The 115,003-nt window shown below is 40.5% G+C and overlaps 2 protein-coding genes and 1 non-coding gene across 4 annotated transcripts; 2 read left to right on the forward strand and 1 right to left on the reverse strand.

Annotated features, from left to right (window-relative positions):
• Positions 1 to 44,827: 44,827 nt before the first annotated feature.
• SUB1 (SUB1 regulator of transcription) lies at positions 44,828 to 57,489 on the reverse strand. Its single transcript, XM_059873349.1, has 5 exons — positions 57,378 to 57,489; positions 55,373 to 55,445; positions 53,841 to 53,960; positions 47,902 to 48,010; positions 44,828 to 45,158 (listed from the first exon to the last, which is right to left on the reverse strand). The coding sequence occupies exons 2-5, from the start codon at positions 55,442 to 55,444 to the stop codon at positions 45,079 to 45,081; spliced, it is 381 nt and encodes a 126-aa protein (XP_059729332.1). The 5' UTR covers position 55,445; positions 57,378 to 57,489; the 3' UTR covers positions 44,828 to 45,078.
• Positions 57,490 to 64,823: 7,334 nt separating this feature from the next.
• ZFR (zinc finger RNA binding protein) lies at positions 64,824 to 111,984 on the forward strand. Of its 2 annotated transcripts, XM_059873385.1 has the most exons (20): positions 64,824 to 64,930; positions 65,141 to 65,225; positions 83,337 to 83,619; positions 85,069 to 85,213; positions 86,036 to 86,254; positions 87,098 to 87,348; positions 88,782 to 88,973; positions 91,044 to 91,332; positions 92,274 to 92,467; positions 93,820 to 93,939; positions 94,455 to 94,600; positions 94,962 to 95,124; positions 96,687 to 96,892; positions 97,101 to 97,251; positions 98,613 to 98,754; positions 103,649 to 103,746; positions 104,566 to 104,661; positions 108,626 to 108,737; positions 108,832 to 108,929; positions 109,624 to 111,984. In XM_059873385.1, exons 1-20 carry the CDS (start codon positions 64,894 to 64,896, stop codon positions 109,801 to 109,803), a joined length of 3,207 nt encoding a protein of 1,068 aa, XP_059729368.1. In that variant the 5' UTR covers positions 64,824 to 64,893; the 3' UTR covers positions 109,804 to 111,984. The 2 variants fall into 2 exon arrangements, 1 of the variants encoding a protein (XP_059729368.1); XR_009490274.1 differs by lacking the exons at positions 103,649 to 103,746; positions 108,832 to 108,929; positions 109,624 to 111,984 and having other exon boundaries at positions 108,626 to 108,644.
• Positions 80,190 to 80,327, forward strand: LOC132322609 (small nucleolar RNA SNORA66). The gene has a single exon (XR_009485143.1). It is a non-coding gene; the product is annotated as a small nucleolar RNA SNORA66 (small nucleolar RNA).
• Positions 111,985 to 115,003: the final 3,019 nt, after the last annotated feature.

A 115,003-nucleotide genomic window follows, 5' to 3' on the forward strand; every position in this document is an offset into this window, starting at 1 on the left:
CTACTTAAAATGAAGAGGAAAGCTCCCTTTAGCCAAGACAAATCATTTCTCACAGTGCAAATCTGAGATCAATGAGACTGACTTGTTGGATTTATAAACTAGAACAATGGCATCAGACTGACATATTTCCACTTACTGAAAACAGGTGCTAAGTTACTTAACTGGAAATTGAATAAAGATTTAATGAACGATACAGCTTTTATCAGTGTATTTGTGAGGTGGGTACTAATGCAAATCAAAATTTTCTTTTAAAATATCCCTAACTCAAGAAGACATTAAAAAAACAGTCATTAACACAAGGAATTCTAAACAGATCAAACTAAATAATGTCTAAAATACTTTCTGGTCTTAGAAATTTGCAACAAATATGCAGCAGCAGAGAGGCTGTTCTTGGGTTTAAGTGGCCTAGTTAGTGCCTAATGCTTGAAGATTAAGTAGCATCTTTGAAGCTGTGGATTAGGTGTTAAGGAGTCATGTAGGTGGAAAGGGAGAGTTTATTCAAATTCCTTTCCTCTGTCACACCCTTGCCCAGGCTATTGGAGAGGTACAGCATTCCCTGTTCATGGTGGTGTCACCACTCAGCAAATACTTGCTGACCACAGCAGAGCCTTGGGTCAGATAGGGCTGAGCACAGGAGAGATCTGCATTCTTTCCTTTCTGAAAGGTGAGATGTGAGTCCTTTGAAGAGCTGTGTGTATCTCTTGGGACTTTAGCTGGTCTGAGTGACCTTGAGATACGTTAGAAAGTCTCTTTTCTCAGCTCGGTGGTCGAAGAAGGAGTCAGAACTCTCCAGTTCTCGGTCTCAAGGTTGTTTATTGTTTCTTATCTATAAAATTCTTTCTCCTGGCCTGCCGAGGTCTGCTCAGCAGGAGAGACAGAGGCATTCTGCCTGCCCCTGGGTGGTGTTATCTTTTTAGACTAAAAACTACATGTACAATATTTACAATTACTTTCTAATACCAATCACCTATGTTAGACAGTGAGCTTCTACTCTAAACCAATCTAAAAGTGCCAACATCACAGGAGAAGATGGAGGCCAAAAAGAAGAAGGAGAAAGACAGGACATGCCCAGATCCCTTCATCTTGCCCCCTGAATCTCCATTCTAAAAACCCAAAAAGTCTATTTTTACCCTGTGATAAATTCACTATCGTCCTACTTAAACTTTCATGGCTTGTAATTCTTCATATAAGGTTGCTAATTGTTTTTTTCCAAGGGCTAAATCAAAGGCACAGGGGTCTTGGGCAGGGCAGAGGCTTGAGAGTCCTCCAGAGCAGCCAGAGGGATTTCCTGGGTTCCAATACGTATCCTGCAGTCATCCCCTTAAAAGGCAAAGAACTGCCTCCTCCCAATGCAGTCCAGGCAGGGAAAAGGCAAAGCTTCAGCAAGAAAATGCCACTCAAAACACAGGTCTTTATAAAAAAGCATTTCCTAGTGTCTTCCTCTCCATCAGTCCCTGAAAAGGGCTTTCAGCAAAACACAAAGCCCATTTATGATCTGAGACTGCACAGGGCACCCCAGCAGTAAGTGGAGCTTAGAGGGCACAGGGGAACTATTGTAGGGCAGCTCATAAGGAGATTTCTCCTTAAGCAAACTACATTTCTCCTTATTCCTAACTGTAGTGGAATTTTTAAAAATAAAAAATTACCAGAAAAAAAAAAATCAGAAAAATACAGAGGGCAAGGGAACAGAAATTCTGGACCTGTGTCACCCTTGCTGACAGATGTCTGTCCTGGGTCCTCCTGTCCTGAACATAGCATGGTTAATGTTTCTGCTTCTCTTTGTCAGAAAACCTTGGCAACAAGCTCCTTGAACAGTTGAAGGATCCAGGTAAATTTTCAGGAAATGGCATCTTTTGTGTCCTTAGATAGTACACAAACCTCACGGCTCTTGTGGTAATGTTTAACTGGGACCTTTTCACTGTGACCTGATTATTAACACGGATTTCACACCCCTGAAAGAATGTTCGAAGCCTACAAAGAAAGACATTGTCTGCTTTGTTTAGCAAATGACACTATTTCCCTTCTGCCTAGCAACCTGGCCAGAGGATTTGTTACAGGGAGGAAGGAGGGTGAGCAGGACAGAGCAACTCAAACTAGCAAATAAATCCCATCCCTTCGTTGCACTTTAGGCAAGAACTTGTAATAAGATAAAAAAGCATGTCTCTCTTAATCCAATAACTGTAAAATAACTCCAGAAACTCAGATGCATACCAATCCATTAGAACTATAAGAAAATATGCTTCCAACACCATTTCAAAATACATTTTTTGAAAGACTGATTGCTTTGCATATATTTCCGTGCGGATAGTAAGATCACTATCATGCCCTTAAGGACATTATCATGGCCTTAATTTCCACAAGTGAGAACTGATAAAATAATGTCACAATGTCACTGTAAACATTAACAGATCCATAATTCTCTGGCATTTCTCACATGTCTTCAAACTCATCATTCTCTTATCTTCTCTGACATGCTGAAACTGAAAGTATATATGCCTTTTAAAACTTCCTCATTTTGTGCCTAGAAGTGATCAGGCTTGTTCACAGCCAAGTTGTATGAGTCAGGCTGTGCCATTCACACAGAGGGTGCAGTGGATGAACGACAGACTCTGGCCAAGGACTGAAACTGCCAGCTTAGCAGCTGCTGGTGTGCAGGTGTTGTAGCTGCAGTAGAGCTGGGGAGAAGGAGGGAAAATGCTGCAATATACCTAGATTTTTTTGTCAATCCAGAATGAGATGACAACTTGATAATGCACTGGGGAGACCACAAGTCATGTCAGGAAATGGCAGAAGCCAGATGCTCTGCAGGGGACAGCAAGCCAGAGCCAAGGGTGACAGCAAGGCCATGAGGGAGGTGACACCAAAAGTGCCATTGCTCGAGTCCATGGACACTCAGGGTGAGCCACAGCCCTTTTCACTAGGGCTAGTAGTGATAAGACAAGGGGGAATGGCTTTAAACTGAAATAGAGTAGGCTTAGATTAGAACTTTGGGAGAAGTTCTTTACTCTGGGGGTTCTGAGGCACTGGCAGATGTTGACCAGAGAAGCTGTGGATGCCCCATCCCTGGCAGTGTTCAAGGCCAGGCTGGATGGATCTCTGAGCAACCTGGTCTAGTGGAAGATGTCCCCACCCATGGCAGAGGGATTGGAACAAGGCCCCCCTCCAGCCCAAATCATTCTTTGACTTTATGATTGTCAGACAGGTCCACAGTGAAGAAGAAGAGCAGAGGCCAAGCTACGGAGGCAAGTCAGTGGTTTAGGGTGACAATGAGCAAGGTGCAAGGCTGGACAGTGCCTTTTCACAACACAGCTCAAAATGGCACCAGTGGCCTGTGCTTTACTGGAGCTGATGGGCAAAGCAGAGGAGACCTCAGCCAGGATTCCCACTGCTCTTTCACAATTACTGTTTTCTCTGTATCCTGGGAAAGTGCTCATTTGTATCAGGTGAGTGCTAGCCAAGGAGCCTGGGCAGCACAAACCCCTGAGTGTGCACCGGGCATGGGCAATATGAGTGACTAGAAACCTTTCCAGCTTCTTCTGGGATGGAAGGAACTGAGTGCTGTTGACTGTGTTCCCATACATCTCTTTGGGTCATTAAAGACCTCAGAAACTCTCCTGTCAGTGAGGTTTGAAACACCCACATGGAGGCGGCACTCAGTGTCCCCACCAGCACATGCTCTGACATATTTTCACAATTGTGAAATATAGCTCAGCTTAAGGGGAGGTTAGGCTAGTACTTAGAAGAGAAATCCATTGAGGGTTACTAAATGCACAGAAGACCCAAACAACTGAAGAAATTCCCAAGCTGAAAGCAGAGGTTTGGGAGGATGCTCCAGGGAAGCATCCCATTTGCTTTTCCTGGTTTTGCTTCTCACTGTTTATCATAGCCACTGCTGGAGACAGGATAGTGAGCTGGAGGAGACCTTGGTCTGACCCAGGACAGCTGCTTTGATGAACACACAAGTCACACTAAAGGATCAATTGCATCTCTTTTAGACTAGGAGTGATTCAGACTCCCTGCCTAGAAGATCCTCAGTGAAAGGCTCAGCCGAAACTCATCTTCCTTCATTCCCCACTCAAAGACCATTCCCTCAGAATCCTGTGGCTGTGTAGGATCGGTCTTGGTCCTAATGTTGTTTCCACTCCTACTGCAAAAAGAAGACAATAAAACATAATTTGCGAAGTCCCTTCCCCTTCAAGAATTACAGATAAAATTTTAAATATCTTGTTTTCTCAAATAATTGCAAAACTGGACAAGAAATTTGACTCCTGCTGTAAAAATCTCCTCAGAAGATTTATGTAGTGGTATTCTTCATAAAAACAATCCTTAGATATGTAAAAACTTATCCTTTGTACAGACAAATGTTCTGATTTGTTGCATAAGTCATTAGGTCAGATGAGAATTTTTTTGCAGATACATTTTTCTGAGCTGCTACATTATCTCCTGTATGTGACAGGTAAGTTCTAAATGGGCATGGATGGCCCTGTGAATGATCTCAGGGTCCTTTTTGCTGTGTTTTATTGCTCTGCCTGAAAAGGCAGGTATCTGTGCCCAAATAAACAAACTTCATTAGGGACAAGCTAAACAAAACCTGAAAAAATTCAAAATCTGTCGACAAGTGGCCCAGCACAGCATGCCCCTGCTGGAGCTGTCTGCACCCGGTTGGCCAGAAGACATCAGAAGGTATCTGCAAAACAGCTGGAAAAAGCAATAGCCCAAGCAGGATCTCATAGCCACACACAGGCAAGGGAAAAAAGTTAGGGGATATATAAATACTAAGTGAACATTCAAAGCTTGGCCCAACTTCCATTTAATTGTAAGTTAAAGTCCTTATTGCAGTACAGCAGAAGATGGCCTTGAATTTTTTTTTCCCCGAACCTAGGATGGCTCTGTGAGCTTTTGAGCACTACAATAAAACTTAAACCCAAAAATTTTCACTGTGTTTGGGTTCTCTTTCAAAAACCAGGATTTAGAACTTAGATTAAGGCCTAAGTAAGTAGTGTAACCCAGGTATTGGATAATTAAGCAATACATTTAGTTTTGTTTCTTTGATAATTCATCTATATACAGCAGTGCACACACATATGCAAAGTAGCAGTGAACTTCATTTTTGTCACCTACATCACATAGATTCTGTGATTATTTTAACAGCAGCATTTGTTTTTCCTTATTCCCATTGTTTAATTGGAACAAAAGCACCCTGCAGTCCCACTCGCAAACAGCATAAATCTCCCAGTTCAGTAATCTGTTCAGTCGAATTGTGTTCGAGCTCTGGGGCAGTATGAGAACTCAGGCAGGCCAGGAAGTGTTTGTAGAGATAAGGGATTTGCAGAGAGAGGAGGGGTGGGAGGTGAAGAGAGTGATTCCTGTGGGATTTCAGTTGCTCTGGGGCTCAGGGGCTGCGAAGAGGGCTCCGGACCGCGCAGCCTCGGTCCCCTCGCAGGAACTTTGGGTACCAGGGAGACGCACTGAGCACCAGGCTGGAAAGGTTTGGTCCTGTGTGCGTGCCCAAATTCAGGCCTGTGGGGCTCCTGGCAGAGTCCTTCACCCGCAGGACTGGAGCGACATCCCATTGGGAATGAGGAACAGGCACTTGTGGAGACGTGAGCACCTTCCACGTTGCCCGGAAAGCTTGTGATGGGAGAGTTAAAGAAACACAGAGCGCATTGCGTGGCTTACAAACAAAGGCCAAAGTAAACAAAAAGCAATAACTTATCCCTCAGAAGTCATCGATTTCCCCTATTCTCACACTAGAGTGCTGCAGAGTCAGGAATCTGTGTCCACAGCCAGCACCAGGAAATCCTGACTCCCGCGGTCCAAAGCTCAGCGGGATCATTAACTCCGGCAGATCAGCACACAGCTGGGAATGAGACATGCGGGAGCCTCATGTGGGCAGAAAAGAGCCCTAGAGAAATGGCAGAGATTGGAAAAGGGCCTCAGGCTGTGTCCTCTGCTGCTTCCACACCGGGAAAGTCAGCCACGGCTCCACAGGGCAATGGGCAGGGAGAAATGTGAAAGAACACGTCGAGGTGCTGAGAGTTTGAGTCCTGGGACATGGATTTTATGCAGTTATACACAGCAGGGAAAACAGGGCTCCTTCTAAATTGAAAAAATAATCAAGGAAAACCTAATATGAATTGCTTGTTAACTAATTAAAGATGTATACAACCAGTTTCCAAATGAATTTGCTCCGGAAAGCTTGGAAACTCCTGGAAGTTGTTGAATCCAATGTCAGAAGAGCACAGGAATACAGTGACAGGGTCTGCCTTCCTATTTGCACACGGTGAGCAAGTAATTTAATTTAATGCAAGTAATACAGGAAGTTTCCTGAGCCCAGCCGGAGGACACATTGTGATCCTGGAAAGGAAGGTGTTGAAGAAGCATGAAAATTGAATAAATTACTGATTTCACAGTCACTGTAAAAGTTGTTGAGAACTAGGTAAACAAAGTCATTTTCCCAGTAGCATTAATTTAGTGGGAAAAGAAAGGATTAATTCGATTTAACTTGTGACAGAACGCTTATAAAATGTGCTAAGGGCTTATGCCTTGCAGATGGGTATTTTTAAAACCATATCCCTTCTAGCTGTGTTGCCTTAGCTGTTCAAAGCTGAAGATTTCTAAGGACATTTCAGGGAATCTGGTTTAAATGCCTGCCTGGAGATGTGCAGCTGTCACGCAAGTCTGCCTGAAGCCTTTCAGGAGTGAAGGCAGAAGTCAGTGTTGCTTAAACTATGTAGATAACAGAGAAGATTTGGAGATGAAATGAGAACCAAAGGGCACTACAGAACCTCTAAGATGTCCTGGCTTCTTGATTTGTGTAACTAAACAGGACAAATGTAAAAGCAAGGTTTCCAGGTTTGCTCTTTGGACTTGGCAAATCTCTGCTCAGATACAAAAATATGCAAAAGCCTCTACAAGATTTTGGAACAAGCAGCTATCAACATAGTCCAGAAGAGATAACTGAGGGACAATAAGGCTGGAAGCAAAAATTCACAACAGGAAATACAAGTTTAAAATGCAGGTGCTGTATCTGATTGACCAGGGACATAAGACTGAGTTATTACAGATGAAGTCCTTAACTCAATGTACAGCTGCAGACAAGAGCTGCTTTTGAGGTGATAGCAAACACACTGCACTTTGAAATTTAAAGAGACAGGTTTTTAATTGATATATTTAAAGTTTACCTTTAGCAGTGAATTCCATCTTACTGCTTTTCCAGTGCTTTCTCACAATAGGTGGCTCTTTCATTTATACAGCCAAAATGGAATTGCTGGGCATCAAAGACACCCTCACAAGGTTCACTGCCATTATCTCCTGGCTCCTTTGGATACCCCTGTGGTTTTGGCATAACAGCTTACAGAGCCATCTAGATTGGGAGGGCACGATTTTACATCATGAGACAGAAAGGATGACAGGAAACTCTTACTTGGACAGTTTAAAGTTGACCCTCATCTCCTCTAAAGCAGCTGCCTGGACACAGGCAAATGCACAGGAGCTTTTAATCACACATCTATGTTCTGCACATGGCCCAGCAGCAAGGCAGAGTGCTGGTGGTTTTACTCTGCCCCCAGATTGTCCCAGGCTTTGTCTTGCTTTGTCAAGGAACCAGATGTACTGAGGACTAGCAGGCATGATGTCCCCTGCTGCTCCCCTCTGCTAGCTGTGTGCAACAGGGCACACAAACCCTGCCCTAATCTTTACCCATTTCTCCTATTCCGATTCCATTCAAGTTGGCATCTTATCTCTAGAGCCTTGCAGGTAAGTCCTGACAGAACCAGGAGTCAGCCTCTCAGCTGAATTGCAGAGACTTCTACTGTCCTGATCTCCTCAGGTCACTGTCTGGGAGGTTTCCACCTCAGCACAGGGAGAATTACAAGAAACACCTGCCTGAGGTTCCATAGCCTGTGGCACAGCTGCTGGCTTCCCACTGCTCGTCCTGGATGCTTTACCCTGTGTCCACCTTAGAGCTGTTGGGATTCTTTTGGGGAATTTTTGCTCTGTTCACAGAGCAGCCAGCCTAGCTGTGCTTCCTTGCCACACCTTCAGAACAGGAAATGGCCCAGTATCTCACAGAAGAAAGGGCAGAGGCCACTGTTTGTGAGAGGATGAGGAGGACCAAACCCACAGCTCTCCCTCGGTGCTCAGAGTAAAACCAGAGCCTGGTGGCTGGGCCCAGCAGAACAGCCCATGCCATTTTTATGTGAAAGAGCCTTCAGCCTGCCTATCCCCTCAGCAATGGCCTGCTCCTACCCCATCACCCAGCAAACTGCTGTGTTCCTTGGCATGCTCCCCTGTTTATTTAGGTGTGACAGGTTTCCGTTGTTATTTGGATCAAACCTGCCTCATTATGTTCATTCCAAGCACTGCTTGTGTGCTGTTTTGTTGACGTCTCCTAGGCATGCAGGGCACCAAGGAGATAATAACATTCATCCAAATGTTTTCATAGAGGTCGGTGAAAGAAAGAAATACTGGTTCTGACCTTTCAGACTTGAGATAGAGATAAGAGGAATTTGGAATGTGAAGAGACCTAAGTCTTACCACAGCAGAGGGAGAATATTACCATCCACAGGATTTCAAGCTGGTTTTTTTAGTTCTTTTATTTCCTGGAGGCTCAGTGCTACTCTCTCTAATGCAGGACCTCAGGCCAGAACTGCTCTGTGCACTTGGTGCCTACAAAGGAGGGTGGTTGAGCACTACAGAAAAAGCCTCATGCAATAAGCTTCTTCAGGATATCACCTCACCATCATCCTCATCACTCAGACTGTCCAGTTCTGTTCATCTTCAATCTATGCTTTTCACCTGCAATAACCTGGGGAGCGATGCTGGGACACTGACACACAGTAATACTTTGGGATCTCAGTGTTCAAAAGCTTGCAGGAGGTGTAGCAGGAGCAACCACAGCAGATTTTAACTCTCTGGAGCCAGAATGGACATCATTTATGTGCTCCCAAAGAAGAACCTGTGCTGGCACTCACACTAATGCAAGTTTAAAAAAAATAAAAGTAACCAAACTTAGGAGAATAGAACTGAAAAGGAGGAATTTGTACATGTAAGGCTTTGGGTGGGTTTCCAGTACCATCAGGACCTCCCAGGAGCTTCTGTATTTCAAGACTAAACTTTCTAATGTGCAGTTACATGTACTGATGATTGGGTTCCTGACACACAAGCACACAGTGGGGCCCCATCCTCAAATATCAGCCTTTCCATTGGCTCTACTCCCACGTGCCAAGGGGGGTCCAGCCTGCCTGACCCTGAGCATTCATAGCACAGTGCTCACAGAACTGAGAGGCCTCTGACTGACCCCATGAAGGCCACCTTGGGGAGCTCCTGAGGGCAAGGTCTGAGTTTTGCACAGCTGTGTACCTGGCTCAAGGAGTGACCTGCTGCTGGGGATGTAGGAAGACTTCATAGGCAGGCTTCCCTGCCTTCTGCAGGCACAGCAGACCTGTGGCATCACATCTGTCCACCTGATGGCAAAGCCACCACCCCTGTAGAGTCACTTGTAGCTTCAGAGCCATGGAATTGCCACAATGTGTGCCACCAAAGCCACAACAGACAAATTCGTTTTTCCTGACCTGCTTCCCGTTTTCCCACTTCCCTCAAAGCCAAATTTTCCTCCTGCATTAGAAGAACTGCAGAGAGTTTTTTTCCTGCTGCCAAAGTGGAATTCTTTGTCTTTCACCATGCCATTCTGGCCCTCAACACCTTCTTGTACATCCTATTTTCCCCCAGATACCTCCCTTTAAAACCAGGCTCAGCATTCAGTGAATGTCCAGGTAAGAAATACCCAACTTCCAACATGGTACCCTGTGGGACAGCACCTGGGGTCCCTGCATCTGAATGATCCTTGTCCCCTTGGCTCTTGAGGCCGTGCTGGTTTTGCCATCTGCACCTGGCTGCAGTTTCTCAGCACCTTCTGCCCAAGGTTCTTGTTCTTGGTTGCTTGGTTTGAGTATTTCATCTTCCAACTGAGGAGGCAGAGCCTTGTCCTTTCCACCCTCCAAGGCTCGACTACTCGTGTCCCTAACAACCTGATCTAATTAGGTTGGCTTAGAAAGGAGGTTGGATTAAGAGGCCTTTGAAGGTGCCTTTAAATTTAAATCCCTCCTGTGGTGCCTGCGCCAGGGACTCAAGAAGACTAGCAGTAAATCGAAGTGCATGATCAAGGATGAGGTTAAACATGCAGCAGAGGAGTGTGAGACAGCCCTGAGGATGTGAAAACAAGGCTGAGAGGGCTGGCAGCTGAGCAATGAAACCACCTGAGAAAGGCTCAGCAAGCCATTTAGTGCCAAGAGGGCTGAGGACTGTCTATGATGTGGAGCCCTACAGTACCAGGCAGGAAGGGGATAAAGCAGCCTGAGCATTTGAAGGAATCACCTGAGCAGAACTGCAGTATTTGGGAAAAGAAATATAAAACTTTATCTTTAGTAAGGGCACTTATCTTCAGGATGAGTTAAAAATTTAACACTGCACTTATAAAGATCAGGGACCCCTTCTCTGCTTTTCTTGGATGAAAACAAAAGGGCAGTTCCCTGAAGAAGAAGAGTTAAAATGTATTAAACAGAGCACAGCCTGTGCCTACACAGCACCCCATCAATACAGGAAAAAATTAGACAGGCATGGGTAAGGTTTCAAATGCAGTTGACTTAATTCTTTTATATTTTGACCAGCACAGATTAAAGGTATTTGTTTCCTTTCCTTACTAAGCACAATCCCAGATCTACAATTATCAAGTCTAGAAGAGAAGGAAATATTAAGGTAAGGTAAGGTTCATGCTGGTTTTGGATGAAGACAGGGTGCAAAACCCATGAGTGACTTCATTACAAAAATAAAGATTAACAAAAGAATTTACCAACACACAGACAACAAGTGGAAGAGTGCAGAGTTACACTTCCAGAGCCAGTTGGGCATGGGACATAGGGAGATTTTTTGTGAAGGCTTTTTTGTTTTCATTCTAACAAGATATGATTCTACAAGTAGAAATCATGTTTATGATCCTTTTCATAACCCTTTGAAACCACTTGTTAGTGTTGGACACTAAGTGGGATGTTGGCAAAGAAGTAACAAAGGAAGAAGCCTAAAAATCATTAAAACATGCCACAGGAACAGAATAAAACACATATACCTTGTGACAATTATAATCCAGAAAAATGTGATTTTGTCTTTGAGGGATATGAATGAGGCCCAGTGATCTGCCCTCTGGGTGAGGGTGGGGAATGGAGAGCCACCCAGCAGCAAAGACCTGAGGACTGTCAATGTATTGTAATCCACAGAAGAACCTAAGAATGGTCCCACAGAAATTAGAGCTTCTTCCCACTAAAAGGCTGTGGGATCAATATCCCAATTGAATGCATTTACACCAATGCACACAGCCTGTGCAAAAACCAGGGGGAGCTGGAAGGCCAGGACTGCTGGATACCTTGCAAGGAGGAAACCCTAAAGGTACAGAAAAGTCCCCATGTGCTGAAAGTTGAGCTAGCAGGGGAGAAGGCTGGCCTGGCTGAACAGGGAGCTTTGGCTGACAGTCAGGGGAGAAAGGGGAGTTCGTGTCCTGAAGAAGGGGCAGGTGACTCAGGAGGACTAAAAAGATATATTGTGAAATTATGCAGGGATAAAATCAGAAGGGCCAGAACCCAACTACAACTTAATCTGGCTACTGCTGTAAGAAGCAATAAAAAATGTTTCTATAAATACAACAGCAAAAAAAGAAGGGCTAAGGAGAATTTATATCCATTACTGGACATGGTGGAAACAGCCACAAAAGGTAAGAAAGGCTGAGGTGCTTTATGCCTTCTTTGCCTCAGTCTGTAAGAGTAACCCCAGTTGTTCTCGGGGTACACAGCCCTGCGAGCTGGAAGACAGGGATGGGGAGCAGAATGAAGCCCCCATGATCCAAAGGAAACGAATGGTCAGTGACCTGCTGCAGCACTTGGATACACACAGGTCTGTGGGCCAGCTGGGATCCACCCAAGGGCACTGAGGGAGCTGGTGGAAGTGCTCACCAGACCTCTTCCCTTCATTTACCTGCAGCCCTGGCTCACCAGGGAGGCTCCAGCTGAGTGGAGCTTGTCAAAAGCAATGCCCATCTACCAGCAGGGCCAAAAGAAAGATCCAGGGAACTACAGGCCTGGCAGCCTGACCTCAGTGCCGTGGAAGGCCATGGGGCAGATCCTCCTGAGTGCCATCATGGACACACAAGGAAACCAGGGCATCAGGCCCAGCCAGCGAGGGTTTGTGAAAGGCAGGTCCTGCTTGACCCACCTGACCACCTCCTGTGACAAGGTGACCCATGTGGTGGGTGAGGGAAAGGCTGGGAATGTGTCCACTTGGACTTCAGCAAATCCTTTGACACCATTTCCCACAGCATCTCCTGGAGAAACATGGTGTGGATGTGGGTACTCTTCACTGGGTAAAGAAGAGGGTGGTGGCCCAGAAAGTGGTGGTGGATGAAGTTAAATGCAGTTGGCAGCCAGTCATTGGTGGTGTTCCCAGTGATAAGCGTTAGGGTCAGTCCTTGTGTGATGTCTTAATCAATGATCTGGACAAGGGGAATCAAGAGCACCCTCAGCCAGTTTGCAGATGGCACCAAGCTGGGTGTGAGTGCTGACCTGCTGGAGGGCAGGGGGGCTCTGCAGAGGGATCTGCACAGGCTGGATCCATGGGCCAGGGCCAATTGTGTGAGGTGCAACCAGGCCAAGTGCTGGCTCCTGTCCCTGGGTCACAACAACCCCCTGCAGCTCCAGGCTGGGACAGCGTGGCTGGAAAGCTGCTGAGTGGGAAAGGGCCTGGGGGTGCTGGTCAGCAGTGGCTGGACATGAGCCAGGGTGTGCCCAGGGGGCCAAGAAGGCCAAGGACATCCTGAATGGATCAGCAATGGTGTGGCCAGCAGGAGCAGGGCAGTGACTGCCCCTCTGTGCTGGGCACTGGTGAGGCCACACCTCAAATCCTGGGTTCAGTTTTGGGCCACTTACTACAGGAAAGACTTGGAGGTGCTGGAGTGAGTCCAGAGAAGGGCAAGGATCTGGGGAAGGATCTGGAACACAAGTCCTGTGAGGAGCAGCTGAGGGAGCTGGGGGTGTTTAGCCTGGAGAAAAGGAGGCTCAGGGGGAACCATGTTACTTCCTACAAATGACCTAAAAGGAGGATGTAGACAGGTGGGGGTCAGTCTCTTCTCCCAGGTAAACAAGCAAAACAAAAGCAAATGGCCTCATTTTCTGTCAGGGGTTGTTTAGATCAGATATTAGGAAAAGGTTATTCTCTGATATGCTTGTCAAGCACCAGAACAGGCTGCCCAGGGTAGTGGTGGAGTCACTGTCTCTGGAGGAATTTAAAAGTTGTGTAGAAGTGACACTTAGGGACATACCTAAGGGGTGGAGTTGGCAGTGCTGGGCTAAGTGTTGTACTACATGATCTAGAGTTCTTTTCCAACCTAAATGATTCTGTGACTCTATGATTCTAAGCAACAATCCCAAGCAGCAACTGTCTGCACTGACAGCTATATTAATTCATCTGAACTTGGATGGAGAGAGGGACATCAGACCTTTAACTTCAATTCAAGTTACTTTCCAAAATCAACATTTGCCAAAGTCTTGTTGAAATGAGCAGGCACAGAGCCAGGATTGCACATTCATTTCACTATGTTTAGCTCCTATTGAAACTAAAGCAAGATCTGCCATTAGCTGGAGTTGGGGTTTTTTGCACACAGCTGATGTCTGGTGAGATTTGGGAGTGCTATTTGAAACCTGATGACTCTGAATCTGGTTGATTTATTATATCATTAACTTATGTTTTTCATGCTTTTGAGATCTAGTTGTGATAGCTGACAAATCTGTTTTGCTTCCCCATTCCACATCCAGCTTTTGGACACCTAATTTTACTCTAGTATAATCGCACTATTTATTAACCGAGACAGTCTCATGCTTGAAATTCATTCCGGACCTCAACCTTCCCAGAAAAGACATGTGATGGACTGGTTTCTTCAGCTATTTTCTTACATCAAACTGCATAAACTGGGCCTGGGGCTCCAAAATCAGGCACCTCTTCATTGCTGGGAATGTGACAGCAAGGCCAGTCTTGTGGACATCCAGCTGGCACGTGTTCCCACCGGTCTCTCCTATTCCAGCAGTCATCCAGACTGTGGGGTTCTGGGCTGTACCTTGGCAGTCTTTGTGCCTTGCCTCCTGACATCTCACCAGCCTTGCCAGAAGTTGTTTCAGGGAACATAAAGCAAGACTGCTTTGTCTGTCCACCCCCAAGGCCTGGCATGAAGCATCCCAGCCCTTCCAAAGCCTCGCGTGCAGCACACAGGGAACCACAATGCATGCTCCAGCACCTTGTGACCCACTGTACTTTCCACTGCTTTCACAGGATTATAAGGAACTGAAGCTTCATTAAAAGCTCATAATTGAGCTTCATATTTCTTTGCTGTTTTCCTCAAGGGCTCACACATTTTGGTCAGAGACTGTGAGGGACTGGGGTGAGAAAGAAGGCAGAGTGAGGTACTTTCCTCCTTTCCCAAAACTGCAGCCACATCAAAACATACCATATTTTTTATGGCAGAAATTGCATTTGTCACAACCCAGAAAAAATCCCTCTGCATGCTGCTGTTTCCCCTCATGGTAACATTGTTGAAAGCTTCTTCTTCACACTGTGGCTCTCTGTTTCACATTCCTCCTCTCTGAAGGACACCATGGGTCTATCCCAAATCACACCCCTTGGTCTTCACCCCAGGTCTGCGGATTGCTCCAGCAGGGCAGATGCACCGTGCAGGTCAGGATAACTTGGCTGACTGTCCTGCTCCAGACTGCAGTGTTCATTCACAGACCCAAACAATGGGGATGTCCCTGCACAGCCCTCATCTGCTGATTTGCTTTGCCTCAGTTATTTTCTCTTACTCCTGAGTAAACAACGCATCCTGCTTCAGTCACCTGTGGTCCCAGCTTTGCTTCTTTTATACCCTTGTTTTTCACTTTGTCTTTGGTTAGCAACTCCCCTCTGCACCATTCGAGTAATGACTCCTTTCACATCTTTTGTCTGTAAGTTTCACCCACTTTTTTAAACTAGTTTAAACCCAGGTTAGGTTGGTGTGTGCATTTCCTAATGCCCAGCAGTTTCTCTCACTGCTACTTTGTTTGTTGCCCTCCAGTGGATTCTCCATCCACAGAGATTCAGGCAGATGCATAGAATTAATATTCAGTGTTGGCAATAGCTCTGACCTCAGCAGGAGGCTGGACTGGATCTTTGGGTTACATAGGAGTTTCCACACCATTGTTTCTATGATTCCTGCATGGCACAGCACCTGCAAGGGTGCTTTCTGACACTCTGTGTTTGGGACCTCTGAACTGTTACATCGTACAGTCTTTGTATTACAACCTTGTGCAGAGTCTCTGCTTTATTAGGTCTACTTGTTCATGCTCAGAAAAAGACCTTCACAGGAACTAAAACAGTGTAGGATTTCAATGAAAAAGGATGTTCTACTAAAATTCAGTCACACTGACAACCTGTCTGCCAGGGAATAGATTTTACAACACTCCTCCATCACTTGATCAAAACTTCCAGCAGGCTGTGTCCTTTCCTGCCATCACATAGTTATTTTGTTGTTGGTTCCAGGCTGGAGAGCCAGTGGAATGCATTCTTGCAAAGCCTAATCTTAAAACCATTGAGATTTGTACAAAGTATTGGATTGGACTGCTCCATCCTAATTCCAGAAACGGGCAGATGGCAAAGAGCAGAGCATACTCTAAGAGAACATATTGGAATGTCATAAGAAGCAATAATGAGTAAAATTTGTTTTCATAGTGAAACATTTAATATGCATGACATACACTGCACAATTACTCACATTCTTAAAATGAAATGGATAAATGTTTCCAGCAGGCATCATCTTCCAACAATTCTTTCAAGTTGATGCCAAAAGGAAAAAAAGTAAAAAAGCAGCTAGTAAAATTTCTGTACAGAACATACCAATATTGTCTCCAAAGCTATCAGACATGTTTTCATGAGGATTAAAGTCAGGTTAAGAGAGAGGCATCCAAAATATATTTTTTCTAAGGGTGGGGATTAGTCAGTGAATCACGTAGGACCACTGTTTCACTTAAAATATTCTGTTTCCATTACAAAAAGGACTGTGGATGAGTTTGAATTCCAAAGCATATTTATCTGTATTTACAATTCTAATTAAGCTTAAGCTAGGTTCAGATCTGATCAAATGTCCCACTAGATGTGACTCCCAAATGGGTGAATGTTTGCAGAGGAGTGTAAAACTCTGAATGGTCTCTCCTCTTAGTGTAGCTGGCAACACCAAAACCTGTCCACATTTAAACAAGGTGCTTCCACCCCAGGTGCTTTCATCCCAGAACCAAAAAAGATTATGATCTACTTTCTGAATGCCTTTTTTTTACAGTCACATCCTTCCTGCACACACAGTACTCAAAGCAATCCCTAACACTGTCTAGTCAATGTCTACCTATCTTTCAAGCTTCTTTATCTGTCTCTTCAGCTACTATCTGTGCAACTCTTTCCAAGCAGTTTTAGAAAATACGCTCCAATCCTTTTTCTTTAAGAGGCTGGTGCTAATTTTACACTAAAATAATCTGTTGTTATTGCCCCACCCTTGCATCTGTCTGCTTCTCTAACAAAAATTTTATCATTTCTTGTCTATAAAATGCCCATCATGTGCCAGATGCTGACACAAATAAATAATAATATTCAATTTGCAGGCTGGGATCATATCTGGGTTTTACAAGAGAGAAGAAGACTTTAGCTATTGCCCACTATTATTGTTCTGTTTCTGAGCAGTGATTTCAGATGGCACCTTGGCAACATTGCAAATACCTCAACCAGGAACCTTCAAAATGTGGGCCTGTGATTGCTGAAGTGGTGAGTGCAGGGGAGCACTCAGCAGCCAAGACTGAAACAGGCCCTCTAACAAAGCAGCTGCCCTGGTTACACACACGGCTATGCAAAACTGGGCAGGGAGATCCAGCCTCAGGACTAGGCAGGTCTTGGGAATGGGAGGGCTTGCTGCAGTTTCAACTCTCAGGTTCATGCATACAAAATGTTCACAGATTCTTTGTTATGCTCGCTTTTCACAGCTTTTGCAAGACTTCTGCTTGAAGCTGGTAGTGTTCTTGCTTATTTCACTAGTTGTTTTTCCTCTCTCAGCTGCTCTATTACTTTATTTTTTTCCAAGACACTTTCTTCTCCTTTTCTCTTACATGTTCTTACACCTTCTGAACTCTTACATATTCTTAATTTGCTCAGTCTTCTCATCATTTGAGACATCTATCATGGTGGCTAGCTATTGTTTGCAGCAGTAACATATTGCTTGCCTTCACTTGCAGTTGGACACAAGTAAATGGAATTTACCATCTTTGCTCCATCCAGTGACCTTTTCCATCTCAAAGGCATGGACACTGACACGGCTGCAGATTCAATTTCTTTGTCCTACTTTTCTTCCCTTGAGGAAGTGCCTGTGGTGGGTACAGCTGGTTGACAGCTTGCAATGTGGATTGTGTGTGAGTGATCTGGCCAGTGAGGTGTCTGACTCTGTCACACACAAATAGATGCTGAAAACACCCACATGTGTCACGCACAGGGCCTCATATCCTACACCAAATCATATTTAGGAAAAATTAGCAGGTTAATACATTGCTGAGATCAGTAGTGAGAAGGTAGATATTGCCTCTGGTATTAAATCATGGTGGAAAACTTCATGTTATAAAATGTTGGGCTGCACAATGCACCAGCCTTTTTAGATAACTCTCAATGTGACTAATGATGTGCCAAAAGTATCAGACTGAATGAGTGATCTATAATTTTCCTTCAGCCTTTCTTTCTCTAAAAATGGTCTATAACATTTCTGGAGTGTTTTCTGGTGATTACTCATTGGGTTACTCATTATGCACTAAATTTCCAGGCAAGTAACTGTCTGTGAAATGCTGTTTTTATGTCATTCAGCCACGTGCCTATGAGGAGCTGGAGCTGTAACACCTCCCTGACCTACACTGTTCATGCAGAGCAATGCTCTGTGCTGCAGCATTTAGTCCCTAATTGTTCCCAGAAAGAGCAGCAAAATGCTTAAAATCAAGTGGCAATTGACAGTCTCTGTGGAAATTGATTGCTATTTCATCCTTAAAAGACTCTGAGATAACTTCACATAAGACATACAAAAAAAGCTAAGAACTTTGTTTTCAGGCACCTAGTGTTTACTTGTTTGAGACTTTGTCTTCTTCTGGATTCTTAACTCTTCTTTCCTGCAGATTTTCTCCCTTACACAGTCCAAAATTCTTCAGACAGGGATTGTCTCTTTTTTCATGTAAGGAATGTACCTACTGTGCCCTCAGTTCTCCAGGCCAAGACCTCCAAACATAAAGAAATAAAAATATTATTACTTAGGATAATAGAATAATGAATTGTCCTCAGAAACCTCATTAATTCCATGTGCCCCACTGTGTGTCCTGTTTTTGTCCCCTCCTTTTGACCGATGACTGGGCATATGAAAGCAGATGCTTTATTCAGGGTTACCCTGCAGAGACTGGCTTGCTATTCTAACCAAGTTCTGGGAATAACAGCACATTTTTCATCTTGGAGAAACAAGATACAATAATAAAGAATATTAATCAAATATTGAATTGTGTTCTCCTCTTTGGTGAGCCTGAAGCTATTTTCCACACTAAAAGAAAATAAATAATTAATAAAGAAAGCTCTTTTGTGAAGGAACACAAGCTGAAAAACATCCTATAAAGTTACAAAGTAAAATGCAGTATGTTTTTATAGTGGCCTATGAAATGCTTATAAATATTGTTTATTTTCAGTACCATGGACCTCTGAACATGCAATAGATGACAATTAAGTATCTGATTCATTTTTATAGATATTTTTCTCTACAGAACCTGGTTGCATATTTATTGAAGCATGCCACTTGTTAATTCTTCTCTGTTTGTCATAGTAACCACAGCCAGATGCCATCTCAGCTGAAAAAAAAGTGTCCTACAAAGACTGGAATGTATCATTCAACTCAAAAAAATAAGGGATTGTAATGCCAGTATGTTCACTGTTTTTGAAAGGAAAAGCATCATGTTTTAAAACATTCAATATATGCAGGAAGCATACTTCAGGATGCCTCTCCTGGTGTTTTTCTTCCCTTACTGCACTGCAGACAACCCCATGTTGTTATTTCCCCCTTTTTTCCATATCCTAAGTGTAGTTCCCTGCTCTAGATACATTTCAGCACAATGGGAAAAATGTTTTGTCCTGTGCAGTGTGTAGTAATTTCCTCTGAAAGGCCCTCTCACCGGAGAAAAAGAGCCCGTGTCCGCCTGGCAGCACAAAGTCTCATTTTCCAGTGGTCATGCACAGCTCACAGGGGGCTGCTTGCTTCAGAGACCATCCACCCAGGAGGAAAACTGGCATTTTCATGGGAAGGTAGCCTCCAGGTTGTCTCAAGGACAGAGGAGCCCTCATGTCCCACCCCAGCCAGAGGGAAACCTGCAAGTTTGGATGTTATAATGCCCTGGTTACACAGCTCTGATTCAACTACTGGTCTCTGCATGAGACAGTATAGAAATACACACATAAATTAGAAATTCTGATTTCCAGGGAGGCTGAGCCCCAAACCTGCCCAAATAATCAGACATTTTAGCCCTTGTCTTTAAGAACATTTAAAAGCCTAACTCTGGAGCTGGTGTGCTTCATGTCTTGATACATTAAGAACCTACTCATTGAACAGCCTTAGATGGGCTCAGATGGGTTAGTTTATTTATCTGAGCCTCCCCAATATCAAGGGCAGAACCATTCTCTAGGGTTTTACAGCACATTAAAGTTAACATTTACATAAACTATTTTAACAGCTATACAAAATTCAGGGAAGTGGGCTATCATCTCCTAAACCTCAGTTTTTTGGCATCATGTATCTAGGTTGTTTGGCAGAGGCTGCAAGGAAAAGAGTTTTGCTTTGCTCGATGCGTTTCTGACATATTTTGTTATTAGGTTCTTAACAGTTCATTTAGTTCTGTGGAATTCCCTAATTTCCTGCTTTTATTTGTTGTTTACTGCATGACAGAAGCACATGGAGTGAAGGGATTCAGCTGCAATCTTTACATCAGCCTGCTCTTCACCTGGGCTCTTCTGGAGTGCTGGGCCTCAGCCCTGGCCAAACTTTTACTTGGAGCATTAAGGTGAAGTGGCAGACTAATTCAAATAGAAATAGTGTTACAAAATAAAAGGTAATTGTAAACTCAGGTGGAATGTGTAGATGGTACCAATTTATCAAAATACCTAAGGGGATATAGCCCTTACATTGACCACAAAAATGAGTATCAAGTGGTCTGCCATGGGATTGCTACTGAATTGTCTCTTGGAGGACTTGGTGGCTTTCTCAGGATGTCTCCTCAAAGCTGATCTGGGTCTCAAGGCCCTCAGTGTGGCTCTGAGCCCCCTCACACAAGTTCCAGTTGGCCACTGAGCTGAGTGAGCTGGAATCCCTCAGTGACCATGGGCACAGGACAGAGCTCTGGGGCTTGAACGACTGAAAAGGGCAGAGGGCTCCTTGTTCAGGTGGTGATTATTCCTGCTGGAGCAAACAATTACACTGCAGCAGAACTGAGGAAAGGGATTGCTGGAAGGTGGTTTTCACTATGAGCTTCACTGCTCCAGTGTCGGCACATTTCCCTGCACAGAGAAAAGCAATACACAACTTCCCAAGAAATTTATGGGATTCACATTCTCTGAACGTCAGAGAAAGGAAAAACAATTCTTATCTCATTTGCTGTGCCTGTGTTTGTTCACAAATGGAATGCATTGTGGAAGATTATTTACCTGAAGAGAATGGGTAATTGGATTCTGGTGTGAGTGTTGTGATTCACTGACCAGTTGAATCCAGGTGTGTGTGCTGGAACTGTCAGCTGACAGTCACAAGATGCTGTGCAGGGGAGTGCTTGGCAGATTCAGTCTAGATGTAATATATAATATAATGTAATATAGTATAGAATAATATAGTATAATCAAGTAATTATTTAGCCTTCTGATAAGATGGAGTCCTCCTCATCATTTCTCCCTGCCACGGGGATTGTCCTGTTCTGATACTCGAGCTGGCAAGGTGTAGGACAGAGGTGCAGCCTTGAAGGGTGGGTGAGCCCTGCATGGACCCAAAACTGCAGGCAGTGCAGTTACAGCCAGATACACAAGAGCTGTGCTGGTGCAACATCACAGATCCAGTAAAATTCACAGCATCTAACTGAGTTTGGACTGAGGGAGGAGCCAGAACAAGGGAGCCATCTGTAAGGCTCTCACCTTCAACTGTAGCTGAGACGCAGCTTCCTCCTCCACAACCTGAGCAGTAGCTCTGCATCTGTGCTATCTTGCTATTTGGCAGGAACTCTTAGAAAAAAATAGAACATAAACACTCCAGCAAAACAGAACAACATACTTTTTGGCAGATCCTCCTAACTAGACGTGTCTAGGTCTGCAGGCAGTGGGTCCTCTGTGGCCAGTGGACACTTTGGAGAGTTGGAGCATGCACCTGGAGCAGCCCCAGCCCACTAGCTGCATTAGCAGAGATTCAATCCGTCATCACTTGGAAATAACAACAATGGAGATGTGGCTGGAAACACAGGTGCAGAGTGAGGGATGACAGGAACGTCCACCACAGTCATAAATCTGGGGGGAGAAGCAGATGCTCTCCCCATCCCCAAAACTGATTTTCCCTAATGTGAAGCAAGCCAGGCTTCAGTTGCCCACAGACAGGTTACATGGTGGGAGCTGCCTGGCATGCTGAAAGAGATGAGAGGGAAAAGTAGTGTGAAGAGGCAAATTTCTAGAAAACCTCTTGTGCTTCTAAATTCTCCTCCCAAATACCATTCATCTCTGCTTCTTCTGCACTCCCTCTTTCCACCTCTTTATTGGCAGGTGGCACTGAAGTGGGAACAGCAGAAGGAGTTAGTGGAGGAGCTGTGGCCTGACCTCTCCTACAGGAAGGTGTCCCACCAAAATGATGGTTCATCTACTGCTCTGCTTTCCTCTTTTCATAAATTTGAAGACATGAACAAAGACCCTTTTACACTCACCATCATTCAGCAGGAAAAAGAAAGGATGGGAAAGGAAAACAAGCTAAACACTGCACACAAATATAAAATTTATTTGCACTGTTTAGAGGATTTGGGGGATTTGAAGGCCACCAGTCCCTGCATCTCTGCATGCTTTGGGATCAGGATCACAGCCACACAACAGGGCAGCCCCCCTGCTCAGGGCACAGTGCTGCATCAACTGCACGTGTCAGTGCACCTGCAAGGGTGTCTGCAAACCCAGGAGAGGTGCTGGCAGTGGTTCCAGGGTCTCTGAAGCTGGCAGGCTGGTGGGCTACCATTAGCCAGGATTGCTGTGCATGCATTGCTAATCTCATCTAAGTCTCATCTGCTGCTCTCCAGGCAAATGCGGCAGCCTATGCAAGAGAAAGTGGTGGAGGGTGCATTGAAACACATCTTAGTTTTCTGGTTTCTGGTTCATCAAGACAGATCTGGCTGAACCACTCAGATTTTGGCCACAAAATCTGGGCCTTCCCTGTGCAGATTTGAGATGTGAAAAATGTGCACACCTATGTGTCAGAGTTCAAAAGTGCTTCTGCATTCCCTGAGCCAAGCACAGCCTGAGAGCCTGGTCCCCAAGAAGAATCAGGGAAGATACTGAAGCCTGAGCTGAGGAATAAAAGGAAATTAGACCTGTCTGGGTATCTCTAATGGGAATGCATTGCAATTCCATTGCATTAGCTCTAATCCCATCTACAAGGCAACGTTTCACCCTAAGGAGAGGCAAGAAAATGCTCTCAGCAGCAGTGATGTGTGAAGTTTAGTATTTACATTCTTCTGCCAACTCAGATTACTCAGCATATCAATTAATGTCCCTGTAGTCCAGTGATGACTCTCTTAACTGTGTTAGCATGTTTATGGGAACAAAGTACACTTTGTTGCATGTTAATATTCGTGAAGTATTTCACAAGCTGGGCCTAAAAGTTAGACCAAGCACAATATCAATCACCAAAGAGCTATAGTCTCTCAATAATTTATGTTAAATAGGAAGAATAAAACCATGTTTTGAAGACAGTTTGGTAGACAATGAAAGGCATATCTAAGGAAAGACAGCATTCAGGACTTCTGGCCCCTATCATTGAGGAGTTATCCTCTCATCCATTTTAACACTAATATTTTCTAAATAATTAGACATGTGCCACATAACTAGTTATCTCCACATCAGACAGGCACAACACAGCCACTACCTCAGAAAGCATAACATTTTATTATGTAAATATGAGCCAAAGAAAGGTGCTTGAATAAGCTTAACTTCTGATTAGGTGTCAGATTCCAAAATAAAAATCCATCTTGAGCCTTTTCAGCTAGGAGAAAAAAAATGGACACAGTTTGGACACAGTTAAGGTTCAGTGTAACCTTTCCTAAGGAAAGCTGAAAGCCACTAGAACAGCATTGCAGACAACCTTGTACCTTGCAGAATTTTTCCAGAGCCTGGTTTACTGTGCCCAAAGCAGCACTGAAGTCCAGAGAAAACAAAGTAACAACCCACGTGAGACATCATCAGTCGCTGACTCCAGAAGATTCATGCAGCCCCTAGAGATTACACTAAAAACTGCTGCAACTGAGAAAACAAGGTCGTGTTTCAAGAGTGTTTGACTGGAATAGCTGATCAGACACTGGCTTTGGCCTTTCCCCCAGGAACTGCAGCAGATTTTTATGGGGTTTTGTTTATGTAAAGCAATAGGCTGAAATAAGAAATATTTTCAAAGAGAGTAACACAACACTTGTTGCCAGAAGATGAACAAACATCTCTGATTGCTGAGGAGCTGCTGCAGCAATGCAGGGAAGGTAGTGAGGAGTTAGGGATGTGCAATGCAGCACTCTTGTGTGCTGACTTTGCTGATTGATATTGAGGGATAATATTATGAGCAGCATCAGCAGGAAATCAAGCAATTGAAGATTCATTTTTAGCAATGGGAAAATCTCTGATCCCATCAGTTTTTACTTTGGAACAAATTAAGAAAATTAATTGTCTTTCTTTGTGGAGCAATAAGTAGGATAAACCATTCCCCTGGGATACACATTCAGGACACAAGAAGTTGCCTAAACCATTCCTGATTCCTGCTTGCAATGATAAACCAGATTTAAGTAGCCCATATCTAGGGCTTAAAAAAAGGCAAAACTAATCATACGTGAGTCAGTTACTTCACCAAATGTAATAGCAAATGAGGGCTGTGATTTTCAAACCAGACTGTGAACTGGATGCTGGTTTCCTAGTGAGCACCAGAAGGATTTGGGTGAAAAGGATGACATTATAAGAGAGATGAAGATTAGCATTTTAGCCTCTATGTATTATCTCACTGATAATAGAACAATGGTCTGTGTATTAATGCCTGGCTAGAATAACTCCCTAAGCTGCAGAAAAGTATATCTAGTGAGATATTAGGAAGTTCTAAGCTTAAGAATGGAGCTCTGTGCATTGTATTTTGATGCTTACAAGCAGGTATTGTATCCAAAGTAAGCAAACTTTGTTTTAACAAAAGGTACATGTGCTTATAGTGGTCGGATAGAACCACTGTCAATATGCTTTTGCTTTGTGTGATTGGTCAAAAAACTTTTAAAGTAAGTTGCAACATTAAGTTGTTGGTCGTCTGCTGGGGATGTGAGGTGATGGCATCTTCCCACTGTCATAGCCATGTAAAGAGACTGATGCTGGAAGATAAACAGCTCGAGATGCGTTCCCCAGCCGTCCCGTCCCGTTCGTGGTTTGTTTAACCACGTAACACCACCTACCCTTTTCAAACAAGTTCATATTACACCAAAGTAATCTTCCTGAAAAAGCTGTTTTCTTTCTCATCCCCACTTGAGCCCAAGAGAGGTTCCAACACACACAAGGTGTGCTGGGGGTCACTTGCCTACTGTGCAGAAGAGGCAGTAAAAGAGAATACTCAGTTTTTTCTATGTGTTTTTTTTAATATTTCACGAGCATAAATACATGAAAAAAGATTGTGAGATGTCCAGATGCACATTTTTGTGGTGTGCAACAGAGCTTTAGTCAGATAGAAACAGTCCTGAGACTTTACTTTCTGGGTTACCCCATTCCTTCTAAAGGACTTCAGTCCCTTAACTATTCAAAATATGCTAGGATAAAACAGATTTTACCACTCATTCATATTCTTTAAACTGGTTGAATGTCAGGGTGTAGTTTTAAAAACCAGATAGAGCTGAACTATGCCTACACCATTGCCAGAAAGAGGGAGCTCACTCTTTACCCAATGCCCTGCTCCAAGTTCCTGCTCTTTCCTCTCAGCCTCCACAGCCACACAGACAGGAAGATGTGCACTGAAACACCTGAATACTAACCCATCCCACCCCCACAACCTACAAAAAGAATCACCTGAAGCTGATCTTAAGGCACTGTCCTTTATTTGTCCCTGGGTCCCCCCTGCAGCCTGGGAGCCCACTGCTGATCCTGTGACAGCAGCACACGGTGCTGGGGGACCACAGAGACCAGGACAGAGAGCACACAGGAGCTGAAGACAAATGAGAATATTTATCACACCAGGCTCAGAGAGCTGACAAAAAGAAAGAATGAGAGATCTAGATGCAAACTGAGAGCTGTGCAGGAGACAGCAAAAACAGGTGAGGACAGGAACATAAAATAAAGGGAAGTAATCTGCTCTGAGGACAGACAGGGAGCTATGCACTACGTGCACAGAAATGCAGTTTGCTGGATGCACAAGAAGCAGAAATTAAGAAAAGCAGTTAGTGTAGCTCCTCACAACAGAAGAGGTGAGGAAGAGCCAGAAAAAGCCATTTGCAGCAGATACAATTTACTAGTTAAGAAAAGAAATGAGAATGTGCTAAATATGGAGCAATGCACTCTATACCTGTTAAATTTATTTATTGGCAGAGAATTTTATCCTCTGTGCTTCCTCAAAAGAATACACTGAAACATACTAAGGAAGGCTTAGTGCTCAAATTTTTAGTATTATCCATAAGAAAAGATGCTCTGTGGTATTTTGCTAATTAAGATTATAGCCTGACTGAGCCAATAGAATTGAAGTCAAGAGGATGTTTGCCATTGAATACTCCTCATTGTTTGCTTTTGCTTTTGAAGACTGATGGCCAACAAAACCTTTTTAAGAAATATAAGAATATAAATAAAGTGGTGCTGAAAGGAGAGGTTCTACCTCCAGGTTGATTGATTTTAGGAAAGAAGAGAATATAATTTGTATTATTAAGAGATAATAAAGATACTGCCACTTCGACTAAATTCTTTCTCCTTTTCCCTTAATGCAAATTCACCATTTGGGACAAGTAACATCATTGCTAAGAAAAAAGTTCTCTTACTCAACACACTCAATGCGAAAGGTGTTGCCAGATCATAGCTCCTATGGAAAACTGAGGGAGCAGAACAGTTGCAGAAAAGCTGAAAAAAAGAAATCAAAAAAACGGACTCTGCTAGGACTTAGAAGAAAAAATTTTTTGTGAGTTTATTTCCCCCGTGAACAGATTTGTTTGTACCATTTGTGTGATTCTGTGAAGAAAGAGCGCATACTGTATGTTCAGTAACATTCAAATCTGGAAGATAATTGATTGTGCCATTGTCACACTAAGCCTGTGTTCCCTGAAAAAAACATCTATTACTTTTTAAGATGTCACAAGGCCTCCTTACCTCGCATTTTATTAATGCAATCACTTATTCCCAAATCAGAATATATTATTTCATTCCTTTGGGTTTCCCCCCCCTCTGGCTACATCAAGAAAATGCATTAATAGCAATATAAGTTTAGTCTGTAGGACTCCAAGCAGGAACATAGAAAATGATAATGGATTAGAAACTTACACCTAAATGCCTGCTTTTCACTGTGACACTCAAGGACCCAGGTTATTTAATGAGATATTTTGCATAACTGAAGAGAGGAAGTAATTGCTCTAAAAATGGACAGAAAAGATCCACATGGATCAGGTGGATAGAACAAGGAATAACCTATTGAGAAAATCTCTAAGACAAATCACAAATTAGGAATGATCAGATTCTACAGGTTCTGTGGATCAGCTCTGCACAGGAAGAAGACTAAAAGGAGTCAGGCAGACTTGGACAAATGAAAAAGAAATTTATCCTGAAACTGACTTTAGGGAAAGTCAAGTGCCACAGAAAGGAACAGGTACATCTAAACATGTTTAAGATAGGTTTTGATACTTGTTCCATAATACTTTTTAAGAATGAACTAAGAAATTGCTCTCTAGCTACAGCCACTTTTTATCAGTCATATGTTGCCTAATTTGCAGATCTTCCAAAAATAAGAAAAATATTATTAAAAGCTGAAATGAAATATTTTTGAATTATATTTCAATAAGCTAAGAAAAGATACCCACAGCCAAATTAATCTCTGTTGCCATCACACTGACCACAACAGAATCACATTTGGAAACTTCTCCTTTAGCCCTGCCAGCCATGTATCCACATCTTGCAAAACTAGGAACTAATCCAACAAGACACATTTCTGCTGCTATTCACTATCCTGAAAGTTCACTTGCTGTCACAGCCACTCAGAAGGAAACTTTGCATTTCAGTTCTGTCACTGCATGGGTCAGAACTGCCAGTTTTCAGAAGAGCAGAGCTGGGGCAGGGTCTGGAGCAGAAGTCCTGTGAGGAGCAGCTGAGGGAGCTGGGGGTGCTTAGCCTGGAGAAGAGGAGGCTCAGGGGAGACCTTGTCACTCTCTGCAGCTCCCTGACAGGAGGGCGTAGCCAGGTGGGGATCGACCTCTTCTAGGGAACAAGTGACAGGACAAGGGGAAATGGCCTTGAGTTGCACCAGGGGAGGTTTCTACTGGACATCAGGAAAAGTTTCTCCACAGAAAGAGTGGCCAAGCACTGGAACAAGCTGCCCACGGAAATGGTTGAGTCACCATCCCTGGAGATATTTAAAAGACATGCATATATGGCACTTAGGGACAGGATTTAGTGGCGGGTTTGGCAGTGCTGGATTAATGGTTGGATTCGGTCTTAGAGTTTTTTTCCAGCCTTAACAATTCTGGGATCCTTACACATGAGGACTATGTCTCTCTGCTTCACTAATGAGTGAAAATGTGAGACAGGATCTGTAAGAGCCCTGACTCTGTTATACAACTGCCCTTGAGTCAGACCAAAGGTCCATTTAGTCCACTTTCACATATCTGGCAGTAGCAAATGAGATACACGGCCTCATGAGAATGGTACTTCCTGCTGTCCATTCCCCGATCCTTTCCCAGCATCCAGAACCAGGGATGTTAGTGAGTACATTTCTCCTTGGTTTCTTCCAGATTCCCTCGATGCACATACCTTTGTCACATCCTTTTGAACCTGCCCTCACCATCCCCTGTTACAATAGGCTTCCAAAGTGTTTTCCTTTTCCTAAAACTGTCTCAAAGTAGCTTCCTCCAATGCCACCTGCTTTTTGTGTCATGGGAGTTGTGAGAACAGCAATCCTCCATTTAATACAATCCACTGCCTTCAGTGTTTCCTAAACTTTGCTGCAAATCTCCTCAGCCACCTCCCCATGGTCTGGACAGTCACAGTGTTTGCTGGGGCCCCACACAGGTATGGATCTATCTAGCTGGCCAAGAGTGCCTGCCCCTGAATTAAGCTAGTGAATTTCTTAGTTTATGGCAAAAAGAAGTAGACAGGAATTGCCATTTTTTCAGTAAATATATATTCAGGATGAAATCCAGATAGAGAGAAAGGTTTGAAAGGTAAATATTCAAGATTCCATTTAGTCTTTGTAATATTTTTTCTACTAGCATGGAAAGGAATTCATCACCCATGTTTAGGGAGTCTTACTAAAGGTACCAGTATTGCTCTTAGGCACAGACAAGATGGATTTAGCTAAAATAGGAGGTTAAAGCACCTCCCATTGAAACTCTGTGAAACTTGTGACCACTAAACAGCAGCAGTGGTCAGTTAGAATGCCTACTTGGAGATGAATTGTGCTCTCAAAGATGATGAAGCCCAAATAACAGCCTTGCCCTGGGAAAAATCAAACTGTACTAAAGATCTCTGTCATCATCTTGTCACGTTAGGCCTTTGCAGCTGGGTCTAACAAGGCACTTGGAACAGTCAGGCTCTGCCAGGTAAAGTAATCACAGTAAAATGAAGTATATAAAGGTCCTCTAACTGCAACAACTATTTAGAAATTGTCAGTGAGATTCATATGTACATTGTAGGGACTGCCAAGGAATGAAGTCCACAGCAATTGTAAAACACATCACAAAGTTCTGACAGGCTCTGTGGCAAGCAAAAATTTAGTTTATCTTATTGACAAGCCGAAACAACATTCTACACATGGCCTAGTTTTTCTAGCATGAAATAATATTTTGGAAAGCAAAGGGAAAACCAGCTGATATTTTTTCCCCTTCCAGCTGCCCTGCAAAGCCAAGTATCTAAACAAGTTGCACTCACATTTCAGAAGTCATCAGCCTTCAAGGCTGACCTCTCATCTGCCAGATTTTAGCCTCAAGAGCACAGCAATATAAATATAACAAGACCAGCTCACTCTCTCAGCTCCTGATTCAAGATGGGGGACTGCTGAGGTGTGTCATTTCCAACTATTCCTTGTGTTACTTGCACTCAGTGTAAACTCCTCCCGAGGACTCATGGCCTCATTCCTGCAAGTTGATTCTTGTGAGCCTGCACAAAATCCTATTATCTTCAACAAGGCTTTGCGTGGGTGTAAGGGTTTGCCTGAACAGATCAGTGTGCAAAATCAAAGCCTAACTGACTGCACTTAAGTGCATTTTCATCTCTCTCTCTGCCTGCAGCTGGGCCTTAGTTATCTCTCCTCCTAAGACATCTCTCCTCTCCAACTCAGTCAGTCAAGGTTCATATCACAAGTTTCTCTGAGCTGAAGTCCAGACATTCCTGCACTCCATCTTTTTACACCAAGGGCAATATACTTCACTCATCATTTTTTATTTTCCTCATTACCAGCCACCTCTTTACTCCCCATTAAAACAGTCAGCCTAGAGTCAGGCTCAGCTCATGATAACCTTCACTCACAAAGACAGGTCAGAATCATAGCTGGCATTTTCTTGAACCAGAGGAGACTCATGATAACAGATTCCCCAAACCAGGACTTGACTCTTTGGAGACATACATTTATGGTCAAATTCTATTCCTGAATAAACTTATTTTGGCATTGGTTTTGAACTTAAAAAATACTTGTTTGTACTAAATCCTATAAAACACATTTCTAAAGAAAAGCTACTTGATTTTTTGTCCTTTGAAGCCTCATATATTAGACTTCATTTTGAACATTTCATTCCAAGACCAAACTTGAAAAACTACTGTCAGTATTGAGGATTGTACTGAGTCTCCATGGTTTCTGAGCCTAGTTTTCACTCCATTTGTTGTTGATTGAGATGGTAAAATTCAGGCTGCTTTGTACTGATTCAAAAGACCTGTTGCTGTAAACTATTTATTATATTTGAAATTTATATTTGTTTAATCTTTCATAAAGATGAGTATTTTCTGAAGTCTTACACTGGATATGAGGTCTTCCTTTGTATCACAAAATTCTGTACAAGGTGGAAAGCCTAAAACATTTCACAGTCATTGGGTTTTAAATGTGAGGAGATCCTGTTTTATTTCTTCACATTTCACTGTAAAAATATAGACAGATTTTTTGACCTAAAATAGCTGTTGGTCACTAGAAGTATTAGCACAGTTATTCTCAACAATTGCCACATCTGAAACTCCAAACTACACAGAATACTCCCTTGATGAAATGCATCTTTGACATAGTCCCACATATAATAGGCAGTTAAAGTTAGCTACTCAAGTCCACCTTCATAGTAAAAAATAACTTCAGCAGCAGATTTATTAATGAAACATGCCTTCCCACTTGTACTATAAGAATCTTATCACCTGGCCTCCTCATTTATTCTACAACAAGCCTTTCCCTTAAGTTTTCTATAAGTGTACGTGGTAAGAGGTACATTGATTAAGGTGGACTCCTACAGGAACTTTTCAACAAATCTAAACACCAAAACAACCCTTTTTGCTCATTTTTCCTGTCTTTGATCCTAAAAAACCCAAGAGTCACTCCCGTAAACCCAGTGTGCTGGTTTTGGCTGGGGCAGAGTTAGTTTTCTTCACATTGGCTGATACGTGGCTGTGTTTTGGCTTTGGGCTGAGCACAGTGATGATAACACAGAGATGTTTTAGTTACTGCTGAGCAGAGCTTACACAGAGCCAAAGCCTTTTCTGCTTCTCACACTGCCACGCTGGCAGGGAAGCTGGGGGTGCTTGGGAGAGTGGGAGGAGACACAGCCAGGAAAGGTGACCCCAGCTCACCAAATGCCTCCTCATGACATCACCTTCAAGATACAAAGTGGAGGGAAGAAGAGGGAAGGGGGCATGTTGGGCATGATGACATTTGTCTTCCCAAGTGACACTTAGGTGTGGTGGGCACTGCTCTCCTGGAGATGACTGAACTCCTGCCTGCCCATGGGAAATGATGAATTAACTCCTCGTTCTGTTTTGCTTGCATGTGTGGCTTCTGCTTTCTCTATTAAACTATCTTCATCTCAACCCTTGAGTTTCCCAGCTTTTACCCTTCCAATTCTCTCTGGTGGGGGTGTGAGCAAGTGGTTGCCTGGGGCTCGGCTGCTGGCTGCAGTTAAACCATGACAACCATTTATCATGCACCAAACAGAGGTACTTTGAGACCCTACAAACAAACAGGACCACAGTTCACCCAAAGAGAGGCCCCACCTGGGGCATCCCAACTCCTTTCTGTCAATTTGTTGTTCTCAGGAACATGGTCCACACGCACCTACCACAAAAAAGTAGCCACTCATGGAGTAGCTCACTTTTACCATTCCTCGGTTCTGGGTAATCCTGCACACCAAAGAAAGGTGTAACACGTCATAACTTCTGAGACACATAAGAGATTTGACAAAGTCAGGGGCAGTGGCACTTTCAGATTGATAGGATTTAAAGTTCAGAGTAGTAAGGGCACTCTCAGCTTTTGATAAGTGCTGAAGGGATAGTACCTGCACACCCTACATGCGGGGTAGATTCATCCCTTCATGCATTCTCAGACCTATTTCTCTCCACCTTTCCACCTAACAAACTGATAAAATTGAAAAGATATTGAAGAAGTGTCTTACAGCTTAACAAGCTTGACAAATTCTGATTTTTTCCATAATTTAGTTTGTCAAAGTTGAACAAATTGTAATGCACACTTTGCCATTTTTCAGTGTTAATTTTTTTATTCTCTCTTCCCTTCCCAAAATAACACAAATTATATTGAAAGAAAATGTTGGTGGTTTTTTAATTACTTCTGGGCTAAGACCAAGTTTTTAAGTGGAAGCAAATTTTCATGTCCAAGTTATAACCTCTGAAAAACAACTTATAATGAGAATGTTGACACAGTTTTCAGTGGAGTGACATGAGTGGCGCCAATATAAAGTAGACCAAACCTGTGGGAAATAATGTATTTTGTTCCAGGGGGATATGAATTTCCCAACTCAGAATAAAGTATACATCTGGTATTTACTGGATTCTAGCAAACATGACAATTTTGCAAACATGCAAGAGCTTCAGGGAGTATAGGATTCAATCACAACTCAAAACCCCTTCATATCAGACACATTTGAGACAAAGAGATTCATAACCCATGGGGGCTAACTTCTTTTCCTCCTCCAGAAAGTCAAGTGTGATTTACCCCAAGTGAATAATAGTAAGAGATAAAATAGGAATTCAGCAAGACATATACCTAGAAGAAATGTTCAAAAGCCTACAGAAAATCAAAAATGTTATAAAGCACCTAAAATTATGCACCACATAGTAACCATGCAGCATGGGAACCACAGGAACACACCAAAAAGGAAGAGAATGTGAGTTTATATGTCCTTTGTGAGTCAGCAGATGTAGTTTCAATGCTGACATGAAGCAGAGCATGAAATGAGCTATTATCATGTTATTCTTTATTAGTTGTTAAGCACTGACATTTTATTCAGCTCTTCACCAGAGAGCCCTTGTCCTTTTGGATTTACAGTTGCAGGCCCTCTGCCATTTGTTTCAGCCAACTCTTAACTCCTCTCAAACTCCTAATGTCAAGATGGATAAAGAGATCTGCCAAGGCAAACCCAATGACTGCACAAAAAACTACACTGAAGCAACAATACAAGGCTTGAAATGGAGGAAGAGTTAACTGCACTTTTACAAATTACTTACTGTGGGAAATAGAGAAAAAGGAAATGTTTAAGAGCGATGTGAATGGGAAGAGATGGATTAGTAAAACAATGGATTAGTCCTCTCTTGAGGACAGGAAAATTGGCACAGAGAACTGCAGAGAACACTCGAGCTCTACCCAGGAAATGGGAAGGAATAGCTGTCAAAGCAAAGGAGCAAGAGGATGGAAATTGAGTCTACAGGACAGGTAGATATCATGCCTCCCAGGCCAAGAATGCAAAAGGAAAATAGCAAAAACCTAATGACTCACATTTGTCGCAGGGTTGTCCCTCTGCCTTTCTTTAATATTGCCCTCAGCTGCACATCTCACCCTTGGGCTGACACACTCTCATATGATGAGAGAGAGATCATCTTCCCAAAAGAAAACTACTTGCTTGTTCCTGTTGGCTTATTTTCCATCAAATTAGCCACTTGTAGAGCAATGGAGAGAATATAAGAAAAACAGTATATCTTGCCTACACCAGTGAGTCACTAAATGAGTTTAGCCAGCTTCCCCCCCTAAATGCAGCCCTAATGTGCACAGAAAAGTTCTTCAGCCTTCCTCAGGGGCTCCATGATGTAAAAGCATTTTTTTCTGACAGGGAGCTGCCTCACTCACTCCATTGATAGATTCACACTTGAATGCAAGCACAATTGAACTTCAGAAGTCTTATTATGAAACCTTGCTTTGTTCTCACCCATTTTAGAAGGTGCTGGTGTCTTTTTCACAATGTCTAAAAATGTGCAATGTCTAAAGATTCGCCCTGGTATGCTGCTAGCCACACAGGTGTCACTGAGCATTTCATAAATATTAGAGCTTCTGGTCTCTAATTACCAAGTCTCATCAACTTCACATCAGCACATTTTAAGCAGGAATGGCCAATAGGTAGCACAGCTGTTTATTCTTAAAATAAGGCTGACATCTAGTGGCTGGCTGCACTCACAGAGGTCTGTGCAGGTCTGAAAGCTTCATGAGTGTCATTAGCCACCCTTCGGAGACAAAGGGCTCCAGCTGGAAATGTCACATCTATCCCAACTATTCAAACGAAGAAAATGCATAGTTCTGCAGAGAACATAAGATAAATTTTTTAAAAAAAATGCAGTCAGGAAAAAAAGAATTCCCTCTCTTTTGTAGTTGGAAATTGCCATGCAATAAAAGAAATTAGAAGGCAGATGATTAAAAGGTGATGGGGTTGAAACTGCTGCCAGCCTGAAGCTGAAGAAATATGAAAGAGACCAGACTTTCCCAGAAATATCAGATGTCTGAAAATAGTGAGATTTGATGATCTGGAGTGAGGCACATCAAATACTAACCCTACCCCAGCTCCTCCTCACTGTCAGCTGAGGGCACTGCTGCTCCTCAGCTGGCCAGGGAGGAGACTTCCCAGGCTGAAGTGTCTGAAGTGACCCATGCACAAAGAGAACACAGCCAGAAGAAGCCAGACTTTGAGAAACCCTAAAGACAGCCAAAGAGAAACCTGAAACATGGCCTGGGGGAAGATAAACAGTGTCTTGTCCTATCGTATCCGTACAGTGAGCTTTCTATTGAGAGACCTATAGGCTGCAAATGAAGTAAAATGATGCAAGGTTGGACCTCTTTCTTATGAAGTGCTGCAAAGAAAAACTGTACATATCTCATTTTGGCCTCGTACAGCAACTCTGCTCACTTTAACTGCCAGAAAAATGTAAAAATCTTATAGACATGTCTCCTACAAATGATGATGTCTGCTCATACATCTCTCCCTCACTGCATTTGCCTTCTGATCAGAAAGCAAGATGTATCTGGCTTATACAGCACATTTAGATTTTCCACTATAGCTGTAACATCTGGTTCTTGAAGAAAAGACTAGAAATATTTGTATATTCACATGGTGACTAAATTGTGAGGCAGTTCCCTCTTTTCAGAGTTATGCAAAGCACGTCTGAGATTTTTTAAAAATATTAGTTTTTAAGAAGAGCATAGGATGATCCTGCCTTTCTCCTGGTGCAGGAGGAAGCCAACGCAGAGATGAGCAAGCCAGCTTTTCTCATGCCCAAACTCCAACCGTGCCATTTTCTCATGACGGGAGGTGCATGTTCGTCTGCAAACAAGTTAGTGGAGTAGGAAATGGACACCCATCTGCAGTACTGTGCCCAGCTCTGAGGTGAACAACATGAAAAGGTCTTGGACCAATAGAGGGACGTGAAGATCAAGAGAGGTGGAGCACCCCTCCTATGAAGACCAACTGAGAGAGCTGGGGTGGTTCATGCTGAAGCAAAGAAGGCAGCAGGGAGACATTACAGCACTTTACAGTAGTACCTAAAAGGGCTACAAGAGGCCTGGAGAAGGACTTTTTACAAGGGCATGTAGAGATAGAACATGGCTTTAAACTGAAAGCTGGCAGGTTTAGATTAGGTGTTAGGAATAAACTCTTTACTCTGTGGGTGGTAAGACACTGGAACAGGTTTGTCCAGAGAAGCTGTGGATTCCCCATCCCTGAAAGTGTTCAAGGCCAGGCTGCCTAGGGCTCTGAACAACCTGGTCTAGTGGAAGGCGTCCATGGCAGGGGAGTTGGAATTAGGTGATCTTTAAGGTTCCTTCCAACCCAAATCATTCTATGATTCCATGAAATGCACTTCATACACCTGTTGCATTACTTTTTTCCCATCAAGAAAAGTCCAAAGAGACTTCCTGTACTTTGCAAAAGTACCTGGTTTCCTTTCAGATCAGACTTTGCTGGAGGAAGGCTAGTGTCTACTTCTTCCAGGTGCCAGGGAGAGCTGGAGAGAACAGGTTGCAAAGCAAAAAGCAGGATTTCAGAGGCGCCATTGCTCCTGCTACCCCAGGAAGTATGCAGTCTGTCCCTGAAAAGCTGACTGAGATGAAAGATAGTTCAGGGAGAATCACAAGAACTGTGGGACTATACCAAGGTTACTGATCATTCAGGAAAACCAGCACATAGTAGGGATATGAATTAACACTTCATGGCACAAAAAATACTGTATTTCAATACCAGAAAAACAGATACAATTTGAGCCCATCTCATCAGATGACAAGCCAAGAAGTCCAGATGTAGCCATCCATCTTCATCAAAATTGTAAATTTCATATATCTAAGAGCAGTAAATGCTTAATGTTGTATGAAATAGCAAAGTCCTGAGGCAACAGAGGCACTATGTGATCCAATGTGATCTGTGCTGGTTTTCATCTCATTGCTCTGGCAGCTTTCCTACAGGCTGAAACAGAAATCTTAGCAACAGTAGACACATTATTGCAAATATCTTGAACAAAGAACATTGTCTTAAGATATCGTATAACAAGACAAAAATATATCTACAAAACATTGGGCCATTAATTCAACTCAAGGAATTGACAGAGGAACTTTTTTCCGAGTGAGAACTGTTTTCTAATTCCCCAGTCCCATCTTTAACACGGTGATGTGTTATTTAAGACAATGTTTTTCATTTCAACTCTCATTACTTTGAAAGCAATTACTCAAATCCCTATCCAACCAAATTCAAAGTATTTACTGAAGATTCATGTGTCAAGAAGTGGAAAAAAGGCCTCCCACAAATGTTTCATTTCTGAGTGCTGCAAATGCCTCAGCACCACTGGCAGCCAACAGTACAGAGAACTCAATTAGCTTTATTCACAGCTATTGGCCATCCTTACCCAATACTCCCTCTGAGGTGGCTATAATGTTTTCCCAACAGAGTCCTCCAGAGAACAGAGAGGAGGCTGTCTCCAAAAGATATGAAAGTATCTGGAATGTTTTGAAACATTGTCCTACACAGTAATGCAGTGTTACTATAGGCCATACACAAATAGCTGTCCAGTTCTACAATAAATACTTGCAATGACATTTTCTACTCTACAACTCCACAGCCAAGAAATCCAAGCACATGGAATGACACCTAGGTATCACTGGTGATTTATGAAGTCTTAGTGGTTAAATAAAATAATTTGATTAATGATTTAATTATGATCAAATGTTAAGTAATTGATGATTGACTAGAAATTAGATACTAATCAATGGTGATTAAGTGATCACTTGAGAGTAGTTAATGGATGATCTGACAAACACCTAGATAACGCCTTAGCAATTCAGACAGCTGTCAAATGCTGTACTATTTACCATACCTGTAATAAATAAGTGGACATTGTAATAAATAAATAATGGATATATATAAACATCACTAGCACACAATATACCTTTAGGCTGAAAGTAAAATACTCCTTACCTCGCTGTAGAGATCAGACACTGGTAAAGAGTCTGTCGGCCCTGAGGAGTGATCTGGAGAGCTGTTCCTGCTGCCTGGGATGTCAGGGCTGGGCAGCAGGAGAGCAGCAGAGCTCAGCGGCTGGAGGTGCCACAGGTACTCGGAGGGCAGAGTGAGGGACTTGCAGCCAAACGCTGCCTGGCGCTTGTGCACCTGTGTGGCTGTGGCAGCTTTAGCTTTGTCTGGTCCCAGCTCGGGCTGCTGCTGTTATGTCCTGACAAGACATGGCCCAGGAGCCTCGGTCCCTGAGGAGATGCGGCCTCGCATGGCTCTCACTGGGATCAGCCCGGCCGGCTCGTGGGCGATGCCTGAGCCGAGGCACCGCTCAGGCCCATCACCAACCTCACCAGTACACATTTGTGCTGCATTAACTTATTACTTAAGTATTTCTGCCAGCACAAAACTTGCATGTAGTAGCCCCTTATACAGATGTTTGTCTGAATATTTCTTAGAGAAAATACAAGTTACTCAAAAGTGATTATTGAGGTTTATCAAAGAAGAAGAAAAAATATCTCACTAGTCTGAACTGTTACATACACTGCTGAAGGTTTGTCAACAGGTTGTCATGCTCTTTTATATGAAGGTTTTCAATTCTGATTTTGCATGCATTGAAGTGAAAAGTACAAGTTATTTCATTCCACTTCTCTACACCTTCCATACATCCTCAATTCAAAAGATCCGTAACGAAAAAAGAAATCTGTGTGGAAATAGAAAAGTATTCCCCTACCTTGCATGAGGACTCCCATCCTAAATGCTGGACGGATTGACGAGGCCAATGAAAGTACATTAGCAATGACTCAAGCAGAAACCAAATGCAAAATACATCTGAACATTATCTAAACTATACTATCAATTGCAGAATTAGGAATTTCTTGATTAGGTGTTAATCTCAATCCTCTTGAAGACAAAACCACACAAAAAAGAATGTTTAATTAATAATGCTAAATATATGTGTAAATTTTACTTCAGTGGAATACACAAAAAATTCTTAAAACTAGTCTATTGTACACTTCATTTGATACATCAGACTGATAGTACCAAGGCTTTGAGATGACCTAAAGCAGATCAAACTCCTTGCCCAGAGCACTCAGCAGTCACTTTGTCCCAAAACTTTCACACAAGAAATTAACAGGTCTCTTCCTTCAACCAAAGATGTGACATCCACTTGTGGAAAGCTTCAAAGTCCTCATAAAGCTTCCTAGAAATTTACCTATTTAGTTAAGATAATTGTTTCAAAGTGTCAAAACCACAAAGTCAGTTAAAAATTATCTTGGTATAAATTCACTTAGCTTTAACAATTTTGTATTGGTAAATGCAGCATTTATCTATGAAGATTTCTTTGAAGATTTCTTCAGATATTACTATTAGGTTTTTCAATAACATTTCATAAAAAGGACGCATTTGATGAACTTGAGTTTGAACAGAAGCAGTTCCAAATTTAAGTGGAATGCTTTTTAGTAGTTTGGGGTTAGTTTTTGCCTTCCAAATGCAAACATACTGTTTCCACATCACGTTCTGAAAAGGTTCTGAAAAATAACCAATTTCTTTATCTATGAATTTTCCTCTCCTCACCTTCTCACACGGCATTACCACAAGCTTGCAGTTTAACAGACTCTTTTCAGCAGTTACTCAGACTACAAAGCAAACAGTCTCAGCCAGGTAACAATCTAGTAATCTAATAGAAAATGCATCCAAGCATGACCTCTGCAAGCTGATTTTCAACATATGAAACTGCAGTATGTTAAAAATAAAGATTTTCTTAGCTCCTTAAGAATCACAAGGAAAAAAGTTCAATTTCCTGAAATAAAGTGCCACAAAATCAAAACACCACGCCACAAAGACATTTATAGAAGTGATGGAAATACCTAGAAAACTTGCTTACAAAATTTTCCCCAAACCCCAAAATGTTTGTTCCCCAGCAATTTAACAGATAAGCCAAAATATTCTCCTGTTACAATGAACTGTTTGGATAGATGAAAGGCACGTTACTATTAAATATTAACATAATAATTGCTGTGTAAAAATAAGGTGATATACTTTCCCCTTTCAGTTGCACAGGAATGATTCAATTAGGGTTACTAGCTCTCCTACTACTGAAAGGGGACTGTACCACATAGGCTGACACATCTCAGAATTAAAAAAAAAAAAAACAACAAAAAAAAAGACAAAAAAACCCAAAAAATTGGGTTATATAGAAACAGGCCTATGGCAAATTAATATTGTTAAAAGGTTTCTTTGGACAGGAGGGCAGTCTTCACATTATCATAAAAGATACTCATATACTACAGGTCACTTTAGGAATTTTTCAGGCAACCCACACACGCAAGTTTTCTTTCCATTGACAAAATCATTGCAATTACAATCACCCTTGCTCACGACAAGGATATCCATCCATGTGACAGCTCTCATCACTTTTTTTCCCCAGGAACTCTCTCACTGGTATTTTCCAAGCTGTTCATGATCACTTCATGGGGAAAAGCATTTGTCCAGTACTTCCACTGCAGACAATAATCCAAGTATGAAGAAAATTACTTCCTCTGGTAAGTATGCATGTTGGCATGAGTAATTCAATTATTTTAAGTACACTTTATCACAGTGCTAAAATAGATACACACATTAATTGACCTTTACTAGCAATAGCAGCTTTATCTGCCAATTATCACTAGGATATAATCTTTGAGATAGTCCTTGTCTTGTGATAGCATGAGTTTAGCCAAAGATAGCCATGTTCCAAGAGGCAGATGGATGATTCCAGTCAGAATATAAAGAGTAGAGGAAATACAAAAGGAGCTGCAGATCTCAGTAAGGGATGGCAAATGCAAAGCAGAGGAAACAGCAAAGCCATTTCACATTGATACAGCTAGCAAAAACCTTAAAAGGTTAATAAAATCATTGCCACAAACACACTGAATATTATTGCAATATACACTGCCTAGCTTTAATTTCAAGCAGCCAGTTGTTAGGGTAATGACAATCTCAAATTTGTTCTTAATGTAACATCATTCAATTCTCAGATCTGGGGTGTTAAGGGTATTTTAGTGAATAGATAAACTGAGGTTTAAGATGAACTAAGATGAAACAAACTTTGTTTTCAACAGTGTAATATTCATCCTGACACATTAGGTTACTAGTGAAAGCATAAAGCATTTAATTTCTTAAGGTGTGAAACAGCTCTTTTTTAGATAACACAACAGAGTTATGTAAAATTTACCATTACTTTACTTCAACAGTTTTCATCTCATTAATTCCTCCTCAAGTGAGTGCTGATAACTAACAGCAGTCTACTAGGCATGCTGACCAAGCAGGCATGTTTTTCTTTTTTAGCCTTATCAAGTACAGCTAGAGATTTCCTAGAACAGTCTGTTAATCACACCAGCTTTCCATTCTACTGTAAGCTCCTTTAACTTTTAGGATTGAGAGCCCACCTCCACCTAAAAGGTAACTTTTAAAAACCTGAGTCCTCAACACAACATCAATCCCTGCCTCATTTGACATCTGATGAGCATATGAAATCACTGAAACCAGAATGGAAGTACAAAAAATATCCAAATCCGGCAGATCTTATAAAAAAGTATTACATTTTTGTTAAATCAAGTGCAACAATACCAAGGGCACAGATGCCAGACTCTTAGAGCACCCCCATGACTGGTAACATGTCCTCCTGCTCACATTATAACAAAATTAAGCTTCCCTGATAAACCATCATTAAGCCAAGGACCATTTACTTCAGTTTCCCCAGGGATGTTTTCACACTTCTATGTAACTGCGAGCAGAGGACATGCTGCCTTGATTCACCACAGGACAAACAGTGCCCACTGGAATGCTCTTCCATGCAGTCACCGGAGCTACAGAGATGAAACCCATCAGTAGTGGGAGGGCAGTGAATGAAGATTAGGGAGGACATGATGACCCTCCATCAACCCCTCACACTACTTCTTCCCTTTGAGCCAGAGTTACTTCTGTTTCTGTGGCTTAAACTATGCAAAATTACTTGAAGAAAAGACTGATAGGTTCAAGGCTATAGTCCACTAATTAATCCACCCCCTACAGATCAATCACTGCAAGTGTGTGAAAAATAAATAACACTCCTGAAGAAGCCTACGCAGATGAAACTGACCAATGATAAACTCATGATATTTTTCTACCTCATCTGTGACAACATTCACAGTCAAAGAGAAACCCCACTGAAAAAAAGATAATCAGCTAACCTCGTAACACTAACAACTTACCAGGCACTTTCCTCCTAGCTGATGTTTGACCATGAGCTTGCATCTGCTGCTTCCAAATTTACATGATAGCTGTTTTGCCTAACCTAGTGAAAAATTTCTCTCTGGGCTGCACAATCAGTTTCCTACCCGCAAATGCAGACCAAATACAAGATAATGAAGTTTCTAAATTTCCAAATTACAACAGCTGCAAGAAACAAACAGCAAGTACCGTAACATTAGAGGGCAGCTAAAATTCTATTAAAAATAACACTATGTCAACAGAAGTAATTTTTTATTTCCAAGTGTTCAAATTGTTATTACACATATGCCATTTAACCATTTTTCATTTTAACATAAGGTAATTACAGTTGAAGGGCTCTATTTCTGGTGGCCTCTCTGTATTGGACACCACCAGAACAAAACATGAAACATTCCACACAGCTAACAATAAGACATTTTAGTTACCAGAATTACAATCATCAATTTTTTTTTTCTAACAGATCACATACATACATAACCAGGGCCATCTTCTTTAGAAGAAATACCAAAATTAGTACTGCATTTGTTTATTTTCAATATGAACATCTATACATACGAGCAACATGGTACATGACAGTTTGATTATCACACAGACAGTACTTTGGCAGTTCGGTGATATGTTTTTTCCCCTAAGCTCCACAGTAGGCCTTATTTATAAAACATATTGCTAATATGCCCTGCATAAACACCAAGAATCAAATGTATCTTTCATCACCTATATGGGAGAGGGAGCTTTTATCTTGCATTACACAGCCTCGTCAAACATGCACAATTTTCTTCCATGGACACTTCAATACGTATCCTAGCTAACACTGTCTTTTGTCAAAAAAGATTTGAATTTTCTTCTCAAATTAAGAGAAGCTACAGATGACTACATTACAAATCATTAGCATTTATTTCAAAATAATACTGAATGTGTCACACTTTTATTGAGGTTACTTGCATATTACCATCTTACAAGCGCATCAGTCACCTGATCAAGTCATCCCATTTTGAGTTCATTTGTGAAACTGACTTGTCTCTTTTGATACCTACTAATAACTCATAGTTCGTGGTTAACAAACGCTAATTTCTTTGAGTACCTCTACCATCAATTTCCACATGAAAACTAATTGCTATATTAAACCTTTTCACTCCATCTCCCCAAATGAATGATTTTAATTTCCCACCATCCTGAACACAACTGACCTATTAGCACAGTAATCTAAGTGAGGACAATCTTCCCTCTGACAACTATGCACTTCTAAGTAGCCACTTTAAAGTTCTGAGGTAAAATGCATGAAATCTGGCTGCAAAATTTTGGACTTACAGAAAAAAAATCACATTATATATATATTGCAATAAAAAACACCAAGAACCTGTCTATAGGGATCTGAAGCAATTTATTTCACTCATCTGTGAAATTTTAGCAGCTATTTCATATTTATTCTATTTGGTCCAAATAGTCCTGTATGTTGTTAAGTCACTCAAAAAAGAATGCTGTGCCCAAAACCACATCTGCTACCACAAACATCTCCTCACCCTTTTATTCACCCTCAACCAGTTCTTAAAAACATAAGATTTCTTGAGCTATACAGAAACAGATTTAAATTTTATTTGTAATATATCAACAGTGGGTAAGTTAAAAAGCAGTTGAAGATATGTGACATATTTAAACTAAGTAACATGCACTTAATTTGACAAAGTCTCTCTTCCTCAGCCTTTAAAACCTATTTGCATTGAATTATGAACTCAGCAGTACATAAACAGCGTATGGCACTTACAATCGTGTCTGCAATATAAACAAATATATCAAAATGTTCTGTAACTAAACAAACAGTAAATCTTGTTTAACTATACAAAATTTAGAGACTATGTTATCATCAAATGGGAAAATTACATATAAACTAAGTTGGACATTCACCAGTTTTGAAATGTCCTTTTTCATAAAGTTGTTTTATCTTCTTGCTTTGCTTAATTACGTCAGAAAATTAACTCCTCCAATTCTGCTTCTGTTTCTTCACTGTAGTTATTCTGTGCCAGCAAACTTTGATCTTGCACCATTAACTTCCACCCTGGTGCGCCCCTTACATCTCCAAGTTCTCCATCACATTCACCCTTCTCCCTTCCACTGTTTGTGACTCTGTGTCACCCAGAAGCCCTTCCTCTAGGACAGCATCTTGCATAACAGAGCTTCCATGGGGCAGAGGCTTTTCTGTGAAGAGTAGCGGGGCTGACCAGCCAAGCTCACCGTGTACCAGGTAAGCTCCCTGAGCGCGCTAAGCGCCTTCTGCGCAGAGATAAACCAGCCATGCACACGTGAGCCACAGGGAGCACCCCAAGCTCAGTGGCCTGGGCAGGCAGCACGCACAGGGCAGAAACATGACAGACAGACATTTTGGCTGCACCAGTTTTAACCCTGTTTGATTGTTTAACCTGTGTTACAGTCTAATTTAAGCATCACTGTTTATGCAATACTTTCAAATGAACAAAAACCCTACAGACAGGTAAACCACTCCTTTTCCATAGAATAACTGATTATGCATTCCAGAATGAATTTAATGCAAACCTTGAAGAGTGTTCTAATAACCACATTTGGAGCCTTTAAATACTGTCTTACTCTGAGGTATGTGTCTATTACTGTAGAAGTTAATGCTTCACATTAAAAGTCCAAAAAAAAGGCTACTTGTATTTTCTAGGCCAAGCAAGCTACAGAAAAATGGGAAGAGAGAGCATGTGTTCTGTGTTCAAGTGTTATTGTTCAGCATAATGCTTCATGCAACTAATGCAAAAAAAAGTTATATATTCAAGACTGTTAACATCTGAATAAATAGGGTAAATTAGCAAATACGGTATTGAAAATTATCTACAAAAATGTGTTTTTCCAAGTATTCACTGTTTGTATCAAGTCTTAAAGCAGAAAGCTGCAGGGCAATACCAAAGAAAACGGAATAACAGTGAAATTGAGACATTTCAAGAAATCCCCTCATAAAACATGAATATTTACTGTAAACTAAACTGAAATTAAAACAACAGCTAAAGCTATTAGGTGGCCTTATCAGCAAACACGTTCAATCAAAAGGCCATAAACAAGTATGCTTTACATATTACTTAATTTGTTTATTTTACACCATGGTGTGAAAGCAACACAATTCCTTTTAGTAAAGTACACACAAATAGCCTCACTCAGAATACACTTTTAATGCACATAAAAAAAGTATTCATCTTACAAATTGTTTTGCAATCCAAATATACAATAGCTTGGAAAACAATATTTTAGAAAACTAAAGCCAATGTAAAAAGACTGCTTAATACAACTAAATGATATAAGTTTTTTTATGGCTTTGTCTTTAGAGTTTTCTTACTGCATCATCAATATCAGAAATCTGTTCCTTCAGCTGGTTCCACTGTTCTGGATTTAAAGAAATACCTGAAAAGCATTAAAAATAAACACTTAAGACAAAAAGAAAATTGTGGTGCAGGATCTTGTACAATTATTATAAAGGCTGCTTTCATACACTAAGCCTCTGTTATAATATTAATACTTGAGTTACGTCAACAACCATCTTAGTTACAAAATGAAACTACCCACTTCCAAAGCTTTACCTGAACTTCAGGCTATTTCTAGAAAGGTTTACAAAGAAAATGTGTGTAACATAATTGTGCAAGTACTAGGCAAAACACAAGAAGTGTAACAATTCTGGCCTTGACAGAAGGCAGTACAAATGTCCTGCGTGGTAAGCAGGAAATCATTTATATTCCTGTTGGCTCCTAAAAGGTGTACCTATGCAGACAGGTCTGCTCTGCACTTTTACAGTACTTCCAGTACTGTAATTCTGGGGGGGCTTTTTACCTTTTTCATAAAGTAGTACAAATAGCAGGTGCTATAAGGAGCCTTTTGGAAGACTATCTATCACTCCCTAGCACTCACAAACCAACACCAAAGTTACTTTTTGCTTCAAGTTTTCTACAGTTTCTAGTGACATTCAACCAATAATCATCCAGTACCCCACAAACCATGACTTAAGTTCTAAATTTGATCTCACCTTCCCCTCAAGCTTGAGTACAGGCACATGTTTCATTTTTGCTTTGGTCTACTCATTCTTACCCAAAAATTTCTACAACTACTCTGTGGAAAGTACAGGCTCCCAGTTATTTCCTACTTTCTCCTGTCAAGCTCTTTCAACTAATTATTATTACTCTCCTCTCCCCGTGATAGCTTTCCTTCATTGCTTTCTTCCTGAAGGTAGAGGAGGACCTGAAAACAGCTGAAACTTTGAATTCCATTTTTGGAGCACACAGTCTTTTCTTTTCCATCACTGTCTTATCAGAGCACCACCACAATTTAAAATATAGCAAGTAGTGTACATGGGGCTTCTCTAAGCAGTCTTCCACCAGTCTTTGGAGGGCAGTTTTCATCTGAAAACAGGTCAGGTATGCTAACCATTATTAAGGGATTAAGATGTCCCTCTCTCACAGGCCAGATGAACCAAACAAAATTCAGACCTGCTGTTTAAGACACTGACAGTAATTTAAACTGCTGGGTTTATTTTTGTTTTATTACAAAATTTTGACTCCTTATACTGGTTTCAGGATAGATAGATAAGCAGCATATGAGTGCATCAAGGAAACATTAGATTGACATATTGCATTAGATTATTTTTATCATAACAAAATTCAGATCTTTTTGCTGTGTTGATGAACACTTCTATCTACACCCTGTCATTTTTGTCACTTGGCCCACCCATCAAATCCTGTTGTTGTTTGCCATTCCAAGTGCACATACTATTGAATTCTACCTTGAAACACAGAACATAAAGTCCTTAGAAGTGAGAGTAAGCTCTTTCGTTAACTAGCTACAAATCCAAAACCAGCAATTTTCTTGTAGAGCACCAGTATACATCTTAATGCAAACCTATTCTCAGTGGTTATTTAAGAAATGTTGAAAACGCTTCTCAAACTTTCTAAATGTCTGTTTACTGAGTTGCTCCTGAGCACGCCGGAAGAATGTAACAAACCCTACAGTGATTGTACATTAGATTTCTTCAAACTTAGCAGCCTGCCAGTACATGAGGCTAGGGAAGGACTTTTTGCAACAGTATGTAGTGACAGGACAGGGAGGAATGGCTCCACACTGGAAGTGGGTAGATTTAGAGTGGGTATTAGGGAAGAAATTATCTACTGTGAGTGTGACAATGCACTGGCACAGACTGCCTAGAGAATGTGGATGACCCATGCCTAGAAGTGCTCGAGGCCAGGCTAGATGAGGCTCTGAGCAACCTGGTCTAGCAGAAGGTGTTCCTGCCCACAGCAGGGAGTGGGGCTGAACAAGGTGATCTTCAAGGACCCTTCCAACTCAAACCATTCTGTGGTTCTATGAATCCCAGGGCAGAACATTTCACACTTACCTTTCACTGATGCTATATGAAAATGGATAAAAAGTAGGCTTTCAGAGAGAAGCAACATAACACTAAGCACAGCACCACCACTGTAACTGTCCTGCAATCCCCATCTTGAGATGTGGAATTTCTGAAAAGGGTACACAGTGAAGCCTTGCCATGAAAAGCAACTGTGCAAATGGCAACTGAAGTACAATGGCTTGTGCTGTGCTACAGATTACAAACTTGGAATACTTGATATATTTCTCCTTCTACTAAAACATTTTTTAACAATTTTTTTTTCATAATTAGTCACATTAAATGTTTAGGTTGTTTTAATCTAAAATTTAGTAGAAACTCAAGGACATGGTTGGTTTAATAAAATCAAAACTCTTGTAAAAACGATTAAATGTTTTCAGCTAATTCTGAAATAAGAAATCCAATCAAAGAGGAAATTCAGTTCATTAAGTTAATCAACTGGGGCCGGGGCGGGGGGGGGTAGGAAATATGGCAATGGTATAAATATGTTTATAGCTCCCTACCAAATTTGCTTCTATTTGACATCGTGCTTCCCATAAACCATGAAGGATCTCTTTAGGAAAACAGACTCACTTAAGATTTTACCCATAACCTACAGACAAAACTAATCCTTTGTAAAAACACAAATCATAAGAAAATAAAAATAATATTGAAAAAATATAATGCAGCAACAAAGGAGGAAAATATTATATTGGAAGTTCTGCTGCAAAGTGCAGACCATGCTTCAATACAAAGTAACATGAAGCAAAACAATACCTTTTCTGCCAGGCTTCATTTCACCTTCTTGATCCATCCAGTATTCTCTAATATCAATTAAGACTTTCCCTTTAAAATCCCGAACACTGACATACCTCATTTTGCCAATCTGTCAAAACACATAAGGGTCGATTAGGTATTTTACATATTAGAGCATTCACTTTCCCCAGCAGCATTAGACTCTGACATGTCACACTGCAGCTTATTTTAGACACCACAGAAACAACTAGATTAAAAGCTTAATTCAGAGTAGTCAGTAGGCTAGTAAGTAACGACTTAAAACTGGTTGAGCAGGTAATGCTCAATGCAGAAGTAGCTCTCCTAGAATAAAAATACCTGTATTCTTTACATGCTTACTTCTAGCAAGTCGTGAATTTATTGTTTTCTGAAAAAAATTATTTCCTTTCTTCGCAAAAGTTCCAAACAAAGAAGGAAAAAGGGAGCGCTACTCCCAAATCTAAATTTTAGTCCATTCCGCAAGTACAAAAAGCAAATTAAGATGTTCACCTGTGACACCTTCCCCCCTTTTTTTTTTTTAACAAAGTGAAAATTAGCCACCAACTGTCCCACACCCTCCCCCAAGTCCTCATGGGCACCTCACCGTACCACCAGCTCTTCCAAAGAACAGTCAAATCTTTTAAGTTTACCAGTACGTAGCACAGGATGAAATTCTGGAACTTGGATTTTGGAATTCCATAATTTTCAAATCAGTGTCACAACTGAATTACATGGGTACCTCTTTTTTTTTTTTTGGGGGGGGGGTGGTGGGGGGAAGTGGGGAGAATTTTGGGAAGAATCATACTACCAACTATGCAATACACTCTGAATTTGGGCTTACTCAATATCCTTCCAAACATGATAAAAATCTATCTATTCAGATAAATTCCAAGTACAAGGTGAATTTGAGAAACAGAAAATAAATAATCACAACATAATCAAATAAAACTTCTTGCAATTCCAAGAAATCCTTTGAATTCTGCATGTATCTTTTGGATACATTTTATATAACAAAAGAACAGATTCTAAAGTACACAATTTTAAAATAAAACATTCCTTCCTGGTAAAACAGTAACTTTCAATTTCAACTTCCTTTATCTCTCCATGTTGCATTTTGATACAATTTAAGGATGGGCCCCACACTTCTGGCCCAAAACCACTAGAATTATGTTTGATCCGTAAGACTGAAGAACTGTCCAATCAACTACAATAATTCACAGATGTTAAGGTCATATCCTCACATTTCACAAAATAGATACAAACATGAATGCTTTATCTTTGCTTACATGAATTTTTCTTTTTCTGCAGATGGTATATAACATGTTAAATTTATTTTAGAACAATTAAGACAATGGAAATCTGAAGTATTTTTCTTACTTTGAAGCATCCTTTAAAATTATTAAGTCATTACTGTTAATAAGACAGTATTTTTATTTATAAAGTTACAATACAGATTTAAAACTCAAAAATAAAACTATAATGTTATGGCAGCTTAGCTCTTTCAGACCAAACCTGGTACCATGCCCAAGTCCATCTGCATTCCTGGCAAAGAATACCCTAAATACCCTACATGGACAACATTTCTTAGTTTTACCCTTTAACACTCCAGTAACTTTTACGGTCACCTCCAGGAATGGCTTCAACCAGTAGCATTCTGCAGCACCCTTTTTTTCTACAGCTGTTGAAGAATATTAGTGCCTTGCCATGAAACTCCAGATTTGTCATAAGAAATAAAATCTAATTTAATATAGCAGATTACAGCTATAAGTACAGTAGAAGGGTTTAGAATATGATTTCAAGGATAAGAAAGATTCTATGTATTAATTCAACTACAGTAAGGTGAGGGGAAATACTGCTAAGTTTACATTCACTCAATCATGAAGTCTTAGGTAAAAGCATTTCTCTATGTAAATGCTGAAATTAAGTTAGAGTTCACACCACATCTAGATTTCAGATTAATGTTCCCATTAAATTCAGATATTTAGTTGAACTCTATGCAAAAGCTGCCACTATTAAGCAGGCTTCTAAAGTACAGTTCCAACAAACATCTACACTCAAACAAAATCTAGACTTAACTCATTAAGTCAGTAAATTGATGTTCCTTGATACTTAGCTACCTGTAATTCTGATACAGGTAAATTTCTGAATATTTCTTTTTTCATGCACCTGCTGATAATGTTAAGAGTAATTCCAGTGATTGAAGGTATTTTTCTGTCTCTAAAACCAGAGCAGCATACTGAGAAAGGGTTGCTGTACTGAGAAAAATTAGTTTTCTTCACATTGGCTGATACGTGGCTATGTTTTGGCTTTGTGCTGAGCACAGTGATGATAACACAGAGATGTTTTAGTTACTGCTGAGCAGAGCTTACACAGAGCCAAAGCCTTTTCTGCTTCTCACACTGCCACGCTGGCAGGGAAGCTGGGGGTGCTTGGGAGAGTGGGAGGAGACACAGCCAGGAAAGGTGACCCCAGCTCACCAAATGCCTCCTCATGACATCACCTTCAAGATATAAAGTGAAGGGAAGAAGAGGGAAGGGGGCATGTTGGGCATGATGACATTTGTCTTCCCAAGTGACACTTAGGTGTGGTGGGCACTGCTCTCCTGGAGATGACTGAACTCCTGCCTGCCCATGGGAAATGATGAATTAACTCCTCGTTCTGTTTTGCTTGCATGTGTGGCTTCTGCTTTCTCTATTAAACTGTCTTCATCTCAATCCTTGAGTTTCTCAGCTTTTACCCTTCCAATTCTCTCTGGTGGGGGTGTGAGCAAGTGGCTGCCTGGGGCTTGGCCTGGGGCTTGGCTGCTGGCTGCAGTTAAATCAAGACAGTTATGAATTCCAGCTGAGTACTTGGAGCAGTTCAACCTTCACAGAGAAGTTCATATACTTTTTATTAAATAGTACAGATCCTTAGATTATATTACTCTGTTGACTTACATAAATCAGTAAACATTAAAACCATTATTTCCAGGTTTCTGTTTCTTAGAAAAAAAGCACTGAAAAGTATCTCTGTTTCTTTCAGAGATATGCAACTGACTTCCTCTGTGAGTTTCACCAAGCACCTTCTTCATCCTTTTTCCTATTTCCAGTTTCTCTGGATTAAACTGTACACCCACAGTGTGAGCATGAACAGCAAAAAATCCTCTCTCTTCCCTAGCCAATGAGCATATGTAAGGAGCACAAGACTCCTGTGAACAGCGACACCAGCAACAAAGCAAATTGTGAAATGCATCAGTGACCACCTAAGTTTCGTGATTAGTGTGCTAAACCAGTAACAGTTTCAGAGCATCATAAATTTCTATGTCTATCTTCTTTCAGAAGTCTAAGATAAGGACATTGGGAAATTATACTGGAAAAATCAAAGAACTTATGCCTCAGAAGTCAAAGCCCAAATATGGTGAAAACTCATAAAAAAACAAAAAAAAGGAAAAAAAAAGGGGTTGGGAAGTGTATGGACAACAGAGAAAACTTCTGAAATAACAATTTCAGTTATATGCATGATCATACAATGTGGTTCTGCTCTGGGTAGCCATTAATGAATCCTGACAAACCTTATCCAAATCAGGCATAGGCAGATGATAGGATTAGTCAAACTAACTAAGGACATGGTGCAGAGCTCAGGTTGGCTTGAAGCCACAGACAAGAATCTAATGCAGTAAGGCTAAACCCTTCCAGGTTAACAGAAATAATGCCTGTCCTTAGGGCCTCAAGTAATACATCCCACATGGGAGTAACATAAATTTCCGCATCCTAACAGCACACATATCTTTCATCAAATTGCAGAGAATACCAGTTCCCTAAAAAACCTAATAAGGTCAAGACATGCAATACATAGAATACACCTTGTGTCCTACACTGAACAAATTGTCTTCTCCTTACATTAACACTATTCTAAGTCATTGCAAAAAAACCATTACACCAACAATTTCAAACAAAAATATAAAATGTACATATTTATGAAAATTATGAAACTTCTGACTACAGAAGTCACAATGAGCTCTATATTAAGGGAATCTGTATGCTTCAAGAACACAGCCTGAGGTTGTAGAACAAGACAACTCTTGGTTTCACATCATTTGCAGCCACTCCCACACACAATATGGACACCACAGAACTTGTGACTTCCCTATGAATGCTTTACAGCCTGATTTCCATCAGCTGAAGCCACTCTTGTAAAGCTATACTGCAAAGTCACTTCCACATCAGAGATCATTTTACTGCCTTGAGAAAGAAGCTCTCCAGAAAGGTTTCTAGTATCATTAAGACACCTAGAACAAACAAAACTAGATCTAAAAAATTAAAGACCATGCCCTCCTGGGTAGAGGGTGAAGCAGGGGGAGTATCCTCAGACCCACTGCGGTTTTATTTCTATAGTTCAACATCTGCATATTAGTTACTGTACAGAAGTTTATGTAGACTACAAAAACTGACAATGCTTCACCATAACACAATGAGCAATCTAAAAAATATTTTATTGTTGATTACTTCAAAGGCAGGCACAGACTGGGTAACGCTGATATTTTAGGTCAAGGTGATATTTAAAGATCTGTATTCTACTCAACACCAGAAGAACCTGGTTCTTATCAGAGTAATATGAGTCCTCTACTGTCTGTTTTTAGTAACTTTTTATTATCTTAGGTCAAAGAGGTTTCAAGAAACCAGAGCATGCATACTTTCGCTTTTATTTGAAAGGATCTGGGTGCCTTTTTTCATCAGGGGCACTAAAAATTTTGAAGTTTTCTCCAAGGCTAGAATTTCTGAACTTTCTTCAACCATAGCAACTAAAATTTCTAAACTTACTACAAACATAGCATTAAATTTATACATAGTTCTTTAGAGTTCTACCTGCAGTTCACTTCCTAAGTTGTAGAATTCACAATTTCATTTTTCGTACGGGGTTCAAAGCATGCCCAAGCAGAACTAAAAATATTATAGACTTCCTTCAATACAAAAGTCCAGACACAGCCTTCACATGAAGTTCTCCCTTCTAAACATAACTGGAAAAGTAAGAACTCAGACATTAAAAATAACTGTCCTGTATGGCAGTATCAGTTAAGCGGGTTTTCTCTCTAGAACACACTTTTCTTCCCCCATACTACTTCATATGGCCACAGCCCAGAACCATTTCATTTACATTATAATGCACTTGGGCCATCTCACTAGGCACCTTTCCCACACCCTTTCACAAACTTGAGACTCAAGGCCTCAAGAACGTAAGTTCCTTTCCAGCCAGCTAGTCAGAGCCCTTTAATAGATCTTGATCCATACCCCCAAAACAGCTAATTCTGAGCTGTGTATCAACCCTTAGCACGCACTGCTACTGCCTTGGCTAACCCTGGGAACTGCAAAACCCTGAATTCACAAATCCATCTTTCTACTGATAAACAGACATTCATCCCATCTTAAAAACAAGGCAATACCACAAGTTATTATCTTTATGGATGTTCAGTGATAAAACCCTACATCATAACATAAAAGAACAAACAAAACTTATTCCAAGATGCTGTAATAACACAGAAGACCAAGTTGCCCTTGACCTAGTTAAATAGGAACGAAGAGTCCACATTTTGGTTTCCAAGAACATATTTTTCAAGAGCCCTAATTAAAAAAAAACATTTCCATGTAGAGAAAAACCTGATCTAATATTTCAAGTCTACTGATAGCAAGCGCTGTATTTACTGACAAAATGACTACCCACACATACCAGGAGCAAAGTCATGAGAATTAGATCAATTGATACAACTCAGATTCTTTTACTCTTGTTGAAACCCGTCCAGGCTTTTCTGAGCATCTCATCTGAACGCCAGCATCATAATACCCTTCAGCCAAGGATTCCAGGAGGCCAGGCACTACACAGTCAGGAAGTTCAGATCACCTCATAAAATTTATACAACATATGATGTAACGCTACCTTAACCAGGCTCTATGAGTCATCAATTTTACCTGAAACATATTCTCATCTCTGTTACTGCTTTGCTTAGAAGAAGCTGCACCTTTTGAACTTTCACCAGTCTTTTGTTTCTTCACAGGTTTTTCGGGAGTTACTTGCTTTTTCCGCTTTGCCTTGGAGTGAAACAAAAAAAGAAAAGCATGAGCCACAATCACTCTGTATGCTACAGATAAGTTTACATTGTATGTCACAGCCTACTACCAAGAAATGCACTTTATCACCTTCTTGCTGTGAAGGCAGGAATTCAATACTGTACATTTAGGCTGGAATTTAAAAACTTCAAAATAAGCCTGATTCTGTTCTAAGTGAAGTAACACTTTGGCTTTGAAGAGAATTTAATCACATCAAAATACATTTCAGGAATCATTCTCTTTTTGCACAGTAACACTGTCAGTTCAGTAGTTTTAATAAAAAAACTAAGTCTGATGGAAACGGCACCCTCTTCTCCCCTAAATGGAACAAAAAGTACAGAACAGCTTGCAACACCTCAAAAAAAACCCAACAACAACAACAACAAAAATAGATAAGATAAATAATCTAGAAAAATAATTAGGATAATTAATCAAGATAATAAAAAAATCTGGAAATCACCTCTATCAGATCATTGGGTTTTTTTTAATAAGTATCTAATCACTGCCCGCAGCATGATAAATTATGTGACTTTTTAAAGCATTCAGACAATATCATCTGTAAATCAGATTACACAGAGAAGCTACAAAGTTACTATTTCTACTCAAGTAAAAATAGGAGACCAGATCTCTCCATGTACTGTACTACATTAAAAGACCTGATGTCTGTGTTACCACCTAGCATTTCTTAAAAAAGATAAATTAACAATTTTTTGCTAAATCACTTTGATTTCTACAATCATTCTGCTTTTGCTCAAATGACTGGCACATCTACAAAAACTTCTAATTTAAGTAACTATTTAAATTAAACGGAAACATTTGATTTATACAGTTATAACAATCATCTTAAAATTTATCAACTCAGGTTGGCTCAGCTTAAGCATAAGGTGTAACAGCAAATAAAAGAATATGAAACAGAGAAAAAACCCATGCAAACAAGTGACACAAGAAGCACAGGGCAAGTGCAGATTTTTGTTATGGAGAAGTAATCCATATATTAAAATGGCAGAGGGTGGCTGTAGGCATGTTCTCAAGCTCTAATTCTTCCCACCAGAGCAGTTGATACAGAAGAGTTCAGAAGCTTGCCACAAAGCAGCAAAGAATCACAGGGAACTTGCAATTATCATATGGAATGGCATGAAGAAAACAAAGTGCAACTAAAGAAAAAACTTTTCTTCAGGGAAAAAATTATGCAATCCACCCATACTTGGAAGGTGGATTGTTTGGTTTTTGTTGTTGCAGTTGTTGAGATGAGTGGGTGGAAGAGAAAGTTTCTTAAAGTGTCTGATAAATTACATGGAATGACATACACGTTGTAGCATAATGCTCACCTAATTCCTTAACCCCAGCCTGAAACGAAAGAGTTAATACAGTAGTGAATTGTATGTATTGTTCACCTTTTTGTCAACTTCACTATCTGAATCACTGGCAGATGAGCTTGAAGATACAAGTTCCTTTGATTTAGGCATTCTGGGAAAAGAAAAATAACATGAAAACACTATATAAGGAATAACATTCCATTTTGGCTGGAAAGCAATCTTTAAACCTGTTTGTACTGGCTCATCTTCTTCAAGCCGTCCTAAAGATTTTCCTGCCTTTTCATTTAAGCTTTAATATGCACTGCAGATGCAATATCAAACACTCTTCCCTCTTTTTGCTGCAACTGCATTAAAACACATCTAGAGCACATTAAATGCAATGGTTTGGCGTCTGAACTGTCTACAGCAGAATAATTTTTCACAATTTTCATATATCCCTGCACATGGCAAAACCCTCAATGTAAAACACACAATACAATAGTGCCCTTCAGCTGAATCCTTTCTTCTACCTCCTCAAACATGAGTTATTAACAGTCTAGCAGTATGTACACTCTGGCATAGGCATTTCACCCAACTGCATTTGCAAGCAACATGCTGCACAATTGTCACACACGAAACGCTTGGGCTCCCACCTATAATCTAACAGTCTGAAATACGCTTCAGCTACAGAGAGCTCCAGCACTGCAATTAATCTTTTCACCGCAACTTCAACACATCAGTCACTGGAGACTATTAATTTGCCAGACAAGCAGACACTCAGCATTCCTTGAAGGCGTGCTGCCAGGTGTCCTTGCACGTCACCCTAGTATGCAAACATGTGGTTAGGTATAGCGGTTACACATCTTCCCTGCTGCTAGAAACTCTCTGTAACAAACATACTGCTCATTTGGTCTTTTAGAGTAAAATTAAGCACCCCTGAAAGTGTACAATACAAACCTCAGCTAGGAAAGGCCAAGATAGTATTACAGAGTATCCCAGGAAAGACAAAAAGGAGTAATAGCGTTCTTAAACGGGCAGTGGAAAAAAACCCCCACATATGCAAATGGCAAAAAAAAAACACCCAAAAAAAACCCCAACAAAACAAAACAACCAAGCCAGAGTCCAAATAATGCCAATGGATCAACGTAGTTCTAAAGTAGGGCAAGACCTGAGGTAATAGCCTGTAGCACAAGGACGGAAGCTTCAGCACTGCACAGGATACAAGGTGTGAGGAAGCACACACAAGCCACGCTCTAGGATGGAGGCAGAGGAATGCTGGAATGGGACAATGTGAAAATAAGCAAACGGATGACACTGAGTCGGCGAGCCAAACGATGTTCGGGGAATGACCCCGGGGTCCGCATGGGACGGAGAAAGGGACAATATGGAGGAATGTGTGGGCGGAAACCGGAGGAAAAAGGGATGTGGGTAGTGGGTGCCCCCCGGGAGAGGCCGAGCGTGAGGAGACACCGCAGCGCCAGCGAGGGGGACGGGATGAGCCAGGCCAAAAGAGACCAGGGAAAGCTAAGGAAAGGAATACGACTCGGGAACTCCTGGTAGGCGGATCCCAGCCGCCATTTTCCTCCCCTATTCCTCTTTTCCACGGCTCGTGTCGCCCCCCGAAGAGTGGAGACCCGAACAAGGCTGGGGGCGAGGGGGTGGGCGGGCGAAAACGCCCAAATCTCCTAGGGCAGGGCGGCAGCGAAGGGACTGCGGGCTACCCGTGGCTGAGCGGAGGAAAAGGACAGCACGGAAACTAGCGGGCCAGGGGTCGCCGGCGGGCCGGGTCTACCCCCGGCCCCCGACGCTCGGGGGAGAGCGGCCGGGCGCCATCTTATCCCTCGATCAGACTCTGTGCCCCCCAACATGGCAGCTCCCCCTCGGTAGCGGCGCCTCGCTCCTCCCGCTGCACAGCGGGGCATCCCTCCCGCTGGGCACTACGGGCACTCGAGGAACAAGGGGAAGCCTCGCCTCGGCGCCACCCATCCGCGGCTGCCCGATTGGGCCGGGAGGTACCACGGCGGTGGGGCAGGGGTCGTGGGAAGGGGCGCGCGGGAGAAAATGGCGGCGTGGCGGGGGAGCGCAGGGGGGACCCAGCACTTACGTCCTGCTCCGCGCGTGGCTCCTCCGCGGCGCGACAGAAGCGGAACTGACGCGGCTCGGAACGCCCGCCCCGGGCCGCTCACGTGGGGCGGCGGGGGGCGGCTTTAAAGGGAACGCGGCCCTTTGTCCCCGTAGTCGCTCGTTCCCGCCTCCTCTGAGGGGCAGGAAAGGGATCGCAGTGCTGGAAAGGAGATTTTACAGGATCACAGAAAGTCCTGAGTTGGCAGAGACTCTCAGAGGACATCTACTCGAGCTCCTGGCCCTGCACAGGACATTCCAAGAGTCATACCCTGTGCCTGAGAGCTTTGTCCGAACACTTCTTGGTGCTGTGACTACCTTTCTGGGGAGTCTGTTTTAGTGCCTAACCACCTTCTGAGTAAAAAACCTTCTGGTATCCATCCTAAACATCCCCTGACTCGCCATCGAATCCTGTCGCCGGCCACGAGAGCGAAGAGATCGGTACCAGCCCCTCTGCTTCCCCTCGTGAGGGAGCTGGAGACTACGATGGACCTTAGGAAGAATTTCTTCACAGAAACGATTAGACATTGGAATGGACTTCCCAGAAGGGTGGTGGAGTCATTGTCCCTGGCGATGTTTAAGGAAAGACTGGAAATGGCACTTTGTGCCATGGTCTCGTTGACCTGGTGGTATTTGAGTCATAAGTTGGACTCGGTTGTCTCAAAGATCTTTTCCAAATTGATTCTGTCGTTCTCTGAAGTATCCCCTCAGTCTTCTCAAGGCAGAAAAAAACCCTACAATAATTCATAAATAGCAGGGTTTTTTCACGCTCTGCAGCGGTTCCTCGATGCCGCCCGGGCAGCGGCGTGAGGCAGGGTGCGGCTGCGGCGGCTTTGCATAGCGAAACCACGGCCCCGCCGCACCTGGGGCGCCGCTCGCAACCCCTCCCGATGCTTCCCCTCCTGATGCTTCCGCTTCTGCCACCCGATCCCCCTTCTGCCACCGGTGCCCCGGGTTTCCTTCTCTTACCGCGAGGCTCTGCAGCTAGGGACCGGGGAGCAGCAGGGCACCTGTCCGGGCCGGCTCCGCAGGGGCTGGAGCACCGGGGATGGAAGGTTAAATAAAACTGTCTCAGCGCCTCTTTTAAACACCTACGTTTTAAAAGTTGTCCAAGCAAATAAGCTTGAAAACATACTGACAATGTTGGGGTTTTTTCTGCAGCGTGTTCACGTGGTGATGCGTCCCAAGCGCCCTGCTGAGGAGGGCTTCACAAGACTGAGTTCACCTAAACGAGTTCTGCTTCTGAGACACACCGAGATGGAAGGAAGGTGAGGAAAGTGCCCTCTGCCCTCAGCTTTGTAAGAGGCGATTTTTATCAGCCTTTGCAGAGTGCGATAGGCCAGGCATGCTGTCAGAGCACTAAGTGGCTTCATGTTGTGTCTTCTGTGTTACCTGTTGAGCCTTTCAGTTCATGATGAATGTAATGTTATGAATATATAATGAATATAATGAATTTAATCCTATTACTAACATTAAAATACGGGCATGATTCACACAAAACGAACACAGCTTGCTCCTATTTGCTGATCGCTGTTTGCAGCAATGGGTCATGAAGTCGTGTTGTGAGCAATGACAATTCTTCAGACACCCTGTATCAGTTGAGTCCTTTTCTCATTTCTACTAACTCTAGGCTTATGCTTTTGCTACCTCGTGAGTACAAGCTTTTTGTAAAAAGTGCAAGCAAACTATAAAAAATAGGAAGCGGACTACAATCCCAGTTCTAGCTTCCAGATAAAATTGATACAGGCTGAGTGACATAGTGGTTGTTGATCAGCCTTCATAACTCCAATAACAAACACCTATTAATAAAGTGTTGAAAAGCAAAAGTCTTTGGCTTTTTTTTTTAATTGCAAAGATCTCTGTTTATTAATATGGGCCAGAAAGGCAAACAACATGTTTCTGGAAGGAATAATTGTCCAAAATCAGCATGAGCAGCTGCAAGTTCTAAGCAGTGTTTCTGAAAAAGTACTTCAAGGAGGTGGACAAAAAAGTTTTCAGAGGGGATCTATGAAGTCTTTAGAGCCCTCATCATGAAGTAAACTGGCTTTTGCTGTGACAAGTGCCTTTCACTTCTTCACTTTAATAGCAGGAAAACAGAAAGGAAATACCAGAAATAGGAAGTGCACTCATCTAAATAATCCTTAGTAACTTGCAGTTTCACAATGTCATGAAGATCGCAAAATGAAAAGAAAAATAGAAAAAGATACAATTCTTACTACATCTCTGACCTTTGGAAGATAAAAATACAGCTGTTTATATAAGCAGGGGTCAAAGTACAGTAAATGATATCCAGGCAATATAGCAATTATCACCGCTGCAGCAACACCTGGCTTGTCAAGCCATGTAATTGGGGAAGATGAACAGATATAGTGTAACACTTAATATTTAACTCCAACAACAAGATCATCTCAAAATAAGGACTATTAAGTTGTAAAAAAATACAGTTACTCTTTTCAACTATTTTACGCTAATTTTTCATGTTAGAGGCATAATGAGAGTTTAGGTGTTTGTAATCTGTATATGCTTTACTTTTTGTAATCCGTATATGCTTTGCTTTTTTACAGGTCAACACTTGGTACAAAAAGAATGTTCGGGTTTTAATCAAATCATCAAGGAATTGTTTATTCAAATCAACAATTCTTTATGCATTTCTAATCAATTCTTTCAGTTTTGACATAAATCAAACTGACTAAAAGAAACATTTTCTGCTGGCTCTTAATAAGTTAATTTCTCCCACCTGCAGTATTTCCTCCAAAGCAAGCACCAAGTTTATTTTTACAGCTGAATTCCTAAATAGCAGGTTAGTAAGAGGAAGGGAAGGTTTGCTGCAACTGGGATTTCATGTTCTGCTTTTCAGGAATGATATATTTCTTTGAGAAATATTTTGGTCATTGAGTAGAGCGGCGGTTTGAGCTCTTGGTAAATTATCTTCACTATATTTTATTGTATTTAAAAAAGAAGAAAGAAGATACTAAGAAAAAAATGCTGTCTTTAAAACAGTGGGAAAAGAGCCATAATTTTTCCAAGGTAAATCTCTGCTATTACCTTCTGAGTGAGTCATCTATCCCCCCAAGGAGTATAGTTCACTTTCTGAGCTCTTAAAATAGACTTTTGTAATGGGTTTGTTCCTTCATCAGACACTTTTCTTCTGTAGCTGCCTTAAAAGGGCTTAAATTCTTCTAGTTACTGCCTGATTGCCTCATTTCATATCCCACATGTCTTCGGCAGAGAAGAACGTTGAAGCATTAGTTTTTTTCTTCAGTAACAGATTTTAGCATGCAGATTTGCAGATTTGAATGGGAATGCTGAAAAATACATGCTGGTGCTTCTGATCACATAGCAATTGCTAACTGCAAAGGATGACTCCTCTGGTTAGAAATAGTAGAGCTAGCAAGAAAAGTATTTTGGGGCAAACCTTAAGTGGGACAGCTGTTAAAGCTTTGGTTTGTGCTTACTAGTTTTAAAGGTGGAAGAAGAAATCTGCCATGAAAGGGTAGGTTAGCAGTAGTTTTATTAAAGTGCCAGGAAAGAAACAGTAAGGGATGCTACCATACAGTGGATTTTTTTTGTGGAACTGGTTCATTTCTCTTCTGTATCATGTAATTTGAGTTTGCATCAATACTTGCATAACTTTTTATTATGCTTGGGAAGTGGGGATTTTTTTATGTTGCAATTTAGCAACCTAAAAAGTAACAACTTCCATCAATAGTTTAATAGGTCTGTTGTTATGGTCACCGTACAATATCTAAATCCTGTTGTTAAAAGTAAAACTTTTTTGCTTTAATAATTGAAAAGTATGGGGTCTTCTTAAAAAAATGTAATTTCACTCTTAAACAGAAGGTTGATAAGCTGGTGAATGTCTTGTCTTTCTAGCTATCTGAAATAATTTCCAGGTGAGAAGATAGCATTGGTCTCCATATTCTGATTTTAAGTCTCTTTTTATCTAGAGCATTTACAAAGAGAGCGCTAAGTATTAAATTACCTTTTCAGGAAATAAAAGCAGCTTTTGTTGACATGGTCTGTGCAGTGTTGGAAAGCTTTCACCTTCTGCTGCATGGCTCTGCCCTCTGGTGGGCGCGCAAAGGCTGGCTGAGAGCCTGCTTTTACATAAACTGGAAGGTTGCCTCCAGGAAATCTTACCTAATCTTACTTACCAAATCTTGAGATTTAAAAACATTTAGTTTTCCCCATTGTGTTTCAGTTGCAGCTTTGCAGTCCTGTGGCAGCAGCAGAAACATTATCACATGCATCTTGGGATATTAAAAGTTAAATAGTAGGATTGATGACACTTGCTTGTTATTGTATTGCTTTCTTCTTCTCACCATATTTTGGAGATCTCTCCTCATATGGTTGAAATGAAGGTCAAAAATGTATTTTCCTGAATGCCAGCTCACTTGCCATTTTTGTCTGAGATATTTTTAGACACTTTGAACTTTACACAGAGAGAGTATCTGCTGTATATAATTCCAAATTAAAGATTTGTGTTCCAGTATATGTTTTCATTCTGGAACTTCTTCGCTGTTCTTCTGTAATCTTATTAGGACTGGGGATAGAGAAGTTGCTTTTTCCTATTTAAAAAAATACCTTTTCCATGTTTCACTAAAGCTTTTCTTTCTCCCTGTGCCACAACTTGCACTTTATCACTCCATGTATTATCCTTCCAGTTAAAGATATAGAAATCAGTAAAGGTCAAAATGCCCTTAAGGATCTAATCTGAATTTATTACTGTTTTATTTTGAAGCAATCTGATACATGTCTTAAGGAGATGGAATCTTGTTTTATAACCCACTGAGGTTTTTTAAGTATAGACCATGAATCTGATCCTGCAAGCTAGTAGTAGCATAAATAGATGTTATGTAATGGTTCACAAAGTCACCAGGAAGCATCAGGTTCTTATTAGGAAACTGCTGAGGGAAAGACCTGTATAATACTAGTGGTTTGGGGCTTTTTTTCCCAAGGAGAAAAGAAACCTTGGCTTTTAAATTTTTTTTTTTTTTGGTCACATTTAAAAAGTATGACTTCTTATAAACTACGTTATATTCTTTTTCAAGTTATGTATGCACTCAAAATGCAAAATTCACACAGGAAAGTAATCTGAAACTTCTTCTGAAATTGCAGCTGAATTGGGCTGCCAGATGGGAGCTTATGCTCAGAAATAAGCTGAAATCACAACATAAAGGCTGTAGTATTTGAATTTTAACTACTAGAAACTACTTGGATGAAGAAAAGTTATGAAACCTAATTCAAAAATCTTGGTTGTGAGTAAGAAAGCCTTGAGTTTTTTGGTTTTTTTCTGATCATTTTTCATGGAGACAAAGTTGAAAAGAGCATAAATATTCCAAGTTTATTATTATAAAATAATACCTATCATTAGAAGTATGTATTAATAATGTTGATATACATCTGGGAGAGGGTCCACAGGAGCATCACTGAGTTGATGAGAGGAATTGGAGCACTGCTTCTATGAGAAAAGGGTGAGTGAATTGGGTTTGTTCAGCATGGAGAAGGGAAGGCTTTGGGGTTACCTTAATGGGCCCTTCCAGTACCCAAAGGGAGGTTACAGGAACAATGGAGAGAGAATGTTTACAAGAGCCCGGAGTGACAGGACAAGGGGGAAACTGAAAGAAAGTAGGTTTAGCTTAGATATTGGGAAGAGCTTCTTTACTGTGAGGGCGATGATGTACTGGCAAAGGTTGCCCAGAGAAGGTGTGGGTGCCTCATCTGTGACAAAGTTCAGGGCAGGTTGGATGGGGCTCTGAGCAACAAGGACTAGTGAAAAGTGTTCCTGTCTATGGTAGGGGAGTCGGAATCAGATGATCTTTAAAGTCCCTTCCAACCCCAGCCAATCTGATTCTGTCATTCTTTGAAGTTCATCTCATAAATGAATAGCAATAGCAAGCCTACCTACTTTGCAAAAAATAGCTTTAGTGATGCACTGATGAAAGATATGTCTGTGTGTATGTATAGATGCTTATATTTTTAATGAAATGTGTATTGAATATTGTCTATTTATTAGGATATTGGAAGGCTTATAACTGGAAAAACTTGAAAGACAGTGGAACAAAAAATACCTGTGTTGTCTTCTTGTCCAAGCAGCATGATCCAGTGGTCTAATTATGAACAATTTTTAATAGATGTAAGGATAGATATAAACATCTATATGAATCATAAATCTTTTTATAATTTGTATCTCCTGAGCCAATTGAGATTTTCATGACAGAGGTCATGTCTTCTAAGTTCTTCTACAGACGGTTTCTGTAGAGCCTTCTCCTTGAGTACTGTCCCATGGAATTGTAGATTAAGACTTTTCTTTCCTAGTCTGTAGCAATTAAATATTCACACAGTAGCCAGTTTCTTCCCAGAAAAGCACTTTGGGCAGAACCAAGGAGATTTCATTTACTGTTGTGCTTGATTAGGATAAGAATGAATAGAAGATACAGTAATATTCAGTTCCTATGCAAAATTAATAATAATGGCCAACAAATTATGTGCAGTGAATTGGGAATGATGTTTGGCATTGAGAATGGCTGTACTTCATATTCAGCTGCAGTAATGTTAGCTATGAGATGAGGAAGTACTTTCCTCTTCTCATTTTATGAAAAATAATATCCTCACAGTCGTACTGCTTATGACAACAGCTACTGTGGGATGTGGGAATCCCTGCTTTTGTTAGGACTGCAGGAGGGCATATCAAACAGGTATGTTTTAAAGAGGCTTAGTTTATAGTAGACAAAATTATGTCCAAAATGACACATTATACTTAATCCAGTGTTTATTAATCGTTTTATAAGCCTTGATTACTCTACTAATAATGCACACTGTAGCACAGGCAAAATACATAAAGGGGATGAAAGTATTTGAGCATTCAAGTTTTGCTTTGTTCAGTTTTGGGGGATATCTGATGCTCAGAGGGAAGGATTTGCCGGAAGGAGCGGCAGAGCCATGCGGAACGGAGGCTCATTCAGCCCCTTTGATCGGGAGAGCGCTGCACGGGCCGCAATGTGCTGCCCAGCGCGTTTCAGGAGTGATCTGACGGACTGCTGGTTTCTGGAAAAGCCACGGGGAATGGGCGCTGTGTGGCTGAGGCTGTAGCAGCGTTGCAGGTGCAGTAAGCACACAGGAGCCACGGCGGGACCTTACACACCGTATATCCACATGCATGTCTGCGTGTGTTCCATGGGCGCCGCGAGCGCGGCTCCTCATGGCCGGCCAGCGGGACCACACCTCCCAGCGACTCCCGCGCACATCCCGCGCCTGCGCACGCGGTCCCCGGGGCGGAGGCGGCTCCCTGGTCCTTGAGCGGGAACCCGGCTGGGGCCGGACTACATCTCCCAGCGGGCTCCGCAAACATCCCGCGCCTGCGCAAGCGGAGCCGGCCCGGCCGCACTCCGCCGTTGTCGCCGTCGGTGGGTGGGTGGGGGAAGGGAGCGAGGAGGAGGAGGAGGGAGGGGGGGGAGAGTTGAGAGTTCACCCGCCGCCGTCGCTGCCAGGCCGGACTCATGATTCCCATATGCCCGGTAGTTTCGTTCACCTATGGTGAGTAGCGGTTCTCGGCGTGTCCGTGCTTGGGGAGAGGGCGGCGGGCGGGGGTCGGTCCTGAGGCGCCGAGTCTAACCCAGCGCTCCCGCGCTCTCTCTCTCTCACCCTTGTCCCTCTGTGTGTCCCGTTCTTTCCCCACCGCCTCCTCTCGCCGGGCCTCCTGTCATGGCCCCCGCCGCCGCCGCCCCTCGGTCGCCGCCGCCGCAGTGCCCAGCCGGCTGGGGGAAGATGCCAAAATGGCCACCGGCAACTACTTTGGATTCACCCACAGCGGGGCTGCTGCCCAGTACAGGTGAGCACCGCCGCGTCCCCCCGGGACCCCCCCCAGGGCCCCTCTCCCCGGCCGGGACCCCGGGCAACTCCCGCCCCTTGCCCCGTGCCGTGGGTTGTGCTCGGACCCTCCCGCCGCGCCCGCGGGTGTGTGTTCTTATCTCCCTGTGTGCCTGGGGGTAGGAGGTGGGGCTGGGCACCGCCGAGGAGGAGGAGGAGGATGATCAGCGACAGCATCGGTCCCCAGGCCCTTAGATTAAAATGGCCACTTTCAGTCAGTCAGCAGCACCGGCGAGTCGCCGTGTGCCGCCCCCAGGCCCGTCTCCTGCCTCAGCTTCGGGGAACACAGGCCTTGCTCCCCAAGGCTTTGCTGTCACTGTGGGAGCCCAGAATCCCTTCTAACATGGGTTGAAAACCAACCTAAAGGAGGCTGGATGGATCAGGGAGAGATGGAGCTCCGGAAAATAGCAGGGGACTTAATCCAATTGAAGTAATGTGTCTAAGAAAGTAGAGGAGGTACTTTCGTGCACAGGTACCTTTTTAAAAAATGTCCTACTCTCATTTCTAAGACCAGTATTAGCAGTAGGAGCAGTATGGTAGTGGAACTTGAGGACCCGTGACTGTGTTAGACAGTATACATACCTGTGTCTTGCATGTCTGAATGCATCGACAATACAGATCTCATACAGACACACTGCCACAAGTCTTTGTATCTTTGTGGGTTTTGTTCATCTAAATTGTGGCCAGAGTGTTAAAAAGTAATTGGTAGCATCTATTATATCACAGTTTCTGACAATATAATACTTAATTTGCTAAATTTGCAAAGTCAGGAACATCTTTGCAATTTTAGCTTGTAATGGAGTGATACCTTAAAGTCCACATTTGAACCTTATGTTGCTCATTCCATAAATCTGTAATGAGGACCTTCCTCAATGCCTAAATTGTGGTGAATAAGATAAAACCCAGAAGAATAAAGCAAATATATCAGAGATTATTAACAAATGAATGCAGAGCTGTGCTAGTAGCTAATAAAAATTGCATACCTAATGTAGTTTTAGGAATGTACAATTTTGTGGAGGTGTTGGAATAACTCTGTTTTTCCATTGATTTTTTTCCTGAAAATGAATGTGAAGTACACTGAATTTAATTTACTCTGTTGTTTAATAGAGGATTAAATTTAGTTAATCTTCTAGTTCCTTTGGGTGCTCACAGTGCCTGTATGTGTTTACATTTTACATGACTATTATAGTGACATATATATAGAATTTCCTTTTAAGTATAAAGGTTAAGTGAATAATAAACCAAGATCTGTATGTCTGCAGTTTTGAAATGCAGATGAATTTTTAAAATCATCTTTTATTGCCGGGCTGAGGTGATCTTTAGACTAAAGATCCTGAACAATTCCTTTGAAGTTATATAATTGGAATAACATTCAAGTTTAATAGCTGATCCTAAGTATGTTTTTGAGAAAATGGAAAACAGATCAAAAGAACCTTTTTCCTTTGCTATCATAAGTTTAAGATACTGTTTAATTTGCTATCCATTAAAGACTCTACATCCTTTAAATGATTTGTGTGTTTACCACATCTGGAAGTGAAGACACACAGCAATCAGTGTTTAAGTAGTCCTTTTGTAAGAAGGAATTTAATATTATGAGCTGAAAACACAAGAATCACTTAAAATGTCTGAGGGAGCTTACTTTTACAAAGCTGACCTGTTAGGTCCTTATTGGTGTGTTTGCAGAGTGCTACAAATCATGTATTCCACTCCAGTATATTTGAGAAAGAGATGGAGGTGGCAGGGGAAGGTGGTAAGATTTGATTTTACAACAAGTCTTTAAGTTTTTTTCCAGTATTTGAAGTGACAGTTCACAGAATAAAAAAAATAGTCTTCTTGGAAACCAGGGCAATAAATAAGCAAACAAATGTTTTTCTACCTACTGAATGCATAGGTGAACCTCATAAATCTTGAAGAATAAAAGGGTTTCTGGATGCTGAACTAAACTGTGGATTCTTTAGAAGTTGCTCAAAGTAACAAGTTGTTTTATGAGAAAAAAATCATACTTGCAGTTGAAGTCTTTAGTTCTTTATACATACACCATTTGAAGTTCTGACACTGTAGTTTTTATAGCAACAAACAGAAATTTTCATAATAAACTTAATATTGGTCATATTTTTAAAGGTTCTCTCTTGCTAAAAATGGCTGTGAAAAATTCTGATATGTTAGAAGAATATTAGTCTGCAATTTTAGATGACTCAGTGCTCCCCAATGATAATAATCAGAATTGTATTGATTTCAGCACTTAGTTAAAAAATTTCTGCAATTCTTTTGAGTATATACACCTTTCTTGTAATATCTGTAAGTATGAATATCTCAAAATATATCAAGTCTTCATCTGGAAACATGCAGAGAAAGTAAAAAGCCTAATTTTTGCATCAGAAAGAAGACAGTCTAAGTAGATTCTCTTCACTTTAAAGGAATAGAAGAGGCTCTTCCAGTTGGACCTACAGTCATTGTCCAGTCACTTGCCTGCCCACTCAGGGCTGGCCAACTTCCAGCACATTGCTAAGGGCACTGTCCAGATGCTTTTGAACCCTGACAGGCTGGCGCATCAAGCACTTCTCCAGGAAGCTGTTCCAGTGCTTGACCACCCTCTCTGTATAGAAATGCCTCCTAATGGCCAGGAAAGCTCTCCCAGTGCAGCTGTGACCTGCTCCCTCATGTCCTGTCCCAGGATTACAGGGAGCAGAGCTCAGCAACTCCCCATGCCCTTCCCCTCTTCAGGAAGCTGCAGAGAGCAGTGGGGTCACCCTTCGGCCTCCCTTTCCCCAAACCGGACAAGCCCAAATTCCTCAGCTGCTCCTCACAGGAAGTTCTTTCCAGCCCTCCCACCAGCTCTGTTTTCCTCCTTGGGACACCTTCAAGGACCTTCTCATCCTTCTCCACCTGCAGGGCCCAGCCGGGCCCAGGTGAGGCCGCCCCGAGGCTGAGCCCGGCGGGACCATCCCCTCCCTGGCCCGGCTGTGCCGTGCCCTGGGATGGGGTTTGTCCTTGGGGCTGCCCAGGTGCTGCTGATCCACCCTGAGCCCAGCACCAGCCAGCCCCACTTCCCTCTGCAGCTGTCCAGCCACTCCTCTGCAACTTCATCCCTGTGCTTGGCATCCCCAGTGCATAATCCAGCATTTGAACTTCTTAAATTTCACTAATTTAATGACTGCTCAATTCTCTAATCTATCTAGATCCCTCACCAAGGCCTCTTGTCCCTAAAGAACATCCACAGCACCTCCCAGTTTGAATCATTAGCCAAGTTGCTGATGGTGCACCCAACTCTTGGTTGCCAGATGAGGATCCAATAAATACAGCCCTTTGAGTGCTGCCATCCAGCCAGAGCACTGTGAGCCTGCTCATCCCACAGCTGGGCAACTTGTTGGAGAAGGTGCTCTGAGGGACAGTGTTAGCAACTTTAGTCAAACTGGAACTGCATCCACTACCTTCCCTTCTTCCAGGAGGCAGGTGACCTTATGATAGAAGGATAGGTTGGTTAAACAGGACTTTCCTTTGTAAAACTGTGTTGACTGTAGAAGATTGCATTGTTCTTTAACAATTCTTTCACCTTCCAGTAGCACTTAGTATCTCCATAGTTTTTCCAGGAGCTGAGGTTACGCTAATAAGTCTCCAGTTCCGTTTCTTGCCTCACGCCTTTGTAAATGGGAATTACACTGGCAAGCTTCCAGTCAGCAGTGACCTGCCCAGACTCCCAAGGCCTTCAGTAGATGATTGAGAGTCTTGCTGTAACAGCTGCAGGCCCATTCAGTTCTCTGGGGTGAATCCCATCAGGGCCCATGGAGATGTTGGAACTTTCAGTTTATAAGCTGGTCCCTCAGAATTTGAGTATTCACCGTTGTAGATCTCCCACTCAGATGACTCAAAGGAAAAAGTCTGCTCTATTAAGCGATTGCTGAAAGGTGCTTTTAAGGAAAGTTTCTGTTTTTAATTCTAGAATTATTGCAAACTGGTATAAACTCTTTCTGAATTGCAGTTCCTCAAAGTGACTGTATTCTAATTTGTGTTATTAGTAGTGAATCATAGTATCATAGAATATCCTGAATTAGAAAGGACCCACAGGGAACATCAAAGTCCGACTCCTGGCCCTACACAGGACATCCCGAAGAATCACACCACGTGCCTGAGAATATTGTCTAAACATTTCTGTAACTCTGTCAGGCTTGGTACTGTGACCACTTCCCTGGGGAGCCTGTTCCAGTGTCCAGCCACCCTCTGGGTGGAAAAATTTTTTGCTGATACCCAGCCTAAACCTCCCCTGACACAGCCTCAGGCCATTCCCTTGGGTCCTATCTCTGTCACCACAGAGCAGAGATCAGTGTCTGCCCCTTTGCTTCCACTTGTGAAGGTGTTAATGGCCACAGTGACTCCCTCAGTCTCCTCCTGGCTGAACAGACCAAATGACCTCAGCCACTCCTCACATGGCTTCCCCTCCAGGCTCTTCACCATGCTTATGGCCCTCCTGTGGACACTGTCTTGCAGGTTAATAACTTTTTTATGTTGTGGCACCCAAAACTGCCCCCAGCACTCGAGGTGAGGCTGCTCCAGTGCAGAGCAGAGAGGGACAATCCCTTCCCTTGCCTAGCTGGTGATGGCAAGGGAAGGGATTGATGCCCCCAGGACAGGGTTGACCCTCCTGGCTGCCACGGTTCTGCTGACTCAACTTGTCATCAACCTGGAACCCTAGGTCCCTTTCTGTGACACAGCTTTCAAGCCTCTCCTTCCCCAGTCTATCCACACATCCAGGAGTGCCCTGTCCCAGCTGCAGAATTTAAACTAAGACAATGGAACATAGAAGTCACTCTGTCTTCCTGGAGTTCCAGCTTATCCATGGCCCTGGTGGATCATTTAAATACTCCGTCATCCTTCACATGAAGAAGAAATTAAAATTTGTCCAAGTCTTAACATTAAATACTGATATTTGAAGCAGTTATGAAGGCCAGGTTGATAGATGCTTAGGTGGTCGACCTTGGGTTTGGAAAATTCAGGAGTACCGGGTTATTGCTGTTTAGCCCCAGCCAGCAGCTAAGTACTACGCAGCCTCTTGCTCACTTCCTACCCACCCTGGTGGGGAGGAGAATCAGAGAAGTAACTCCTGGATTGAGATAGAAACAGTTCATAGTTTAAAGAAAATAAAGTATAATAATAAGTATTACAGCAGTAATACTAATAAAAGTAATAGTAGTAATGAAGGGATTAGGTGGAATAAAACCCTGGAGGAGAAAATAATGCACAACACAATTGCTTATCCCCTGCTGATTAATGTTCAGCCTGTTCTCCAGAAACAATCAGCAGCTCCTGGCCAACTTACCTTGGTTTATACATGCATACATGATGTTCTATGGCATGGAATAGCCCTTTGGCCATTTTGGGTCAGCTCTCCTGACCATGCTCCCACCCTGCTTCTCGTGCACCTGCTCACTGGCAGAGCACAAGGAATTGAAATGTTCTTGACTGGGAGTGAGCCCTACTGAGGAACAACTAAACCATCTCTGTGCTACCAGCACAATTTTCTTACTAAATCCAAAACACAGAACTGAACCAGCAACTAAGAAGAAAATTAACTCTATCCCAGACAAAATCAGGATTGGCATGCAGAACTTGATAATATTTAGTGTTGTGGCACTATAATCAGTAAAGTTCCTTCAATTGACTAGATAAGAAGAGGAATAGATTACTGTATTTATTAGTTCATAAATACTAATTTTCATAAAACATACTTGAAATCTTGTTTCATATTTAATCAAAGACAGCGAAAGAGCTAAATGCCCTTTAAACCTGTAAATAATGTATTAGAAGCATTCTTGTTCCTTTCAGTATTGTTGCTGCATAAAATTTCCTGCTACCCTACTAATTTAAAATTCTTTGTGTGCTCTATCAAGTAATAATATTGTGATTTACTGAGGGAAGCATTAAATTATGCGAATAGCAATGCAGGAAATTTCTCTGAACATTACAGAACCTTTACAGTTTGTGCTTTCTGCTGGTTGGTGGCGTTAGGGGCTAAGGTTATAAACCTGCATGCAACGCAAACCTCATTTGTTACTTCTTGCAGTGACTGTACTAATCCATCTGTTTAGGAGCCTAAAATAAATGTGGAATTTGGTGGTACTAGACTTCTTTGTGTGTGTGTGTGCATGCTGTGTACCTTACCAGAGCCACTGTGTGACTACTCTGTTTGAAATTAACACCCTAATATTGGCTTGTCTTTCCAATGTAAAATAGTATTAACATTCTTCGTTCAGTGCTGGAGAGAGATATAATTATGCTTTTAATCTCAAATTGGCTGGTTAAAATGCTGATGAAGAGATAGGGGCCTTAAGTAACGTTTGGACAGAGAAGTGTGCAAATGTGATAGTTTCATTTAATTAATCTTGTATTATGGTTTTGGTTTAAAAGGTGAAGAATCTCTTAAGCGTTGTGAGTTTCATCTTGGTAGTATTCATACTGTGTCTTGCTCTAAGGAGACAGAACACTGATGGGAGATGCTTGGGTAGTTAGGAATGATTTGTTAACTTTGAATTGCCTTCAAGCAGCTTGAATATTACTGAGTGTGGTGAGCTGTCACAGATAAAGGCAATTTTAGCAGTGCAAGTTCAGAGCAGACCACAATGCCTGTGAGTCCAGCTTAAGATGCAGTCTTCTAGGCAGCAGTATGGAAGTGAGCTCTTGCAATTACAGCTGGTTTGGAATTCTAACATAGTGCACCATGTTACAGCATATTCAAGTGGTGCAAAACAGCAAAAAAAAGTGGATTGCTATGCATGGGTGAGTTGGCTGTTTAGAATTGATTGAGGGTGGAGTGTTCTTTTCACAATTGCTAGTATTTCTAGTTACTTTTGTCTTCAATATCCTGCCCCAGTTAATTCTTCCTTGTCTAGAAACTGGTTTAAAAAGGATTGAGTCTTTCAGAGTTGTTAGGGCTGTAATTTGCACAGGCATACCAGACCAAGCTTAAGGTATCACTAAACATAATTCAGTCTTGTGTTGGTGAAAATGGGATGGTGAGGACAACAGTGGGTAGGACTTCTTCTGCAGACAGGATGTGCTACTAGACTTGAGCAGTGAAAGTAATCGGTTTTACCACAGGATGATGCTAAAAACTCTGGATGCTTGCTCTGTGTACTTTATGCCCATGCTCTCTTGAGTTCCCTCACATCTTGACACGTACATAATTCTTAGCAGAAGAGACTTCACTGAATATGGTAGTGCTGTGTGGAGCTGATTCTCTTTTGGTCAACGAATGGTAGTGTTTAGTGCTGTAGTAAATATGCTGTTCTAGCTCAATGTACACAAGAAGCCTCCAGTACTGTTGTTTGCAAAAGGATTTTGATGGACTTCTTTTCAAATCAGTGAGGTCCCACTCTCAAAGGAGATATGTCAACATTAGAAAGGCAATAAGTGGCTCTGGGTTTGTTAAAGTGGGTTTTATGTCAGTATTGTAGTAGGCTATAATAGGGAGACAGAAAACGTGGTAAATGAGGGGGAAAGGTGCCTTGAGTCAAAGAAGCCTTTGTCTTTTTAAGGAGGGCAAGCCTGCCAGCTAGTTGAAATTTGCAGCAGGTGCTTGTCTTTAGGAACAGACTACATTGGAAAGATTTTCTGTTAATGGTATAGCTGTGTCCTTTACATCCTCAGAATGGGTTGGTGGTTATAGGCTTAACTGTGGGGTGTTAAATTATATGTGAAATTTTGTATGTTACTAAAATACAACAATGGTAGCTCAGAGCGTAGTTACATTATTGGTGCTAGAAAAACAAGGTAGTGGCTTAAGGCAGGAAATACAGAATGTTTTAACAGTTTAGTACAATTTTCCATACTAGTGAAGTTTCCTTCCTTTTATGGAGAACTTGGCAGTTTCAGCATTTTTTCTGTTTAGCATCTTCATTAATGGTCCAGATGTTAGGGCAGAGTGTACTCTCAGCAAGCTTGCTCATGACAGAAAATGATGAGAAGTGACTTACGTGCCAGAGGGTTACAGTGACATCCAGAGGGACTTCAGAAATCTGGAGAAAAGGGCTGCCAAGAATCTCGGGAAGTTCAACAAGGGGAGGTGCAAAGTTCAGTATGAAAGAACTACGCAATGCATTAGTACATACCGTGGGCCACCCAGCTGGAAAGGAAGAGGACCTGGGGGTCCTGGTGGACACCAGACTTGAATGTGAGCCAGCAGTGGGTCCTTGCAGCAGAGTAGGAGAATGGCATCCTGGGATGCATTAGATGAGATATTACCAGATGGGTGAGGGAGGTGATCATTCTCCTCTTATACAGTACCAGTGAGGCCACACCTGGAATCCTGTGTCTGTTTATGGGCTTCAGTACAAAGCCCAGGAGAGATATGGATGTATTGGAGAGAGCCCAAGAGGCCCACCAAAGCTGCTGAGGGGTCTGCACCATTTCTCTAATAAGAAAAGGCTGGGAGAGCTGGGACTGTTCAGCCTGGAGGAGGGTGAGGAGGATCTTAATAACTATAAATACCTGAAGGAAGGCTGCAGAGACGGCAGAGTCAGGCTACTTCAGTGATGTCCACTGCAAGGACCAGAGGCAATGGGCATAAAGTGGAGCGCAAGAGGTTCCCTCTGAACATGAAACAGCACTTTTTTGAATACAAGAATGTCTGAGTCCTTGTGCTCGAGGCCTAGGTGAGTTGTGGAGTCTCCACCCTCAGAAATGCTCAGAAGCTGTCTGGATATAGTCCTGGGTGTTTGGCTGTAGGTGATGCTGCCTAAGTGGGATTGGACCCCTGATGACATCCAGAGGTCCCTTCCAATCTCTGCCATTCTGTGATTTTGACAGGGGTGAAAAGTTAGTAGTAGGTCCTTTTTTAAGCAGATGTAACCTCTGAAGCTCAGTTCTTTTTGTATTCAAGGCTGTTGAATAGACTTGAAAAAAATGAACTTTTTAAAGAAAGTGGTATGGGCAGTGGACTGTCTGTTGTGTGTAGCCATGCAAAGAGAGGTTGATACAGAGCATATATTACATCACTGTTACAGACACCTGTAGCGTATACAGGGAACAAAACATGGCAGAATTTGATTAGATTTAAATCAAGTGAGACTAAATGTAGAGGTTATCAAAGAAAAAAGGATGTTTTGAAAACATGAAACTGTTCATCTTTGAGGTGAGTTATTGATAAGTATATGGTTTAGCTATCTAGTGGCCATCAATCATTTATAAAGGCATGATACAAGCAAGTTTTTAGAACAAGGAAGGGGAAGGTAAAACTCGAAATGGCTGCAAAACCCTGTCTTTTTGAGGCTTTATGTAGTTAAACCATAGAATGCATTACTGCTGAAATTTAGTAGAATTCATGAAGGAATAGCATATTTGCATGCCTTCAGGCCTCTCTGGATTCCTAGCACATTAGATTAGGAAAAAAGTAATTTTCCTTAAAGTTCTAAGTTATTCAAATATTGAGAATTTTATGCCTTACATGAGCGACAGGCTCCAGAAATACAGAGGCAAAGTCACTCCTAAAGTACAACTCACTGTAGTGTGATATTTCATTTCACCATTTTATGCTGTATATTGTCAAGTGTGTTTAGGAGAATAAAACTTTTTTTTTCTTGTTAATTGTAATTTTGATTTTGTTTTGCTCTGTCCATGTTCCATTAGCACATCAGAAACTTCATCTGACCAGTTATTCAGGGGTGCCTCTTCCTAGGTTAGGATCTGAAGCAGTAGCAGATTGGACTGCTTCTAGCAGTTTTTACAGAACTAGAACATACTTGTTTCAATCATCATGTTCCTGAAAGAACTGCAGAACTGTGGCTTTGCTATTCTGCTATTAATAGACTTATCTGTGAAACTTCGAGAAACCTGGCACTTAGATTTCACCAAATATGGTTCCTTAATGCTAATGTGTTCCAATGTTCTTAAAAGGTACAAATCAAAAAATACATTCTAATTAGTGGAAGGTTTCATTCAAGATACTCATATTTTAAAAACCATTTCAGAAGTTATCTTAAATGTTGTGCATGGAAATAAAAAAAAAATAAATAAACATCTGGAAGAAATATGTTTTTAAAGTTGTAATTTCTGATGAATACTGTCTTTTGGGTAGAGACATATTTGGTTTTAGGCCAGATTTTAACTGTCTATCAAAACAGCACTCATCAGAAAACTGAAACTGAAAAATCAGAGATGTTCTTTGCCTCTTGGAGGAGAGTTTTCAGTGTTCAGCAAGATAAACAGAGCTTATAGGAGCATATGAGCAGCATTTGTGTACATGTGTTGCTTGTTAGTACAGCAGTGTGCTGAAGATAAGCATGTTATGTGCACATGAGTAACAATTAATTTCTTCTTTTTTATTCAAATAAATGAATCAAGTGTGATGAAAAGCAGGGCTTATAGGGAACGTTTTCTGCGCTTCCTGTATACACACCCTTTATGTGCTATATATCTTAATTGGAAGTAGGCTGCCTTTTCCTGAAAGTGTATTATTCCTCTGACAGTAACTGCCACAGATGGATTGTCCCATTTCTTAATGCATTACTTACTCAGCAAATACCTTAATGTGGAAAATAAAGTATCTTACAATTTTCATTCATCTGGCAAAATAGCATTATATCAAAATGTTGTATTTTCTTTATATTGCTAACATGAAAAAAATACATAAAGTTTTCTACTTCCCATTTAGTTTTAAACAAAAAAACCTCCACACTTTTTTCTAGAAAAGGGCAGTAGCTGGAAATTAAAAAAGACATGACATAAGTGTATTGCAGAAGAGATTTGCCCTTAATACTGTGTAATTCTTTGGAAATCCAGATCTTCTTTCAGTGTTGCTGTTGGGAAGTAACTAACAAAAGTTCTCCTGTATTCCATCTAGCAAGTTCATATCTAAGCTTTTTTGGGGAATAATGCTGCTTATTTGCAAACCTACCTTATATGGCTGTTTAAGTGAGACAAACACGTGGCTGTGGAGCTGAAGAACATTGTTTTGCCAAGTGGACACCTGTACCTCATTAATTGCTGTTGACCATCAATTTCTGCTCTCTACAACTTCTGACTGTTCAAGTGTGCAAGTGTGCTGCCAGCTTTTTTTTTTTTTTGCTTTGAAAGTCATTGTTTCTTTTTTTGTATCAAAAGCGCTGCTACAGTGTTCTTGCTGAAGGTCTTTAGGCAGTCATAAAAGGTTATTAACTGCTGCTTGAATATTCTGCTTTTTGACAAGAGAAATAGAAGTTAGCAACAGAATTATGACAAATCTAGTTTTTTTAGTAAGAAATGCAGAGTAGTGATTGGTAACGCCTTCTGTTTTGAGAGCTTGTTCTCAGGGTAGGGTGTAGACTTTTTGTTGCTGATGTTTTAATACAAGTTGGCCAACAGGTAGAGTTTTCCAGGCTAAGTATCTACCTAGAAATACACTGGTTTTTGTAAATCTGTTCTGTGGCTCATTTGATTTTGTGGTGTAGAATTGGGCAGGGAGATCTTCATAATTATTTGGTGCCTCAATGATTGCAATGGTTTCCTTGCAAACAAGAAAAATATTTAAAATACTGTTTTATTTCAGAATGACAGTCCTGGGTTTACACAACCGGGTCCAATGTCAATACCACACAAACAGCCACTGTATTACTCTTATATCCAACTTAAAAAGTATCAGGGCAAAATTGTGCACCTGCTTTGAGAAAAGGTACTTGCATTTGATGAAAGGAGGTTTGTGCACAAGACAACAATGTAGATAAGGCCAGTTTTTGCTTTGGCATTTGCTCTGGGATGAATTATGCAAGATTGAGAGATGGGATGGCCCCTCACCCTCACCCCTAGAAAATCAGATTCTCATGGAATTAGAGGTACATACTATGGAGAAACATACATGGTCACAGCTCTCTGCAGTCAGTCTTACCTAGCAGGTTTAATATCATAGTGATATTTTACAATATGTGCCACTTGTGCTGATACTAATGCAACAGAAAGATTATTTCCCATTGTTAGTATCAGTAGGAATTATAATAGATGTTATTCAAAGATTTGAGTCAAAGGTGTTTCACAAAAAATGCTTGTGCACAGTAATGCAGTATTGTTAATAAAGAGTTAACCTCTCATTTTCTTGGAGTTATTCAGTTAGAATGTGAAAGACAAGGACAAGTTAAGTACATACTGTGGTGTAAAACTACTGAATAGAGGTGACCTTGTTTGGGAAGAGGAAATAAAAAGGATGAGGAAATAGTATTATAGATGTGGAAGTTTAAAAACAGGTAAGGAGAGACAAAACACTTTAGGTAGTTTGCACTTCTTACCTAAAGTGCAAATGACCTTCTGTAGTTGACTGAAATATAAACCTACAGAATAGAGCAAAACAACTGGGGGCAGCATGTGCACTGCAAACTGGCTCTGGATGGGATAGGGAAATGCAGTGACACAAACACCTGAACAGGAAGATAAGCATGGAAGAGTATATTGTTCCCAGAAAAGAGAAATTAAGTCACCTTTGTAGGGAAGCATTATTTCTATTACAGTCAGAAAGGCCTAAAGATGCAGGTCTGGTATCAGTAAAATACATTGGTTTTGAATGAAAATTTCTTTTGGAAGATGTGGTATAACAGTAGTACCGCAGAGTACAATTGGAGGCCACTCATAACTTCCTAAATTAAAGAATGATTTATTCTGAAAGTGAATTTAAACACTCCAAGAACTTTTATATGAAATTGAGTGGTCAGAAACTGGATCTGCCTTTGCAGGTGTTGGTATAGAGCTCATTTGCTTTTGAAACTGGAGCTTTAAAAAACTAAGGAAAAAAATCTTGACGGGATGCTCAAACATCGTGCACTTGTTTTGGCTGGGTAATTTTCTTCATAGTAGTTGATGCGGGGCTGTGTTTTGGATTTGTGCTGAAAACAGTGTTGATAATACAGAAATATGTTCTTTATTGCTGAGCAGTACTCACAGAGAGTCAAGCAAGGCCTTTTCTGCTCCTCACCCCACCCACCAGTGAGGGGCCTGATGGTGCACAAGAAGTTGGAAGGGAACACAGCCGGGACAGCTGGCCCCAACTGACCAAAGGGACATTCCATACTAAATAGCATCATGCTCAATGATAAAACTGGAGGAAGAAGGAGGTGGTGTTCAGAGTGATGGTATTTGTCTTCCCAAGTAAATGTTTTTCTGTGATAGAACCTGATTTTCCTGAGATGGCTGAACACCTTCCTCTTTTCTGGGTGTAGTGCTGCACCTCAGTGTTTTGTGTGGGGCCCAGAACTCCACACAGGATTCAAGGTGTGGCCTCACCAGTGCCTGACTACAGAGAAGAAATCACTGCCCTGGTTCTGCTGGCCACATTGCTGATACAGGCCAGGATTCCATTGGTGTTCTTGACCACCTGGGCACACCTAGCTCATGTCCAGCCGCTGTTGACCAGCACCCCAGGTCCTTTCCCACTGGGCAGCTTTCCAGCCATTTTTCCCCAAGTCTATAATGTCGCCTGGGGTTGTTGTGACCTAAGGTCAGGACCCGGCACTTGGCCTTGTGCCTCATATGATTGGCTTTGGCCTGTTAATCCATCCTATCCGAATCCTTGTTTTGATTTCCTTGTGTGTGCGGTTTTTGTCTTTCATATTGAACTGTCTGTCTCAACCGACAAGCTTTCTCACTTTTACTCTTCCAGTTCTCTCCCTGCTTCCACTGTGGGGGAGTGAGCAAGTGGCTGTGTGGGGCTGAGTTGCCAGCTGGGGTTAAACCATGACACCCCGGAACAGGTTGTCTATAGCATCCTTGGAGTCTCCATTCTTGGAGGTGATCAGCCCCTGACCAGACAAGGCCTTGAGAAACTTATAGCTTTGAAATGAACTGTGTTTCGAGCACTGGATGAGGACAGGTCCTTATCCAAATCCTTGCTTAAACCTAAATTATTCTGTGAGTTTTAAATTCCTCCAAGTTAACAAAGCAAACTGAATCAAGTGTAGAAGAGAGCTTGGACTCAAAAATGCTTCTAAGGGGTATTAGAATTTATTTTGAGGAAGAGAAGAATTGATCTACAAAGAGAAGTGGCTGCATCAATGATTTAGCTTCTTTTTCTGCAGTCTTGCCGTACCTATTGGTGTATTCTTAATTCATAGAACATACAGAATAATTTGTATAAATTCAGCTTTTCCTCATGCTGTTGAGGGATGAAGAATATGCATGTGTTTTTTTACTGTAGCTCGGCTGGCGTACTGTATTTCATTGGTGTTCTAATAACTTGATGGCATGCCTAGATTGTTTGGAGACTTACTTATCAAGACTAAGAACAAGTACTTGATGTAGTGCAGTGTGAAAAATGACTGCTTAGGGTAGAGATTAGTAAAAGAATTGTAGAGAAGGAGCTGGTAGAGGTGATTAGTAGAATTAGAAGAACTATAATCAAATAACAGTAATTGCAGTGGAGTTCACTAGGGATTGGTTATGAATTTAGTATTTCTACTAGTGTGACATATTTGCTATTTGATGTGAGAAAAATAGTCAGTACACAGGTAACACTACAAGAATCTGCTCTGAGGAAGCTAGACTGATGGGAGAGAAAGCAGTTGTCTGGAGTAGAGTGGGTGGCACAGCTGAAACTTCGTATGAAATGACGCATGAGGTTCTTGCCATCTGTAGTCTAAGAAAAACAGATAGGTGCACAGATGAAGGAAGAGTGGAATAGGGAGTTTGGCAGAATAATCTAGGAGGACTGAGTTCATCTCAGCAAACGTGATGAGACGCTAATCACCAAACCAGGATAAGAACTCTTGTCAGTTAATTAAAGAAGTTGGCACAAGGATATTTTTGTGTAAATTAATTACATTGAAACGTCTGCTCATCTTAATGCTAAAGGTTTTCAGTAAGACCATGGGAGAGAAGAATGTCACAAATTTAGAGGAGATGTCACCATTAATTACTGTTAAATAATGTAACACAACTTTTAGGAAGAAGCAGTCAGTTCTAGAATACTTTTCTTGCAGTCTTGCAAACTCGATCACTAGCTCTGCGTGATGTTGCAGAATCAATGGGAACAGATTTGCTAAAATAAACATAGTCATGGAGCCTGTGTTAGCCTTAGAAATCTAATTATTTGGGCTGTTAATTCTATGCTGTGACAAGGACTTTTGCTGCTTAGTTGCACAAGAAATTAAGTTGTCTGTACCATAATCTTGTTAATAGTTCTGCTGGTAATGTTCGTAATCTCTTCATGATTTTAAATACTGAAAACTATCAGGTATCTTTAATCATGCATATTCTGAGAACAAAAGCATTTTCTTTGCTTAACTGACTGGTACTGTTACATTGTAGTGTGTTGTGAGCACTGTATCTTGTTTTGTAACAGTAACAAATAGTTTCTTGAAATGTGGAAAAGCCACGCTAGCGCTTCTGCACAAGTCTTCTGCTCCATTTTTGCTGTTTCCCTGTATAAATATAATTAATATGGGTTCTGGCTCTCACCAGACCTATTTTGTAAGCTGCTGTGTTTCTTAACATTTCTGCCATGCTAGAATTTGACCCCAACAAGAAACCCTTGCATTGTTTTCTCCTAGATTAATGAGTTAAATCAGTGCACTGAATGGCTTGACAATTAGCACCAGGGATGGAATAAGATGGCTTAGCCAGGATTGGTGTTTAGGAGAAAAGAAGACTAAGAGTAGGAAAAGTGTGAAGCAAGACTTATCTTGTTGTCAGCATTAGACTGTTGATGTGTTCAACTGCAGTCAGTTAAGGAGTCTGCTGTCTGTTTACTCAGTTTAGTGTTATTTTAATAGATATATATGGCCATGATAATCACCTCCAATTTTGTGACTATTTTACATTTCTGTACTGTTAGTTATGTAGATAATGAGGCCTAATTTTATAGACTTGTCATTCATGTTTACCATCATGAAACAGTCTTCCTGGATTTTGTGATGGAGTCCAGTTTCTCATGTTAATTAAACAGAATTTTCCTGTGAACATCTGAGAGGAGGAGTTGCAAGCAGTGATGTGAGGTACATTGGGGTATTCACATGCCCTCTGAACAGAGAAACTGTGAGACAAGCAGAGAAGAAGGAAAACACAGTTCTTATCTCGCTTGCTGTGCCTGTGTTGTGCTGAAGTAGAATTCAATATAGAGATTGTTTACCCAAAGTGAAGATGTTTTGTTCCCTTGGCCTAACAGGGCCAAGAAGTGTGTGTGTGTGGGATTATCACGGGACAGTCAAGAGAGAAGGAGAGATGAGTGCTTTTCTGTGCAGTTGTGAGCAAGAGTGAGTACCTGGCAGATTCATTTTAGATACAATCTACATAGTATAATAAAGTAATTTATTAGCCTTCTGATGATGGAGTCAGATGCATCATTCTCTCTTCCCTCGCCTTCATCGGAGTCACCTTTAATTTGCAATAGTACATCAAAGTGGTTTAGGTCTTTTCATTTTGCTCTTAGGCTTATAATTGAAAATAACATAAAACATTGTTCTATGTACAATTCACAAGTGAAGTAAAATTAGGTAGAATGCAAGTAGTCTTCTTAAGCAGTGAGGGACTTGATGGGAAGAAAGTGGAGTCCAGACATGTAAGTCCATCAGTAGTAAAATTTTCTTCGTTTCTGCTGTGAGAATGGGGGGGGGGGGGGGGGGGGCAGGGGCTGCATGAGTGTGTTTTTTTAATTTATTAAAATAAGTGGGTTCTGCTGTAACTGAAATGACAAAATCAGGTTTTCTAAAACTAAGTAAGAAAAAATTACTGAAAACAAGGGAGTTGTGGAAATGTCTTTTGTGAAATTAAAAGTTTATAGATATAGCTATTATTGAACTGCAGTTTAGTAAATGTACAAAAATAATCAGAATTATCACTCTATCCCCACTTGATGTCATTATTTCAGACAGTGATATTTTACCTGCTTAACTTTATTTGCTTAAAAATCAAAATAGCTATTCCAAGCTTCCAATCATAATCCACAGTTATGCATCATAATAGGACAACATCATACAGGACAACAGCATACATGTATCAGTACAAGACAGTAATTCTAGTTTCTGTTCAAGTAATTAAACCTGTGAAGCAATCAATTTTTATTTCTGCTGTTAGTATTTGTGGATTTTTAGTAAATTGCTACATATTAGCGTCCTACCTGCAAATTTTAGAGAGGCAGATTAGTCTCAGCAGGTGCCTGGAAGATTGCCAGATCTCTGGTAGTGGTTTTCTTGCTTGATGTGATTGTCTGCACTTGTGATGCTTTTTGTTGCGTCAGTGGACTTCTGCTCAGGCAAGTGGGACCAGCTCCTAAAATTCTAACCATCTGTTGAAGAAGTCCCCTATCAGATATATGTGTCTAAGTAAATACAGCCATTCCGAGCTGATTTTCATGGCTGTCTTTAAAATTTCATTGCTTGAATATGGTGTAATGAAAAACTTCATGTTAGTACAGGTCAGTAAGGAGCTGTCACACAAAAGCAGCATTTTTCTTAATTGGACAGGTGTGTCACTTTACTGAAGAACTACAAAAGCATTGAAAATTTGACAGTCTGGAAAAGCTAACCGTTTGGGACTACTGCATCATTGTGAATGAAAGACTTGTGTTCCACTGCTTAGAGAAAACTCAACACAAACACCCCCCTTATGAAGTAAATAATCGTCTACATGAAATATCAGGAAGTGTAGAGATAGAACATGGAGTAATGGGTACAAATGGAAAGACGGGACATTTAGGTTCAGTGTTGGGAAGACATTCCTTACTCTGAAAGTGGCAAGACAGCTGGAACAGGTTGCCTAGGTAGGTTGTGGGTGTCCCAACCCTGGCAGCATTGGCCTTGAGCGATCTGGTTGAGTAGGAGTTGGCATGGACATTGGGACTAGATGGTCTTTAATGTCCCTTCCTGTGTGTTAACATTCTGTGATTATGTTCTGTGTGTCCATCCACAGAAAAGGATGATACAGGAATAAATGATGATAAAGGAATGATACAGCCTTTTTCATGAGGATGGTTAATAAAAGCCATTAAATAAGAGTGTGCACAAATAGAAGCCTGCTCCATCCAAATCTGTCTGTAGAACAGGAAAAGTATTAATCAAATCTGGGATTTTGAAATGTGTAGGCATCAGCTTTGTACGTTGGATTAATTACTTACTGTCTTCTGCCAATACAGCCAGCAGCCAGCTTCGGGTGTAGCCTATTCCCATCCAACCACAGTTGCCAGCTACACCGTCCACCAGGCCCCGGTGGCGGCGCACACGGTCACCGCAGCCTATGCCCCGGCCGCAGCCACGGTGGCAGTGGCCAGGCCTGCCCCGGTGGCCGTGGCAGCTGCTGCCACAGCTGCTGCCTATGGCGGCTATCCCACGGCACACACAGCTACAGACTATGGCTACACGCAGCGCCAGCAAGAAGCTCCACCACCACCACCTCCCGTCACCACACAGAATTACCAGGTAGGTTCCTGCTGTCTGATTTTTAAAAGGTGCTTTGAGAGGAGGAAGCCTGTTTGGAGAAGAAAATGTAATTTTGTGCTGCTGCTGCTGCTGTAAAGAAAAGCACTGTCTTCTCTTAGCTTAGATGTTGGCTTGGTATGCAGTAAACTGGGTCATGGAGCTGAAAAGACTGTTCCAGTAAAAAATTTCAGTAGAGGTAGAAATAGTTCCTTTGTCAGATTCCTGGGTGCCACTGGAATCTAGTACCAAGCCTGTGAGGACAGAAGATTGCCCTAGGAGATCAACTACCCTATAGGTAGTTTTTTGTATATCCTCTTCTGTGATCCCTGCCTAACCGTCTCTGGATACAGGCTCTTGCAAAAGGGCTTTTGCTGTCTGTCCCCTTTTATCTTTGCTCTCTGTCCCCTTTCAATACTATATTTCTTGCAATAGTGCTTCAACTTTTTAATTCTGAATTTATCAGGGTATTATCTAGATTCTAATTAACATTTTGGTTTGTTTAAAAGGACTATATTATTAGTGCATGTTCTCAGTTCTTTCATACAGCTTCTGTAATTTGTATTATGAGGTCAGTTATTAGATATATTTGGAAAAAAGAGACTCCCCTAAACAAAATAAAATAATTCCTGTTTCACAGGTTGGACCAAAAAAAGATTTTGTTGTTGTATTTCTTGGAATTAAAAAGGATTTTAATACATTAGTGTATTTCAGCTCTTGCAGGTCATGCCTGCTTCCCCCTCAGTTGATCAGCTCTGTGCTTTACTATAAACATGGTGAGGATGGGAGAATGTATGTACGTGCATTTAGTGGCTTTCAGGCATTTCCTTCTAAGCTTATTAGGGATCTCCTGAGTTGTAAAGCTATCAAATGAGCTACTTGCCTTGCCTTTGAAGACTAGTTATGTTTCCATAATGAACTGGTTGATACACCAAAAAGTAAAGAAGGCTTTAAAAATACCAGTTTCAAACTCTAAAAACTTAACATCATTTTTCTTGGTTACATTATAGGATTTTTAAAGCCAATACAGGCTTGTGTTTCTACCACTGAGAATTTATTGGGCCTTATAGAAATTCATGTTTTCTAGAGATCTGTGGTGGATTTTTTCTTAATATTTTACAGAAATAGAATCTGGTACTGTCATTCAAAACTATTGAGAGTAGATGCTTTTCAAAAAAAAAAAAAATGGGAGAGAAGTGGATTAATAGCATGAGGATAATTCCAGTATTGAGTCTGTAAAAGGAAGTTAGGGCTGTTTCAGGCCTGAAGTATCTATGAAAGTAAATTTATTTTCTCTAATGCATTTATTTTTATATACTATACATGTAGATGGGGAGTTTTTATTCTACTTGAGTAGGCCAGAAGACAGTACCTTGTTAATTTGACTCTGTTGATCATTTCTATTACTCTAGCCATATACTTACAGGTGGTTTCTCTGTTTTGAATCCTTAGGATTCCTACTCTTACGTTCGATCCACCGCCCCAGCGGTGGCGTACGACAGCAAACAATATTATCAGCAGCCGACCGCGACCGCTGCAGCCGTGGCTGCTGCTGCCCAGCCACAGCCCTCGGTGGCTGAGTCCTACTACCAGACAGGTGGGTGGCATGATTCAAGCTGCTCTCATTACTCACAGTCTTGTCAACTACTTTAAGCCTTAAAAATAGTTGTTTGACTGCTTCACATTATCTTCTTTTTCTGTTTTAAGTTTTGTCGTGTAATCTCTGTCACTGTGTGGAAGGTTTTTCTGTGCCTAGAACTTCAACACTTGTGACATTGCTATAAGTAGCTGCCTCTGAATTTTGGACTGCTACTAAATATACTCGAAACATACTTTAAGGCAAAGTTTACTTACTGATTTGTCTAGAAACCTTGCTGAAGTAGTTGAGACAATCTGTGTTGTGTTCAGTTGATAACTCAGTTAGAAATACTCTTTTGATTCTCTACATTCTTTAGGTATATAATTCTCTAGTTATTCGTATCATGGTTGCTACAAAGCATGAATCCTGCTTAGTTTTTTTTAATGTAGAATTAAGAGGAAAGTTTAGGTGTGCTTTGGTTTGGAGTATTCTAGTAAAACTGTCACATAAGAAGGTTGTTTAAAACCTGTTTAAAACCATGTTAAAAACATGATAGCACAGTTAAAAACAAATAAATAAATTTAAGGCTTACTGCTGTGAGCTGTGACTTGATTGAGGTACATGGTATGCAATGCACAGCCATGACAGTAAAGCAACCAAATGTACAACAACTAAAAAGCAAAACAAATGAAACAAAACTCCCAAAACAAACCCCACTTCTTACACATTTGTTCACAAGCATGTTAAGCTTAATGCTTTAATTTTCCCTTAGTATGGTTTGCATTTTACGCAACTAAAACATGTCAATGTTTCTACGGTTGTATTTTCTCTCCTCGTTAGCTCCAAAAGCAGGATATAGCCAAGGGGCAACTCAGTACACCCAAGCCCAGCAAACACGGCAAGTGACAGCTATAAAACCTGCAACCCCAAGTCCAGCAACAACGACATTTTCCATATATCCAGTGTCCTCGACTGTGCAGCCAGTGGCAGCTGCAGCCACTGTTGTTCCATCCTATACTCAGAGTGCGACGTACAGCACAACAGCAGTAACTTACTCTGGTAAGAGTTTTGCATGTTTTCTTGCTGGGAACAGTTCAGTATAAATCTTTTAAATTTGGGCTGTCCTGACCCAAAATGGAATGAGAAATGTGTGCTGGAAAGACTTTATTCAACCATTAAGAATCCAAAACATAGTTAAAGATGAAAATATGGTAACTTCATAGCCGTAGATGGTAATTAACTGACATGTTATACCTACCCTGAACTTTTTGTTTTCTTTTGTTTCTTGCTTAAAAAGGGATTTTAATACTTCATTGAGACAGAGCCTAGTTTCCTTGCTTTACTCAGCTAGAAGTCGGGGACTGTGCAGCCAGGTTTTAGAGTGAAACGTCTTCTCTATACCAAAACAACTTAAATCACTGAAATAGGATGTAATAGCACTAGATGTTCTGTCTTTTATCTTCATTTTTTCTCCTTCCTCTCTATATTATCAGTCCTTGCCATTTGGAAATGTGAACAGCAAATCAGATTCTAGAAGATTGCTTGCTTCATGTGGCCTTTGCTAAATCTTTCATTAAAATTCTTGTTCCATCATACCCAATCTTACCAGATGTACCAGGAAATTTCATATGTTCTCTAGGGATGCTTTGTTATATCTTAAGTTAACTGTGTGTCTGCAAAGATGTGTCTAGAATTTAATATATTCCCACACAATTGTTGGCTGTATATTTGTCTACTGTGAAACATGAAGCCAAATTCATGACTGCCTGATAAGATCTCAGTGAATTACTTACATCTTGCCTTGCCCCTCAACTGTTATGCAACATGATTTGAATTAGTGTATTATGTAATTGATACATTATATATGGTGATGTAACATTTGTTTTTATTTTAATTTTTCAGGTACCTCCTATTCTGGCTATGAAGCTGCAGTATATTCAGCTGCATCGTCCTATTACCAACAGCAGCAACAGCAACAACAGAAACAGGCGGCAGCGGCAGCTGCTGCTGCTGCTGCGACAGCTGCTTGGACAGGGACCACCTTTACTAAAAAGGCACCATTCCAAAATAAGCAACTGAAACCAAAACAGCCTCCCAAACCACCCCAGATCCACTATTGTGACGTTTGCAAGATCAGCTGTGCTGGACCACAGGTATCTGTATTATGTATTATTCTACTGTGCTTTATTCTACTATACTTTATTAATAATTTCTTCAGCTAAAAAACCGTATACTCTTAAGAGTTATAGAATTGCCGAATGGCCTGGGTTGGAAGGAACCTTGAAGATCCAGGCGCTGGATCTGGTCCAGGCGCTGTGCTGTAGGCAGGGACACCTTCACCAGAGCAGGTTGCTCAGAGCCCCATCCAGCCTGACCTTGTGCACTTCCAGGCATGGTCACACACAGCTTTTCTGGGCAGCTGTGCCAGTGCATCAGCACCCTCACCATAAAGAATTTCTTCTTAATACCTAAACCTACTTTCTTTCAGTTTGAAACCATTGCCTCTTGTCCTGTCACTCCATGCTTTTGTAAAAAGTCTCTCTCCATCTTTCTTACAAACTTTCTTTATGCACTGGAAAGTCCCAGTTAGGTCGCCCTAAAGTCTTTTCCAGGCTGAACAAACCAAATTGTCTTAGCCTTTCCTCATAGGAGGGGTGCTCCATCCCTCTAATCAAGATTATTTGTTAATTTTTAGACATGATTCTACACTTGTACTAAAGGAATAATGAAATAAAAGTGTGCACTATTACAGAAAGAGTACCTGTTGGAAGACATAAAGATACACCCCTCTGAGCTTGTACAGAGGAGCTTCACCTGACTTCAGAATTATTTGAAACTTTGAATGTGATTTGTTTCCTTAGCATAGGAAACTTCTTAGAAAATACTGTTTTGAAAGCTGTGGAATTACAAAAGTTCTGTGAATGGGAAACCTGAAAATTTATTCTTCATTATATTCCAATTTCCAAGTTTAGTGTCATAGTAGGTAAAAGTGCCTAGAAAGTCATGCAGAACGTTTATGTCTGAGTCTGGCTAAACAGTTCTTTTACTTTAGGTAAGCCGATCATTATTTCCTACCCTGTCTGCTCTAGATTGCCAGTGTTGATATAGGAACTAATACCAACTTCTGCATTTCGTTTTCAGTACAGCTTTATTTGTGCACTGCCTTCTTTTAAATTGATTTTTCTGTTTATCTGGCTACACTTGAAGTTTGAGAGAAGCTGAAAATCAAGAATAATTGAATGCACTGCAGGAAACCACAGTTTCTGGTCCTATCAAGTTTTCAGTGGTGATATCTATTGACCACTACTTGATTGGGAAGTTGAGAAATTAGAGGAGAAAAAACTGTATTGTTTTACCTAAGTATGGGATCCTGATGCTGGAGAAGAAAATTTTCTGGTGTTAGAAGTGGCCTGTTAATGCATGCCATACCGCAGAAATGTTCAGTGTAGGAGGTACTTCCTAGGTAAAATATCCCTGCTTCCTAAGAAAATGTGTTTTCTGCCACCTTCTGTATTACATGTATTCACAGGACTGATCAACCAGCATTACAAAGACAGCTTACTGTGTGTTTTGTTTATTTAAACAGACTTACAAAGAACACTTAGAAGGTCAGAAACACAAAAAGAAAGAAGCAGCGTTAAAAGCTTCCCAGAACACCACCAACAACAGTACTTCTGCTCGTGGAACTCAGAATCAGTTGCGCTGTGAGCTCTGCGATGTGTCTTGTACCGGGGCAGATGCTTATGCTGCCCATATCCGTGGAGCCAAGCATCAGAAAGTAAGAGGTTTCTCTTGTTCTTACCATGCAAGTCAGTATATATATTTGTACCCATATTTTTTTCTCAATTTAAGGAAGGAGAAAATATGCAGAAACAGTATAACTTAAATTATTTTATTTAAAAATTTTAGTTCTTCTTTTCCTTTTACATTTGTCTTTAGGCTCACTATTAGAAGGGCATTGTTGAAAGAAAGGGGGGAAAATATTGCCATGGCATCAATGAATATCATCCAAATCACAGGAAGAAGGTGTGGATTGAGATGAGGGAAAGGTACCATTGAGGACATGTGGTACTATGCTTGTGCCCCCTAAGTTTTCTCAAGACCGTTCTTGAGATTCATCTTACTTATCTGGCTGGGACAGTAAGTCTTTTAGTGCACTTTGAAACACCGTAAGCTAAATCAGTGCAAAGAACAGGCATCATCCTTTGATAGTCCCTGCAAAGAAAACTGTCCTCTGGATGCAAGGATCAATGTCCTGTAGTAGACTTTATAATGACTTTGTTTAGAAGACTTCTGGTACACGTTTTTCTTATTGTTTGGGTGCTCTTTTGTGGGCATCCTGGAATAAAAACTGTAGGCTGCACTGTGCAATGCTGTGGCCTGTGTTTTAAACATGGCCATACAATAGTAAGTGCAATAATAGGTAGAATATGCATTTAGAAATTACAGATTTTCCTCGTAACTCTGGAAAGATAAATGCCACTAACAAATACAGTATTAATACTCTACTTTTATAGCTCTTTACATCTCAGGACACAGGCATCACTAACATTGTTCCTACTAAAATAAATAAATCTCATAGCGTGTTTAAAATAATCTTCCTCTGAGAGCAAAAATCAAAATTTAGAGAGATTTGTCCAGTTAGTAAACTGAGCCATTATTTTCTTTTGATTTTGCCATATTACATCATAACTCCATAGGTATATGGAGTATAGTATATATTATCCTTTTATATTTGGATATAGTTTTCTCTTTGTGATAGTCACAAGCCATTGCTGGGTTTAGGTTCTTACCAGTGTGAAAATGATATCTCAAAGGAGTCTATTGCTAAAGAACTGTGTGCATTCTACTGGAAAAAAGTAATTTTGAATAGTTGCTTGAGTTTAAATTTATACTATTGTGTGACATCAGTATGTCAGTATTCTGATAGGGGACATAAAAAATAAGAACAAAAGCCTCAGAAATTAATTTGGACAGTTGTGTGCATATCATGATTGTGTGCATGTTCATGTCTAAGACATGTCTCACAGGTTTGTATTATTTTTACTGCTGTTTTCAACACTTAGTCTTAGTTGTGATCTTGCATATTTTTCTCATACAGATTACTTGCATTGCTTTTTTAGATGATCGTCAGCAGACACGAAAAAGAAGTACTCCATGAGAGACATGTTATAGAAAGGCCTGTGCTTATTAATTCTAATAAGCATTTGCCTCTTCACTATAAAATACTAAAGCACTCTGAAATACCTCTTGAATTCTCCTTAACTATTTCTAAACATTAGAAAAAAAGGGAAAAAAAGGAAGGCATTTGTGTAAGGAATCTCTTCAGCTTGGCTAAATAAAGTGTAAAGTCATTCAATTTGAAGACTCTTCAAATGTAGCAATCAAGAGACACAGTGTTGCTGAATCTGAATTGAATAACTCTTAGTTACAAATATTGTTTGGAACGAAAACAGTTTAATGTTTTGCCAGTTCGAGGGAGACTAGAAAGCCATGAGGCAACAAAACAGACATATTGAAACACTAGGAGCAAAATGTTTTCTTGAACTTATCCTGAGTTGTAAGATTGTTGTGTTTTTGTTCTTATCTAAGCCGTTGTGGGAGTAAATGCCTGAATTTCTAAAGCAAGTAAGCAATGTGAGATAACAAGTATCTATTTCCCTGTTATAGATGACAAGAGCTTTTTCACGTCCATCTTTTTTTCTTTCCCAAGACCACTTTTTGTAAAAAAACAAGCTAACTCTTTATTTATATTGATTTTTTAGATACTGATATTTTTGCTTGTGATACATTATTTTTACAGCTATCTCAGGGAGATCATGTTATGAATTTCTCTTCCTACTTACAGGTAGTAAAGTTGCATACAAAACTTGGCAAACCCATTCCTTCGACTGAACCAAATGTGGTTACCCAAGCTACTTCCTCAACATCCACATCTGCTTCCAAACCAACGGCCTCTGCTTCAAATATAGCAACTAGCAGCAGTACAGTGAACTCCTCTGTTGCATCCTCTGCAGTGAAAGTTCTTACTCCCACAGCAAACACCCCGCTTAACACTTCATCCAACAACAAAACATCTTCAACCGCCGCTAACATAGCTGTAAAGAAAATATCTACACCGAAAATAAACTTTGTTGGCAAGTACAGAAATCAGTCTTTATTTTGAAACCTAACCTATTCTGTAAATTATTCTTAAGAGCTACTGCAGCAGGTACAAATGTATTTAGGTAACTCCATGCATGAGTTACTATGCTGTGTTTAAGGGAATTACTGATAAGTGAGAATTTCTATAAAAATTTTGCTTCAAAATTGATGTTGGTGTTTTCTGCCCAGTTGTCTCCACCTGGCCCCTCTTGAATACTTTTCCCATCTTCATAAGAAGCCTCCCACCTTTGGTTTCTTATGTAATAGCTGCTGGAGTATTGCCCTTTATAGTCCTAATTTCAGCTCACAGCCTGGGCTGTTAATGCACCTGCAATAGATTGGCAGTTTGTGATGGGTAACTGAAGCATCCTTTTCCAGTGGAAAACTAACCGTGTAAACTTTGAACTGAACATAACAGAGATGGGAAGCAGCTGTTCCTCAGTAAGCTATCCTGCTCTTCAAGGAGAACCCTATACACAGTTGCAACACTGGGGTATACTACCTTTACTAGTACAAACATTATAAAGCTTTAAAGTACTTTTTTTTAAAATATAAATTTACAAAATAACAAACAAGAGATTATTAAAATACATTTTCTGAGTTGTTCCCCATTCAGTCCTGTCCCTTGAAAAGGCAGGAAAACAAATAACAAAAATGGTGATTTTTTTAAAGCAGAAGGTTTTCTGTTAGAATAAACAACTTCAGTGTTTAAGTAACCTGAATGTTGTTAAATTTACTGTTAAAATATTTAATTGTATTGAAAATATATTTAAGTTTTGGTTGATTTTAAAATCCAATAGATTTTAAAAGACCTAGAATTCTTTGCCCAGATCATAGGTATTTGCAAATAAAATCTTCAGTTTGCACATTATGTTTAATCACATTCTCATTTTATGAAAAGCAATAATTTAATTTTTTTTTTTTTTATTTCTAGGTGGTAATAAGCTTCAGACAACAGGAAGTAAAATGGAAGAAATGAAATCAGCTGAAAGTGTTAAGACACCTCCTGCTGCTACAGTGCAAACACAGGAAGTAAAGCCTGACACAGCAGCTGAACCAGTGACTCCTACAGCTCTTGCTGCCTTGCAAAGTGATGTCCAGCCAGTGGGCCATGACTATGTGGAGGAGGTATTAATATGAACATATTAATTAATTATTATTTTTAACTGTTATAGTGAAACGTAATCATAGAATGATTGAGGTTGGCAGGGAGTTCTTTAGGTTGCCTGGTTCTGTCACCCTACTTAAGAAGGACCACCTAGAGCCTGTCACCCAGGACCATGTCCAGATTTTTTTTGAGAATGGCAAAGGATGGAGGCTCCATAACTTCCCCAAGCAGTTGTGCAAGAGCACTATCAGTCACAGTAAAACAGAGTGTTCTGATGTTCAGCTGTTTTTCACGTGGTGCTAATTGGCTCTGGTCCTGGCACTGGGCACCATTTAAAAAGGTCTGACTGTGTCCTCTTTGCACCCTTCCTCCAGGTATTTATATGCACTGATATGATTCCCCTCAGCCTCCTCTTCCCTAGGTGAGACACGTGAGATTCCTCTGGATGTCACTGCAGCCCTTTGGCATATCCTCCACTTCTCTTAGTTTTTTGTGTCATCAGCAAACTAGCTGAGGATACATTCTCCCCCATCCAGAGCATTACTGAAGATGTTACAGGACTGTATTGATCCAGGGGCTGCATTGCTGGCTCCTGGCCTCCAACTGGGCTTGATTCTGCTGATCACTACCCTTGGCCAGGTTGTTCAGACAGCTTTCAGTTCACCTCACTGTATATTTATCCAGCCTGTGCATTAGCAGCTTGTAGGAGGATATTGTGGTGAGCTGTGTCCAAGGTTTTACTGAAGTCTGCAGGGACGGTCTTGACTGCTCTGCCTTCATCTGCCAGGCCTTCACCTTGGTGAAGTCATTTTGACTGCTCCTGATGGTTTTCTTGCCCTCATTGTACCTGGAAATGGTTTCCAGGATTAGCTGCTCCATCGCCCTCCCAGAGATCAAGATGAGGTTGACTGTAATTCCCTGGGTTCTCCTTGAAGATAAAACTGACAATGCATTGAACCTGCAAAGGCTTGTGTATATGTTTACCTTTTTGTATTGTGCATATTTCTTTTTTCGTCGTGTAGTTGGTATGATGTAGGTTCATGAACTCTGATGTAAATTTTGCATGATACACAGGTTTGTGATGTGTTAGCTCACTATGTTCAGATTTGAGTTTACAGCTGTGTACTCCTTGGAATGGAAGGACCTTGTTCCCTGCTCATTACCAAGCACAATGGTGTGTCTGTCAGAAATGAAGGTTCTACTTTTCTACTTTGCCTTCTTTCAGTTATTGTGTGAACTTCTTAACGTGTTTTAGGGCAGGTAGACTTTAGCCAGTGGCACTGGATAATTAGATTAATGGATAATTTAATTTTATATCAGCCTTATAAAATAAAAAAGAAATGACCAAATGTGTTATGACTTTATTTTCCAGGTAAGGAATGATGAAGGAAAGGTGATCCGCTTTCACTGTAAACTCTGTGAATGCAGTTTCAATGATCCAAATGCCAAGGAGATGCATTTGAAAGGGCGGCGGCACAGACTTCAGTACAAGGTGAAAATGCTAATGCTTCTCTCTGAAAATCAACCAGATATCAGCTAACTGGTCTGGTCACCTGTTCTTAGGTTTAAATGACTAGACAAAAGTAGGCATTCTGAGTAAACAGCATGTAAAACAAGAGAAATATATTTCACAGGCAGTGTAGTCTTAAAAGAACAATACAAGAATAAATAACTATGAAATTATATTTTGGTTGAGGCTTTTAAAAATGTTTTGAATGTTGCTTGTAGTCCAAGTGATGCAGGCAACAATAAGTTCTTTATGTTGCTTTCCATGAAGTTTAAAGAGTATAAAATAGTATTGCTCAGTGTTTTTGGTAGGATAAACAGCACACACTCTGCCTTGCAGACTTTTTAATGATAAGTGCATTTGTGTCATTCTAAAGCTGCATTTTACTCCTTTTGATTTTATTGTAGATGAGTAGAGTATGTTAAATTTGTCAGAACTACTCCATAACCTTGAGATGAGGACAGGAAAGCAACATTTAATTCATTACTTTTCTGATCTAGAAAAAAGTAAACCCCGACTTACAAGTAGAAGTAAAGCCCAGTATTCGAGCAAGAAAAATTCAAGAAGAGAAGATGAGAAAACAGATGCAGAAAGAAGAATACTGGAGAAGGCGAGAAGAGGAGGAGCGCTGGAGGATGGAAATGAGGTAATGCATTGTTTCATGAATGAATGTGACAACCTGCTGTCAGATTGTCTGAAACTAAACTCCATAGTTACTTATTTTAAATACTTTAGGGAACTCTTTACTGTCATGTTTTAAATTATCATTTTCTCACTGGGATTTTTGTTTGCTACTGTTCAGTCCTTCTGAGTAACGCAGAGTTAGTAGAATTACTTTGCCATAAATGCAGGCCTACTTTTACAACAATAATTCATGTTGTTACCATCTCTTCATTGGTATTTGCTCATAACTTCTAGAAGTTGTTGAGGACAGAGGAGGATCTTTCTAGAGCAGTGTCAAGTATTAACTGCTGTATAAAGAGAACATTTTGATTGATGCCCTTCAGGCGATATGAGGAGGACATGTACTGGAGGAGAATGGAGGAAGAGCAGCATCACTGGGATGACCGTCGCCGAATACCAGATGGAGGATATCCTCATGGCCCTCCAGGACCACTAGGTCTGCTGGGAGTTAGACCTGGAATGCCTCCTCAACCCCAAGGACCAGCAGTGAGTTTCTTACCTTGAGAAAAAAATTAAACCATTCTTATCAGGAGGCACAGCTAAGAAATATAAAATTACTCAGTGCTACTGCACTTGTCTCCGGTGTTTCTTAATAAAGGATTTGGAAAAGAGAAGAAGAAATTATATGCTAATGAAATTGTGTAGGTGTACTAGTCCTCCAAAATAAGTCCAAGGAAATGACAAGAGGATTCTTTAAATATTTCTTCTTATGAAACACAAGTCATACTGAATTTTTCTATTTTTTATTTTATTTGATTGTGTTATACAACATTATTTACCTAATTGTGGACAAATGTATGGATAAAAAGTGTCTGGGTCATCAGTCTTGGAGAATAATGGTTAGTTATGCATCATATTTTAGCAGTGTGCAGTGCAGTACCACACTGCACATGGTTTGATTCTGGCATTAGACTGAAAAGCACCTTATCAGGGATCTGAAAGCTGATGGAGTGAGTGCACACTGCTGAGGTTTGCAGCTGGCATGAACCTGAATTCCATTGGGATGGGGAGAATAGCTGATACCTTGGATGGCAAGGCCACCATAGACACATAGGTGGGCTGTAGGAGTGCAACATTATGGAATTCTGCAAGTACAAGTTCCTAATGCTGCACTCAGAAAGGAAGAATCCCTTGCCTTGATAGAGGCTGGGTAGCAGCTCTGCTGAAAGGGATCTAAGGGTCCTGGCAAACAGCAGTCTAGGCATGTGTCAGCAGCATGCCCTGGCAGCAGGGCCAGAGCTACCTGGCCTTTACAAGGACGCCAGTCAGTAGATTAAAGGAAGTGATCAGCTTTCATTAGACCCTAACTTCAATGCTACATTTAATTTTGGGCTTTTCAGTAGAAGATACATAAACTATAATAGGCTCAGTGCAGAGCTACCAGAATGGTGAGGGGTCTGGAGCACTTGCCCTGTGAGGAGAGACTGAGGCATCTGGGATTGTTCAGTCTGGAGAAGAGAGATCTTCAGTGGGACAGAGTAGCCTTATAAAGAGGATGGAGCCAGGCTTTTTTTAGTCATGAGAGGGTGAGATATATCCACCTTAAGCAAACACAAAGGAGATTTAGAGTGAATACAGGAAATCTTTTTTTGTACGGGTGTGCAGTCACCATCTTTGAAGGTTTTCAAAAACTAACGAGCTAAAGCCCTGAGCAACATGATGTGGTCTTACAGCTGACCATGTTTTGAATAGGAGATTGAGCTAGATGACCTTCTGAGGTTGTCCTGTACAATCCTTTGATTGTACAAAAGTAATCATGGATACTTTATTTTGCAGCAATATCCAAGTATTTCCCAGTTGAGGAGTACTTCTGATCTTGGGATTTGGCCTTAGTTTAATTTTGTCTTTTCAGACATGATTGATTGTGACAGTGTAGGCTGTTGAGGAAACTTCATGTTTTGTTACATTTCAGTGATGCGAGCTTTGAATATTCTGTTCCTTAGCCACATGTTTGGGTTTGAATATTCTGTTCCTTAGCCACATGTTGTCTCATTTGTGAACTTGGAAGTGCACCCAGGTTTCAGAAGAACCCTTTTTTGTCTGTTCAGCCTCTACGCCGCCCTGACTCCTCTGACGACCGCTATGTGATGACCAAGCATGCTGCTATATATCCAACTGAGGAGGAACTTCAGGCAGTTCAAAAAATTGTTTCTATTACTGAGCGTGCTTTGAAGCTGGTTTCTGACAGCATGACTGATCATGAAAAAAGCAAGAACAAAGAGGGAGATGACAAAAAGGATGGCAGTAAAGACAGGTATTTTTTAAATTACTTTTTAAGGATTTTGTTTTTCCTTACCCTGTTATCAGTGTTTTCAGGATCTCAACCCTTTGGGCTTTTATGCAGTATTTTGAAGTCTCGGAAAGATGTGGAGTACTATTTTATTTTACTTCTCTATCTTCAGGATTATTTTAATGATTTTTACATTATTATTTTAAATGCAACTTTTAACTACAATTCACAGAGCTTTGAAAGGCGTTTTACGGGTGGGCGTTTTGGCTAAAGGTTTGCTACTCCGTGGAGACCGAAATGTCAATCTTGTTTTGTTGTGTGCTGAGAAGCCCTCCAAGACGTTACTCAGTCGTATTGCTGAAAGCCTCCCTAAGCAACTTGCAGTAAGTAGAATTTAGACTTTTGGATTTGAGTTTTTGTAAAAGTGTTGTGAAAATCTGTCCTCAAGTTAAATGTCTGCAGGACTCATTGTGCTGCTACATGACATAGCTCAGGTTCAGTTTCTTTCCATTTTCTGAGTGTTTTCATCTGAAGTCAGAAACTGCTGCATGTTCTGCTTCCTCCATATTGTGACCAAACAAGCATGTGCTCTAGCAGTGTAGTATCAATCAACATTTAACAGATTTCTCTTATTTGGGAAATAGAAATGAGCACAAGAAAGACCATTAATCAGCTACCAGTAGCAATAGAGATAATTACAGCACATTACATGTTACAGCACGCCTGCTGCCTCAAGGTCAAAGTTCTCCATTGACGCCTGTCTTTTGTACTTATATCTTATTTTCCTTATTGTGCATGTCATTGCTTTATAGTTCAAATTTAGCCAGCTAAATCTAGTGTGGGGTTTTTCAGAATTTGAACTTTTAAAAAAGTAAACATGCAGTCTTAGTGAAATATAAACCCTTTGTATTTCCACAAGAAGGCTCTGCTCTCTGCTGAACAGAGCCTGTCACTGTAGAGTGCTTGTCACAGTATTAGTATTTCAGTGCAATTTAGTAAAATGCTTGACAGAATCACTGGCATGATAGAAGCTTTAGCAGGATCAGATTAATGAAAAAATAGTCTCAAGTTGCTCTTCTTTGAAGTAACAGAACAGAAGTAAATTTAACAAATGGACATCTTGGTCTGTCTTCGTGGAAATGTTCACCAAGTATGTAGAAGAAGGTCACAGAGGTGCCTACAGCTTTCTTTTGGGGCTATTTAGAATTTATTTAATAAGTTGCAAAGAGCAATTCAAAATAAACACTTTATTAGTTAATTTTACATTTTTTCCCTGGTGCTTATCTTGCCCTTTTTTCTTAGCATGTTGTGACACCAAAGCACAGGATATACCTAGCAACACCCATTTTGTAATTGTGAGCTTGAAAAATATGCATCTTTGGTTTTTTTCTGTGTTGCAGTGAGAAACACCCTGCTGACATTTTAATTGGCTCAGAGGCTTTTCTTTATTTCAAACACCATCAAGATTCCGGTTATGTAATTTATGTTAATTTCCTTTCTGGGCAGCTTTTTTTTAATTCTAACTGCTTGGTTGTATATTTTCATTAATAATTTGGGAAAAATATGCGAGTCCACATATCTTTATACTGTGTAGTGTGGTTCTGTGACTACATAGGTACCTGTTTCATATAATTATATTGTGTTTCTGTCTGTCTGTTGAAAAAAGAATATGTTGGAATCCTTTTTCTTCCTGATACTTTTAATGTCCACATGCTAATAGAAATTTCTGTTTCTCGATATTTAGGTAATAAGTCCAGAGAAATACGATATCAAGTGTGCAGTCCCAGAAGCAGCAATAATTTTAAATTCGTGTGTGGAACCCAAAATGCAAGTTACAATCACACTGACATCTCCAGTCATTCGGGAAGAGAACATGAGGGATGGAGGTTGGGAAGTTGTTAAAGATGTTACTTATTTCTCACCTATTTTTTTATGTTTATCTATTCTGCTTAAGATGGCACTAAGGTCCTGGAAGGCAACATGCTGGCACACATATTTGATCAAAACTTTGTTTTTCAACAACCAGTCTCAGTAGAAAACAGTTGGTTAAAATAAATGTGTATATGAGGCTTTTAATTTTTAAAATTTCTAACTTTGTGTCCAACCTCAGCTTTCTGGAAAAGGTACAAGCTTGATTTTTTTTTTCTCCTTTTAAAATTATGTGCAAAACTAAGTATTTTATAGCAAGTGGCTATAAACTGGCTTTCTAGAGCAGTCTTGCCTTAAGAGAAAGATTGTATGGATTTAGAAAATCAAATCACAGGTTTTTGGGTTTGAACTGTGTCAGTATTACCATCACTTAGACATTGTGAATAGTGCCACTTAAAATGCACTTTTACAGTACTTTTGACAGTAACAGTGCTTTTAACTTTAAAAAAAAAAAAAAAGATAATGCGATTTTTTCCAGCTCTCTGAGGTTGTTTTTTGGTCTGGAGTGCTTTTTGAGTATATTTAGGCTCCTGGTATTACAATCACCCTTCTATCCAACTGGCAAACCCAACTAGTACAATAAGAAATGGCTTTGTCGTTGAGCTGAAGCAGAAGGTGGAGCTTGGGAATCAATTTACGTTTGTGAAGTCCACAGTTTCTCTGGTGCCAGCAGTGTTGCTTTAGGGTCTGTTCTGTAACACTTTCAAAGCTCCAAAAGCTTTTAAGCCAACAAGCATGATTAATGTCTGCAGTACATTGGTTCTTTTTATTTACGGGTCAGATAAAATTAACTTTTGTTTCCTTTAAATCCTGTATTTTCATAGTTGAAAGAGATCGTAACAAACAGGGTTCTGGTGTTTGACAGTGAACCTACAAATAGGAAATCTCAGGCTGTTTTAACACTTCTCATATACAGGTTGAAAGAAATTTTATGTGTGTATGTATACATGTGCTTGTGTATATACGTATTTATATAAGCCACTGAGGTTTTTTTTTAGATTTCATCTCATCACTACATGTCCTCTAAAACACTTGAGGTTTTTATATTGCATTACTAAGTGTCCTGTAGCTGTGACTAGTGCATTTATGAGGAAGCTATGTTAACAAAGTCATCCTACATAATCAGAAAAATTTTCAATATGCATTTTGTGGTTTGGATGACTTCCAAAGAGTCTTAGAGTGCTTTTGTTTTAAGCTGTGCATTTTATTGCTAGCTATAAAGGCTTTGTATGTGTACTGTCACACCCAACCAATTTTACTTGGTTTTGGACAATCTGAATGTAACATGACTCTGGGCTGAATCCAACTATTTAATAATCCAACTATTTAATGATCCATATTATTTAAGTTTTAAAAACAAATGCAGTTTATTATTAAATTAGACTAACCATTTAATGAAATTAACCGTAAACACCATGTTTATTTCTTGATGTCCTGTGAAAGTGCAGTATTGATTCTTGCTACTGTACTCAATTTCAGCTAAGTGATTTCTGGCCCAAAATTCTATGATGTGGACTAAAAGTAAAACAAATTTCAAATGACTATCATCAGTCCCCTAAGTTACACCACCAAAAGGAAACAAATCTGTATTTTTGTCTGACCCACACTTGAGTTAAATTATCTTTGTGAGTTTATTCACTGCTGAATGCAGTACTGCCTCTAGACAAACAAAATCAAGTTAGATTTCTCTTCAAGACACTGAGCAGTATAAAATGGATGTGCAGAAAAGTTCACTTTTGAAACTGGAGCAAATAGAAGACTGAATTGCCAATTATTGCGGCAAAGAAGTTCCTTATTCTGAAGACTGCTGCTTATTTGCTGCAGAGTAACAGTATGTGTTTGTGTTTTTCTTACTGCAGCTTCTCATGCTCTGTGTCTTACATTGGTTTGAAGTTTTCATTTTCCTTAGCCCGCTTGGGAAGCTAGTTCAGGTGTTAAGGAAGGCTTTACCGGAAGAACCAGTTGGAGTAAAGATGCAACTTGAGTCTTGCACGTGGAGTAGAATCATGTTTGATGTGTTTTTAAGTAAAAGGCTAAAAAAAAAAACCAGTGAAATGAAATTGTTAACCGCATAGCTACTGTTCCTTACAGTATTGTGCGTTTGACAGTTGACCAAATCTGATACATTTGAAGAGCTCTAAGCCAGCTGTGGAATCTTCCTTCGGCAAACAAAGAGTACATACTTACAAACACCCCTGTGTGTGCGCGTGTGTCTTTTTTATCCTTAGCTAACAGCCCCGGTCCAAAGCCTTCTAGCAGAGGGACTTGATTCCTGTCAGGGGTTGCTGCCAAGACATCGGAAGGATTTTTGACCAAGGTTTTCTAAAGCTCAGTGTCACACCTGCCATGCTTTACAAAGGAGGGGTTTGGATGCATAGTCCTAGCATCTGCTGTTACTTTGTGTTTGGTTTTTGTTTTGTTTTTTTCTTTTCGTCTTTGTCTCTTTTCCTAGAATGAAGCAGTGTTCACACTAGTCTTATAATAGTTGACTGGATAAAATGCATTTTACATAATAAAACTTACCTAAATTGACATACCTGTTAACTTTTACTGAAGAGGTAGTGTGGACACAGCATGTCTATTTAAAGATTAACCCCTTATGTTTAGGCTAGTAATAAGTTATACAGGGTAAGAATTCATGCCTGTGTTTTGTAAATTAATTCAGTTTTTGTCCTAGTTTAGTAGGGCGGTAGGTTAGGCATCTGATTTTAGTTACACAGTCTTTAAGGGGTTAATCCAGAAATGTGAAACATATGCAAAAATCCACAGAATAAATATTACAGGAGTTCCCTTGATACATTTTTGTAGTCAGTGTTTTCTCAGTGTAGTGCCTGCCTCAGCAACTTTTGACTTTCAGAGTCTTTTTAAGTTCCAAGGGTATTCTTATGACAGCTATTAGTAACCCATTTTAGATGACTATTTCCAGCACTAAGATTCTTTCCTGTACATTTAAATTGGAATTCTTCTCGGTAAAACTGTTTTACAATTTGAAGGTTTTCTGAGGTAGAAATTTCAAATTATTAATGAATTATTGTGCTAAAAGTTTGCACAGAGTCACCTATTTGCATTTTAGTTTTAGAAGAGTGTAAATAATTGACTGATTAGACTATTGGCCCCACAGCACATATTTGCATTTTTAATTTCTCAGCCTTATTTTGCCACTTTTTCCTGTGGTGGGTCTTCTCAGGATGTACTCCTTGTCTCATATATCTGGCTTGTACTCCTTTCATCACTTAGCTTTAGCTGGCACCCTTCTTGTTTAGGTTTGGAGGGGATTTTTTGTTGTTGTTTTGCTTTGAAAGAACCATCACTTTAAATGTCTTCATTTGCTCTGTAATTGCATTGTGAGTGAAGATTTTCATTTTTTCACCTTAATATATAGTTTGTAAGTTCAAATATCTATGAGAAGTTACCCATGTTCTTCTCAACTTTGCTGTTATGAAGTCTTCAGCTTTTTATCCAGGTGCAGAGCAATGGGACTATCCTATCAAAATGCTCAAATCTGAATATAGTACTTCACATTAAATTTAGTTACTATACTTAAAAGCCATACTACCATGTAATTCATGGCCTTTTAGCTCTATAGACTAAAGAATTGTACGATTTTACTTTTGTGGTTTCAGAGCACAATTTCTGCAACATACCTAAAAGCTTCTTGTTGCAGGCATGTTTCATAAGCCTCATTATTTTTTATTTTATTCCCTGGCTTAACCTAAATTTAGATCTTGGAGGAGTAAACTGTACTGTTCCAAACAGCTAGCTCCTGTGAAATGTGTGCCATTGAGTGAGGGCTTTTTGTTTCATCTTATCTGGTGTATCACCAGTTACGCTAGCAACATATGTTGTGACTAGTCACCATAGCCATTTTCATAATGAGTAAAAAAGTAACTTCTAATGGTGATCATCTGATTATATCCATGTAGTTTTCAACTCAAGGATACCATTCCATATTATTTAGTGATTCCAGTTTCACTGATTAAACCACTTCTGTGGTCTCTTCATTTTTGGTAGCAGAGCAGTCAGCTTGGTAATCAGATTCTTTTCTGAACATTTAAACAGGCAATGTCTGCTATGTTTTCTTCATCTTTCAGACATTTTGCTTTGTTTTTTAGACTATTCCTTGCTTTTCTTTATCTTGGTGTGTCTTTGGTAAAGCAGTCCCCTTTCAGATCCTTCCTTGCATCCTAAGTGTTGCTGGAACATATCTATTATGGGCTGAGGAATTTTATTTATATGTGTAAGAGAGAAAGTGCTAGAAGACAAGGAACTCTGTAATATTGAAGAACATGTCATATTCCTTTAGTCAGGTTTTTAAAGTAAAATAATTTTAAGACATGATAAAAATAACATCATTACTAAACATTCAGTGCTTTTAAGATTTGTTATACTTAGTTTTTCTTTCAAGAATAGGTCCCAAATAACACCTGACAATTAAAATTTGAAAGAAACTAAGTTTGAATGTTTCTACTTGGTTAAAGTGGATTTTTGTGTTCCTTCTGTCTTGTGTTCTCTGTGCTGGTGCACTGTGTCCAACCATCCTTCCTTCGGTATTTAATTTTAGGGGATATGTGTTTTCCCATTGTTAGATGAAATAAAGAAGTGCTATGCATTGCATAATCAGCAATGCAGTTAAAAATAACTTCAGAGCTGAAGTGCATTATGCTCTTGATCTTCCTACTGGGTCGATGCCCTAATCCTAATTGAGCGACTGCTGCTGAACATTTACATTTCTCGTTCAAGGGTTTAAACTTTAAATGGCATGTGTGACATTGAAGCTATTTAAGGAAGTGTCTTGCTCACCTGGTCAAACACCCATTCCTCACTGCATTTTGCCAATTCAATCCATTTTAGATGTAACCTCGGGTATGGTGAAAGACCCACCGGACGTCTTGGACAGGCAAAAATGCCTTGACGCTCTGGCTGCTCTACGCCACGCTAAGTGGTTCCAGGTTCGGAACATCATTTTACTTTCTTCTTGTAGCCTTATGAGAGATTAGTTCAGTTGCAATATGAATGTTTACTGTGTGAAAACACTCAGCGTTGTTCATGCTAATAATACTTAATATTTCTCTGGTCCCTAAATTTAACTGTAGGAGGTTGAGTATGGAGGAGCTGCTTTATGCAGTTATTGCACATCTGACATCATTTTTTTTTCCAGTCATTGAGAAGGCGATGTTGAAAGCTTGACTCGCTTGGGGTGATCATATGTTGTATATTTGTTATATATTCCATAAGGCTGCAGAGTAACTTCGCTTTAAATAATGGAAAATGTGTTTAAAGCTTTGTGTTTAGATTTAAGACTTTTTTTTCTATTTCTTTTAGTGCATTAAGTGTAGGGAATGAAAGGTGAGAAGCAACTGTTTGGTTTAGTGACTTTGCATTCTGGCAAAGGCACAATAAAGAAACCAAACAGATTCCCTTGACCTTTCAGTCTCTATACCTATTTCTTAGATCTTTACTTTATCCTTTTTATTTCTAATATAGAAAGATACTGTATTTATTGTTTCAAATGAACATGGGTCAAAGTGTATAGGGGATCAAGAAATGTTATTCTTGTATAACCTGTGCACTTTGACTTCTACCACCTTAAATTACTAACCCTGTATAAAATACTGCTGTAAATGGCAGCTCATGGAATAAAGTTGTAGAATGATTTGTTTCAATCCTGTATCTGAGCTTCCATTGAACAGTGGTGTTTTAGTCTTTCAACAAGTCCTGTTTGCTATGGGTTCAGGGGTTAATTAATTTGATTTTGTATTGCTCTCAAGGCTAGAGCTAATGGTCTGCAGTCCTGTGTGATTATCATACGTATTCTTCGTGACCTCTGTCAGCGGGTTCCTACTTGGTCTGATTTTCCAAGCTGGGTAAGTAATGTTTTTTTAATGAGTCTTCTCAATAAAGATGTTACTACAAGAAAATTATAGGGACGTGTTAATACAATTTTTAAATTCAGACTTTTTCAATATGCAATGTAGGGTTTTGTTTGGGATTTTGGGGTTTTTTTTGCTAACAAATATTCCAGATTCTGTCTTAAAATACAGTTTTCTGAGGCTTTTTATTTGAGGATGGAAGTTACTGGTTTCTTCCAAAAGAGATTTTCTTGTTCTTTTCTCTTCTTTGTGGGTAGATTCCTATTCTACCCACAAAGAAGAAAGTTTTAGCATTTTTTTCCTTTACTCTATATAAAAGAACCTATTTTTTTCTAACCACCATTGCTTGGAGTTTGCTGAAACGTATTTAAAATAATGTCGGCTGTGCCCAGATTGTTCTGTGATAACAGAAAGAACTTGAAAGAAAAAATCACAATAATTCTTATGATTATTATGTCTCTTTTGCAAGGTGAAATACCACAGTACTTCAGTACAGTCTGTGGTTGTGTCATCATCATATTTTAGTCAGTGTCACTTAAATCTCTGGGTTCTATCAGGTTACCTTTCATAATTCAGTTGAGTGTTCTGGTAGCATTCTTTTTGTATTGACTACCTTACAAATTATCCAAATACTAACAGGTGTACAATCTGTGCATTGGACAAAGTTAGTCTGAAACAAATACCTGAAAAATGTGTGATGTGGAAGTAAACTTAGCTCTGACCATTGTGTTTTGCAGACCAAATCCATTTGCACTGTGCTGCTTCCTTCTGAGTTTGGACAGAAAGAACACTAACATTGTTTTGATCAGTTGACTTTATTTAGATGAGAAATATTTTACAACTTCACTAAGTTTGCAGACAGTTTTATTAAATGACTCCTAATAATATTTATTGCTTCTGGAAAGGAAGTGGATCAGTAATATCTGTTTTTCTGAATATTTAAATGGAAAAAAATAGTGCCAGTTTCAGTACTGCATTTCATGAAAAGTACACTAAACAAATTCAACTTGAAAGATGCTAAGTGCTCTCTTAATATCACTATGATACTGAGTTGCCAGAGAATGAACCTTGGAATACTTTCAGAAAAGTATCCTTACAGCTATTGCAACACAGAGCACGGATATGGGTGAAGAACAAGGAATGTGGTTTCTAACTCTCACATTATGTGTTCCAAGGCACATCCAGAAGGGCAGAGAGATATGAAGCAGCGTGTCAGACCTTGCTGTGTCTCAGTTCTCTCCAAAAGTGATTCCTGATTTGTTCCTGGTGCCTGACGCATTCTCAGTGCAATGGATCAGCACTGAACTGTAGTCAGCTGTTCTTTTGGCCTGTAGGAAAAATGTTACTGATAAAAACAGTGACAAAATGAAAGTGGTGATTTCAGCCAGTATGGATGGAATTTCACAGATTGGAGTAGTACAGTTTTCTGAATACAGATATTCTCCTACCCTCTATACTAGAAACCTTTTACAAATGAAAAAGATGACAGAGCATTTTTGAAAAAAGCATGAGTAGTTGAAAAATAGAAGTTAATAGGAAGCCTGAATGCTCGCAGTAGTAGCATTTCATGTACCTAAAAGGAAAAACTAAATTAGAAGAATTTTGTCAGGTTCCTACACATTATTCAAATTTGAAATCCAGCCTTTTGTGCCCATAAACACCAGGACATCATAATTCGCATTTTCCTAGAACTGAGTTATAGACCTCAGTGTATTGTATGAGCATCCTAGAACTGAGTTATAGACCTCAGTGTATTGTATGAGCATTCTAGAACTGAGTTATAGACCTCAGTGTATTGTATGAGCATCCAAAAGAACTAGATTTTAATATATGCAAATCCAAGATCTGCTTTTCTTTCTTTACTGATGCACTTTGTTTCCTACTTGAAAACATCTTAATTACTTTTACCAAACCCTGACTGATACAGCAGGAGTATGGAAATAACATGTTCAAGAATTGAAATCTGTCAGTTAGATGGAGCTAAAATAGAAAGAAATAGTGATTAGCACTGCCTGTAGTTACTTGCATACATCAGAATAAATATTTATATCTTGAAAGGAAGAAGAAAAGGTATCATTTAAACAACTGTCGATTTGGTGAGGAGGACAAGGTCCAAACAAGTGCCTCCAAAAAAACTACCAAAAATTATTGTTGAGAAATAAACTTGCCAAAGAGGTGGCAGTGAAACATCTATCTAATTCTGGGAAAGAGGTCTAGGAGAAGTTAGTTCTTTCTTTTACAAATACTTCTATAGGTTCTTCTGGGAAAAAATAGTGTCTAATAGAAGTGAACAATAGAAATATTAATGGAAAAAACACCAGTACTTAAAACACAGCTAATGATTTAAACCATTTTAACTAACATCAAATAATGTATACATTTCAGAATGTATACATTCTGAAAAGGAAATGTATACATTCTGAAAATATATTTATCATAGAGGTTTTTTTATACTTATTTAACATTTGAGTTAGTGTTGCTTGCTAACTCAAGAAAAATTGCTTTGGGCATCAGTTTTGCTAAACTGAAGGACTAGTGAGGATATTAAGCATTTTAAGGACATTAAATTCTTGGTGTTTTAAGTTTCTGTGCTCTTGTAGAAAAAAACTATTTCTGTTTTTCTAAAACATCCTGTTTCATTAGGTATACTGTGTACGTATTCATGTGGCTGACATAATCAAAAGTTTCATACTCTCAAAAATGGCTGGACAAGTTGTCTAGCTGTATATGTAGTCTACTACTGTATACATTTCTACAAAACCACTGAACAACTTGTGATGGGAAGAAGCCCACCATAGAATCACTGAATTGTTCAGATTGGAAAAGACCTTGAAGATCCTCAAGTCCAATTGTTAACCTAGCACCACTAAACCATGTCCTTAATTGCCATATCCACATGTTTTGTGAACACTTCAGGGATAGTAACTCTGTCAACTCCCTGGGCACCCTGTTCCAATGCTTTACAAGCCTTTCTGTCAAATTTTTTATTTCTCTAAACCTTTCCTGGTGCAACCTGAGGCCATTTCCTCTTGTCCTGTTATCATTTATGTGGGAGAAGAGCCCACCCCCACCTGTCTATGCCCTCTTTTTAGGTGGTTATACAGAACAATAAGGTCACCCCTGAACATTTTTTTGTCCAGGATAAACACCACCTGCTCCCTCAGCAGCTCCTAACAGAACTTTGTGCTCCAGATCCTTCCCCAGCTCTGTTCCCCTTCTCTGGACACATTCCAGCACCTCAGTCTCTTTCTTGTGAGGGTCCCAAAACTGAACCCAGGATTTGAGGTGTGGCCTCACCAGTGCCCAGCACAGAGGGGCAGTCACTGCCCTGCTCCTGCTGGCCACACCATTGCTGATCCATTCAGGATGTCCTTGGCCTTCTTGGCCCCCTGGGCACACCCTGGCTCATGTCCAGCCACTGCTGACCAGCACCCCCAGGCCCTTTCCCACTCAGCAGCTTTCCAGCCACGCTGTCCCAGCCTGGAGCTGCAGGGGGTTGTTGTGACCCAGGGACAGGAGCCAGCACTTGGCCTGGTTGCACCTCACACAATTGGCCCTGGCCCATGGATCCAGCCTGTACAGATCCCTCTGCAGAGCCCCCCTGCCCTCCAGCAGGTCAGCACTCACACCCAGCTTGGTGCCATCTGCAAACTGGCTGAGGGTACTCTTGATTCCCCTTGTCCAGATAAATAGGACTGGGCCCAGCACTGAGCCCTGGGGGACACGAGCAGTGACCCGCTGTCAGTATCAGTACTCATTGTTCATCTGGCACCACCTTTCTTTTTATTCATCTTTATAAAATAACTGGGGTTTCTTTCCATTTTAACTGAAACTGTTCTACAATGTGTAATGTTCTTCAAAATTCAGGATTCAAAATTCTCTACTGAGGAATAGTAACAGCTTTATTCTGTCTTAGTCCATCTTCTAATTTGGCTAAATCCTCCTGTTGTTGGTCTAGGCTATGGAGCTGCTTGTGGAAAAAGCAATTAGCAGTGCGACTGGACCACAGAGTCCTGGAGATGCACTGAGAAGAGTTTTTGAGTGTATATCTTCAGGAATCATCCTTAAAGGCAAGTTGCCATTTATGTATCCATACACTTAACTAATCTGTAATCTTGCTTATAAACAGGTAAAGATGTGTTACTAATTAGCCGATTATTGTAGGTGGTCCTGGCCTTCTGGACCCTTGTGAAAAAGATCCTTTTGATACACTTGCTGTAATGACAGATCAGCAACGCGAGGATATTACTTCAAGTGCACAGGTAAGGGAATGTAGTTGTGAAGTAACTAAATTTGATGGATGATTTTGGTTCTGGTTTTTTTTTTAATGTAGCTTTATATTGGACATGATTTTTTTTTTTTTTTTTTGCAGAATGTAGTTGGATCTTACCAGTCTTAAGCTAGGCATTGAACATATCACAGGAGAGGATGTTTGTAGTGCTTGTTATTGCACTGAAATAAAAGTATTTTCCTGAACAATTTATAGCATTCTCATCTATATCTATATTTCTAGATCTGTAAACAAGCTTACTCTACAGCAGTATGCTACTAGATTGGAAATTTTGTAAATAAATCTGTGTAAGATTCATATAATAGTTATGACCATTCATGGTTGCAGTTTAAGAGGTTACTGCCTCTGCCTCTTAATTTGATCCTTTTTCTAATGATTCCTAATGCACGTGTCATCTAATGTGACATGTGACAAGCCTTGGCTGCTTCAGTGCAAGCGCAGAAGCCCAAACACGTGTACATTAAGCTAAGATGCTGCACTTACAGAAGCAGCAAAAGCGACATACACGTTTTATTGTGTTGATTTTGTTGGGGGACAGAAAGATGGAATAATTAGAGCTAAGGATAATATCACAAATCACTGATATTCTTCCCTAATTGTTTGACAAAGTGCTCAAAATGGACATTTGTTTGTAACACAAGTGATTTTCTGTACTGTTTTTCTAGTTTGCCCTGAGACTCCTTGCGTTCCGTCAGATACACAAAGTTCTAGGAATGGATCCGTTACCACAGATGAATCAACGCTTCAACATCCATAATAATCGTAAAAGGAGAAGGGACAGTGATGGGGTTGATGGGTTTGAAGCAGAGGGAAAGAAGGACAAAAAAGATTATGATAACTTTTAAAAATGTTGGTCATCATTGCTAATACTGATGGTAATGAGAAGTCCATTTGTTGCCTTGCTTTTACTTCATTCATAATGATGTCTGTTTAAAACATCCAAAACCAGCTTCTGAATTAGATTTGGAAGAGAACAACCTAGCTCTTCTGCAAGATTCTGAATATTTTAATTGGATGTACTGTAACAGACAAATTATGGATGGAAAGACTGCAAATGGAAACTTGTCATAGGAAAACATAGTTTTCCCTCATTGCGTTTTCTTTAAATGTGTTGCTAAGTTTAGTATCTTTTCTTCTTTCTTTTTTGTCTTTTTTATTAACAAGTGCATTGTCTTCCTATCTTGACTGTATTTAACGCAGCATTTGTGCTTCTGTTGCTATGTGTATTTTGACTTTTTATTTAGAAGTATTTTTGTTTGCCTTTGACACTAGTTGTATGAGTTACTTTGTGTTAGGTAGTAAACCAGTTCCCCTCCCAATTAATATTTTTCAGAAGTTTTTTTTTTCCTTTTTTTGTAAAGTGAGACTGCAGGATCATGTTTTTTTCTAAATGTGAAGGGGTTACAACACATAATTGTCCTGCCATTTGAGTGCTCAGAATTAAATGTTTTTGCCAATCTTGTGGCATTTGTCTCCTTAGTGTGATATAACGGTGTAATTAAGACAAATTTGTGTTAATCTAATCGAGTTTGCTGTTAGTTGTGCATTAGCAGTATAAAAGCTAATATATACAGTATGGTCTTGCAACAGTTTTAAAGCCGCTGCATAATTGATCAAAGATTTGCATGATGGGTTTTGGGTTTTTTTTTTTAATAGAAGGGCTTTAAAAACTATTATCTTAGGTTAAATGCATAGGTCTTTGTATGATTGACTTCGTGACATAGCAAGGCCAAAAAATAACTTTCTGAATTTCTTTTCTCAACAAGCAAAGGTGGGCATTTTCCATTTAGACAAAGTTAGTCATTCTTTTCAGTCAACTTTGTCAATATGGTATTAATGCCTCTCAGCCCTTAAAATAAATGTTTGTCATATCAGTGCCTGTGAGGTTATTCCTTATATCTGTTCCTGTATAAACTTTCTGTGATTTTTTTTTCAATAATTCAAATTTGAAAAGTGAAGTATTACTAAAAAAGTGAAGGTTATCAAAGAAAAAAACCCAGAAAATTATTTGCTGTGGCCATAGTGTATGCTTATGTCTCTTTCAAAAATCTAAATATAGCAGTGGTGTAAGTAAAGTTACATCCTACTGTTGATGTATGCTCTGGTACACAGGTGTGATTTGTTGTCACAGCACTACAGTGGAATACACAAATAAAAGTTAAAATTTATTAAATTACTAAAATTCGTTACACACTGGAAACTGAAGTTTCACTTACTCTGTTAAATGTGTATTATGCTTTGTTGCAAACCCATAAAACACAGAGTAATATAGACTAACATTCCGGTAGCTACTTTATTGATGGCTGTAGGAGAGTATCACATGTAACAAAGATAATTTGTTATTTCTGATACCGTTTATTAAGAAAAGCCCAACTTCTGTTCCATTTCAAGGTCGAATTTATCTTTGACCTTTTTAATAAGCAACTGTTGGAGCCGGGGGCATGTTTCTGTTCCCAGCATCTACTGCTAACCAGTGTGGGCCTATGGAATAAAAATACAATATTTTAGAAAAATAGGGGGAATCTAAAGAAAAGTGTTCTGCGAGCATCAGAGTGCAATTTTCAAGGGAGTGATTATAAGGGGTTAGCATATAAAAGTAAAGCTTTCTCATTGTAGGAAAGCTTTCTAAATAATTAGAAATACAAAAAGCAGAAATGCTTTGAAGTTACTTAAAAAAATTACACTCATTTCGTTGTCCAGCCTTCATGCATAGCTCCAAGCATATGCTTGTTCTAGGGGATATCTTTCTGCCATCGTGTCTAGTTAGCCATTACTATTTATTTTGAAAGCTACAGGTGCTATTCATGTGGCTAGTTCAATTCCATACCAAAGTTTCTTTCCTCATAAGGCAAACTTGTCTGTTCAGGAATGTGACCCTAAAATATACGATTAAAAAGGTCAAAGATGTATTTCAGATTTTCTGTATTTTTGTTCTACTGGCTTTTAGCTCCTAACCAGTTTCTGGATCTTTTGAAATATTGTATACTTAAAGTGATTCCACATTAAATATGAAGCTGTGACCATGATTTTTGTGCTGTGTGGTGAAAGGTGAATTTGCAGTTTGTTTCTGGTGTTCATGCCCATTTTAATGGAGAACTTCTGACTCTTGTTAACAAATCTAAGAATGTTAAAACAAAGTTTTCAAAAGTACAGAACTAGCTTTGACTTAAATACTACACTGTGCACTTGGGAGGACAAAACTGACTAAATGAGCGTTTTAATGCCCTGTGTTTTGGTAATGCTGGCCGTTTACTAATAAGCACTATTTACATTTTTTATTCAGCAGTGCTGTGTGTTAAATCCCACAATTACAAACACTGTAGTCCTTGTTCACAAAAGGGAAATGTACACAGAAAGGCTATTTCCCCCCATGCTCACCTTGGAGGAACAGTTTGTGATCAAGTGAGCTGTTCTGTTTCAAAGCTTTTTTGAATTTTGACTTGTCTTCCTAGTTCATAAGTGCGTTCTGTCTGTGAGCAGTGTGGTTTCACATGGATCTGTGCATAAAGGCACTGCTAGAAATCAGTCTGTTAGACATAGTCCATTGACTTCTTGCCCTTTTATGAAATTCTAGATGAACACTTAAACTTGCAGAAATATTGAATATGATGGGTTCATTTGCAGTTTCTATTTTTAGACCTTTTAGTACTTAAAATTTTTCTTCCTAGAAAACTTCCAACAGTTGGAATCAACTTTAAATATTCCTGCAAAAATGTGCATGCTTATTTAACATTCTTATTGCTGGTTGAATATTTGCTGATCATTAGTCTGCTAAGTTGTCACACAATGCCAAATTCATATTCAAACAGATTTGAATAGCGTAGCATTAATAGTGGTGGGCAATAGACAAAGCTAGCAATGGTTTCTTCCATTTATATTTCAGTTTTACAAAGTACAGTGATAGAGTCAAGAAGAATATGTGTCTTCTTCCTTCAATTTTTTTTTTAATGACAGCTGTAAGCCAAAGAGCCTTCTAGCCTAAAAAGCTACTGAATTAAATTTCTCCTGAAAGATTCTTTTATAGATCTCAGAAGATCTTTTTATCCTTTGGTGTGGTATTTCTCAGACTTTCAAATGAAAGAGATGGCTGGTCTTTTTGGGAAAGAAAATAAATCCAAGGAGTGTTCTCGATAGACTTAGTACAGCAGTTTTGATTTATATCCAAATGAAAATCAGACTTCATTCTATAAAAATCTGTTAATCTGTATTCTTATATTTTGTTTCACTTTTTCGCTTGCATTAAGGAAGTCTGAGAGAAGCTTGCTGTTGTTTATTGAACTTTCTGATTATTTAAAATTTGCATTTGAAGAAACACTGCCCCTAATAATACTCAACAAATGTCCAGTTGCTACCAAGGGCAAAAGTCACTGTTTTTCAGGGACTGGCAGCTCTTGCTGGGGATGTTGACCCTGCACAGTGCACACCTTCATGGTCCTTGCATACCTGTGTTTGTAAGGGTCATCATTTAGAAAGATCTTTAACACTTGTGTTTTCTTAAACTTTTGCAAAGCCATGGCCACCAGTATTTATTGCAGGGTAGTTTAAAGCATACCAGCTTGCAGAGGCTCAGCTACTAGCTTAAATACTTTCATATATATTCTGCATCAGTCCTGTTTGAGGTTGATACCATGAATCACAATAAACAAAGGATGGCATCAAGAAATCTCTGTGGATTTTTTAAGATTTCTGTAATTAAAAATCTAAGACTGCAGAATGGAATAACTGACCAAGACAAAATAAATGTTTTTTTCTACAGTAAAAAGGTTACTTTAACATTAAAAGTGAGACAAAAGCCTCTTTTCGACACAAGAATCAAAAACCTTGCTCCTTATATACATCTTTTTTCTGCATGCTGTGTTGCATTTCTATCAATGGTATGCATGTATAATCAGACTATGTAAGACAGCCTTATCACAGACTTTACTTCTGGCACACATTTAAGTTTGACAGTAATTTTCTGGTTATACAAGTTAATGAACACTGTGGGAGAGATGAAGCTGCCTGAATATGGGAGTTTACTATGTGTTACACGCTCCTGGGCTGTGTGCTGCTCCAGAAGGGGATGGGTTTCTCAGAGGTGCAGGCCCATAGCTGCCAGTCCTACATGGATACCTCAGCATGGCTTAGGATGCACAGAATGTCACTGCTTGGGTAACTACTTCATATTTTCACACGTGAGAGAAAAACAGGTACATCTAAGAACTGGAGCCAGAGTGATCTAGGATGTTGCAACCATAGTCATGTGAAACTGCAGCTTCAGGAAAGAGGGATAATCATGGTGCTATCAGCAGCAGAGGGTGCTTGTCACAAGAAAAGTGTCTGTGATAATTAAATGCCATCCCACTTTCTACCAATAATTAATTTTATTTCTAAGTGGAAAGGGAACAAAATACAATGGAACAGACTTTTCTGTATTGACAGGAAGGGACCTACAGTCATTGTCCAGTCACTTGCCTGCCCACTCAGGGCTGGCCAACTTCCAGCACATTGCTAAGGGCACTGTCCAGATGCCTTTGAACCCTGACAGGCTGGGGCATCAAGCACTTCTCCAGGAAGCTGTTCCAGTGCTTGACCACCCTCTCTGTATAGAAATGCCTCCTAATGGCCAGGAAAGCTCTCCCAGTGCAGCTGTGACCTGCTCCCTCATGTCCTGTCCCAGGATTACAGGGAGGAGAGCTCAGCAACTCCCCATGCCCTTCCCCTCTTCAGGAAGCTGCAGAGAGCAGTGGGGTCACCCTTCGGCCTCCCTTTCCCCAAACCGGACAAGCCCAAATTCCTCAGCTGCTCCTCACAGGAAGTTCTTTCCAGCCCTCCCACCAGCTCTGTTTTCCTCCTTGGGACACCTTCAAGGACCTTCCCATCCTTCTCCACCTGCAGGGCCCAGCCGGGCCCAGGTGAGGCCGCCCCGAGGCTGAGCCCGGCGGGACCATCCCCTCCCTGGCCCGGCTGTGCCATGCCCTGGGATGGGGTTTGTCCTTGGGGCTGCCCAGGTGCTGCTGATCCACCCTGAGCCCAGCACCAGCCAGCCCCACCTCCCTCTGCAGC

This window comes from Haemorhous mexicanus, chromosome Z (genome assembly GCF_027477595.1).
Source record: "Haemorhous mexicanus isolate bHaeMex1 chromosome Z, bHaeMex1.pri, whole genome shotgun sequence".
NCBI classification, from domain to species: domain Eukaryota; kingdom Metazoa; phylum Chordata; class Aves; order Passeriformes; family Fringillidae; genus Haemorhous; species Haemorhous mexicanus.

What these genes read in the sequence shown, in the direction of transcription:
- SUB1 (XM_059873349.1), bottom strand. Translation starts at nt 55,444, where the DNA reads ATGCCTAAATCAAAGGAACTTGTATCTTCAAGCTCATCTGCCAGTGAT. An exon ending in GAGATGAGAATATGTTTCAG is followed by an intron (nt 48,011 to 53,840) that starts GTAAAATTGATG and finishes GTGTTTTGACAG; the next exon opens with ATTGGCAAAATGAGGTATGT. An exon ending in AATGAAGCCTGGCAGAAAAG is followed by an intron (nt 45,159 to 47,901) that starts GTATTGTTTTGC and finishes AATGCTTTTCAG; the next exon opens with GTATTTCTTTAAATCCAGAA.
- ZFR (XM_059873385.1), top strand. Translation starts at nt 64,894, where the DNA reads ATGATTCCCATATGCCCGGTAGTTTCGTTCACCTATG. An exon ending in TGAGTCCTACTACCAGACAG is followed by an intron (nt 85,214 to 86,035) that starts GTGGGTGGCATG and finishes TCTCCTCGTTAG; the next exon opens with CTCCAAAAGCAGGATATAGC. An exon ending in GCCTCCCTAAGCAACTTGCA is followed by an intron (nt 97,252 to 98,612) that starts GTAAGTAGAATT and finishes CTCGATATTTAG; the next exon opens with GTAATAAGTCCAGAGAAATA.